At 40.3% G+C, this 113,915-nt stretch overlaps 12 protein-coding genes and 1 long non-coding RNA gene across 19 annotated transcripts; 8 read left to right on the top strand and 5 right to left on the bottom strand.

The window, feature by feature from the left end:
- Window positions 1-4,976: 4,976 nt before the first annotated feature.
- On the bottom strand, window positions 4,977-32,010 carry kif16bb (kinesin family member 16Bb). 2 transcript variants are annotated; one of them, XM_051960322.1, is made up of 17 exons: window positions 31,634-32,010; window positions 31,497-31,560; window positions 31,311-31,421; window positions 31,069-31,185; window positions 29,803-29,900; window positions 26,188-26,303; window positions 25,959-26,101; window positions 25,433-25,601; window positions 24,823-24,948; window positions 24,493-24,668; window positions 24,328-24,393; window positions 24,183-24,242; window positions 18,486-18,605; window positions 18,282-18,333; window positions 18,062-18,199; window positions 16,619-16,701; window positions 12,982-13,724 (listed from the first exon to the last, which is right to left on the bottom strand). In XM_051960322.1, the coding sequence occupies exons 1-17, from the start codon at window positions 31,678-31,680 to the stop codon at window positions 13,632-13,634; spliced, it is 1,779 nt and encodes a 592-aa protein (XP_051816282.1). In that variant the 5' UTR covers window positions 31,681-32,010; the 3' UTR covers window positions 12,982-13,631. The 2 variants fall into 2 exon arrangements, with proteins under 2 accessions (XP_051816281.1, XP_051816282.1); XM_051960321.1 differs by lacking the exons at window positions 25,959-26,101; window positions 26,188-26,303; window positions 29,803-29,900; ... (2 more) ...; window positions 31,497-31,560; window positions 31,634-32,010 and adding exons at window positions 4,977-7,732; window positions 8,379-8,466; window positions 9,274-9,414 and having other exon boundaries at window positions 13,636-13,724; window positions 24,823-24,890; window positions 25,433-25,539.
- Window positions 32,011-36,533: 4,523 nt separating this feature from the next.
- Window positions 36,534-40,156, top strand: mad2l1bp (MAD2L1 binding protein). Its single transcript, XM_022198425.2, has 3 exons — window positions 36,534-36,909; window positions 38,313-38,596; window positions 39,004-40,156. The coding sequence occupies exons 1-3, from the start codon at window positions 36,549-36,551 to the stop codon at window positions 39,529-39,531; spliced, it is 1,173 nt and encodes a 390-aa protein (XP_022054117.2). The 5' UTR covers window positions 36,534-36,548; the 3' UTR covers window positions 39,532-40,156.
- LOC127537372 (epoxide hydrolase 1-like) lies at window positions 39,909-50,717 on the bottom strand. 3 transcript variants are annotated; one of them, XM_051959475.1, is made up of 10 exons: window positions 50,605-50,717; window positions 42,519-42,586; window positions 42,215-42,428; window positions 41,947-42,127; window positions 41,626-41,835; window positions 41,419-41,548; window positions 40,910-41,121; window positions 40,700-40,808; window positions 40,475-40,600; window positions 39,909-40,394 (listed from the first exon to the last, which is right to left on the bottom strand). In XM_051959475.1, exons 2-10 carry the CDS (start codon window positions 42,539-42,541, stop codon window positions 40,193-40,195), a joined length of 1,407 nt encoding a protein of 468 aa, XP_051815435.1. In that variant the 5' UTR covers window positions 42,542-42,586; window positions 50,605-50,717; the 3' UTR covers window positions 39,909-40,192. The 3 variants fall into 3 exon arrangements, with proteins under 3 accessions (XP_051815435.1, XP_051815434.1, XP_051815433.1); XM_051959474.1 differs by lacking the exon at window positions 42,519-42,586 and adding an exon at window positions 50,448-50,515 and having other exon boundaries at window positions 50,605-50,686; XM_051959473.1 differs by lacking the exon at window positions 50,605-50,717 and adding an exon at window positions 42,676-42,826.
- On the top strand, window positions 42,950-56,739 carry LOC127537374 (uncharacterized). The gene is made up of 3 exons (XR_007946963.1): window positions 42,950-43,863; window positions 45,369-47,592; window positions 56,488-56,739. It is a non-coding gene; the product is annotated as an uncharacterized LOC127537374 (long non-coding RNA).
- Window positions 47,677-50,686, bottom strand: LOC127537373 (epoxide hydrolase 1-like). Its single transcript, XM_051959476.1, has 10 exons — window positions 50,605-50,686; window positions 50,448-50,515; window positions 50,145-50,358; window positions 49,877-50,057; window positions 49,556-49,765; window positions 49,349-49,478; window positions 48,676-48,887; window positions 48,466-48,574; window positions 48,241-48,366; window positions 47,677-48,160 (listed from the first exon to the last, which is right to left on the bottom strand). The coding sequence occupies exons 2-10, from the start codon at window positions 50,468-50,470 to the stop codon at window positions 47,959-47,961; spliced, it is 1,407 nt and encodes a 468-aa protein (XP_051815436.1). The 5' UTR covers window positions 50,471-50,515; window positions 50,605-50,686; the 3' UTR covers window positions 47,677-47,958.
- Window positions 56,572-59,491, bottom strand: LOC110950025 (epoxide hydrolase 1-like). The gene is made up of 10 exons (XM_051959477.1): window positions 59,346-59,491; window positions 59,194-59,261; window positions 58,883-59,096; window positions 58,615-58,795; window positions 58,294-58,503; window positions 58,087-58,216; window positions 57,578-57,789; window positions 57,368-57,476; window positions 57,138-57,263; window positions 56,572-57,057 (listed from the first exon to the last, which is right to left on the bottom strand). The coding sequence occupies exons 2-10, from the start codon at window positions 59,214-59,216 to the stop codon at window positions 56,856-56,858; spliced, it is 1,407 nt and encodes a 468-aa protein (XP_051815437.1). The 5' UTR covers window positions 59,217-59,261; window positions 59,346-59,491; the 3' UTR covers window positions 56,572-56,855.
- Window positions 59,492-59,557: 66 nt separating this feature from the next.
- cst3 (cystatin C (amyloid angiopathy and cerebral hemorrhage)) lies at window positions 59,558-61,483 on the top strand. Its single transcript, XM_022192407.2, has 3 exons — window positions 59,558-59,865; window positions 60,478-60,588; window positions 61,075-61,483. The coding sequence occupies exons 1-3, from the start codon at window positions 59,644-59,646 to the stop codon at window positions 61,147-61,149; spliced, it is 408 nt and encodes a 135-aa protein (XP_022048099.1). The 5' UTR covers window positions 59,558-59,643; the 3' UTR covers window positions 61,150-61,483.
- Window positions 61,484-62,808: 1,325 nt separating this feature from the next.
- Window positions 62,809-66,309, top strand: LOC110950023 (glycine N-acyltransferase-like protein 3). 2 transcript variants are annotated; one of them, XM_051959478.1, is made up of 5 exons: window positions 62,809-63,049; window positions 63,127-63,234; window positions 63,949-64,069; window positions 64,469-64,601; window positions 64,959-66,309. In XM_051959478.1, exons 1-5 carry the CDS (start codon window positions 62,975-62,977, stop codon window positions 65,377-65,379), a joined length of 858 nt encoding a protein of 285 aa, XP_051815438.1. In that variant the 5' UTR covers window positions 62,809-62,974; the 3' UTR covers window positions 65,380-66,309. The 2 variants fall into 2 exon arrangements, with proteins under 2 accessions (XP_051815438.1, XP_051815439.1); XM_051959479.1 differs by having other exon boundaries at window positions 62,811-63,049; window positions 64,980-66,309.
- Window positions 66,310-68,440: 2,131 nt separating this feature from the next.
- Window positions 68,441-72,825, top strand: LOC110949976 (glycine N-acyltransferase-like protein 3). The gene is made up of 5 exons (XM_051959480.1): window positions 68,441-68,577; window positions 69,157-69,264; window positions 70,144-70,264; window positions 70,708-70,840; window positions 71,837-72,825. Exons 1-5 carry the CDS (start codon window positions 68,503-68,505, stop codon window positions 72,234-72,236), a joined length of 837 nt encoding a protein of 278 aa, XP_051815440.1. The 5' UTR covers window positions 68,441-68,502; the 3' UTR covers window positions 72,237-72,825.
- Window positions 72,826-74,686: 1,861 nt separating this feature from the next.
- Window positions 74,687-77,039, top strand: si:dkey-76k16.6 (uncharacterized protein LOC566817 homolog). The gene is made up of 5 exons (XM_022192404.2): window positions 74,687-74,997; window positions 75,128-75,238; window positions 75,321-75,429; window positions 76,036-76,162; window positions 76,278-77,039. Exons 1-5 carry the CDS (start codon window positions 74,926-74,928, stop codon window positions 76,669-76,671), a joined length of 813 nt encoding a protein of 270 aa, XP_022048096.1. The 5' UTR covers window positions 74,687-74,925; the 3' UTR covers window positions 76,672-77,039.
- Window positions 76,769-78,870, bottom strand: mgme1 (mitochondrial genome maintenance exonuclease 1). The gene is made up of 5 exons (XM_022192403.2): window positions 78,216-78,870; window positions 77,873-78,110; window positions 77,654-77,786; window positions 77,377-77,507; window positions 76,769-76,915 (listed from the first exon to the last, which is right to left on the bottom strand). The coding sequence occupies exons 1-5, from the start codon at window positions 78,715-78,717 to the stop codon at window positions 76,876-76,878; spliced, it is 1,044 nt and encodes a 347-aa protein (XP_022048095.1). The 5' UTR covers window positions 78,718-78,870; the 3' UTR covers window positions 76,769-76,875.
- A 6-nt stretch (window positions 78,871-78,876) lies between these two features.
- snx5 (sorting nexin 5) lies at window positions 78,877-86,244 on the top strand. Its single transcript, XM_022192402.2, has 13 exons — window positions 78,877-79,423; window positions 80,993-81,097; window positions 81,223-81,333; window positions 81,555-81,676; window positions 81,803-81,926; window positions 82,260-82,355; window positions 82,463-82,568; window positions 82,689-82,764; window positions 82,850-82,889; window positions 82,998-83,084; window positions 83,412-83,571; window positions 83,663-83,748; window positions 84,941-86,244. The coding sequence occupies exons 1-13, from the start codon at window positions 79,391-79,393 to the stop codon at window positions 84,989-84,991; spliced, it is 1,197 nt and encodes a 398-aa protein (XP_022048094.1). The 5' UTR covers window positions 78,877-79,390; the 3' UTR covers window positions 84,992-86,244.
- A 3,970-nt stretch (window positions 86,245-90,214) lies between these two features.
- Window positions 90,215-105,342, top strand: rrbp1a (ribosome binding protein 1a). Of its 3 annotated transcripts, none has more exons than XM_022192400.2 (27): window positions 90,215-90,442; window positions 92,509-93,517; window positions 94,721-94,875; window positions 94,972-95,094; window positions 95,707-95,859; window positions 96,079-96,197; window positions 96,432-96,585; window positions 97,548-97,686; window positions 97,787-97,968; window positions 98,059-98,093; window positions 98,183-98,258; window positions 98,393-98,430; window positions 98,529-98,610; window positions 98,701-98,738; window positions 98,943-99,021; window positions 99,112-99,201; window positions 99,336-99,422; window positions 99,504-99,593; window positions 99,678-99,770; window positions 99,859-99,909; window positions 100,002-100,082; window positions 101,382-101,465; window positions 101,709-101,786; window positions 102,466-102,549; window positions 102,645-102,743; window positions 104,572-104,715; window positions 104,823-105,342. In XM_022192400.2, the coding sequence occupies exons 2-27, from the start codon at window positions 92,527-92,529 to the stop codon at window positions 104,859-104,861; spliced, it is 3,384 nt and encodes a 1,127-aa protein (XP_022048092.2). In that variant the 5' UTR covers window positions 90,215-90,442; window positions 92,509-92,526; the 3' UTR covers window positions 104,862-105,342. The 3 variants fall into 3 exon arrangements, with proteins under 3 accessions (XP_022048092.2, XP_022048093.2, XP_022048091.2); XM_022192399.2 differs by having other exon boundaries at window positions 90,216-90,442; window positions 98,698-98,738; XM_022192401.2 differs by lacking the exon at window positions 101,709-101,786 and having other exon boundaries at window positions 98,698-98,738.
- Window positions 105,343-113,915: the final 8,573 nt, after the last annotated feature.

Genomic DNA, 113,915 nt, shown 5'->3' with positions numbered 1-113,915 from the left:
GGCAAACGCTCGCCTTCATTAGGCAGGAACATAGTGATTAAGTTAATTATGTTGTCCTGCTATTTAGCAAAATGAATTTCAACAAGTAGGGATGCACATATTGGACATTTTAAAGACCTCCACTCAGCTGGAATTAAACTTGAAAAAGTGCCCTTGACATGCCTTCAAAAGCAGAGTTTGCGATGTGGCTTTGGTTTTAATCTACTAATGAACATATTCAGAAGCCCCACTGCTTCACATTACACTTTCACACATTGAACTTTTTAATAATTAGCAGCATCAATGTTTCAGTCAACAGTTCAAAGTTTAGGATCAACGCAGAATAGCTGATTAAATCCTGCAAGTCACTACAATGATTCTAAAACTGCCTGCACTGCAAATGTAGCTTATTCCTGCTACAAAATGAACGACTGCGTTATCGTGTTTACAGTTGATACCTGGAATATATGCTCTGACCTTGCTGCTCTCCACAAAAAAATTACCACACTCAGAAAAGCAGATATCAGAGAATGACAAATATCACTTCTAGCTGAAAACGTGTATTAAATGCAGAGCCTGATGGCAGGCATTATGTGGAATCTAGTACATCTAGGTGCAGCTAATCCCCTGCTACTTCCTCCACGAGGGAAATATGGCTCGAATATAACATCTAGTAAAGATCAATCTAAACCAGGCAACCCCTCCGGCATGCAAAGTACATCAGCAGGTACTTACAGTGGTTATTTACACAGAGACTATTAGTCACAAATTAATGGGTTGGAGCAGATAATCTTTTCTTATTAACAGTTATACGCTATAATAAACATAACCATTAACGCACAGGTATACTGGCTAAACTTGGTAGCGACTTTGTGCAGCCGAGTGTTTCAGTGTAGGAGCAGCAGCTGTGCAGTAAGACATGATTGGACCGAAGCTCCTTCAAAACCTCTGCAAAAACCTTCAAAACCAAGGCGCACATTTAACCTAGAGATAGAATGTGAACCTGAGAGTACAATGCAAGTGTCCAGCAACAATAAAAAGAAAATTAGCTCTTCCAATAAAAGTAATTCCCTATTAATATCATTTATATTTTAATAGTGAGCAGTTATCTTGAGAGCAAACGAGCAGTCGGCAACAACATGACATTGGCAACAAGAAAATAGGCAGAATGTCCACAAAAGAGAGCAGTTTGCTGTGAAAATCATTCAGCAATGCACAGACGTTTATACCAGATGACGTGTGCAGGTGACAACTGCAACCACAAAAACGCTGTTTGAATGAAGGTGAGCACTGCAGTAAACACATGGTAATACTACACATTTCAGACACATTGGCTTCTTTCCATTAGATTTTAACTCAAGCATCTGCCATGACGTCTTAGGGTCCAGATTTGATCTTTGCATGAATGTACCTGTCGTTTTCCTGCGACATAAAGAGCAAAAAGTCATGAGAATGACATCAAGCATCATTCTGCATTCTTCTGTCACAAAAGAAATAAAAGTTGGAGAAAAACTCCCTTCATTCACATCAGAAGGTGCGAAAGTACCAAAACAAGCAGCTCAATGATTTAGCACTGCAGAACATGTCTGGCTGCAAGCATCTCATGCCTGCTGATAACAGCCACTCATGAGCACACAACCAACAGCCCCACAGAGCCTGCAGCTACTGAGCTTGTTGAGGTGAAGTTGTGGTCGCCTCACATCCCAAAAGACTAAAAGTACAACCAAGCTGACACATCAGAAAACTTCAGTTTCCGATCCTCAGAGCTGCTGTCACGATACTGTTATGACCATGTGCCTTTGTAATCTGAGCAATGGCAGGGACACACCTGGAGCAGCTGCTGGACAGGTAACACACAAATCTTTCCCTCGGCCACAGCGCTGTTCGACACGACTGGACTGTTGGCAGCCGAGAATACTAACAGTAGCTCGAGATTTTAGCAGCGTCTGCAGAGCTTGCCGAGTATCCGACTGCAGCCAGCTTGGCTGATTGAGAAGAGTGGCTTACACCATTCGATTACAAAGGGCGCATTGCAGCCAGAGGATATAATGTGAGAGAGCAGCAGTGCTCTTGAGTCACTCTTCTCTCTCAAATGAGTGAAGGCTTCTTTTTGTTTTCCAAGATACTCAGTTTCCTTTCAAAAACTGTTGTGTGAAATTTCAACCTAGTACACTGCAAAAACTCAAAATCTTACCAAGTCTATTTGTCTTATTTTTAGTGAAAATGTCTCATCCTACCTGATTTAAGATAAATTGAAATTTCAGCAAGATGGAGGAACTTGTTTTAAGACAATGCATCTCAAACAATCTTGAAATTTTCTCTTAAACCCTCTTGTCGTCCTATGGGTCAAATTGACCCATTTTAAAGTTTAAAAAAGTGGAAAAATATATATATTTTTACAGCAAAAAAATTCCACATTTTGAAAATTTTGGGGGAAATTTTGAACATTTTTTGGTGGGAAAAAAAGAAATAAAAAAATGTTTAAGAACATTCAGGGGAAAAAAATCAACCAAAATCCAGCGAAATTCGCGAAATTTATTTTTTTAAAACAAAACTTAAGGAATTTTCATCCTGAAAGGTTTTGCAAATTTTTATAAATTTGGTGAATTTTTTGCTGAATTTTTGAATTTTTTTCAGACAAGGAAAATATTTTTTGGTGCCATAAAGGACAACAAGAGAGTTAAGACACCTAAGCTTGACAATCCTGGTAAAATATACCTTAAAATAAGTTTTCCCAGCTAATTTTAAGATCTCAATATTCTAAATATCATATCCTATTTCAAGAAATGTTACCAAGCCATTTTTCAGTTCTATTGGCAGATTAAAAAAAAAAAAAAGATCAGCTGTGCGTAGTATGGGAAATTAACAGAATTACAGACTGTCAGATTTGTGTACTGAAATTAAGTTTTTTGAATTTGGAGTTTAGAAGTGGACTTTAAAAACTGCAGGCAAGATTTGCATTGTATTTGGTCCAAGGTTTTAGAAATTGCTTTATGCACACATTGGCTTGTCATTGCAATATAGGGCAAACTCACTACCAGCATAATAAATGTTCTGTGCTGATCTGCTGGCCTCTTTTTCAAAGGTCCTGTGTTAGCACCAGGTTAAATTGGGAAGCCAGTTTCTCTGAAAGATTACGTTCTGGCTTAACAAGATGTTTGTTATTCTGAAGGAGTCTGATATATAACCGAGAAACTCTCCAGGCAAAAGAAACTAAAGGAGTTGGGATAGTTTAAAGTTTGTCAAGCAGAAATTAATTTAATTATAAAACATTATATAAACATCTTCAAGACCAATTTACACCTACGCAGCAGGCTGTAAACAGGACTTGAAAACCTCGGCTGAAAACATAATTGAATCATTGAGTTTTTGGGGCTACTATGGGCGGGCAGAATGATCACCATCGACTTAAAAAAAAAGATCTAGTCCATCAATGGCTAAGCAATGACAGAACTGACTAGGTCACGTTCACATGCTTCCAAAGGAGGAGGTAAACAAATTATCCTGTTGTGTGCTGTCAATGACGGTGCATATTAGGGCCAGAGAACCCAGTGGGAAATCACACAGTAATGATTAGAGATTCAGAGCCTGCCAGTGGGTATGTGTATCAGCTGTCAGAGAGTGAGCACTTCCCATAACCAGGCTGTGCCCAACAAGCACTCCTGTCTATTTCAGACACAAACCAGTCAGCGACAGAACATGGGATAGAAGACTAGCATTTTTTTCCCCCAACAGAAAAATAAATTCTGAACTTTAATTTACAACCACTAATTACATTTTCATGGTTCAAATGTAATTTACCTCTAGTACAAAAAACTTGCCTATACAATAATTCGCATTCCCAAAGAAGCATTTCATTAAAAACACACATCATGGTACTGCATGGTGCAGAGGAGTCAGGAAGGTTGCTGATGTTAGCCAACTGCCTCGAGAACAAACAGCTCATCAGCCCACACTGCACATGGCAACAGCGAGAACAATCACTCCAGTTTCTTCAAACTAACAGTTCTGTGATATTGGATAGAGAAAGTCTGTTGAACTCTGCTACTAAATACTGCCACAATTTAAGAACTTCTCAGCAAAAGGACTCAGTCTCATTCTGCAGTTTATATTACACTATTCATAACCTGCAAAACTATTTACAATGCATTCGCCTCGATCTAATCTGAAAATGTGGAAACTAACCTCTGGAAAATTAAACCCATAATTCTAATCGTTGTCTGGCTCATAAGACTGCTAGCCTCATTTTGGTGTATCAGGTTAGAATTTGTCTGCTTCTTGTCTTTAATTCGAGGTACGTTTTGCTACACAGAAGATGGTATGAATGTTAACTCTCACAAAAAGGAGAAAAAACAACCTTTCCACATCCCCGATCTCTCATCCTGGCTCATACCTCATCGCTACAAGGTGTGATGTGCTTCTTCATTTGAGGCCAAACCTCCATCCTTCATGCTGGAGCAGACAAGGGTATTGATTGCACTACATTGCCCCTGTAATTTTCCATGTTGGAGGGGGTCACTCAGCCAAGAAAACGGAGCAGACAGCGTTTGGCTCCACCTCTTGAAATGTGAATTAAACTAGAACTCTCTCAGAAATGCAGCAAAAATCAACTTAAAAGTTCTCCCATCATGAACAAGTTCCAAAAGTTCCTCTGTAATGAACAAGACTTTTCCTGGAATGCACAGTGCTGACTGGCAGGAGTAGATCCACTGAGCAAACACAGGTAGTAACTGTAACTTATCCTGAGATAAGTTCAATGCTAACAGTTTCTGCAGTTTTACACAGTGAGGAAAAGGCTTAAAGTAAAAGGGGAAGAGAACAAATACATAGCCTATGTCAACACTAACAGAAAATGTTGCAGGGACAAAAAGTCTGGCAGAGATGATGGGAAGAGAAAGCTGTGCATCAGGCCTTAAATACTTGGCTTTCTGAAGTTAAAAGCTCAACTATCAGAGCGTATCTGCATTTTAAGTAGTAAACAACACTCCAGAGCAGCAGTGGATTTACCTTTTATTTTTTTACAAACATATTCAAACATCCATTTCAATAGATCTATTTTTATTTACAATATTTCAAATTGGCAACAATGTCATACATATATAAACATAACTAACTGCAACAGCGAGATAATTTGGTCCATTTGGTTATCTAAAAAACTTTCAAAAATATTACAATAAGCAGCTCTGGTGGAGACATGTTTTTATCCTCAGTGCTAGACCTTCAACCCATAATAATTAAAGTGACAAAAATAATGAGAATAAGGTGGGAAAAGAACAATGCAAGAACAAAGTGTTATCAAGATAAAATCTTCAGGTGCTGATGTCAAGTAGCATTAAAATGACAAAAAACTTCTAAAAAACAAATCAATACAGAAATTTCAAAATAGGTTATAGTTTTTGCTGTCATAAATAGCGATTTCATCCTTTACTCTGTCTGGTTGGGATGCACTTTTGCCATTGCTCCGTGTGAGTGAGAGTTTTCAAGCTGGGCTGTTCATTACTGGTCGTTCAGTCCTTGATCAGACATTTGACAAGTGATTAATCAGGGAGGCTGCCTCAGCGGAGCAACTGAAAGTTAATTTCCACACTTCTGCATGCGGGGATGAATTTAAAGCGTGTGCAGGCGGAGCAGTGGCCTCAGTCACGCTTTCAGGGTGACCCCTGCGTCTCGCATTTCCAAAGATTATATCCAGTCTGACAGATCCACTCGTGTGCTCATCATGCACCAGCATGCAGCGCACATCTGAGCACTGACGAAGACGCAAGTCATGGAACTGGGGACGGGAAGGTGCTATGGCAGAGTGTGGAGCTGGGCGATAGACAATATCCTCCTGCACCAGACCAAGGTGGGTGTCTGTAAGTAAAAACTGAACTAGGTGTTCACAGTGGGCACTGGAGCTGATGTGCACTGCTACACTCGTGTACAGTAATACCTGCACCTCTCCTAGAGTGACTGATTCTTTATCCATGTTACAATAAAGAAGACAAATCAGATCAGCAAGACTCTTCTGGAACTGACAGCAAACCCTTAAACCAGCATCAAGCAGCAGGTCAGGTACACAAGCCTGCCAATCTAGAGACATCTTCAGTAAATCTCCATTGAACAGTGGGTGCTGAGATACCCGGCTGTCTTCAGGGCACAGAACATTAAGTATGGCCCAGCACAGCTCTTTGGTGTGATCCTGGTTGTGGGTGTAGACACCTAGGATGCTCTCTTCGGTAGTGCCCATCAAACGCAGACTATAGCCTGCTAAACCTATCTGAATGTCCTTCAGCTGCAATAAAGGAAGGTGATGAAACAAAACCAGGACCCCAGAGTCCATGGTCAAGGCATAGAGGCCAGTTTCCATCAGTATCAGGAGGGCAGGCTGGGACTCAGGTTGGCTGCATTTAGCCACATTCAGCCAGCGGAGAGCTAAAATCCTCTGCAAGCTAGGCTCTGACATGGGAATGACAGAATTTAAAGTGTCCATCATGTCTTGCAATGGCAAACTTTGTAAGCCCAAAAGGGAACCAGGAAACTCCATCAGGGTTTGAGTGGCATTTTGGAAAGTCCTCTGGTTTTCCGAAGACTCATCAATGTCTTTAGGTGCACAGGCAACCTCTTTCTCACCGAGTTGTTCCAATGGCAACAGCTCTGTAGTACTTTTGTCTCCTTGCTTTACATGAGGATCAACCAGGTTTTGCTCTTCTGATGACAGCGGATCCCTGGAACTCCTATTCCTTCTCCAGATGTCCTGTGGGCTTAGCTGCGCATCATCTACCTTGCTTAAGGTTTGTGTTGGTGTCAGAACTGGGAGTTGTGTGTTGCCAGGATGAATGGATCCCTGAATCACCTGAGCTGCTCCATCAGGCTGAAGGTGTTGAGTGATATCCATCTGGATGTGTTCCATGAGAGACAGTCCTTTCACCATAGAAAAAATGGGACTGTCCCTGAACAGAGAGAAGATGAAACTCCTTCTAACCATGGAGAACACCTGGCTGTCCTTCACCACAGACAGAACATTACTTTCCCTGACCAGAGAGACGACATGACTGGACCAGCGGACTCCAACAGGCTGTAATCTTACTTCTATGACTTGCTGCAAAGTTGTGGGAGAGTTCCAAAGGACCCGTCCTGCATCCTGCACAATCCAGGAAACTCTGTTGAACAAAGAGCCGAGCCCTGAGCTTTGAGCTGACGCTGCTGCAGCCTCCGTCACACACACTCTGGAGATCTCCTTCAAACCTTTAGATTCATCCATCTCTCTGCAACTGAACTGGTCCTCGAAGGTGGTTTCTTTGGGCGAACAGCATGCTGCCTCGCTGTCCAGAGGCTCTCTGTTGGGCTGAGAAGGAGTGCTGGTCTGTGGGAGGACTGACATCGAGCTACTTTCTCCTCTGCTCTGCAGGTGGGATGTGCCGCCTAATGAGATCCCACTAGAGCCAGGTCTCCCCTTGTAGCAGTCAGTCACAACACCTTGGATCTCATTAGCATTCCCTTCTGGCTTCGTGCCACATCCATCACCCGGGCCCAGGACACTTTTCTGCTGGAGGCTGGCATCCCCTGACCAAACCTCTTCTGTCTTATAACTCGCAACTTCAGCCCCAGTCTCAGCTTTCCTCTGTGGCCTCTCAGACACAAGCTCTCGCCCTGATTTATGACACAAGTCCCTCTCCTGCTCCTGGCCATCCCTGGTGCTTACTCCACCCTGTAGTGTCTCTCCATCCAACTCAAAACTAGTGTGAGGGACGAGATCTGGTCCAGGTATGGCCTAGTTCACATTGTGCAGGTGGATGAGAGGAGGAGGAAATAAGAGGAAATAAAACTTTTAAAGATTTCAAAAATGTACAACACATTGCTGACATGCAACCAAAACAAGTTTCATTCAACTGTGTTATAGACATACCTTTATTTATGCATTCAATTATACTTGAACACATAAAGGCACGCATAGGAAAATGAACTGAATAAAACACTACAGTACATTTATAAACAGCATTTTTTCAAGTGTGCTCTCATTGCACTGTGCTTTCACAAAGTGAATGTCATTTTCTTTGAAACCCCTACAGGAAAATGTAATAGGGTTTAAATATGTGCATAATAAACAAACAAGCCAAGGGAAAAAGTATTTCATGGCTCATAAATATCTTCATTGGGCATGGCAGGAGAGTGGGTAGGTATTGACATTTGCTCTGTTTTGCAAAGACAAAAGGGACTGGAACTTCAGCTGCACAGTGACAATATAGAGCCACAATAAGCAAAACTGCAGAACAAAGTGTTTTTGCTTTATTCAATTTACTCGGAAACAATGCAGCCCTATCTAACTGCACACTGGCTTATTGACTGAACCCATATTTCTGTTATCTTAATCAACAGTGCCATTTGTTGTAACTGCAGAAAAAAAAATGAATACATACTGTAGTCCCAAACTCCAATTTTGGGGAGGAGGTGAGACAGACGCACGGGCCTTTAGACTCTGTCTGTGCATCCATTTGACTGAAAACGCTGCAGTGAAAATAGACAAATTAAATAATATATTTTACATTCTATCAGAAAACAAAAATTGCATCTTGATAAGAGGTGTGAGCACAATGCAGCTTTGGTTATGGGCTTGTACGTGTTGCCTGGCTTTGTTTTCAAGAACAAATTTAATTATTTGCTGTGGTGTAACACTGGAGACTTCAAACAGTTTGCAGGCAAAAGACAAGACTGCAATAACCCCCACCTCCCTCTTCAGAAAAACCATCCATTAGATTTGAAAAGCAAACAGCCCAAATGGCTGGATGAGATTAGAGACACTCTACTAGCTGTGAAATTAAATAGAATCTGTGCATGTTGATTTGAGGATTTACATACAATAGTCAGCATTCCAGAGGGGGGAGCCGAAACCAAATATACAGCTCAGAATGATTTCTGACAGTAAACAGCGGCTTTGGTGGAGCTTTGCGTGTAGCAGCAGGTTGACGACGGGGGAAAGCGGGAGCAGTAAAGCATTGACAACATCAACAAGAGGGACACAGCGCAGGTCCTCGTGACGATTAAAGGATTTTTGCAGATCCCGTGGATCACCACAGAGGATGTCCTGTACTCAGCGATGTTTGTCTGCTCACATGAAAAATGGAGAAACACTGATCTGGAATTGGCAGCCTGAGAAGCTGACCACATTTCCTTGCATAATTTTTTTTTTCCCGTTTCACACAGAGCTCACATCCAGAGTGTTCCTGCTATGGCATGACTGCATGAAAACTTGTACATGATTAGAGATTCGTAAACGCTCCCAAATGGAACACAGTTCACCTCCCTCTAACTTACCTCTCTGCAGTCTTGGTTTTCTCTCCTGCAGCCCCGCGGTTTTCCTTTGGAAGTGTTTTGATGTCCTGGTTGCATCTGTGCAGGCTTTCCAGAACCTGTTGCCGTCCCACCCCCTGCTGGCTGAGCTTCTCTTCTATCCCCCTAGTCATTACGTCACAGAAAGCACACATGATATAAGGCAGCCCACATCCTTTCATATGCTCCTTAATATACCTTATATTCCACTTTCACATGTCCTGTTTTTTTTTTTCCCGATTGCTGCTTTATAAAACTCAAACCCAGTTATTTGAAAGAGCAGATTTAATGTTGCCTAAAAAGAACAACTTGACGCAAAATGGCAAAAAATTATAGGCCTTCAGACAGGTTTGTGGTCAAACTTGTTCTTGCTGCACTGTGGCGAAGGGTGTTAAGTGGCACCAAAGCCGCTAAAGTGCTCCTTCTACACCGACGTTAACCAGTGTAAAGACCATTTCAGGAGATGCAAGCTCCTAATAGCAGCTTGTCAGCGGTCAGAGGAGGCAAAGAGTAAAGTTGCCACTTGGCCTTGTGGCCAGAGATGGAGGCTACTGAGAGGGTTGTCAGATAAGGGACTTTCAGAGCATAGGTGGCCATTAAAAGCTGCGTGGGTCAAACACCAGTTGGCCGCTTCCATCACTGCGAGCTCTCAGAGTCCTCGCTCTCTGGGGTTTGAAATAGCTGCATTTCAACTCTGCTTCAATACAGTGTCTATTATACAGTCCATTTAATAAAGAATGAATGAAACACTGTGGGCCACCCGTTACAAGGAGGTAAGAAGTGGGTCTTGTGGACAGTGGGGGATTTTTAAACAACGTAACGGCATGTCACCTTGCCTCAACAGAAACACAAACCCTTTCCTTACTCTTCTAGCAAGATCCATCTAATGTTTCTACACTTAAAGCTCAAGGCTTGACATTATTTTACGCTGTCCCCTGACAAATATTGTAAGTAGTTTCACCATCAACCAATAAAAACCAGGTGATAAAACACAGCTGATTTAAAAAAAAAAAATAACACTCATTTTTATGCTTCTCTCAACACACACACACTCCAAAGTCTGCATTTCAAGTCTTGATACATCCTAATTGGCTAAAAAGACATCTCATTTTAAAGGCTTCTTCAAATAGGCCTAAAAACTGCAGAAGCCGGTTAATGGAATGACATGATTAAATGTTTCACTTACAGAACCAGATGAATTAAAATGTCACGTTAATACATTATACAGAGTTGGTATGCAAGTGTTACACTTACTGAGCAAATAGATATTTTACTTTTTTGTATTTATTTCTATTTAGCTAAAATATTGTAAGTGTATGTGAATATCACATGTATACAAATAGAATGAAAATTAAGGACAAATACAAAAATGTGAAGTGAAGCCACACCTGAAAAGCAGGTCAGACTTTGTCAATGCAGTTACCCTTTCTTTGTCCCAACAGTCAGCTCCTAAAGATCTAAATGATGGAGTCAGTAATGGACAAGTTGTTTTTGTTCCTATGAAGCACCTCCCCAAGCAGCTGCAGGTCATTTCATTGATGTCTTGTGTCATTCCCAGGGTTGAACAGATATCCACAGCCAGCATTTGAATTCAAATTATCTGCTCTTATTTACTGCTGAGGGTTATTTCCAGGATGATTGAGCAAAGATAGATCAATTCTGTCCTTGCTGCAAGGGAGTTTATGCTATGCAAACAACAGAACAAGGCTGGAATACATATCTGAGCAAGAGATGAAAAAGACCTTCCCTCACTGCCCATCGTCAGCACACAAAAAGATAATGGCTGAGTGTGTGGGGTGAGAGGAGGCAAAAATAAATAAATACATCATTTAATATTTTATGGTGCCTGTTCAGTAAGAAACTGACACCCACAGAGGAACCAAATAATCAAAGTGTGTTTTGCAATGTGCCAAATTTTTCTGCATGTTTTGTTTGTATTCTTTTCTGTATAAAGCAGTCGACATTCTTACTGCTGCTCTGCTATAAACACCTACAGACTCAGTCATCCCTTTCTTCTCCCAGCAGCAAACCAAATGCGTCTGACACAGGATAATGAAGACAAAGACTGTGTAGTCGGCTAATAGCAGTCTTAGAGTAATCCTGAACATACACGGGTATTCACCTTTTCATATTTAAATCAAACATCATCGGATCGGGAAGAGGGTTGCAGGTGTCAGAGTGAAAGCAGTATTAATCACCTGAGCAGAAGCGCTGCTTTTTGGGCACATTGCAGTGTGAGGGGAAAATTAGATGTCAGACAGCTCCACATGCTGTAAAACATCAGAGTTAGCAGATCATAAGAGACCAACGGGTGTGTCTCAAGTTGCTCACTACTTTAGGTAGCGGTGGTGAATCACTGGAGAGTGAATTGGATTTTGGACATTAATTCAATGAACACTGACAGATCAATGAACTGTCACACAGTTCCAAGGCAATGGAGGAGTATAAAGATGTCACATTATCATCATGTCTCTCAGGGTTTGGTTGGATATAGTGTAGAAAAAGAACACAACGTCTGCTAATAGATCAATAGTGAAGTTTGATTCAGGCAGACTATAGAACTGAAAATGAATTCCTGTCAATGTTTGCCGAGCCTTAAGGATTTTATGTGACTGAAGCATCATTTAAGTTATCTTGATGGCACATTTTTATAGAAAAATTATCCACTCACGGTGAGAACTTTTGCAGTCTAAGATTTGCTTTCAGAATACTGATTATCAGTGTCTGCATGACAGGTTTAACAGTCCTGGATCAATTTACCTAAATCAGACTTAGCCATCACTTAACGAGATACAGCAGTGCCCATCTGTTGTGTCAGCAGGCCTTTCTCAAGACACGATATGCTAAAACTGGGCTGACACCATAGGAAGTAAAAAAAAAATAAAAAAAAAACAACTATCAGACTTTGAAATCAGGCTGTATCACACATAAGCAGAAACTTCAGTGACAATCTTCTTCCTAAACTGAAGATTTGAAATCATCCAATCATCCATACAATGGATGATTTTATTAAGATTACTGCGCCAAAAAGAGCTAATATTAGCTTAACATTGGCATCAAGGGCTATACATTTAGTTTTGCTTGGCACTGCTGCTCCAGCTGATTATATAAGCTTAACCATCCCCATAAATATCAAACATGTCTGGCCTTAATTAGAGTGGCCCATATTTAGGAGGTTTAAGGCTGAATCGGTAAACCTCTCAGATTACTATCGGTTCAGACCAAGATGTCAGACCAGATTTTTCCTTCAATAGTCAGGAGAAATGAAACGTTAACCGCCCTGAAATCTCTGTAGTTTGAACCCAGCTAATTTTACATTACCATGTTTGGGAGTTTGATCTTCATGACATTTCACCATCAATATGTTGACAAAACAATCTCAAATCTAAAGGCTCAATTAGCAAGGCTTTATACAGCTTTCATGCATCTTGTACCTTTTCAATAAAATTACATGGATTTATTATTTTGTGTCACCAGATATGAGGTGCTATAAATACACAGGGGCAACGCTACTATGCAACAGCCTTGTACAAAACATGAACCAAACTATCCTGAGAAGCAACAAATGCTACATTTTGGATCTGACAAGCATTATATTTTTTATGTTTAAAATAGTACAGAGACAGCAGTAGCAGTTTCTGAGGCAACACCATTTTACATAGGGTGACCATAGACATTTTTCATTTTGGAGTTTAAAAGATTCAAGAAACAAAAGAAAGTTTAAGTAGGCATCATTTTTGGTATATTGTCAAAGTCTAGATGGTCAATTTCTCGCCTAAAACTGTGTCAATATTGTCCAATATCACAGCTGGTGAAGCAAAAGGAACTGCTTCAGAATCACTGATAAACTGAGGGAAGATTAAAAACCCATTCATGTATTTGGCCTGTACTGATAACATTTTATCAATACAGGTGAGAATACAGACAGAAGACCGAATGTGAAATATTCTGCTGCAACTGTAGTACTACAGTGCATTGTGGGAATTTTCTGGGGAGCTGAACTTGAAGTGCACTGCAGTGCCTTTGGAAATGGAACACTGGGCAGTTCGCTACCTACTGAACTAGGGGCCATTTCGGGACATGCCCTTGGTTGTAGGAGATTTGCCTGTTGTGATTTCCACTGGCTCAGCATGAAGCACTACAGAATGTTTTCTTTTTTTTTATTTTGCATGTTCCCACCTCTCCTCACTGAAACGCTGCCATGATTTATGGCTTTGATTCGGTCTAGGTGCCCGCTGAACGCTGCTCAATAAGCAGGCATGTTGCAGAGATTGTGGTGGAGTGGGTTCAGTTATGCCGGGGTCACAGAGTGTAGAGAGCTATCAGACATGACTGCATAAGTCTTACCCTGAATTTTGCAGCATCACCTTTGCAGGATTCTCAGTAGATTTGGATAAGTCAGTCAAAGACAGGCTGAAGACAGACTGCAGCCTACTCTGTAGACAACAGAAGGAAAGAGTGCTGTGAAATGAAAATCTGTCTCAATGTAAGAAATGAGTGACAGCTGCTGATGGTAGATTTGCAATTATACAATGGTGCAGTTATGGTATGCACTGTGTCATCTGGATTCGTGACAGTTTTACACAAAACAACAATGAGCGAGAAGAACTGTGACAGCATTTGGAAAGATACCAAAAAAAATAAAAAATAAAAATCGAGTCAATCAAAGTCTAGAACCAACAGTATTAACTAAAACTTATTTCTATAGAAAAGGATGGTTGTAGATTGTGACTGATTGGTAAGAGAGCAGCTGTAATGAGCAATATGCTCCATGAGTTTTTTAACAGCAAAATCTAAATGCAAACAACTCGCTAAAATTCAAAGAGACCACTTGAAAAATCCATCTTACACAACAGTTACAGGCTGCATTCTGGGTGTGCTGGCACACATTCAGACCGAATGAATGTGGAACTCTTGAGAATATCTCATTTAGAATAGATGTTAAAAATGAATGCTAAAGACTCTCCTTGGAACCACAGTGGGGCCTGGATGCCTGTGCTTCACTTGGCTGTAATAGTGTGCCGTTTTCAATAATGCAAAGAGCAAAAAGCTGTCAAAGACCAGAAGTACAGATGTGTCCATAAAATAGTGTGTGAATCCATTTTACAACATGAAAATGGTATAAAGCACAGGGTGCTTAAGGCTGCAGGTTTTGCAGTCTTATACAATAACTGAGTCCTTCCATATACCAAAATAAGTTCATTTTATTAAGGAACTTATAGGATATAAGATCATAACATTATTCTACAATACCATTCGTGTGATGATTAAAACAATGCTATCAGATTTCTATTACTATCAGTGCTCCTCTCCAGGAGCTAGTAAACTTAACATTTTGTGCTCTCTTCACGTCTTTAACGACTTAAAAACACCAACCTTGATGATAAATCCTGCTTAGTGAAAGTATTAATGGGCCCTTGGTCTGTTTATTTTCTTTTAGACAAACATTAAACTACGTGTGTGCTTCAGATGGTTTCGGATACCTCATCCTCCTGCACCTTTGCAATATTGAATTAGAGAAAGCAATTTGACATTCACTACCAGAAGAGTGAGAAAGTGGATAAATTTCTCCCCACAGCTCTATAGTAACAACTATATGCAGAACTTGTGTATACTTGATTGCAACATTATTCTAGAGAGAATGTCTGAGAACACACCCTGCAGTCCTCATTTCTTAAACAATACTACGCTTCTCCCTTGGCTTCATGACACTTTGCTTTGCCTTCAAGTGAGGCCCAGGCAGCATAACCCAAACCCAACTCTCACGCTGTTATAAAACAGTAAGTAGTGAAACACCTGGACAACAGCATTATGTATACTCAGTGTCTCAACATATCAAATGTCACAAAAAAATGCATTCTTTATACATATTTACAGATATACATCATTTTTCTATCATTTTAAATAACTGAAAATATATATTTTTTTTTTTTACTATTGGGGAGTTTTCAGTACACGTCTTGTACCAAAATAATATATTTCACCTAAAGAGTATCACCTGACACATCTTAAGTACATACAGTTCTAAAGACACTACAGTAAGAAAGTGATTTGCCTTTAATGACAGGAATCCTTTTTTCTGTTGATCCGAGCCAGATAAATCCTCATATCTATGATTGATGATGTAAAATGAGAAAATGTCAGAATGCTTTTCACAACAACTGTTCATAAGTAGACATTAAGACTGCTATGATCATGAAATTATAGTTGCGGATAACTTGTCACACAAATAACCACAATAAATTTCTTTTTCTGTTCATTTTATGCTTCTATTAGTTTTAGACTGGCAGTATTAAAGTCTTTTGGTGCCACCGTTTTGCTGCAAATCCTCTAAATTACTGGACTCTCCTCCTTCACTTGGCTTAAAACCAAAATGTGCCCACAGCAGAGCTGGGCTGTTTTTATTTGCAACTAAATCCATGATGTTTAATGGGCTTTATGTTAAGTACTTTGAGGTAAACCGTTAGTGCCACTAAACTGCAGGAGATAGAGGAACAAACAATGGAATATTACATGGAAGTATTGATTTAAATAAGACATTTCTGTTAGTTTTATTCAGTGCTTATTAATGTACAGCTCCCCAAAACTGCTACATTCGAGTTTCAGTTAAGTGTATCATTTTGTTGGACTTCAGCTGCCCTTTGCAAAATTTTAAATGAGAATTTTGTCATGCACAATTATTATTAACATTTATTTTCATTGATACATTTTCCCAGCAATACTTCACACTGACAAATTACTGGAGAGAAAACACTGCTGCAGCATCCTGAAGAGAAAGGCTGGATTCACGCAATGCTTCTTTAAAACCACATGAAAGCCAAGAGGGAGTTGCTTCAAGACAGACCAAAAGCAGGCAGCTTTGAAAGACAGTGCACCTGGCCTCCTCTCAGGAACAGCAGACAGCTTTTCTAACGTGGATAAGAGATTGTTCTGAATTTTCAAGTCTGCTTCTTTTCTGAGCCAATTAATCAGAATAAAGAAATGGAGTTTTGTACAAAATTAGCAAAAACAAAAAAACAAAAAACAAACAACCAGTACCAGCTAAGAAGCTCTCAGCAGTTCTTATTCTGAGCAGAACAAAGCTGCATAGATCCCACTGGTGGGTTTATGCAGCTTCTCATGTGGTGTCTGAAAGTGATTTCAATATGAGCAATGTTTGCTGGAAGTAGCGGGCATTACCAGCTGTAGTTATGGCAACTAAGTGCCTTACGCCGACTTGCTTTTACAAAATTACCAGCAGAAACGCAGCTGAGGCAAACGCTCTCTCAAACTTACCAAAAGGTGAATAGTACAAGAACACAACAGTCTCCGTTGTGGATACTGCATGTACCTGTCTTTTCTCTCTCAGCTGGGAAACTTCAATCGGGTGGTTAAACCGGAGCACAGGTCCTTCTCCTAGTTGTATGATTGCACCTACAGGAAACCAAAAGAAGTAAAGCATGAGAAAAGTGGCAAATTACCAACTAATTCACCATCTTGAACTTTACTATTTGGTATAAAAGCAGCATCAACAATGAATTATGCATTGTACGTGTTGAAGAAAGGCTGGCACAGGCAAAATCTGATGTATTTTGAGATAGAGTCGAGTGACAGTAATGGCGATGTCTGACTGCCAGGAGGCATTTGGAGGTGTGGCAGTATCTATAATGCATTGAAAAGGTGAGGGGACTGTGGCCATGGGAATCCTCTTGTCATTGTGGGATTGCAGTGAATTCAATGTGCACTGAACTTGGGAGAAACTTAAACAGCAAAAAAGTTCTCCTCGAAGCAAAATGAATGAATTGCCACGAGGAACGCAAACCCCAATGTGATTGGCAGTGACCTCAACCAAGAGGATGATTTACCACAGAAAATGGTCCAAGGAAACCTGAGAAGGTTTGTAAAGCTTTAGAATTGAAGTGATATTGAGGTTTATATATCAGGCTCACGTTCGTATGGCCATATCCACAGATTTTCTCGAGGTCTTCTCTCCGTTCTCCTCCCCTCCTCTCAGCACAGCAAATACTAATCTTGCTACTACTAATGACTTCTGACGAGTGACAAAGCACCTGAGAGAACAGTCTGTGATGGATTCCAGCTACTGTTGGACTGAAAATTACTATCATTTGTTCAAGAAAATAGCTTCAGATGCAGCCGTTTCTGAAGGGGATATTGGATAAATTGAAATGGTTATAAAAGAGACCAGCGTCGCCAGGCACTGTGCTGCCTGGTTCTGTACGTAGTTTGTTATCTCACAAAAGCAAAGCTATGTGGATGAGGAGGACGTAAGCGGTGAAAGTGCCCGGGCCCAGCGAGCAGGGCCTGCTCAGGGGGGCCAGAGTTTCAGCTCGGCTTGCCACTGTCCTTTGAAAGGTTAATGCGCTGGCCCACTTCAAACCTGTCGGCCCTATCAACTCCATCTGCCAATTAAATGGAGGGCCTGGGGCTTTGTCTGGAGCTTTGTCCAGGGCCTCTCGCCCTTCAAAATGTTTAGTAAGAGAAATGGCATCTGCCCTGTGGAGAGCTGTGTTCACAATCCACTCATGCCCTGAGTGTGCTGCTGTGGGGGAGCCAGGGACCTAAAGTGGATTTCATTTGCAGATGTGATGCAGTGATCTCATATAACTGCATTCAAAATGGATGAAAGTGTTATTGGCTCCCACTAGCCAAATAATTGCAAATCTGAGAGAAATCTTCATTATTACAGACATACTTTGCGTTTTTTTTTTTCCCTTCCTCCCCGTGTTCATTAAAGAATATCAGGAGCAAATTAGATTCTCACAGAACAGCTTACCCTGAGTCAGCTGGCAGGGATCAGTGACCACACAGCCGTTGACTGAACACAGTCCACCATCCTGAGGGAGGAGAGTCACGGTCCCAGCACGGTTCTCAATCACACAATGTTCACCGAGGAGCCCAGGCCCATGAGGCACTAGAATACAATGATGAAAGTCTGGGCAATGCAACAGCTGGTAATAAAGTGGAGGAACCAAAGCGTAGCAACCTCGACTTACCGATACCCTGACTGCATGGAACTTCTGCACTCCCAATCAAGGTTCTGCCCTCCTATGGTGAAAATTAAAAGATGATACAATATTCAAGCTGTTTATTGACAAGCAGAGCAATTTAAAAAAAGCACTGGACTTTGGCTGCTTTCAATTTCATTTCAGTATATAGAGTAATATGTGGATTAAATAAAGTTCAAATGGTTTATTTACTTTTAAATAATAGAGGATGACTCCAGTCCTGAGCAGGCCTTCATTGATGCCGATGAGATGAGGTAACTGGCAGTCCAAGATGACTCCACTTCCCGCCTTCCTCAGAGCCACAGTCTCCTCCTGTGGAGCGAACACACCGCGAGAGAGAAGAAACTCATTCGATCGCCTGTAGCTGGAATGGCACATGATATAAAATAAAAATGCTGACAGACATTTAATGGCAACCAGCAGAAAACTGAATTCTTTATGACTGCTCTTCCTTGCCTGAAGGCCAAGCAGGATAGCAGAATTCCAACCATGTGTCGCCATGAAGCGGCAGAGTGGCTAACGGCAAAAGAGGCACCATAAATCATTCAGATTATCGTGGCGAGAGTCAAACTGTACATTGTGTTCAGCGAGTGAAACAGACGCAGCGCCACCGCCCACACAAACACACACATACATAAACACAGGTGGTTGTATAGCATGCACCGTTTCCTTTATTGGTACACGGATATCCACACTGCATGCTGCTATTAAAATACTATAGAGCTCACAAAATACGTCAACTTCGGAGAACGGCATCAAACTTCAACTGCTTTAATGTCATTTACAACGTGTAAACAGCTTTGTATGGAAGGTCAAACTACGGAGAATGTCCGTGTTTACAGGCAAAATGAGCCCAGAATTTTCAATCATTTCCCCATAAAACATGGCATGTGTCTGCATAAAGGCTAAATAATGAAAAGTCCATATTTCACACACAACTGATGCATTGCTACTGCACTATAGTGATGCATAAAACAGAATTACATTTAGATCACAACCTAAAAATCAGACAGAAATTAATCTCTTTACGGAAAAAAGAAATCCGTGTTTGTCCGGAAATCCCTGCTAAATATGCATTTAATGGTGTTACAGCGCCGCTCTACAAAAATGCGATAAGAAGCAGAGAAATTGATTTAATCCTTGAAAGCTGTTTCTAAAGCTACACTTAAAACTTCTGATCTGCTTCATATACCGCTTGACTGCCTCCAACAATTGTTGCAGAGGAAATGTAACAACGTGACTCACGCCACCGTACAGTATGTGTCTGTCAAGGAGCAATATTCATTTAACTTTGCAGAAAATGGCATTCTGTACAACTCCATTCTCAGCTTGACTAAAAAAAATCCATGCTTCAGAAAAGACCAGACATTCTGCAGATAGAATAATTTCAATGAGCTGTGAATTTGTCAGCAATCAGACAGGAAATGAAATAGCCTCGGATGACCTGCAGGTTCAAACGGCACACATGAATTAAACCGCAGACAGAATTTTAACTCTCAGCAAGTGTTTAAGGCTGGTGACCTTTTTCTCAGGGCAATGGCTGTGGCTGTTCAATAACCCAGTCTACCAACATATGAGTGGCCATATCAGGAGCATTCTTCTGTTAAGCTGGTGGACTGACGCCTCACATTGCCACGGATTATCAAAAGTACCTTCCCAAGAGGCCAAGCAGAAAATCTCCTACACGGAGGAATCAGACTCTGCATAAACTAGTTCCCCTTGATTTCAACCCCCTCTTGTTCCATCGTATAGATTGGACTGAAGTGGGAAACATGTCCGCCGCCAGCACCACCTCACTCATTGGCAGTTGTGAGATGGAAGAAATCCTTTTTTCTAATGAAGAAGGAGAGGCATCGACCACAGCCCCGTACTTAATTAAAAGGGATTTTTCACAGACTTCATTAGAGGTGAGGAGCAGCCTGGCAGATTAATGCACTGTGACACTTTCCTCAGACACCAGGAACAGATGAGATCCTCTTACTTTCTCCTCACATTCACACAGAAAGTGGCTCCTCACCACACCCAGTCTATGTGCGCAATGAGGACAGGAAAAAAATTCTGCTTTCAGATTGTGGCAGCTGGTGAACATACTGTAATTAACTGTGGCCTAGACCAGCCATTATAAGCAATCATTTGTGGTTGGGCAGAATTTTAATGGATTTTCTTTCTCCAATCGGTCTGACAGTTCAAGTTCCCGACTTGGGCAATATACATTTCAAAACGCTGCAACACTAAGCCAACCAATCAACTCTCCTGACTGCCGATCAAACTCGTCCAGCGGAGCAACTTCAAAACAGAACATTTTCTGCATTTCAATCACTGTGTAACATTAAAAGGTCAATTTCCTTGAAAGAGCTGTGTTTTTTTTTATCCCAGATTGCTGGTTTTTATAAAAGTTAAAATGTCTAACACTTAATGAGAAAGGCAATTACATGGCAAGTTTTCAAAAATGGTATGAAGCCTTTTGCATGCAGTGATGAATAATATACCATTGTTAACTCACGAAAAAGAACTGGCACCTTTTTAAGTCATTTCTTTTTCATACTCCTCTTTGTGTTTTTTTTTTTTTTTAGTGTGTGTCCTGCGTGTAAAAGCAGAAACTCAACAAGAAACTTATTCTGGCTGCAATTTAAACAGCTCAATACACATTCCAGCAGTCATTTAATATAATTCACATCATAACCCATGTCAGGTAATGGTTGTTATTCCACACACATGGACGATATATGGCGACATTTCACAGGACTTTTATATTTTGGGCATTCATTTAGGTAAAAAATGTTGTGAATGTCAACTGGCGTGTTAACTTACCAAAATACAAAGCACATTTCTTTTTAGAGGCCCAGCAAGGACCTGTAACACACGTGCTGCCATGAGAGTTTAAAACGTAGCCAAATAATAAATTATCACTGATTAAATTAAGAAGAAGCCAGTTCATTTTTGAGCCAACCTTTACCTTCACATGAAGAAAGCCTGCTGCCGATAAGAATTCGTAAAGGTCAGGAAATGCTACAATGACTATAATGTATAACTGCTGACACTACGAGTTAAACTGACACTAAACAGAGCAAGGCTCAGAGCATTCAAAGCTTAAGTTGTGCCGTTGTGCTGATTGGAGCATGTTTGGGAAACGCTAAGACTAGTAGGATCAAAGGAAAGCTGTGGTTCATTTTATCTCACTGAAATGGAGGTTCCTCCCACCATACTGTCTGACAAGGGGACTTGAAAGGGTGGCTCGGGGAGCAGAATGCAACTCCACTTACAAACCCTTTACAAATCTTTGTGTGTGCATGCGGTTGTGTATTTAATAGATTGTCAAACATTTTTTAAAATGCCTCACATTGCATATACACAGATAAATGCACATATGGAATAAATATTAAAACACAAAATGAATAAATAATATATTAAATACACAAATTCATGCACACATACAAACTTGCATATTTGAGTCCCCTTGTGACACAGTAAGATGGGAGAATATATATATATATACACACACACACACACACACACACACACTGTATATACATGTATCTATATACATACACATAACCTAATGCAGTAGAACGTCATTTGCTTTTCCCTCTTCCTGCCTTTTGTGTTCTCAATCTGTTGCCTCCTCTGACTGGTAAGAGGCTGCTCTGGAATCCATCTCATATTAATTACTTTCTCTTTCCCACATGCCCTGTAACCAATCTGGGAAGCTGACGATGAATAACTTTGCATTCTAAATCTGCTTTGAATACGGAATTCAAAATTCTGTTTACACCGCTCTTGGTCAACTTGTCTCCTTAAGGTCCAAGCAGACAGTTTCATCTGGCTTTCAGCAACAGCGTCAACTGAATTAAACACAAAATATATGCGACTTTGAGTTGAGCAGAACTGCTTGGAGTTTAAAAATAACGCGCAAGAGATGGATAAGCATGCACTAGGTTTAAGCGCAGAAACTCAAACATGGAGGTTAGATCAGAACCCTTTCTAACAGACGTGTGCTGAAGACCGTCTGTTAAAAAAATAAAATTTAAAAAAAAATCTGCTTTAAAAAAATTCCACCTCTGCGATTACGCTTTTGTTTTGAGGTATGTGTGCTGAATTTTGAAATGGCCAACTGCAAGCCAAGGCTGGACGTGCTTCTCTGTACTGAACCAAATACAGACTCCATCTCTAATGTCTGTGCGACATTCCATGCAGGAATCCTGCTTATCATTTCACACCCAGGCAGAATGCAAATGCACAGGAAGACAAATGTCAAATCCATAAAGTCATTCATCAAACACTTAGAGTTTCAGCAACACCAGTGTGCCTACCAGTCACCAGTACAGCGGCCTTTTCGCCCAGGTGTCACACTGAATCATGCATAACAACAAATGTATCTACATGGATGGGCACAGCTCTAAATAAGGCGTGTTTTTCAGCTCTGCCACTGGAGATGAGCAATGTTGCCTGTGAGCATAAAGTCATCAGCGTCTAAACATGCAAACAGATTTACAACACTGTAACTTTAATTAATATGCTGGACGGTCGGAAACGAAAGTGCCATATGTCAATAATCAAGACCTCTTAATTAGGAGCTGTGACAGCAGCTAATGAGGTCCAATACACGCTCACGAATAAAGGGCTGTCAAGCCACTAAATGTCACCTGCTAACCACCATACAGAATAGAATGTTAATTATCCAATATTCTCATACAAAGCTGACATTCATGTATATGGTATTTAAAATCCTTACAATCTAATAAAATGTGGCTTCACTTAACCAAGCAGACGTGTTACTCTGGTGTAAGATGTTTGGTGCATGTTAGAAACACTCAATTGTGTTCAGATATCCGTCGACGTGAACAGTCAAAAGACAACAGTTTAACCCCATGTAGAAGATGCTAGAAACAATGTACTACCAGCATACATAATGAAGACGAGAAGTCGCTCCATACTTTTCATGACTGGCACGCTTCACTGTTCAATGCATAATGCAACAGGCTACTTGGCTGAACACAATCAGTCCCAAACAAATGACATTTGGTGTTATTTTGGAAGTTGGGCACAAATTCAACAGAGGAATTCTGAGTTGGCAAAAGCAGCATTTTTGGGGTTTTTCTGTTCCACCTTGGGGGTCTTCAGACAATGTGACCACACTGTCCCCGCCTCAGAAGCCATACTGGGACCATCTCTCTTCCATTTCTCTTTGTCAGACTCCCTAAGCACTGTCACACACTTCATGATCATTACAAAAACTCTATGTTTGGATGCCACTTAAATCCAAATAGATGGAAAATTAAATTTCAATGCCAGGTTGACTCTACTCTCAGCACCCCTTCCACTCCCAGCACCCCTTCCACTCCATGAAGTGGTTGTTCTCAAGACCTGCAGTGACACCAGCTGGCGGAAGGCCTTTACTGCAAGTAGAAACATCCACAAAACTGTCTCTGGGAGCTTGTGGCTTTGTTGATAGATATTGGTTAAACTTAATGGACTCAGTGACCTCCTCTTTTACTGCAAAATATGTGTCTGTACCAAACTTCATAAGGCACTATTATTATGTCACTAGATTCCAAATGGGAGCATAAAAACAAGCTATCAAAAAGTTGGACAACAAGGGACAAACACCTGTGAATGTGGCTGCATCGCATTGTATGCTAAAATATTTACCAATTCTGTGCAAATGAGAAGAAAGTGAAGGGATTTTGGTTGTCCTCATGATATGAGACTACTTGAGAGCTACACGAAACTTTGGAACACTGCCGATCATCAATTCAGTTCCAGTCTTTTTATCCTCTGTGTCTAACAATCTCACTGCACTGTACATTTTGATATTCACACAAACCCTCTTAAATTGGCCCCAGGACACTGACAGAAATACAAATTTAAATGAGCGAATCCCTGCTGTACCTGTAGAATACTCTGAGTCTCCCTCCATTTTCTGGTCCACTCCTTAGTCAGGGCTTCAACCTTGAGGGAGTATCAGAAATAGCTGGTGTTATTATTTACAGGAGGAGAACATCAAAACACATGTTTTCTTCAAAGGATGACTCACTTTTGCCTCATTCTGACGCAGTTTATCCTTCACCTTCACAGAAGACGACAGCTCCCCATGGAAAACCTGAAGTAGTTGTAAAAACAAACCTACATTATAAACTCTGAAAAAGAGACATGCAGAATGCAGCATCCTCGATGGTCTTTTACATGACACATGCAGGACCTGAGTGGCTTCTTCTAGCAGTTTTCGGAGCCTGGTGACCTCTGTCTGCAGCTCTCTGATCACCTTCACGCTGCCGTCTTCATTCACAGTGGGAGAGTTCATTATGTTTTTAGCTCGGGTGGCATAGCGCAGAGTGTTCAGGGACTCCCCATAGTTCACATCAGCAGGAGAAATGGCTGCCAGGAGAAGTCACCATGAAGGAATGTGCACAGGATTCATGAGAACTCATCAGATTAAACATCAAAAATCAAAGGTATCTTCAAGAGGAGGTAAGAATAAAAGAGTAGCATTTTTTTTTAAAACAGCCTGAAATGTGTGTGCAGTACATACTTGCTATCATAGTAGTCATGGAGTTTCCACCCAGGCTGTCTTTCAGTAGCCAAGTCAGCACAGAGTCTCTGTAAGGAATGAAGATATGCTTCTTTTTTGCTGACTGTCCTCCCACGCTGAGGTCAGCTGAGTCATATTGGGGGGTGGGGGGAAAGAACGATATTGACTCTGGAGAGAGCCACCAAGATATGAAATGCTTCATCCTAAAGCTCTATAGATCCATTTTGGCAACAAAAGTGTCATTGGCCAGTATTAATCCTCATAAAGGCCCCCGGTTTTCTAATACAATCTACAGTGAGTTTAATTCCAGCTGTAATTTTATCCGGGCAGAAGTCGATTTTTTCTTTCGAATGATGAAACACCAATTTGGAATTAAACCAAACACCAAATTGCAAAATCTATAGTACCAATTTGGGCTCTGTGAAACAGGCGGAGGGGTAATGACTATACTGTGCTGTATTGTGAAAGAGTAATTCAACATCAAGCAACATTACCATACTTGCATAGAATGTAGTCATTATTCACCGTCTTTTATCGATCTGATTTGGTCACTACGAGATAAAGATGTTGTGTCATGGGGCGTCAGTCATGCTGGTGTAAGTGTCTTTACCCAGAGCTGAGATCACACTGCCCAAGGTGACCAGAGATTTGTTGATGTTGGCGCTTTCCTTCAGCCTGACGCCTGTGGTGTGCGTGGCATCAGCTTGCTCACTGCCTGCCAGGTCTACCAGGTGGATCTTACTCAGAGTCTCACGTGGCAGCTCTGCATCAAACTGCGCCTGTGACATAAAAATAAAAAAAATTTTAAAAAAAGCACAGCTGAGAGAATCCTCATTTAGTTCAAAAGAAGCAACATCACAGAGAATACTTGGGCACATAGGTGGCATCATGACAAAAGCACTACTTAAGATGGAAAAAAAATTAAAAAACCCCCCAAAAAATTAAAAAGCCCTTTGAAGATGAAAACATGTTAAAAATTATCACTACACAAAATGGATAAACAGAGCTAATTAGAACTCTTGAGGGACGGCCTGTGCCAACACCCAGAGTTTCCTGGAAAACTTTACTTCTACTTCAATTTAAATGGCACAAAATGAGACATGGCAGCAACAATATGCTTAAGCTCTACTGCTCACCTGGGTGAACATGATGGTGAAGATGGCGTGGGAGCGGCTGCTGTAGTCATTCATGCCCGTGCTTGCTGTGGTGCGATTTGCGTTGCCAAGAACGATTAGGTCCTCAAGGTCACTGTGGTTGTGGACCAAGTGCTTGGACAGATCTACAAATGGGTTACACTTTTCTGTATTACACTTCATGGCGTTTCTCAGCTAACATGGACAATGGGGTGCAGAATAAATTACTCACTCTCTACATAAGGTCCATCCCTGGGGTGCTCCCTCACTCTCAAGCCTCCACCATCTGTGGGTGGTGTTCTCTTCCGGAGAAGGTCTTGGACGTGCTCATTGTAGATCTCCAGATAGCTTGTGCCAAGACAGAAAGCACAAATCCAAATTTTAAGCCAAGATTTCATGAGGCCACAAAGGCACAAATTAATGGCGGGTTCCATTGTTAATATGTGAATGGCACAACCCCAGATGGGAACAAAACAAGTTATTATTCACTGTCTATTATGGAAAGAGATGCACAGCAGGTTTAAAGCCAAATTATTGTCATTGCTTTGTTCTGCTTTTATTGGCAATGAATAAACAAATATGCAAAGCAGGCTTGGCAGAGCACTTCAATCAAAACTACAGTGGGTGTGTGTGTGTGTGTGTGTGTGCGTGTGTAAAAAAGCAAAAGAACTAGTCTGAGTAGCTGATTCAAAAACAAAGCAAGGCATGGTGCAATTAGGCTTTATGTGAGCATGACAGAAATAAAAAGGCAGGGACCATATCCTGTGGATGAAGCCATGCATGTTTGCTGGCACACCGACGCAAACTCAGACAGGTTACAACATTAGATACTTTCTACATGGCTACAGGCATAGCTGCCATCATTACAAAACAAAAGGAGAAGCATCATTAAAGCCAGATCCATGCGATTCCAGCTACCCCCGCGTTCGCCTCCTTACAAGAGCAAAAATTCAGATAATGTTGGGAGGAAAGATTGAACTGCCTACTCGACAAGCACAACAAAGACAAAAAGCAGTGAAAGGTTGGAGAAAAAAGGAAGAACTAAAGTTCTCGTTCACATCCAGAGGCAAGAAGAGACCATGACCTTAAGACAGGACAGAAAAACCTTCAAGTAGAAGGCAGCACTGTTGCTCTGTTGGCAAAGAAAACTTAAACTCTCTTCAGCATGCAGGTTCATGCAAGGAATATTAAACACATCTTACTGAATATTCCAGTCTGTTTGTTTTAAATCGCTTTAAACCATAAAATCGGGCACCTCAGCAAAATCTGTTGAGAATTTGAACCCCAGGGAGGATAAAACGATCAAGTACATTAAAACATACACTGCTATGATTAATAAATCTACAGTGTGTGTGCACAATCACACCTCCAATCAGTGGCATGTCCGATAACACTTACAATAATGGACTGAATTTTTTATTTTTTTTTTAATTATTTCCTTGAAGAGAACTCAGACTTCTGCTGCATATTTCTTCCAAAAATACAGCACAAATGCATTTGTCAAAAGTCATCCTTCAGTCATTTTGAAGTTATTCAACATTTCCAAAGCAAGGCCAGGCAGAGTGGATTAAATTAAACCCCAATTCTGAGGTTGAATTAAATCCAAATAATAGACCAGTAGCACACAAGAAACCAGATGGCAAAATAATGGTTTCACAGTAACTTAATAGGCTTAAAATCCTCAATTTTACCTCCCATCACCATTTAGGAGAAGAGCTGGGACATGAAACGGATATTGTGATGAGACTAGATATCATCTGGGATTTTGAATATTATTTGATTATAGCAATAAAGCCTTAATGTTGTCTTCTTCTGGCTTTAAAGAGCTACATTAGAGTTAGGTCATGCAATTTTCAGAAGTTATGTGGCTGTTCAAGCCAAGCCAAATGAACAATGAATGGCATCCCCTGCTTAACTGTCGTAGCTAAATTAATAATAAGCCTATGCCTCTGACCACTAGGGTGAATATTTTATGAAGGCACCAAAAATTACAACCAACAGATTATCGATAGAGGTTTTGGGCCCTGGGTTCTACAGAAGGTCACAAGATTTTAAAGTGCATCTGCAACAACAACTCATTAAACACAAAAGTCTTAAATCAGACTGGAGATCTGAATCACCGTCAGCTAAAAGGAGGCATTTCCAGCACAACGTGCACTTTTACCTTTTGTGTAATACTTTGTGCAGGTCACAGTGTCTTTAACGGCTGTCATAAAATATATTACAGTTCTCTGCAATTTTGAAAAAAATAAAAAAAAGCGTACTGTGCTTCCTTCCTGCCTTTGACAATTCGGATGATGCACAATCTCTACAGACCACTTCAAGTTAACACATTTCACTACATTATTACACAGTGGTTCTGAAAAACAGCTTGGAGTGAGAGTCTTCATCCTTACCTTTACAGATTGCTGGTGGCAGTTCTATAATCATGAAGATTGCCTCTATTTTTTGGCAGCGGTAGCACTGCTTCAGAGCTTCCAGTATAATATTGCTATGTTTTATTATTTTGCAGTAATTATATCAGCAAATGGCTCACACGGCGTCACCCCAACGTAAGCAATAATAGCTTTAAGGCCATTTTCCTGCCAGCTCTCTGGGTTTAGTCCCACAAAATAACTGTTACTCTTTTTTTTAATTTCTTTTTCATTTTCTTCCCTGAGCAGTAAGCACAATTAAGGATTTTCCCTCTCAGTTCTATAACACTGTGTATGCTGGAACAGAATTAGAATAAATACAAAATGCAAATTCTTGAATGCAGTGTGAAAACATTCAATAGGTCATGACCAAATCTAACCTTTTAAAAAAAGCTTTTTCTCTGTTTGCAGAAACAGAAAATTCTTCAAAAAGTAAACAAAAAACTTGTCAAAGAAGAGAAAAGAAAAAAAGTTACATAACATCTATGAACACTAAACCCGTCACGCTTCCCAGAGCTGCTGTTTCCAGGTATAATGCTGTCCACTCTCAGATCACCAATTCAAACGAGGTTCCACATGTTTTACATAGAGCTGAGGTCAAAAGAGGATAGTCGTCACACACATTTTTTCCCTCTCTTTTTACATTCATAGCAGTCAAAGAGTTAGTTGTGCAACATGGGTTGATGCACTATTCTGCATGGGAAACAAATAATCTTACAGAAATGCTTTTTTTCCCCCCATTTTTCTCTTTATACTATAGCAGGAAATAGCCCTTCAGGAGTTCTGCATATCTTTAATCAATAATCCAGCCCAGATTATCACTCCACAAGCTTCTTGCTGACCTCGTTTAAGGAGAGCACTCATTCACCAACCATTGAAAGATGAATAAAACAGGTTGAAAATTAGCTTACATATTCCTGAGCTCACAGGAAATATTCCTTATTATGAGCTTTTTGTTAAATTGAAGCTACCGTTTCAAAAACGGTCAGCTTCTAAACAGGAGTTAGTTTTTAAATATCTTCCTTTGTAACACAATTATCAGACAGAAACTTCTCTTCAGAAATCTTTATCTGACCAAATTCTCCGTGCCCTGAAACAAACTTTTCATAGTTATGTAATCTTGCTCTAGTTCTTGCCAAATATTGCACTATTCCACACTTTTCATCTTTGGAAGACTTTTCTTCCACCATGTAGAACTGTGACCGCAATGTTGAAGAACCTTTTAAAGTCAGTTCCCTTTCAATTATACATTTTTTTTTAATCAATTATACTATAAAATATCAATGAAGATATGAAAAAACAAACTTTGATTGAAAAAACACATTTTCTTGTAATTTGCATACTGTTTTGGCTCACAAGGTAATTCTTAGATCAGTGAGTCACTGAAATCTTTCTGAATGTTTCATTGTTGACTAAATATGATGATTTCTTACCTGACCTCTGTGTGGAAGGACACGCCATCACTCTTGCATCTGTGCGCTCTCTCTGTGAACAGTCCTTCACAGATCCACGGGATTAAACCTTTATCTTCCTGTTACATTAAAAGGAGAAACCACTGCATTTAGAACCCTCACTACACAATGACACAGATAGCGTACCTTAAAATGACAATTACATTTTGCTCTCATTATGTTCTCTTAATTTGGGGCGTCTATGCTGGGCTGTAACCACAACTCAGCACATGTGAAGGCTGCTGAACAACAGCTCGTCTGATCCGGAGCTACTGAAGCATAAAAGCAATTCCAGTCCGAGCTGCATGCCCTCTTATTTTAATTACACAGTAGCAGATAGTAAGCATTAAGAGCCATATATAATTATCTGTGATGTTGACAGCTGCTCTGCTGACGACCTTGCACCAGTCTCCTGACAGACATGCAGAAACCTCACCGGTAATGTGAAATTTCCACTGCAGTGTAAGGTGAGGAGAGGAAAGCGGTGGGATGCTGCACTCATCAAATTTTCTGATTAGTGGGGAGAAAAAAAAAAAAAACATGTCTGACGAGGCTGCCATCAGTCAGGTACAAATGTGAGGGAAAAGTCAGAGCGATGTGCACACTGGGCTGGCACTCCCGGGGCATTCTGCAGAGTAAGCTCTACAGGGTTGTGAATATTGTGCCATCCAGTGTGTAACTTCTTGTGGGACTAATTTACAAGACTCATTTAGTATGCACATTTGAAATGACCAATAAATTTGACAGGAAAGCTTCCTTTCAAATTACTCCTCCACTCAAAACCGTGTTTTCATCATTGTTGCATCTCTTGGACGTTTCTCCTTCACTGCGCAGGATGATGCATGTTGAGATTTTAAGATAGTTTTCAAATTCTTTAGCTGTAAGTGACAAGATGAATTAAGGGCATTAAAAAATGACTTGTATGACCTACAGCTAGTTTGCAATCCAGTCACGGCCTAGTGATTTGGAAACATGAAGCTTGTATTGCGTAGCCACTCAGAATAGTCTTGATGAACCCAGTAATGAAAACTAATAGCATATTGATGGCTTTTTACTTGGGGAAGGGTGAGCAGATGTCATTTTGAGAGTTTTTAAACAGAGTACTCCAACTTTTGACACAAATTATTCAAAGTAGAATATTTTTTATCTGCTTTAAAACTTGTCTGGAGTGGAACTTAATGATAAAATAAAAATGCCACTGAGAAGTTAGTCAAAATTAGAAAAAAAAAAAGTATGAGAAGGCCTTACTTTATGACCCATCATGGTGTACGACTTCCCTGAGCCTGTTTGACCATAGGCAAACACACAGGCATTGAACCCATCAAATGCAGCTTTCAAGACATCCGTGCCCAAGTCTTGAAAAATCTAAAGCAGAGGAGACAAAAACATGTTAAAATCTTTGCTTAAAAAAAATCAATGCAAGACTCTTCGGCAGATAAATCAAAGCCGCTGTTCTGCAAGGTTGATAATAAACCGAAGAACACAGATACCTTCTTCTGAGATGCAAACGTGGGCCTTCCTCTGTCAGAGGAGTCGTATGAGAAGTCAAAAGAAAAGGTTTTCACGCTGTCCTTCAGCTGGTCCAGTCGAACAGGTGGAGGCTGCAAATTCAAACACAGTCTCACTAATTATTCTTTCACCTGCAACGCAGTGCGTTTCGTTTTGTGACAACCTACCTTACGAATAGTTGTTGTGTTCCCTTTAATGTGAACTATCACCTTCGACGACAGCTGCTTTTCTCTGTGAAATGTGAAAGTAAGCGACACCATTTTTGACAGATTGGAGGGGAAATAAAAGCAGTCAGTCTACCTACCTTTTGTTCAGTGGTCGGACTCGGACCGCTACACGCACAGAAGACATTATTCGGACAAGAGAGAAAGAAGCAGCAGCTCAACTCTTTCAGACAGCAGTCTGTCTTCAGCGTGAATATCAGCAATTATCGCACCTGGGACCTGCCCCATTTTATCCATGCAGTGCACAACGTGACCACTGTGGTGTGCCCTAAACTTAAGTCTTCTCTTTTTTTCTCTTGGTGTGATAATTCTGTGAACTGAACCACTCTACATCATAGAAGTGAAGAGAGGATGGACTTAAAATTGAGAGTGCTGTGCGCATTTACGCACGTGGCACAGCAGCCGCAACTTCATTACGACAAGATCTGATGTTAGATCTGTTTTCTTCTACAACACCCAACAGGTGAGCTGTTCCACTGGGATTCCAGGTTTTTAAAGTGGAATTATTTAGATGAAAGCTTCTTTTGATGATTTCCGAGCTCAGTCAGATCTGTCAGGGATTTATTATTAAGATAAACCTTTAATTTTGCACAAAATTCTACATTTGTGTTTTGATTATGTCAGTGGACTGGGCTTAATAAGGTGATTTTTTTTTATATTATTATTTTTTGAAGAGTAATTACCTACGGAAGTTCACAACCCTGCAATTTTAGGTCTTCAAATGACTTCTTAATGGATAGAAAAGTCGTCTAAGCTTGTAAGGGTTTATTGTGCACAAAGGTGTAGGTTTTGTTTAAATGTTTAATGGGGACACATTAGGCAGGAGACCTTGGGGTTGACCCCAGCAGAGTTTTCACATCAACACTTCATTTTCTGCATTCCGGTTAATTGCTGATTGCTTTTCCTGGAATATCCATACCTAGGCTACATAAATAAAAACTCAAATTGAAGGTGCCAAGCCATAATACAGAATATAAATGAAGATGGTGAAGGACCTTCAGCATGGAGGAGCCTTAAATATGTCTTTTACCTGTATCCTAACTTTTGCCATTTAATGAACAGAAATAAACACTCTTGTCATTGATGTTTAGTTTAGTTATGGATTTGATACAGTCAACCATGTCTTGCTTTAAAAAAAAACTTCACAATATTTGCTTTAATGGGCAGACAGTACTGAGGAAGTATTTGTGAAAGTTGTAAACGTTGTTCCACAAGGCTCAGTTGAGGCCTGTACTCTTCACTCTCTATATAATATTGTTTTCTCTGTATCAGGCTGTAATGTACACCTTTATGCTGGTACAGTTTTGTACTATAATGGGGATTCTGTACATTCGGCTGTCAAAACTGTTCTATGATTTATGAATAATATCTGAATTTGTTCTTGTAAGAAGGCGAATGTAGGGGTAGCTGGAATCACATGTATCTGGCTTTAATGATCCTTATTGTATTCGTATTGTGATGATGCCAGCTATGCCTGTAGCCATGTAGAAAGTATCTAATATTGTAACTTATTGGAGTTTGCATCACTGTGCCAGCCAGCAAACAACATTTATGAAATTTAGGATTTTCACTGGAGCCAAAAATATTGCTGGTTATCTTTACAATGAGTGGCACAAATATTGGAAGAGTCCCAAAGTACACATATCTTGAAATTTAGATGAATGAGGATCTGACTTTTAAATATCATGCATCCAAACCAGTGACTAAACTACAACAATAAAAAAGTATATATAAACTGTGTTTATCATTGCACTGTAGATAAACACTTATTGAGGCAACTTATCTCTTCTTCTTCTTCTTCTTCTTCTTCTTCTTCTTCTTCTTCTTTCGGCTTTTCCCTTCAGGGGTCACCACAGCGAATCAATTGCCTCCATCTAACCCTGTCTTCTGCATCCTCTTCTCTCACACCAACTACCTTCATGTCCTCTTTAACCACATCCATAAACCTCCTCTTTGGTCTTCCTCTAGGCCTCCTGCCTGGCAGTGGGAAACTCAGCATCCTTCTACCAATATATTCACTCTCTCTCCTCTGGACATGTCCGAACCATCTCAGTCTCGCCTCTCTGACTTTATCTCCAAAGCCTCTAACATGTGCTGTCCCTCTGATGTACTCATTCCTGATCCTATCCATCCTGGTCACTCCCAAAGAGAACCTCAGCATCTTCAGTTCTGCTACCTCCAGCTCTGCCTCCTGTCTTTTCCTCAGGGACACTGTCTCCAGACCAAACAACATGGCTGGTCTCACCACAGTTTTGTAAACGTTTCCTTTCATTTTAGCTGAAACTCTTCTATCACACATCACACCTGACACTTTTTCCAGCCGTTCCAGCCTGCCTGTGCATGCTTCTTCACCTCTTTTCCACACTCTCCATTGCTCTGGACTGTTGACCCTAAGTACTTAAAATCCTCCACCTTCTTGATCTCTTCTCCCTGTAACCTCACTCTTCCACTTGGGTCCCTCTCATTCACACACAGATACTCCGTCTTGCTGCGGCTAACCTTCATTCCTCTCCTTTCCAGGGCAAACCTCCACGCCTCTAGCTTCTCCTCTGTTTCCTGCTCTCACTACAGATTACAATGTCATCTGCAAACATCATAGTCCATGGAGACTCCTGTCTAACCTCGTCTGTCATCCTGTCCATCACCATAGCAAACAAGAAGGGGCTCAGAGTTGATCCCTGATGTAGTCCCACCTCCACCTTGAACTCCTCTGTTACTCCTACAGCACACCTCACCACTGTCTTACAGTCCTCATACATGTCCTGCACCACTCTAACATACTTGTCTGCCACTCCAGACTTCCTCATACAAAACCACAGTTCCTCTCTGGGCACCCTGTCATAAGCTTTCTCCAGATCTACAAAGACACAATGTAGCTCCTTCTGACCTTCTCTGTACTTCTCTATCAACATCCTCAAAGCAAATATTGCATCTGTTGTACTCTTTCTTGGCATGAAACCATACTGCTGCTCACAGATGTTCACCTCTGCCCTTAGCCTAACTTCAACTACTCTTTCCCATAGGTTCATTGTGTGGCTCATCAGCTTTATTCCTCCGTAGTTGCCACAACTCTGCACATCTCCCTTGTTCTTAAAGATGGGCACCAGCACACTTCTCCATTCCTCGGGCATCTTCTCACTATCTAAGATCCTGTTGAACAACCCAGTCAGAAACTCTACTGCTACCTCTCCGAGACACTTCCATACCTCCACAGGTATATTATCAGGACCAAGTGCCTTTCCACTCTTCATCCTCTTCAATGCCCTCCTCACTTCATCCTTACTAATCTTTGCTACTTCCTGGTCCACAACAGTCACCTCTTCTACTCTTTGTTCTCTCTCATTTTCCTCATTCATCAACTCTTCAAAGTACTCTTTCCATCTTCCCATCACACTATTGGCACCTGCCAACACACTTCCATCCTTATCCTTTATCACCCTAACCTGCTGCACTTCTTTCCCATCTCTGTCTCTCTGCCTTGCCAACCTATACAGGTCAGTCTCTCCCTCCTTACTGTCCAACCTAGCATACAAGTCATCGTAAGCCCCTTGTTTGGCCTTTGCCACCTCTACTTTCACCTTACGCTGCATCTCCCTGTACTCCTGTCTACTCTCTTCAGTCGTCTCAGTGTCCCACTTCTTCTGAGCTAACCTCTTTCTCTGGATCCACTCCTGCACCTCTTCATTCCACCACCAAGTCTCCTTATCTCCTTTCCTTCCAGATGACACACCAAGTACTCTCCGACATGTCTCCCTGATCACATTTGCTGTAGTTGTCCAATCATCTGGAAGCACCTCCTGACCATCCAAAGCCTGTCTCAACTCTTTCCTGAAAGTCATACAACACTCTTCCTTTTTCAGCTTCCACCATTTGGTCCTCTGCTCTGCCTTTGCCCTCTTCATCTTCTTCACCACCAGGGTCATCCTACACACCACCATTCTATGCTGTCTGGCAACACTCTCACTTACCACTACTTTGCAGTCACTGATCTCCTTCAGATTACACCATCTACACAAGATGTAGTCTACTTGTGTGCTCCTATCTCCACTCTTATAGGTCACCCTATGTTCCTGCCTCTTCTGGAAGAAAGTATTCACTACAGCCATTTCCATCCTTTTTGCAAAGTCAACCACCATCTGTCCTTCTGCGTTCCTCTCCGGGATACCAAACCTGCCCATGACCTCCTCATCATCTCTGTTTCCTGCACCAACATGTCCATTGAAGTCTGCACCAATGACAACTCTCTCACTTCTAGGGATGCTCTGCATCACTTCATCAAGGTCCAACCAGAATTTCTCCTTCTCCTCCAGCTCACATCCTACCTGTGGAGCATACCCACTAACAACATTGAACATCACACCTTCGATTTATAGCTTCAGGCTCATCACTCGACCTGACACTCTTTTTACCTCCAGGACATTCCTAACAAACTCCTCCTTCAAGATAACTCCTACTCCATTTTTCTTCCTATCTACACCAGGATAGAACAACTTGAACCCTGCTCCTAAACTTCTAGCTTTACTACCTTTCCACCTGGTCTCCTGGACACACAGTATGAGGCAACTTATCTATCAGCACCTAATTATGTTGACATTTTACACATGCATGCATCAGTGGCAACACTGCTCAGTGTGTGTTAAGATTTATTACTTGTGATAATTAAAATACTCAGCATGGTGAGCTGTATGCTAAGGTTGGATGACCCTTACTCTGTGAGGTGTGACATACACTGGGTTTTATTCATTTAGAAGGCCTCTGCTGTGTTGTACCCCCTCATGTCATTTCATGACTGTCTTTTAATGTCGGTTCCTAGACCTTGCATGCTCAATTTCTTGGATTACAAACGTTTAATCAAAAAAAATAAAGCCAGTAAAAATAAAGGTGGTTATTATGAGCACATAATACAAGTTTAGATGGAGTTTCAAGCGGATTGTTGTTTTCTCGAATCTTTTTCCGTGTAACGTGAACGCGGCATTTTTGTCACACACATTTCCCATGATGCAGTGCGGCAAAGATCCAGCGCAGTCGTTCAAAAATATGGCAGAAGACTTGGATATATTTAAACCAACTTCTATCCCTGCAGACTCGGTAAATACGTCCATAGTTAGCAGCGGAGACACGGCGATAAAGAGGCGTCTGTCGTTTTCGTCAGAAAGAGAAATTAGCCAGGAGGAGCCGAACATGACGGGTTCAGTAGAAACGGTACAAAATGTTTCCGACGACTCTGGTTCATGTCGACTCTCTCCACAGACCGTTAACACACGTTTCAAGACGAAACATGGTTTAAATGTAATAATCGTGAACAGTAGCGAAGACAAGGAAAACACTGCTGTGCCGCCTACAAACATCACTCAAGGTGGGTAACACAACAGCTGTGGGCTCGCATGTTTGTCCATCAGGGGGCAAAAAGTGTATTTTCACTGGTTCAGTCACCAAAGTGAGGCAAAAGTTTCCAGCACTGACTGATTCCAGTTTTCCGAATGTGGTACTTTGCAGCTCACTGTGAACTGAGTGCCCTTGTTTTTGGCCAGTTGAGTTATTTATTGTTTCAAAGTTACTTACGAACGAACATTTTCCTTCAAAAACAGTAAAGTCAACAAAGACTTGTAGATTAAAGTATCCATCAAGTGCATGTGTTTAGATTTCAGAAGAGTTCCAGGAAATACTCCCCCTCGACTTTTTAGAACACTCGTATTTGTCCCTCCTTTTGAAAACATTCAAAGCAAAGCTTACGCCCAACATCAATACAAAAAGTGGTTCCAATAAAGCTAACCTTGATCATCTTTGATTTGCCTGAAATTTTTACAGCTTAAAACATTTCTTAATTTGGATATTTATGGCATTTTTAGCTTGATATATGAAATACTTAACTCAGTTTTTGTCATTGTGGTACAGCTTGTCATACCTGCTGCTTTTTTCTCTCTGTGTGACAGTCTTGAATATTGACACCTTCCTAAAATAATGGCCTAAATCATTTTTTGGGAGACACAAAAAACTGAACCACACCACACTGAACCTTGGCCTAGGTCATTATACTACAGGGTTAAAATCACATGATCTATTCAACTGAGCATGTAGGTGATTTTACCAGAGATGGGGAGCATCATGAGGAGATGATTGAGGCAAAAAAAAAAATGTCAAAAACTGACTAAGGCCATTATTATATACACACATCTTTTTACTAATGTGTGCTCAGAGATCTCTGAGCACTTCTCATGATGACTTAAATTTTAGTTTTTTTAATATTTCAACTCACCCATAATCAGAGATTTTTCGATATTGTGATGCAAACGTAGCATCAGATTTTAATGTGTGAAAAAATTTCCTGAGAGTGAGTTGACAAGCAATTTAAAAAAAATACATATCACTTAAAAATCATGATGTATCAATCTAAAATTTCACTGATATTATTTCAAATATCTATAGTTCATGGTAGTTTTTTTTTTTTTAAACAAATCAGAGATGGTCGAGGATTAGTCCAACTGAAATTAGTCCAATTTGACATTAAATGACCCCTGTATTAAAATGCAGCTTATGCTTCAACATGTCATAGATGAGTAAATAATTAGAACCCTGTATTGACTTTGACATTAATGCATAATAATCTGAGTCATTTCTCCACCACACCCAGTCAGCTGGAAAATTTCACAGTGGCTTTATCAAAATACAAGTCTTGCAAGAATGCATTAACATTGAGCTAGCTGGAATTGAGCAAGACCGGTCCATTACTCACCCTAGTGATATTGTGGTTCTTTACAGACAAAATACAAGAGGAGGACATTTCTGGTCGGGGAAATGTTGAAAGTTCCACTGTGACTGGCAGTAATCAACACACTACCTCAGAGGACAGAGATGCTGAGGTGGTGAGGAGAGCACAGGAGGAAGGCTGTGTGAACGTGGTGTTTCCTGGCACTGTAACGCAGGAAGGCTGCTGTCGTTTCGTCAGTGAGATCCTCAAGTGCATTCTCTATCAGAGACAGCAGCTCCCCATGACGTACGACCAGCTAGTATACTCTCAGAAGAAACAGCAAACTTCAGTGCAGGTGAAAGTTATTGAATTTCAGCATTCAGAAAATAATATCTGTCCGTACTAACTTCCCTGACGCTGCATTTCCCCTTACTGTTGACACACATTGGGAATGCAGGAACAGCAAGCACGGGGTTGGTTGCTTCAGTATTACAGAGGAAGAACAGCAATAGCTTTAAATAAGATTACTTGTATGACAGCTGCTTGCACATGGACCATAAGAGTGCCAGTTTTGTTAACTGTATTGAACTAGCCTCTGCTAGTCAACATTAACGTCTCTGTTTTGAATCTGCGGTGATTAGTTGGACTAATCCATGGCATCACTTTAGCTTCAGTTTGTCGCAGCAAATGTTTTACTGCATAGTTGTTGTATCATGACGTGGATGTAGCCTAAAGGTGTTTGTTGAATTTTTTGTTTTTCAGGATAAAGACGCGGTGAGTCGGAGACCAGTGCAGTCTGCAGACATGGACTGGCGCAAATGTCAGCAGACGCTTCAGGAGCTGGAGGAGGTGCTGCAGCATCTGGAGGTGCTATTTTCTCTCAGCAAAGTGCCGCGTGTGTTACTGTTGATAGGCGGCACCCTCATCGTCCCCAAAGAGCTGTATGAGATCAACATGGAGGATCTGGTATTAGCTGGTGGAGATCAGTGTCTGCGAGTGTCGTCATGCTTGAGGCAGCTCTTCCGCACTCTTTTTGTGGCCGACCTTTTGTCCGACACCAGACCTGTGCGATTAATGCCCACCACAGTCTTGGTGATGGCTCACAGGGATTGCGGTGTGGGGTGGTTCCGCCCTAAACTACAATTTAAAGTCCCAACTCGTGTGAAAAAACAAATCATTGCTCTGTCTACTGATCCCAGCATCTGCAAGGAACCAAGGGCAGAAGGGTCAGACTGGGAGGATTATGTATGGTTTCAGGCACCCATGAATATTAAGGGCTTCAGCAACTGACCGAAAGAGTTGGAACATGTCTGATCTGAGATTGGAGCTCCTTTTCTGGAGCCTGTGTAAGACAATAAATTTTACCTGTGGTTTAAATGAATTTTGAACCTAAATTTTGACTTGAGCTGTAGATATTGTAACGAATTATGGGTTCAGTTTTGCTTTTTTGTTTCAGTGTGTCAAATCAAACAATAGTGAGTTTACTGACTTCTGTTTTCTTTCTTTGTTTTTTTTTTTTTAATAGTTTTTGAAATACCGACAGAATGTGTTCTTAAGAGTAGTTGATTGACTCTGAGTGAGGATATGGCTTTGTTTGTATTTATAAAGAATGTTTATTCCGAAGTTTCAAGAACATTTAAACACAGAACAACAATACTAGTGCAATATATTTTTAAAAGAGCACAGCTTCAAGGTTTAATGAAATGTATTGCTTTCTTTAATTCATTCCAGGGGCACATTTGGCTGCCAGTATCATGTGTGCAAATGTTTACATTCATTAAAATCTGCAAGTGATTTCAATCATGTAGCAAATCACTCAGTAAGGTGCATTACAGTGTGGACTGCAAAAAAATCAGAGTAACAAGAATTTGTATGCGTTCTATTTGGAATAATCAATAAAACATTTTAAAAAACACAGTAATTGCAGTGGTCTGAGAGAACATCAGAGGGTTTAGAACTTCTCCACTTTCTTGACAAATTGGACAATGTCGTTGGCTAGAAGCTGGGGTTCTTCAAAGGCAGGAAAGTGACCACCTCGAGGCATAAAAGTGTAGGAGCGGATGTTTCGATACCTCATTTGTGCCCATGATTTAGGAGTATGCATCAGCTCATCAGGGAAGGCAGCCAGGCCAGTGGGGACAAATATCCCGGTCCTAAAACAAAGGATAAGATGGCATGAGAAGGCTTTCAGATTTGTGGTCAGTATGTACAGTTTGAGCACTTGACCACATACTTTGCATCCACTCTGCTGGTAATATCAGTCTGGAAGTTCTCTTTGTAGAAGCGCATGGAGGATATTATGGAGCCTGTGGTCCAGTAGATCATGACATTTGTCAGGAGGTCATCCAGGCTGAATTTTCTGTTTAAATGCCATCATTTTTAATTAGAGGCTGAAACACTCACACAAACCTTGCTGAATGTATCTATAAAATGTCTAAGATTAAACTAATTCTTGTACCTCTCCAGCCCACCATCCACCAGATCTCTGTTCTTCATGTCAGTCCAGGAGGAGAACTTTTCCAGAATGTAAGCTGCCAAGCCTACAGGAGAGTCATTCACTCCACAGCCTGTAAACACAATTTAAATTGTAGTGCCAGCACAAACCTGTTAACATCATCAATAAGCTCATGAGAATCAGTGAGCTTGTTTACTTGTGTTATGCTCCCACCTGCAGTGTCTGGTTTAGTGGCCTGAATGTGCATGTAGCCAGATTCCCTCAGGATACTGTACACATTCTTCTCAAAGTAAGGGAACAACCGGCGAACATCTTCTCGACTAAAGCCAACCAGGAAGGGCAGATAAGGGCCGATCATGAGGGACAAGAGCATTTTAAAACCTCTTGCTGGCATGCACACATTTAGGTGGAGACCTTTCACACAGCTGGAAGAGATAAACAGTGAAACATGACAAAAACAAACTTTGTATGATTGCAGGTCTTATGATATTTTAATGCATGTTAAATGTGGTGTCATGGTTTCTTAGTGTTTCCTTTATCAGCTTCACTAGTGAGGAATTTGTTTCGTCATTGGTTTTTGGGAGTCTGTACACAGTGCAGGCACTGTCACAGTTCCAGTTAGAATGTCACAATGTTCACTTTAACAAACAAGTGGGTGGTGAAAATTCCACTGCTGTGATAACTTGTGGCATATTTTCTGCTAGTGCTTGTTTTGCACTTACTGAGGCTTCATCTGTGACATGTTGGTAGTGATGAGCGAGCCCCAGTCTCCTCCCTGCAGATAGAACTGGGAGAACCCCAAACGCTCCATCAGAGTCAGGAAGATTCGGGCAGCAGCAAAACTGTCAAAACCTGGAAGGTTCAAGAAGCACAGTTGTTAATAAATGCTCGTCAAGGTGAGATAGATACATGTAATTAGAAGCATTTACCTTGTTTGTGAGAGGCTTCTGAGTAACCGTAGCCAGGGATAGATGGGCATATGACCTCAAAAGCAATACCATCATGGTTCTGTGTGAGAAGGGGCAGAATCTTGTAGAACTCATAGAAGGAGCCAGGCCAGCCGTGAACCATCATTAAAGGCAGAACCTTCTGATTCTCACGGTGTGGTGGCCGAACGTGGATGAAGTGAATATCCAGTCCTGCATCACATCAACGGCATTGGTGTGAAAAGAACAAAACATGGAGAGATTTTTGATCATATTTCTACATTATCATTAAGCTTTGTTTGCTAACTTTGAGGCTTTATGTACCTTCGATTCTGGTTTTGAAGTGTGGATACTGGTTAAGCACTGCCACCTGCTTTTTCCAGTCAAACTCATGCCTCCAATAGGAAACCACTTTCTTGAGATGAGTGGAATTGAAGCCGTAATGGAAGCGGCTGTCTTCTAAAGGATCTGTGTAGCGGGTTCTGTCAATGCGCTCATAGAGGTCCTGTTGAATAAAGAACACTACTGATTGCATCGCATAAAGGTGTATTAATGCTGTTACTTATTAACAGATATCAGAGGTTTGGTTCACCTCAATCTCTTTGTCTGAGGTTTGGACTGTAAAAGGGTAGATTTTCTGGTCCTCTGACAGCGGCTTCTCTCCTGCTCCCCACCATCCCTCACCAAGTGGAATAGTTTTCACTTTTTGCTTTCTGCTTCTGGACATCAGGTATGCCAGTAGTCCAACTACCACCACAGCAGACAGAATCTGCTGCTGGACCACATCCAAGCCAAAGAAAGTTTCCCTGCAAAGTGTAGAGAATTATTAGTTTATACTTTATATGTTTTTAATAAAACTGGAATATCAGTGGTTTAAAAAAAAAAAGTCTTCTTACTTAAGAGCTTGCAGTCTCTGCATGGTGCCAGTCCAAAGGTGAGCGCACACAGGTGTTTTAACTTAGACCTGGATTAGGACAGAGGTCAGAAATTTTAAATTTTCCCCACAGCAACTGAAAAGTTGTCTGCACCAAAATCCAAACACCATCAACATACCTTGTTTGTTTCTTTGCAAGTGTTCCTTGAGGTAATGGTTTTTAACTTCCACAAATAGATTCTAGGGGGAAAAAAGGAACAGGATTCCCTGTTGCTCACACAAATAACCGGACCTCGACGAGCAGTGGAATCAAAAGAGAGAGAAAAAAAACGGGGGGCGGGATTTGCGTTGCAGAGGTTGTTGCTGGTTGGCTACGTCATGTGTCACTCAGAGAGAAGCCCTGACGAAGTTCTTTATATAACAGGGAGGAGATAACGACTGTTTTTTTTTCTTTACTCCGCCAAAGAACAGCGGAGTTATGTGATGATCAGCGTACGTTTGTCTGTGAATCTGTCTGTCTGTGTGAAACATCACTCAAAAACTGAATAACAGATTTGGATGAAATTTTCAGGAAGATCAGAAATGACACAAGGACCAAGTGATTAGATTTTGGCAGTGATGTGGCTTGTAGTCTGGATCCAAGAATTTCCCATTGCCAGATGGTTTTTTTGTTTCTGCTTGTGTGTTTTACAGCCGGGAATCAAACGGATAAAACGTACCTTGTCCTGGTCCGTGTATATTTTGGTAATTGGATTTTCCGTTCTAAAGCAGGTATTGAAAAACAAAAAACGAGTGGTAATTTGATTTTCGTTTTCAAAGGCAAAAATTAAAATTGAAATACAAGGCGTTTTTCTTTTTCACGATCAAAAGGGGATATACGATTTTTAAGAAATGCTTTGATTTTCATTTTTTATTTACGATAACAAAAAATAAAATAAGTAAGAGACAGAAACGAAGAAAGGTCCGTTTTTTCGTTTTCTGAGACCGGAAGTGGTCATCAGCAAGGGTGGAGCCAAACAGTACGGTGCATCGACTGTAAATAAATGGGTTTTTTTGTTAGTTTTCATGGTCAAAATGAAAGATCAAGTGGCCGATCTTAAAATAAATCAATATCGATTTTTTATTTATTAAGTTTTGCGACGCAAGGGGGCGTGGTAACCTGATTGACAGTTTGTCTGGAATGACTGCCAGTCTGGAGGATGTAGCCGAGACTCTGCTCTCCTGGATTGGATTAATTCTGATATGGTCACTGGTGGTTTATCGGTGAAGAAGCAGAACCTTTTCCACAGACACTTTTCCTGCCTGTTGGCTTGTTTTAACCATCTTGCTCCCTTCGGCGGATTCTACCGGCAGACACTGAAAGTTCGGTAAGTAGACTAAATGTTTATTTTCTTATCGGTACCGCTTTTAATGCACTTCATATGCAACTTTCGTGAGAGACAGCAGGTCCGATTTGTGGCACTGGCAGCGAGCAGTGACACTTTTTGTGGCACTGCTGCGGTGCCACGGTTAATGCCACTGTGCAGTGACAGTTTTTGTGGCACCGCGCCGGATGCCACAGTTAATGCCATTGCTGCAGTGACACTTTTTGTGGCACCGCGCCGGATGCCACGGTTAATGCCACTGCCGCAGTGACACTTTTTGTGGCACCGCTGCGGTGCCACGGTTAATGCCATTGTGCAGTGACACTTTTTGTGGCACCGCTGCGGTGCCACGGTTAATGTTAACGGCCAACCTGCGCAGGTTGGCCCGCTGTTCGATTGTTTACAACAAACATTTTGGCCCGAAGCCACATCTACTTGCCGACCCCTGGTTTAGGGGATACCACGGTCAGTGCCACTGTGAGGTACCACGGTTAATGCCACGATCTGGTAGAGATGCCACATTTTAAGCCAGTAGGCTACTTTTACCGCTGTTTGGACGAGATGCTACGGTTAATGTCACTCTTTGGGGGAGATGCCACTACTACTACTACTATCAGGATGGGGTTATCCGATTCTGTGGTTTGTCCGGTGACCGTATTAACCTGAACGAACTAGTGGTCGTTGCCCCTTGGGGCGCTAAAGACACTAGTTATTTGAGGGAAGAAACTGCTGCCAAATGCTGGCAGACTGGAATAATGTGAAACAAATTCATCTTCAGTTCTTTTGAAATAGGCTATTTTATTTCCATTTTCATTCAGTTGTTACACATGTGTGGATTGTCACCAGAAAATGTGTTTACTAAAACTGTTTGAAATAACTTGTCTGCGTGCTTTCTTGATTATTACAGCCTTTACCAGGCGTGGGTTACAACTGCCACAAAGATGCCACAGCTGATGTTGCTTTTTGGGAAAGATGCCAGGGATGTAAACATGATACATGAATAAAAGCATAAAACAATTGTGCTACAATTTTGAGGAACAATTTTACAATTTATATATTCTACATATCTAAGTCTACTTCTGTAGACTTTGACTTGGTCTGACTGTACCGTTACTAGACTGTCATGTCTTATGCTGTTTATCTTTCAGTTACATCTTTCAATCATGCATTTTGCCTCAGGTTTTGAAAGTAATATGTTGCCAAAATATGTTTCTTGTAGAGACCACAGATCCAGACATGTCATGCTCACAGTGTCAGTACATTAAACCAATCAGCCTTGAAACTAGCCTTCTGGTTTTTCTGGTATATTGCACAAAGAAGAAGGTATTTTAGGTGTTAATTAGCCTAGTCTTAACAGGTGATAGAGATCACCTAAAGCTAAAGTGACTACAGGTCTTTCTGTCGTTCAGTGCTTGGAAAACTATATGAAATAGTAAATCTTTCCAGGGATACTTTAAAATGAACCTCTGCTGTTGATGCTGATACTGTGACATCTCTCTTCATCTCAGGTGTCTCATGTTCACTGTGAGGATCTTCTGAGTGAAGCCAACAGAAGGAAAACCTCATCTGGTTGTGAAGAAGGAGACTGAATGGACGACACCCTCAGTGAACCACTTCCTGTTTAACTTTCACTGACAGAAGGACAGACCAACTCTTTCAGCAGTTTATTATTTTCTGTTCTTAGTATTCACAGATTCTATTTATCACCTTTAACTTCATCTCTGCTGCTGTAGCAGAAATACAACAGGGTTTCTGCAGGACATTAATAGTCATTAAGTTGATTTTGCAAAAATTAAGGCCTTAAATGGCATTAAAAATCATTAAATTTGATTCTTGGTGGCATTAAAATTTCTTTCTGCAGTTTTCAAGAAAGTAATTGACAATAATATATATTTATAAATTGCGATTTGTCAGATATGTGCATCTGCGGAAACATGCCGAAGCATTGAGATAATTGTTCCAGCCGGTTGGGTACAATTTCTAAAAACTGCATGTTTTTAAAGTGGTCGGCAGGCTGGACCAGGCTGGGAAATGGAGAAACACAAATTCCAGCAAAAATGGCTCAAAAACGTGGATTTCAGAGAATGACTGCAGCCCGTTGGTGTTCAGGGGTGGTTCCCAGATTCAGAAATAGTCAAATGTAGGGTTTTCATATAAAAATCATCTTTTACAACAACAAAAAAAACCCGTGTAATTTGAGTTCATGGTCGTGGCATTAAAATTTGTAATCATTTTTATCACTAAACACCTTGAGAATTAAGAAAAAAATACTACAGGTCAAATACTTACTTGGAAAATTATTGAAATTGTTCCAAAAGAGAAAGCTCGGAGGTCAATGGAAGACATGTTGTTTGAACTTGGAATGTGGTATGTCTTACAAGTATTAATATTTTCCTGCCAAAAATGCTGCAATTTAGCAGTTCAGAGTGTGGGGTGCTGGTGTAATGTTTCGTGTTATTTCAGTCAGCAATAGGTACAGCTAGACAGCCTTAAAAAATGTTGCAATTTTGCAACTGTGGCCTCGTAGGGTTAAATGGACTGTACAATACAGTGGCTTTGAAATAACAGTACTTTAAATTATCACAGAACAAAACGGTAGTTTGTACATTTGACAGTTTTGGTGGCATACTACTGCAGCCTTACCACAATGCACAAACACCTAAAGTGAAAACACGGGCACTTTACATATTAGCCCTTCTACTGCCCTAAGTGCTCACACATGCTGTATTTTAATAGACCTGAATTCCCAATAAATCTGTTCTCATTTACATATTTTTCTATTTCTGTTGTCAGGCAACAAAATGAGTACAAATTAGTGACTGAAATGTGGATCAATTATCACCACAGTGTTTTCACTAGACTGTTTTTTCAAAAATTATGTATTCAGCTGTATTTTCATAAAGATTGAAGGCACTACCTGAGTCAGAGAACAACTGCACAACAGGGCAAAAAGGCACTGCTTTAGCATCTCTGCTGGTAACATATCCATCTCCTCTATGCTGCAGTTGGTTTAAAATGCAGCCGTAATTATTTTTTTTTACTTCATTAAAGGGTGTAGTAAAATGTAGGTGTTTCGCTGTCACACTACTGGCTTAAATAATGAGCCCTCTTTTTAATTTCTATCATATTGGAGTTGCCAGTTTACAGCATTGCACTTTAATATGCATACCTTTGTTTACATTTTGCACTTTGCAGCATTACACAGTGACATAGTTTCAGAAAAAAAATTTAATGAAATGCACATCTTGCTTTTTGGAGGTCATTTCTATTGACAGAATATAAAGTAAAATAGCTGACAAAATGGACAGGAAAATAGTTGTTTATGGCAGCCTTGCCTGGTTTTATTCCAGAAGATGGTCATGTGATAGGAGCATGATGAATCAGAGAGCAGCACGAACTGACAGCTCAGAACTAATCAGAAAGCAAACATGGATGTTTGTACACAGTTGCAGAAACAACTAAAACTGTGGTCCACAACATTTCTAAAAGTCTCAATTTTCATGGTGCTTCAAATGCCAGAATAGTGCTGGCACTGGGTTTAAATGTAGCTGAAGTTACGCATTTTTAAATCATAACACATTAGTGTGGATGTAGCCTAAAAGTATTGGTTGAAAGTTTGCTTTTCAGGATAAAGACATGGTGAGTGGGAGACCAGTGCAGTCTGCAGACATGGACTGGAGCAAATGTCAGCAAACACTTCAGGAGTTCGAGGAGGTGCTGCAGCATCTGGAGGTGCTATTTTCTCTCAGCAAAGTGCAATGTTTATTCTGAATTTTCAAGAACATTTAAACACAGAACAACAATACTAGTACAATATATTTTTAAAAGAGCACAGCTTCAAGGTTTAATGAAATGTATTGCTTTCTTTAATTCATTCCAGGGGCACATTTGGCTGCCAGTATCATGTGTGCAAATGTTTACATTCATTAAAATCTGCAAGTGATTTCAATCATGTAGCAAATCACTCAGTAAGGTGCATTACAGTGTGGACTGCAACAAATCAGAGTAACAAGAATTTGTATGTGTCCGATTTGGAATAATCAATAAAACATTTTAAAAATACGGTAATTGCAGTGGTCTGAGAGAACATCAGAGGGTTTAGAACTTCTCCACTTTTTTGACAAATTGGACAATGTCATTGGCGAGAAGCTGGGGTTCTTCAAAGGCAGGAAAGTGACCACCTCGAGGCATAAAAGTGTAGGAGCGGATGTTTCGATACCTCATTTGTGCCCATGATTTAGGAGTATGCATCAGCTCGTCAGGGAAGGCAGCCAGGCCAGTGGGGACAAATATCCCGGTCCTAAAACAAAGGATAAGATGGTATGAGAAGACTTTCAGATTTGCGGTCAGTATGTACAGTTTGAGCACTTGACCACATACTTTCCATCCACTCTGCTGGCAATATCAGTCTGTAAGTTCTCCTTGTAAAAGCGCATGGAGGATATTATGGAGCCTGTGGTCCAGTAGATCATGACATTTGTCAGGAGGTCATCCAGGCTGAATTTTCTGTTTAAATGCCATCATTTTTGGTTAGAGGCAGAAACACTCACACAAACCTTGCTGAATGTATCTATAAAATGTCTAAGATTAAACTAATTCTTGTACCTCTCCAGCCCACCATCCACCAGATCTCTGTTCTTCATGTCAGTCCAGGAGGAGAACTTTTCCAGAATGTAAGCTGCCAAGCCTACAGGAGAGTCATTCACTCCACAGCCTGTAAACACAATTTAAATTGTAGTGCCAGCACAAACCTGTTAACACCATCAATAAGCTCATGAGAATCAGTGAGCTTGTTTACTTGTGTTATGCTCCCACCTGCAGTGTCTGGTTTAGTGGCCTGAATGTGCATGTAGCCAGATTCCCTCAGGATACTGTACACATTCTTCTCAAAGTAAGGGAACAACCGGCGAACATCTTCTCGACTAAAGCCAACCAGGAAGGGCAGATAAGGGCCGATCATGAGGGACAAGAGCATTTTAAAACCTCTCGGTGGCATGAACATGTTTAGGTGGAGACCTTTCACACAGCTGGAAGAGATAAAGAGTGAAACATGACAAAAACAAACTTTGTATGATTGCAGGTCTTATGATATTTTAATGCATGTTAAATGTGGTGTCATGGTTTCTTAGTGTTTCCTTTATCAGCTTCACTAGTGAGGAATTTGTTTAGTCATTGGCTTTTGGGAGTCTGTACACAGTGCAGGCACTGTGTCACTGTCAGGCTGGCTGCTGCCAGACCCAGATAGTGCCTGCCCTCCCTTTTTCTCTCTCTTTCAGGTTGGCTCAGCAGTGCAGTGGCAACGGCAGGTGTTTCTCATCAGCAGTGCGCAACCAGAATTAGGAGCAGGTGGAGAGCATTCAATAAAGCACACCCCGCCTCAATTTAAGCAGAGGCCTCACAACTCCCAGATGCTGAATCGTGACACGTCATGTAGGAGCTGTGTAGACAATCTAGCCAGTAACTCATGTCTTGCTTGTTTTACACTTACTGAGGCTTCATTTGTGACATGTTGGTAGTGATGAGCGAGCCCCAGTCTCCTCCCTGCAGATAGAACTGGGAGAACCCCAAACGCTCCATCAGAGTCAGGAAGATTCGGGCAGCAGCAAAACTGTCAAAACCTGGAAGGTTCAAGAAGCACAGTTGTTAATAAATGCTCGTCAAGGGGAGATAGATACATGTAATTAGAAGCATTTACCTTGTTTGTGAGAGGCTTCTGAGTAACCGTAGCCAGGGATAGATGGGCATATGACCTCAAAAGCAATACCATCATGGTTCTGTGTGAGAAGGGGCAGAATCTTGTAGAACTCATAAAAGGAGCCAGGCCAGCCGTGAACCATCATTAAAGGCAGAACCTTCTGATTCTCGCGGTGTGGTGGCCGAACGTGGATGAAGTGAATATCCAGTCCTGCATCACATCAACGGCATTGGTGTGGAAAGAACAAAACATGGAGAGATTTTTGATCGTATTTCTACATTATCGTTAAGCCTTGTTTGCTAACTTTGAGGCTTTATGTACCTTCGATTCTGGTTTTGAAGTGTGGATACTGGTTAAGCACTGCCACCTGCTTTTTCCAGTCAAACTCATGCTTCCAATAGGAAACCACTTTCTTGAGATGAGTGGAACTGAACCCGTAATGGAAGCGGCTGTCTTCTAAAGGATCTGTGTAGCGGGTTCTGTCAATGCGCTCATAGAGGTCCTGTTGAATAAAGAACACTACTGATTGCATCACATAAAGGTGTATTAATACCATTACTTATTAACAGATATCAGAGGTTTGGTTCACCTCAATCTCTTTGTCTGAGGTTTGGACTGTAAAAGGGTAGATTTTCTGGTCCTCTGACAGCGGCTTCTCTCCTGCTCCCCACCATCCCTCACCAAGTGGAATAGTTTTCACTTTTTGCTTTCTGCTTCTGGACATCAGGTATGCCAGTAGTCCAACTACCACCACAGCAGACAGAATCTGCTGTTGGATCACATCCAAGCCAAAGAAAGTTTCCCTGCAAAGTGTAGAGAATTATTAGTATATACTTAATATGTTTTTAATGAAACTGGAATATCAGTGGTTTAAAAAAAAAAGTCTTCTTACTTAAGAGCTTGCAGTCTCTGCATGGTGCCAGTCCAAAGGTGAGCTCACACAGGTGTTTTAACTTAGACCTGGATTAGGACAGAGGTCAGAAATTTTAAATTTTCCCCACAGCGACTGAAAAGTTGTCTGCACCAAAATCCAAACACCATCAACATACCTTGTTTGTTTCTTTGCAAGTGTTCCTTAAGGTAATGGTTTTTAACTTCCACAAATAGATTCTAGGGAAAAAAGGAGCAGGATTCCGTGTTGCTCACACAAATAGCCGGACCTCGACGAGCAGTGGAATCAAAAGAGAGAGAGAAAAAAAGGGGGGCGGGATTTGCGTTGCAGAGGTTGTTGCTGGTTGGCTACGTCATGTGTCACTCAGAGAGAAGCCCTGACGAAGTTCTTCATATAACAGAGAGGAGACAACGACTGCTTTTTTTTCTTTACTCCGCCAAAGAACAGCGGAGTTATGTGATGATCAGCGTACGTTTGTCTGTGAATCTGTCTGTCTATGTGAAACATCACTCAAAACTGAATAACAGATTTGGATGAAATTTTCAGGAAGATCAGAAATGACACAAGGACGAAGTGATTAGATTTTGGCAGTGATGTGGCTTATAGTCTGGATCCAAGGATTTCCCATTGCCAGATATAGGCTAGTTCCCAACACCGCGTTGCTATAACCATGACGTGAACACTGTCTGTTGCCGCTGACGATCACATGATTGCAATCCTACTACAAAATGACCATCATGTAGCCTGTCGGTTGGAAATCATACAAGGAACAACCGATTTAGTCCATGGGCCAGGACCCAAAATTTTCAATATCGGTACCACTCGATGTGACAAACACTTTTTGATATTTCTAACTTGCTATATGTCTCTAGTTTGCATTTTGATATGATAGCCCTTGCAGACTTACAGCTTAAAGCTGCTGTCCGGAGTTTCCGTTTGTTTTCAATTTATGTATCATTTTTTAACAAAGCTTAAATGTGTTAGTCTAGTTCGATACTATAATATAAAGTTAGTATAACGCGATATGAAAATTTATTCCTGAGCTCCGCCTTCCTCTCATAGACCCCCATGTTATTCCAAAAAGCGCAGGTTGCTGCCGACCAATCAAGTTCGAGCTTCAGCTTTGTCATGCTGTCAATCAACGGTTACGCGCACAGCAAGCAAGCCCATGCAAAGGTGGGCGAGCTACGCACTACGCAACCGCGCGCACATTTGTTTTGCTTGTGGAGGAGAGAGCATCAGGGCTCAGCAACTTCCAGAAAAGTTACCAATCCCACGGCTTGTCAGGCCAAGAGACTGCAGGACGTTTTTTGGCTCGGGGTGCTCGCGTCGCTCCCCGACCACGGCCTCCATGGCCCGCCTGCGGGCTTCGTTTAGATGCCGTGGTCGGGGTGCTCGCCTCGCTCCCCGACCACGGCCTCCATAGCCCGCCTGACGGCTTCATTTAGATGCCCGACCTCTGGAGGAAGATGTTGGGGCGTCTGGGACATACTCTTCGTCAGAGGAGTCATGCAATTCTGAACTCTAGATAGAAATAAATAAACAATCTAACACATATACACGCGTAAATGCACTAAGTTTGATAAACAACGTCATCGAGAGGGATACACGAGTGTAATCACATATTCAAACTTTACTCGTTCGTCCTAGCAGATTCATGTTATTTTGGTATTAGGACAAGTTAGACTCAATACAGCATTCTAACGTAATTCCTTTATTATTTACTAAATGTACTAAATGCAGAAGAGGGGAAAACAGCAAAACAGGCCATATGCTGCAGCACTCCGGGCACTTCTCTCATGTACTGCGCGCGTGCACAAATAAAGGGGCGAAATCAGAGGGAGGGAGAGTGGGACCAACAGCGTTTTGGGAGACGCTGCGATTCAAACTCCGGACAGCAGCTTTAATATCTGTGCGGGATCTGAGTCAAAAGTCCTATCAATGCAACGGGACAGAATTTGATAGGATTTTTCCTCATTACAAAAAAATATGAAACGCCACATGCTACACATCATCATCTGTATAATAACTTAGCAGCACAGAACAATGCCATAACAGACTTGAGAATGAGAAAGATTTCATTGCTATGGTAAGATTTTCTGTAAGCAGGACGGAACAGTGAAATTTTGACCAACATATTCAAAGTTAAATTCTATCAAAGTTAAAAACAGGACTAACCATATCTTATGATTTTTGGTGAGTGTCACACAGCACACTATAATTTCCAGTGAAACATACAAAAAAAAAACTACTTAAATGGTGTCAAAACAGACAAAATTGTGATTTTGCACCAAAAAGTTCAAAATTTAACCCAATTATAACAGACTGCTAACAGAGTTGAGCATATGCCAAAAACACGATTGCAAAGACTATTTCCATTACTAAGTTGAATTTTCAAATGCTTGTGCAGTTTTAATTCTAATTACATTTTTAATCAATTCCGTCCCGTTGCGCTGTGTGGGCACTTTTTACAAATTCAAAAGTATTTTCCAAGAATGGTGCATGTTCATAATGAGACAAAAACAAAAGTACAGGTAGCAGTCATTTCTTCCATGTACCAGTATCATATAAAATAAAGGCAGTCATTCAAGTTCATTCAAAATTAATCCTAGAAAAGGAAAGGATAATACCATAGTTAACTGATTTAATGGAGCTGAATTAATCTTAATTGGAAAAGTAAAAGACATCTTCCATAACTAGACATCTCAACAGTTTATATGTGAAACTGAGGGCAGCAGTTTTTTGTAAACTGTGAAGCACACATGAGCCCCATATTGCAGTACCTGTTAATATATTGTTAATCCTTTACAAAATGAATAGGATAAACCTTTAACCTTTACCCCATAACCTATATATTTAGAGCATGAACACTGTATATTTCCATAGATGGCACAATTGATGAATTTACTCATGACCTGTGATGGGGCCTTCTGTGTAAATAAGTAGCACCTATTAGCATCCAGTGTTGCATCTTTGCATCATTGAAAGAAATCCCTAAATGTCACATGTACAGTTGAAGCCAAAATGATCAGCCCTCCTATGAAATTTACAATTTTTTTTTTCAAAAATTTCCCAAGTGCTGTTGAACTGATCAAGGAATTTTCAATACAGCTTTTCCAAACATCCTAGTTTTATTTTGGATGCTTACGTTGTTTTTGCTTTGCACACAGAAACAAAATTATTGAACAAAAATCAAAAACTACCAGGGTCAAAATTATTAGCCCCCTTGATGTTAATAGTAAGTTGTGTTTCCTTTATGCTGGATGGCATCTTCCAGTCATTTATTGGAGTTTGTAGCACGTCTCTGACATCTCCTGAGGGACCCCATTCTTCTTTGCCAAATCTCTCAAGCTCCTCCAGATCTGATGGTCTTCTAGCTTGGACCCTGGACTTCATTTGACCCCCACAGATTTTCAATGGGATTCCAATCAGGGCTTTGTGCAGATCAGTCTGAAACATTCACTTTGGTCTTCTGGAGGCAGATCTTCACCAGGAGTGACGTATTGTTTTGTGTTGTTGTCATATTGGAAGACAAACCAATGACCCAGTTTTGCAGCTGACCGCTGGAGGTTTTCTTTCAAAATCTTCATATATCCTTCTTTCTTCATGATTCCTTCAACCTCGACAAGATTCCCAGTTCCAGATGCACTGAAGCATCCAACAGCATGATACTGCCTCCAACGTGTTTAACTGTGGGGACGATGTTCTTTGAGTTATATGCCTCTCCTTTCTTTCTCCAAACATAAGGAGCGTCTCTATGGCCAAAGAGCTCTACTTTGGTCTCATCTGACCAAAGGACACATTTCCAGTCTTCATAATCTTTCTCCAGGTTGTCCACAGCAGACTTCAGTCTGGCTTGAAGGTGTTTCTTCTGTATAAGTAGAGGGTTAGGGTTCAGTCCATTTCCGTGTCTTCTTTGATGCTACAACTCCTGACTTCTCTACGTCCTTAACCAGTGTTTTGGTGGTTGTTCTGGCTCGTTAGACACATCTCTCACAAGTTTTCTTTCCAGAGTCTTTGAAATCTTTGGCTTCCTCCCTCTGCCAGACTTGTTCTGTACTGTGTGGCTCTCTTTGAAGTTCTTGATGAGACTTCTCACTCCACTTATGGACACTTGGAAACGCTGTGATAACTTTGTAGACCTTCTCCTGCTTTGTACGCATCAACGATTCTTTTTTCTCAAGTCTGATTTCTTTTATTTTGGCATGATGCTTTCTCCAGTGACAGCTCAAATCCTTAATGAAGTTTTCATACTGTGTGTAAAGTGGTTTGGCTCTATAAAAAGGTCAGTTCTAAAGGGGCCTAATAATTTTGACCCTGGTAGTTTTTGGTTTTGTTAAATAATTTTGTTTCTGCATCCAAAGTAAAATAACGTAAAGCATCCAAAAATAAAACTAGGGTGTTTGGAAAAGCTGTGTTAAAATGTCTTCATCCGTTTAACAGCATTTGAGAATTAAAAAAACAACTAAAACTAAAATTTCATAGAGGAGCTAATAATTTTGTCTTCAACTGAATTATACTTTAAAAAATAATTTGAGTTGTCTGTCACTAAACACCTTGAGAATTAAGAAAAAAATACTACAGGTCAAATACTTACTTGGAAAATTATTGAAATTGTTCCAAAAGAGAAAGCTCGGGGGTCAATGGAAGACATGTTGTTTGAACTTGGAATGTGGTATGTCTTACAGTATTAATATTTTCCTGCCAAAAATGCTGCAATTTAGCAGTTCAGAGTGTGGGGTGCTGGTGTAATGTTTCGTGTTATTTCAGTCAGCAATAGGTACAGCTAGACAGCCTTAAAAAATGTTGCAATTTTGCAACTGTGGCCTCGTAGGGTTAAATGGACTGTACAATACAGTGGCTTTGAAATAACAGTACTTTAAATTATCACAGAACAAAACGGTAGTTTGTACATTTGACAGTTTTGGTGGCATACTACTGCAGCCTTACCACAATGCACAAACACCTAAAGTGAAAACACGGGCACTTTACATATTAGCCCTTCTACTGCCCTAAGTGCTCACACATGCTGTATTTTAATAGACCTGAATTCCCAATAAATCTGTTCTCATTTACATATTTTTCTATTTCTGTTGTCAGGCAACAAAATGAGTACAAATTAGTGACTGAAATGTGGATCAATTATCACCACAGTGTTTTCACTAGACTGTTTTTTCAAAAATTATGTATTCAGCTGTATTTTCATAAAGATTGAAGGCACTACCTGAGTCAGAGAACAACTGCACAACAGGGCAAAAAGGCACTGCTTTAGCATCTCTGCTGGTAACATATCCATCTCCTCTATGCTGCAGTTGGTTTAAAATGCAGCCGTAATTATTTTTTTTTACTTCATTAAAGGGTGTAGTAAAATGTAGGTGTTTCGCTGTCACACTACTGGCTTAAATAATGAGCCCTCTTTTTAATTTCTATCATATTGGAGTTGCCAGTTTACAGCATTGCACTTTAATATGCATACCTTTGTTTACATTTTGCACTTTGCAGCATTACACAGTGACATAGTTTCAGAAAAAAAAATTTAATGAAATGCACATCTTGCTTTTTGGAGGTCACTTCTATTGACAGACTACAAAGTAAAAAAGCTGACAAAATGGACAGGAAAATAGTTGTTTATGGCAGCCTTGCCTGGTTTTATTCCAGAAGATGGTCATGTGATAGGAGCATGATGAATCAGAGAGCAGCACAAACTGACAGCTCAGAACTAATCAGAAAGCAAACATGGATGTTTGTACACAGTTGCAGAAACAACTAAAACTGTGGTCCACAACATTTCTAAAAGTCTCAATTTTTATGGTGCTTCAAATGCCAGAATAGTGCTGGCACTGGGTTTAAATGTAGCTGAAGTTACGCATTTTTAAATCATAACGCATTAGTGTGGATGTAGCCTAAAAGTATTGGTTGAAAGTTTGCTTTTCAGGATAAAGACATGGTGAGTGGGAGACCAGTGCAGTCTGCAGACATGGACTGGAGCAAATGTCAGCAAACATTTCAGGAGTTCGAGGAGGTGCTGCAGCATCTGGAGGTGCTATTTTCTCTCAGCAAAGTGCAACGTTTATTCTGAATTTTCAAGAACATTTAAACACAGAACAACAATACTAGTGCAATATATTTTTAAAAGAGCACAGCTTCAAGGTTTAATGAAATGTATTGCTTTCTTTAATTCATTCCAGGGGCACATTTGGCTGCCAGTATCATGTGTGCAAATGTTTACATTCATTAAAATCTGCAAGTGATTTCAATCATGTAGCAAATCACTCAGTAAGGTGCATTACAGTGTGGACTGCAAAAAAAATCAGAGTAACAAGAATTTGTATGTGTCCGATTTGGAATAATCAATAAAACATTTTAAAAACACGGTAATTGCAGTGGTCTGAGAGAACATCAGAGGGTTTAGAACTTCTCCACTTTTTTGACAAATTGGACAATGTCATTGGCGAGAAGCTGGGGTTCTTCAAAGGCAGGAAAGTGACCACCTCGAGGCATAAAAGTGTAGGAGCGGATGTTTCGATACCTAATTTGTGCCCATGATTTAGGAGTATGCATCAGCTCGTCAGGGAAGGCAGCCAGGCCAGTGGGGACAAATATCCCGGTCCTAAAACAAAGGATAAGATGGCATGAGAAGGCTTTCAGATTTGCGGTCAGTATGTACAGTTTGAGCACTTGACCACATACTTTGCATCCACTCTGCTGTCAGGATTACTCTGGAAGTTCTCTTTGTAGAAGCGCATGGATGATATTATGGAGCCTGTGGTCCAGTAGATCATGACATTTGTCAGGAGGTCATCCAGGCTGAATTTTCTGTTTAAATGCCATCATTTTTTGGTTAGTTAGAGCCAGAAATACTCACACAAACCTTGCTGAATGTATCTATAAAATGTCTAAGATTAAACTAATTCTTGTACCTCTCCAGCCCACCATCCACCAGATCTCTGTTCTTCATGTCAGTCCAGGAGGAGAACTTTTCCAGAATGTAAGCTGCCAAGCCTACAGGAGAGTCATTCACTCCACAGCCTGTAAACACAATTTAAATTGTAGTGCCAGCACAAACCTGTTAACACCATCAATAAGCTCATGAGAATCAGTGAGCTTGTTTACTTGTGTTATGCTCCCACCTGCAGTGTCTGGTTTAGTGGCCTGAATGTGCATGTAGCCAGATTCCCTCAGGATACTGTACACATTCTTCTCAAAGTAAGGGAACAATCGGCGAACATCTTCTCGACTAAAGCCAACCAGGAAGGGCAGATAAGGGCCAATCATGAGGGACAAGAGCACTTTTAAACCTCTTGTTGACATGAACATGTTTAGGTGGAGACCTTTCACACAGCTGGAAGAGATAAACAGTGAAACATGACAAAAACAAACTTTGTATGATTGCAGGTCTTATGATATTTTAATGCATGTTAAATGTGGTGTCATGGTTTCTTAGTGTTTCCTTTATCAGCTTCACTAGTGAGGAATTTGTTTCGTCATTGGTTTTTGGGAGTCTGTACACAGTGCAGGCACTGTCACAGTTCCAGTTAGAATGTCACAATGTTCACTTTAACAAACAAGTGGGTGGTGAAAATTCCACTGCTGTGATAACTTGTGGCATATTTTCTGCTAGTGCTTGTTTTGCACTTACTGAGGCTTCATCTGTGACATGTTGGTAGTGATGAGCGAGCCCCAGTCTCCTCCCTGCAGATAGAACTGGGAGAACCCCAAACGCTCCATCAGAGTCAGGAAGATTCGGGCAGCAGCAAAACTGTCAAAACCTGGAAGGTTCAAGAAGCACAGTCGTTAATAAATGCTCGTCAAGGGGAGATAGATACATGTAATTAGAAGCATTTACCTTGTTTGTGAGAGGCTTCTGAGTAACCGTAGCCAGGGATAGATGGGCATATGACCTCAAAAGCAATACCATCATGGTTCTGTGTGAGAAGGGGCAGAATCTTGTAGAACTCATAGAAGGAGCCAGGCCAGCCGTGAACCATCATTAAAGGCAGAACCTTCTGATTCTCGCGGTGTGGTGGCCGAACGTGGATGAAGTGAATATCCAGTCCTGCATCACATCAAAGGTATTGGTGTGAAAAGAACAAAACATGGAGAGATTTTTGATCATATTTCTACATTATCATTAAGCCTAGTTTGCTAACTTTGAGGCTTTATGTACCTTCAATTCTGGTTTTGAAGTGTGGATACTGGTTAAGCACTGCCACCTGCTTTTTCCAGTCAAACTCATGCCTCCAATAGGAAACCACTTTCTTGAGATGAGTGGAATTGAAGCCATAATGGAAGCGGCTGTCTTCTAAAGGATCTGTGTAGCGGGTTCTGTCAATGCGCTCATAGAGGTCCTGTTGAATAAAGAACACTACTGATTGCATCACATAAAGGTGTACTAATGCTGTTACTTATTAACAGATATCAGAGGTTTGGTTCACCTCAATCTCTTTGTCTGAGGTTTGGACTGTAAAAGGGTAGATTTTCTGGTCCTCTGATAGCAGCTTCTCTCCTGCTCCCCACCATCCCTCACCAAGTGGAATAGTTTTCATTTTTCTGCTTCTGGACATCATGTATGCCAGTAGTCCACCTGCTGCCACAGCAGACCCAATTAGAATCTGCTGCTGGACCACATCCAAGCCAAAGAAAGTTTCCCTGCAAAGTGTAGAGAAATATTTGGTTTCGAGTATGTTTTGATGAAACTGGAGAATTACTGTTTTGTTTTTGTTTTGTTTTTTTAAATTCCTCTTACTTAAGAGCTTGCAGTCTCTGCATGGTGCCGTTCCAGAGGTGTGCGCACACAGGTGTTTTAACTTAGACCTGGATTAGGACAGAGGTCAGAAATGTTTCATTTTCCCCACAGCGACTGAAAAGTTGTATGCGCCAAAATCAACATCAACATACCTTGCTTGTTTCTTTGCAAGTGTCCCTCGAGATAATGGCTTGTAATTTCCACAAATATATATATATATGTGTGTTTTTTTTAAAAGTAGAGTAGAAGGATTAACTGTTGCGCACACAAAGACTCGGATCTCGATGAGCAGTTGAAGCAAAACAGAGAAAAAAAGCGGGGGCGGGATTTGCGTTGCAGAGGTTGTTGCTGGTTGGCTACGTCATGTGTCACTCAGAGCACAGCCCTGACGAAGCTCTTTATATAACAGGGAGGAGACGACGGCTGTTTTTTTTGTTTTTGCCTCCGTAGATGCAATTTTGGAGAAACAAGATGTGGAAGATTGTTGTTTTCACGGTTCTTGCGTCCGTTTTTACCGTCGGGCTGGGCGCTATAGTGGGGGGCTTCCGTAATTTGGAAGTCGACGACGAAGGAATGCTGAATGCGCTGAACTACGCTGTTGTCCAACACAACAGGGGCACCAACGACATATACCTCAGCCAAGCGGCAGAAGTGCTCAGTGCTCGGAGCCAGGTTAGTGACGTTTACACTTGCTAATAACTGTCTTATGGGTGAAACCACCTTTTAAAACGAAAAATACTAAATCCTGTGGGAATAACAGGCTGTTGTGTACCGTTCCAAGAAGGCCTGTTATGCCTTCACCCAATAAAGATTTCATTTTCACTCATATTTAAAATCTATATTACATGGTTATAGGACTCCTATGCAACTATTTATCTATGGACCTTGTGTATTGATTCTGTTGTATCCAGTGACAGAACATTTCAGGCCCAAAAAACAAAACACCATTATCCAGTCCAATCTCATCCTGTCTGATCCTGCCCCATCAATCTCCTGTGATATTTGTAGCACTGTATATTTGTGTCCATCTGCCCAAGAAAAGAATGAGCTTTACTATAAATATCTATAAAGAAACAAAGAAAGGGAACCTCTGAAGAAGTACTTCTTTGCTGCAGATTAGTTGCTGACTCATTTGCTGTACTTTTGTGGCTGAGTTCTTTGTATGAACACAGCAATATGCGGATTGACAAGCATGAACGTTTCTTGGCAACTTGACAGCAGGGCTTTTAATATTAAGGTTTGGCAAAGTGTGCATTTCCACGTCTAACATCCTTTTCCTTACAGGTGGTCGCTGGTATGAATTACGTCATAACAGTGAGAATGGCCAGAACCACCTGCAAAAAGAACAGCGTAAATGAAGTGTGTGCCATCCAGACGGACGCAGAAAAGGCCCACGTAAGGACCTTATTAAACAGCTGCAGACCTCAGCTTTTGGAGACCGAAGAAAAATCCCCACTTAATACAACCGTATACTTGTACTTGAGCTGTAGACCACAAACTCCCGAAAGTGAAACTATTTTATACTTCCCCTTTTTGAAGCAATGAGCTTTGTTTTTGCTGTTAACTTGAGAAGAACTGCAACTAGATATATCAGAGTGAATGACTATCTTCTCTATGACTCCTGTTTAGTAATGATATAATTTTAACTACATGATAAATAAGCATATCACAGACATTTTAACCAGATCACTGGTCTGTAAATTCTAAAGTATTTATTACTTGAATGACGTTTGATCTTCAGATAACTATGATGTTTGAACAGATGACATTAAGTTCATCTTACCCTCTTAAAACCCCTATATTTATAATGTTTATCTTTATAAATATTAGTATAATCTCCAAGTTTTTAGTATTCAGTGTCTTTTTCTCTTTTTCTTACAGTCTTACCAGTGCACATTTACAGTGTGGACCCGCCTGTGGATGAGTGACATCAAGCTGACGAAACAGGAATGCTAGAAAAAGAACTACGTGGGACATCATTGAGATTTGGCTTTGTTTGCAGCATAACCTTCACTCAGAGTGACATGTATTTTCCTATAGGTGAACCACAAACGTGTTGACATTTTTGTGATTTTACTGCCTATGCTGCTTCACTGTATGCTAAACTGAGTAAACGTATATGAAACTAAAAGATGCCGTGTAGGAATGCAAGGTAGCGGTTGACTGACCTTTAGAGGAGCACCTTTGTAATGCCTAATACCTAAACCAAGCAAATACGTTATTTTGTATCGACTTGTTGATTAACCTAATAAAAAAACACAGTTTTAAAATAAAAGTCAAGTCAAAGTTGTGTACTTTGATGAATGTGTCCATGTGCTAAAATACACCCAAGTATTATCCAGGCCTTTTTGTTGAGCAGTTTCTTCACACGTCTGCCTCTAAAATTGGCTACAAAGGACATAAATGCTGTGGAAGAAGCTATATTTCAAGCTGGAAAAACAAAATCTAAAAAAAAAGATGGACTTTCAAGCTCTCATTTTAATGTAGATGCCCAACACATTTATTTACACAAACTGTGTGTGAAGAAAGTGTCTTAGACGCCTCCATGCGATATATTATTGGCAGATAGAGGAGACTGCACACAAGAAGTCCTCTTAGTGGGAAGAAGAAGCTGGCCTGACAAAATAACAGGCACTAGCACCGAACCTAAAGAGGCGGAGGTCCACCATCGGAGACAGGCTCAAGGTGCCAGCTGTGCCAAGAGGCGCCTGAGACTCTCCAGCAAGTAGAACGGGATATGCACGGTGAGAGGTGGCTGGGTTAGTGTGCAGGAACATCTGTGCCCAGGAATCCAAAGCTTCACCAGAGCTAAGATTCTGTGGAATTTTAAGTTTCATTCTGACACACAGCTTCTGGCAAACCAAGCAGAGAGTGGTGGTCAACATGGAGCAGAAACAGGCAGTTGTGGTAAATCCCTGCTGACGGTGCTGTCAGGAATAAGCAGCATGAACAGACAAAGTACCAGGGCGGCGGGAACAACTGGAACAGATGTAGAAGGGAAAGTCCACAGTGGCACCAGTTTTAATCAGAGCACCAGAGCTGTGACTCCAACAGAGGAGTGAGGCACCAGCACACTGCGTGTCTTTCTGGGAGTCTGAGGTGCCCTGTCCTCTATCGTAACATGCATCGTAGTAACCTGTAAGGCCTTAAAAACAAACCCCAAAATCCAGTGACATATCTTGTCTCATCCTGCCCCAAGGAGCTTAAACAGTTGTGAAATTTGTAGGCCTATATGCTTGTGTTGATCCACTCTACACATAAATGAGTTGAACTTCACACATCGAGAAAGAACCACCACAAAACTGAAAAGAAGCATATCTTTGCTGCAGAACAAGTCCTCATTTGCTATTATCGTCTGCCCATCCTGACAGGATAGATAGTTCAGTTCAGCAAATTTATTTCAAACCTGCACACAGCTCTTTTAACAACAGACATAAAAATATATCTTGGTTTGAAAAGGGGATGGATGAAGCAAAAATGTTTAAATTTCCAACCCCCCAGATAGATAGATAGATAGATAGACAGATAGACAGACAGACAGACAGACAGATAGATAGATAATCTAAACTAATTTATCCAGTAAAGGACTCAAAAACAATTCGGAGTGGATCAAGTCGAAGCTTTTATTTTGACACTTCAGACCGGAAACACATGCAGTAATGAGACGTGTATGAGAAATCTGTACATTGATCGGCTGTCAATAATTCATAAACACTGACCCCTTTTCAGTGAGGCTGACACACAATTAACCAGACTGTTGAGGAAAGTCCAGCAGTTAAACATGAAAGTTCTGGATAAAGACGAGCTGCAGGTCGCTGAACAAGTTTTGCTCCAACACTTACCGAAGAGCTACAAGGTAGACAGACAGCAGCGAAGCATGTTATTCTCTATGTCAGTAAATGTCTAATGTCAGCTCTAAATGTTTCTATTCAGGTCTACGGTTTCATACATGCTATCAACAGGAACAAACCACCTACACAGCAGCTAGTCGTTGATTCGTGGCCTGATTTTAAAGTCATTATTTGTCGACCTGATCCCATGGTGAGTTCACGTCCCACCGGACAACTGGATACACTATTCACAGCTTTGTCAGGTTGGAATTTTCTTGTAATAGAGGAAGTATTCCCATTCTTTGAGTAAACGTAACAGTGCATGAGATACAGTGGATTATTAAGAGTGAAGTTGTTGCTCTTAGCGACTTTATATTAAATAATCATCAACTATATTAACTGCCAACTATTCTGACAACTGATTTGTTTTGAATATCCTCCAGCTTTTAAAATGTCAGTGTTTTCTGGCTGCTTCACTCCTGTGTTACAGTAAACTGAATATTTTTGAGATGTCAACAAAACAGAAGTTTTGGAAGATTTTTGGAAACACTGATAAACATTTTCACTATTTTCTGGCATTTTATCAACAAAACAGCTTATCAAGTATTTGAGGAAATCCATGACAGTTAAATCGACAATGAGGATAAATTTTAGTTTCAGCCCTACTTGATAAACAGATTTATGGACAGGAAATACGCCTGAGGGATGTTGAGATGATTACTATAACAGAAAAGAGAGAGAAAAAACAACACTGTTCTGATACACGAATCTGTTTCCGGTTTGTGGAGTTTTTTTCCACTAATCTAAGCTTAAAATTGAACTACCAAATACCTCAAAGTGGCACTGCAGTACTTGAGTAAATCTACTTTCTACTATTGAATTTTGGTATGCTACATGATTGCTAAATGTAACATCTACTTCACAGAACAAGCGTGCCCTGGACTTCAGGAAAAAGGTTTCATACTACAGCATGGATGAACAGATTTTAAGGAAAATGCTGACAGAAGAAAATGCAATTGACTGGAGCACTTATTTCCTAATTGGAGGTAAGTTTAGGGTACTGCAAAAACAAAACAAAACAAAAAATTACCATTTCATTTTTCGCTCATTTACTTGATAGTTGTTCGTAATGGTTTATGCATAAAATTTCACCAAAAACAGAATGAGCAAAATATGCTAAATTATCATTGTTCCCCCCACCAGTTAACTGATAAAATGATAGTATAAGGCATTCATGGATCAGTAGTAATATATTTGTACTGTAATATACAAATAGTAATAAAATTAAATAGTATCTTCACTTTTTCAGGTACATTTTGCTGGTAATTGGAGTTTTTTTTTTGATAATTTATTCTGAGTATAGGAAAGAAATACTAACATCACTATGGGGATGATCCATCTCAAAGAACAATAATTGAATATATGAAACATTTTTTGTCCCTCAGGATTTGACTTTTCTCATGCACCTATGCTCAAGGAAGTGTCCTCTGACAGAAAAGTCAACAACAGAATCTTTACTTTGGTGCATCTTTTGCATTTGCCAGACATCAACTATCTGCTCCCACCAGCAGTCGACAGGTATAGTCAGATAATTAAAATGTATTTTATAGGTCCCATATGGTGAAAAGTCCATATTTATAGAGCTTTATTGTTGTTTTAAACTTGGAGGTATAAAGCAAGAGCTGTTAACATATAAAGACGTTTACTTCTGCCATTCTTCATTATAATCAGGGCTTATACAGTCATGGTAAAATGAACCATCTTTGCAGTATTTTGTGCTGAAAATCTGAAAGACACATTCTGGGGACATGTGAGATTTTGATTTATTTGCTGAACAGGAGCACAGTATGGGACCTTTAAAAGAAATCTGTACATATGTCACTTACAGCTGCATCAGAGAAAGTAAATTAAATAGATTCTTCACTTACATGAAAGCTTATGCATTTTTCTTTACAGTGAGCTTGAGTCAAGGGTTTCATCTCTTAACCTTTCCCATGTGGACTTGGTGAATAAAACATGGAAGTTTGGAGGGAACGAGCAGAGTTACATGACCATTAAAAATTTCATCAGCAACTTCCCATCAGGCTGCATCACGGATGGCCAGGGTGAGCCGGTGTCCTGGATTCTGATGTATGATTACTGCGCCATGGGTTTGCTGTACACTCTGCCAGAGCACAGAGGAAAAGGCTATGCCAAAGTGTTGGTCAGCACCATGGCCAAGAAGCTCCACGCCGAGGGCTACCCAGTGTACTCCTTCATAGAGGAGGACAACATTGTATCTTACAAACTCTATAAAAACCTGGGCTTCATTGAGGATGCCTCTTACAGGGCAGCATGGTTTGAGTTCAACTTTTGACTTGGCATCTCTTAAACATAAGGCAGATAAATATAAACAAGCTTTCTTAACATGAAAAAATATGATTAAAATGTAAAGTATTGCAAGTCAAAGGTGATTATACAGATATGTAATGTTTTATTTTTAAGATGTTTTCAGTGATGGAATTGTAATCACTCTTGGTCTACAGTACATTTCAAGATGGAGTTTATAAGCTTCCCAAAGCACTACATTAAACTTGGACCAAAACAGTTTAAGTTTAGTGTAAGAGATCTTGATTTAAATAAATAATACAACAATAAGGACATTTTTTTCATACCATGCATACCCTACAGTGTCTAAAAGAGAGATCCAAATGAAATTGAGCTGTATTAATTTACTCTTTGCTTTCTGTTAGCGCTGAATAATTATAAAAAATCAAACACAAACAAACAGTACCCTCTATTACTCTGTAGAGTAGTAGAGGGTACTGTAAAGATGAGAAACACATGCAATAAATGGATAAAATAAATAATGTGTTGCTGACAGTGAAGTGTAAATACTGAGCAGTCACAAGACAAGTTGTATTATGAAGAGAGGAGCTGAATCTGTTACTGTTATTACCGGAAGAATGAGGAGGACATCAGTGCTGCTCTTCCTCACAGTGATGGAGAGAAAACTCTTCACCTCAGACAACCACAGCTGGATGTTCATATTCTCTGCAGCTCTTAGTCCATCAGACCAGATGTTCCCAACAATCCAGACCAAGACTGGAAGGAAAAGACACTAATAGTGAACAAAATATCTACAAGGTTCAAATATCAGAGTGACCACAACAGGGTATGAATGTAACACAATAGACTATTATGTTTTTGTCCTATTTTTTTAATCTTCTGGAAATGCTTGTTTTCCTGCTTGAGGCCAAATAATATTTTACTGCCTTAAATGGACAATAAAGTTTATTCTTTTTCATTCTAATGTATCATTTGCATAAATATGACCTTCATAGTTATCTGACCATACATTGTTGTGGAGAACACACTGCTGTTATCATTAAATAGCAGCAGAAAGTACCAATCAACTTTGTGGTTTAGTGTGATGGTGGGTAGACCTCAGTAACACCACTGTTTCTGAAGGATTATCATTTCAACAGATGTTTTTCTCAGTGAAATGAACAGAAGCTGTTAAAAAAAAAAGTCTGAAGCAAAGAACAGAGATATTAAACTCAGAACTGAACTATTCTTCATTCATTGAACTGAGAACTCTCTTACTAACATTCATTAGCAACAGAGTTCTGTGGTTGAACGTTAATGTACAATAATTTAAATCTGCTGATCATTAACGAACAGCATGTCGAGACAGCAGTGATCAATCCGTTATCAACTGTGACCTGCAGGCCATTTAGCTACAGCTAACAGTTAATTAATGGGTCAATATATAATTGTGTGACTTTTTGTAACATAGCTGACAGGTGTCATAGTTGGCATTTTTGCTGTTTCAGGCCTAAAATCAACATGGCCAACCTATAACCAAACACCACATGGCATTTTTACAGAAATATTCTTCTAAATATTATATATACAATTTAATAAAATTGAAATTGAAAGTTATTTATGAAGATATTGTAGGAACACTGTCCATACTTGACTCACACACTACTTTATATTAAATACTTAAGAATGCCTTGGTGTCTTGCCAGTCTTTACTTCAGGAGGAAACAACATCATGTGGAGCAGGTCATGTGATTTGACATTAACACTCTTCCTTGATAGGTGTTTTTGTAATGGGTAACTTAGTTGAGTGATTTCTCAGACACAGACACAATTTGTTATTTTCCATATAAAATGTTATATATTGCAAAAAAAAAAAAGAAATATCTGTCATGATGATCTCAACTTCATAAAAACAGCACAATCAGAACAATCTCATAGTAAATGGACTTACTCTTATATAGCGCTTTTCTACTCATCAGAGTACTCAAAGCACTTTTACAACAATTGCTCCCATTCACCCAGACATTCACACACTAATGTGCAGGTTGCTAATCAACCTACAACATCAGTCAGTACACATTCATACACTGGTAGGCAATTCGGGGTTCAGAATCTTGCCCAAGGAAACTTCGGCATGCAGCACATGACTAGACGAGAGCGGGAATCGAACCGCCGACCCTTCGATCATTGGACGACCCGCTCTCCACCTGATCCACAGCCGCCCCACTACTACACTACAGTACTATTGTTTAGTTTATTAGAAGGTGGTTGTTATTAAATTCAAACAGTTATTTAGTTGGCATTTTAGTGATATGATATCCAGTCATTTTTTATTGATAAGGGATTATTTCCATAATAAATAATTCAGCATGATCACAATGAACATAGAAAATATTAGTTGTTTTTTTAAAAAATAAAAATGTAGGGAAGACATATCCCATGGACTTCAAAAGTCCCTCAATTATATATTGACCCCAATTTATGACACTGATAAACCTGATTTAGCATCACTGTTAATACTAAGTCAGTAAACGTAATCTGAGATTTACATAACAACTTTAAAACACGATGCTAGAACATGTTTACCATCAGAGGTGCCAGTCTGATGTTACAGTTACTTCAGCTACGGTAACGTAGATCACTGCTTTGTCCAGATGTGGAGAAGAGTACAACAAGTAACAAAGATGACTTTAACACTTACCTGTACTGTACAGGTAAACTGTACAGGCTGTACAATTTATCTTCACTTTTGGAGGCTAACGTTGTTAGCAACAGCGTGTACATGTCGATGAACAGCGTCAGTCAACAGCAGAAGCCGGTAAATGTGGACGGGACAGAGACGCCTCAGCTCTCAGTCTGTCTGACCAATCACTGCTCTCCGGCTCCGTCCTCTCCAAGATGTAAACAAGGAAGTAGCAAAATTCTGGCCGTTTGCGTCATAATACAAACATGGTTTGCGTGCGGTCTCGCGCATAGAGCGCGAACTCGTGAAACGTCATCAGTCGGAGACTCATTTTCTCAGTGCAGAAACCAACGTCTTTATTATAGAGTCTGAGTATGAGACATCTGGTGCATTGATCGGCTGTCAATAATTCAGAAAGACTGACCCATTTTTTAGTTGGACAGACACACAGGATAAACCAGACTGTTGAGGAAAGTCCAGCAGTCAAACATGAAGGTTCTGGATAAAGACGAGCTGCAGGTTGCTGAACAAGTTCTGCTCCAACACTTACCGAAGAGCTACAAGGTAGACAGACAGCAGCGGAGCATACTATTCTAGGGTGACCAGACGTCCTGTTTTACCAGGACATGTCCTGTTTTCACATTCTGTCTTGGCCGTCCTGGTTGTTTTTTATAAAGTGATGAAAATGTCCTGGTTGTCATTGTTTTTCATTGGGCCACTAATTTGACCGGCTCTAGGACGCACTCTGCAGCTGTCGTGCTGCATGTGACGTAATTTTTGTTAAAGGTAGATGTATTATTTATTTATTTATTTATTTATTCTAATACAGAAGAGACATTATTTCTATCATTATTTCATTCGATATTTTTGAAACTTGTCATAATGTTGAGTAACTTCTGAGAAGCCTGTCTGAATTTGTGTTTTCAGTTATAGATGATATAATATAGCAATTTTCTATCCATACAGAGGAGTCATACTTTAAATGTATTGAAATTATAAGGCATCTTTAAGTCAACTTCAAATATCATTTGAATATTTCATTGAGGGGTTGTGTCCTGGTTTTCAGGAATCAAAATATTTTCACCCAAGTTATTCTGTATGTCAGTAAATGTCTAATGTCAGCTCTAATTGTTTTTTATGCAGGTCTACGGTTTCATACATGTTATCAACAGGAACAAACCAACTACACAGCAGGTGGTCGTTGATTCCTGGCCTGATTTTAAAGTCATTATTTGTCGACCTGATCTCATGGTGAGTTCATGTCCCACCGGACAACTGGATACACTATTCACAGCTTTGTCAGGTTGGAGTTTTTCTTGTAATGGAGGAAGTTTTCCCATTCTTTGAATAAAAGTGCCAGTGCATGAGACACAATGGATTATTAAGAGTGAATCTGTTGCTCTTAACAACTTTAGATTAAATAATCATCAATGCTATGAAGCTAATCGCCAACTATTTTGACAACTGATTTGTTTAGAATAATTAAAGAAAAAGTCTAAATCCTCTCACTTTTTAAATGTCAGTATTTTCTGGCTGCTTTACTTCTCTGTGAGAATAATTTGAATATCTTTTGGTGGTCAACAAAAGAAGATATTTTACATCTTACATTAACATTTTCATTATTTTCTGACATTTTATCAACAAGACATCTAATCAGGTAATTGAGGAAGCACATGACAGTTTATTTGACAATGAGAGTAATTGTTAGTTGTAGCCCAACTTGATATACAGATTTATGGACAGGAAATATGCCTGAGGGATGTTGAGATGATTACTATAACAGAAAAGAGAGAACACAACAACAAAAAACATTGTTCTGATACACAAATCTGTTTCCAGTTTGTGGAGTTTTTTTCTATAATCTATGATTTTTCATGACATTTCATGTCAAAATATGCCAGATGTTTTCGGGAGTAAAGTAACTAAAGTAGTGAAATATACAGTGTAACAGAAAATATAATACTTCCCGATGAAATGTAGGAGAGAGGAATTATAAAGTGCATAAATTAGAAATACTCGAGTAAATGACCAAATACCTCAAAGTGGCACTGCAGTACTTGAGTAAATCTACTTTCTACTATTGAATTTTGGTATGCTACATGATTGCTAAATGTAACATCTACTTCACAGAACAAGCGTGCCCTGGACGTCATAAAAAAGGTATCATACTACAGCATGGATGAACAGATTTTAAGGAAAATGCTGACAGAAGAAAATGCAATTGACTGGAGCACTTATTTCCAAATTGGAGGTAGGTCTAGAGCACTGCAAAAATAGAAAACATTACTATTCCATTTTTCCCTTTTTTTCCTCATTTATTTAATAGTTGTTGGTAATGGTTTATGCATAAAATTTCACCAAAACATATGGCCAGCATATGATATTGGATATTGAGATATTGATTGATTATTATTCTACAACCAGCTAACCGATAAAATGATAGTATAAGGCATTCACGGATCAGTAATTTATACATGTAATATACTTATATACTGTAATATAAAAACAGTAATAAAATTAAATAGCACCTTCACTTTTTTCAGGTACTTTTTGCTGGTAACAGGAGTTACATCCTTTTAAACTGTGTTGTTTTGATAATTTATTCGAAGTATAGGAAAGAAATACTAGCATCACTGTGGAGATAATTCATCACAAAGAACAATAACTGAATATGAAACATTTTTTGTCCCTCAGGATTTGACTTTTCTCATGCACCTTTACTCAAGGAAGTGTCCTCTGACAGAAAACTCAACAACAGCGTCTCTACTTTGGTGCATCTTTTGCATTTGCCAGACATCAACTATCTGCTCCCACCAGCAGTTGACAGGTATAGTCAGATAATTAAAATGTACTATAAAGGTCCCATATGGTGAAAAGTCCATTTTTGTTGAGTTTTGCTGCAGCTGCTTCACAGTCCACCAGCTTTATTTACATTCTGGAGTTACTTAGGCTGACTTAAAAATGTCTCAGCCACAACCAAAGTGAACCAAATGTTCGGCTGCTGATTGCAATAGTGAACACAGGAGTCTTTATGCACTCCCAGCATCGGAGGAGCTGAAGACTCAGTGAACAACTTCTGTTTTTGACAGCGATGACACAACAACAATAGGTTCTAAATAGAGTTTTATACATTGTCTAACTTGCAATACCACAATCCGAAAATCTTTAGCGTTACCACATGGTATGGGTTATGCTACCATTCGCTTTGATGGTACGCCCACAGGTCCAAGGTTTGTGGAAATTATAACACGAAAAGACATTTAGAGAAATTGGAAACTCAAAGTCAGACTGGAAACCAATAAACAAGGATTGGGTGAGTTATTATATTTTCATTTCACCTGCTGTTCTTCAGTGGAACCTAAACTTAGCCAGTGTTTACATTAATTTGCATCTCTCCTGCTCCATGTGCCCACATATGCTGCATTTTAACACTGACAAATTTCTAATAAAGCTGTTGTCAATGTAAATATTTTTCTGTTTCTGTTGTCAGAGATTGTAGAGAGTGTGAATTAGTGAAAGTTGGAATAAAAAGTCCTGATCACACACACTCACTAACATCTGAGTTAACTGCCATGCAAACAACTGTTTTGCTCCAGTTTCTCAGTCACAGACTCAGAGAGAGTCTTCTTCCTGAAGGAGGCACAGAGAGCAGAAATCTAAAAGACACATTCTGGTGATATGAGATTTTGATTTATTTGCTGAACAGGAGCACAATATGAGACCTTTAAAAGAACTCTATACATACGTCACTATCTGCATCAGAGGAAGTAAATTTGAATTGTTTCTTCACTTACATGAAAGCTTATTCCTTTTTGCATTACAGTGAGCTTGAATCAAGGGTTTCATCTCTTAATCTTTCCCATGTTGACTTGGTGAATAAAACATGGAAGTACGGTGGGAATGAGCGGAGTTACAGGAATATTAAAAATCTCATCAGCAACTTCCCATCAGGCTGCATCACGGATGGTCAGGGTGAGCCGGTGTCCTGGATTCTGATGTATGATTACTGCGCCATGGGCATGTTGTACACTCTGCCAGAGCACAGAGGAAAAGGCCACGCCAAAGTGTTGGTCAGCACCATGGCCAAGAAACTCCACGCCGAGGGCTACCCAGTGTACTCCTTCATAGAGGAGGACAACATGATATCTTACAAACTCTTTAAAAACCTGGGCTTCATTGAGGATGCCTCTTACAGGGCAGCATGGTTTGAGTTTTTGATTTAACATCTGTTAAATGGCTGGTATTTCTCAGATAAATATGATCAAACTTTGTTAGCATGAAAAAATATGGTCGAAATATAAAGTAATGCAAATCAAAGTTAATTATACAGATATGTACTGTTTTATTTTTAAGATGTTTTCAGTGATGGGATTGTAATCACTCTTGGTCTACAGTACATTTCAAGATGGAGTTTATAAGCTTCCCAAAGCACTACATTAAACTTGGACCAAAACAGTTCAAGTTTAGTGTAAAAGATGTTGATTTAAATAAATAATTCAACAATAAGGGCAATTTTTCATAACATGTATACAGTCTTTAAAGGAGCGATTCAAATGAAATTGAGCTGTATTAATTTACTCTGCTTTCTGATAGTGCTGAATAATTATAAAAATCAAATACAAACAAACAGTATCCTTTATTACTCTGTAGAGGCTACTTGGCTTTACACACCAATACAAATAACAATTGTTCTGGTTCTCCAAACTAAAGACATTTCATGCATATCACAGAAAGTATGTTCTCATTTGCACAGTACTGTCAAAGCTACAATGGGTTTTCAATGTGAATTTCAAATAAAACACTTTTAATGTCCTCTTTTCTATTTTCATAAATGCAACAAAGGTTTTACAGTCCTAAGACAGGATGTACAACAGTTTTCAAGATCTCTGTGTTTTATCTGGCTTTAACGGTTTGAGGTACAGTGAATTTTGTAGATCTGGGTTCATAGGCTGTGGTTTTCGAGAAATAAGTGGTAAATTTAAGGGAATACTAACATAAAATGGCTTAGTGGGGTGTGTAACCACCATATGTGACAGAACAGCTTCAGTGCAGTTTGGCATTGATTCTCCAAGTATGGAATCACCAGGGTAAAACTCATTGTACCTAAAGATATTCCTTCATTTGGTGTTTCAATGATGGTGGTGGAGAGCACTGTCTGACACAGTCCAAAACTTTCCATGGGTGTTTAACTGGGTTGAGATATGGTGATTGGCCATTTTCATACGAATACTCACACTTTAAGGTTCAGCCTAGTTTAGTCTGGCCTAAAGAATTCAGGGAAATCTAAAAACAAGCTTAGTTCAAAATCGCCTTTGTTTGTTTTCCGAAGCAACATTTCGCTAGCCTTGCTGCGCTAGACAACCCACGGCAACGAATTTAATTCTCTGCCAGGGTGGGTCTACCTCCATAAGGCTCGAGGCTGGATGCTCCTAAAATTGGCCGGACGAATCACCATGAAGTGTAGAGTCAGAAGGCGGGCATAACTAAGTGATGACAGAGGCGCGACGATTCTGACAGAAACAAGCGGCACACAATAAACAGTTATCTTTTGACTCGGCTTTGGCCACAGCCCTTAAAGATTTGAAGCTAAAATTCAACTTGAAAGATAAACAAAGGACGGCACTGAAGTGTTTCATTGAGAAGAAAGACGTATTTGGACTTATGCCGACAGGATATGGCAAATCCTTAATATACCAGTTGGCTCCACTGGTTGGGAAGCTAATGGGACTTAGCCACAATCCGCCCGCGCTCTAGGAACTACGTCAGCCTATTTGTTGCACTGATTGGTTGTATACCTACCCAATTGCTGCAGAGTGATTTGAAAGACAACCTTTAAGTCCGCCTCCCTCCCTGTCGAGCGGTCCCAGACCCTTGTGCCTTCAGAACATGGGTCTAGCGCGGCTAGGCTAACATTTCACAAGTTTTCTGGACAGCTGCATGGAAACACAGCTACTGTTTATACTGAAACACAAGACAACTGAGCCACCTCTTGCTATTTTCTAAGTCGCGCAACTTTTTATTTTAAGTATGTACCACAGCTTCCCTTACAATGTGCATACTGTTTAATGTAGTATGCATGCAAATGGTACATACCTTAAACTGTGATCATTGCAGGCTTTAGTGCAAAATGATCTGTCATTGAGTTCTCGTGGGAGCTTAAACTTGTTTACATTCGCATAAGTCATGATGACGTACACCACATAACAGTGCATGGCTAGAAAAGTATGCTAGCTTTAATACTGCAAAATCTGACTGGCTGTAGTAGGACACCCTGGTATTGTCGGTCTACGTCATTTGACATAGTACATATGGGGACACACTAAATCATTTTTTGGCATAATATTTGGTATGACAAGGAAAGTATGTATGCGTAATGTGAGTAGTAGAACACACCCTTTGTGACTGAAGCTCCTGCCATCCGTGTCCCAACACTGAACCCTCTTTCAGAGTCAGTTCTTTCGCTTTAGTCATTGTGAGACACAATCAGTCAACTGAGCCCGCACAACATCTTTATACATGTACAGAGCATGACTGGATGTTACCTGTTTAATTGTACCATGCAGATCCTCTGTGTGGATGAATCTGCATTTGTTATGTTTCTCCGTTCATTTATCCGGATTTTCCTTTAATTTGTACCGTCTATTCCAAAGATTTTTTTTAAATGTCATAAATCTGAAAAAGAAAACCTCTTTGCAACAAGTGTGTGAGCTGCTTTGGAAGTTGTAGCATATAAAACACAAGCTGTTGTTCCTTTCCACTCACAACCACGGTAACTCCATGCGCACAACTGTGTGGAAAGTGCTTATCGCAACTTCAGGTTGAAGAACAACACAAAGACCGCCCAGTTAGCAGTCCTCAGCGCTGCACTTCGCTCCGGTTTCCTAGAAATATACCATAACTAAACAACTGACCATGGAGCTGACGGATGATCAGCTGAAAGTGGCTGAAATTGAACTGGAAAGATATTTACCTCGATCTCAGCAGGTTTGTACACTCAGATCTACCACATTAAAAACCATGGGCTCCCGGTCTAAATGTTGGTTTTGTTGCTGTCGCGTTTTAATGTTCAAAGGCTGTTCTGTGGATTCAAATGTAGTCGTGTTTCATTTTTTAGATCTACGGATTTGTGGTCCTCCGAAACAGAGTCAAATCAGACCCAGTGCAGATTTTTGTGGACAAGTGGCCACAGTTCAGTGTTGTTTTCTGCAAACCATTCTGTAAACAGGTACGCATGTGCATCGAAAACACTCACATTGAGCTTCTGTGTTTTTGCATACAGTATCTTTCACGTTTTGTTTTTCGTGCAGGAAAATGATCCTTTCAGAATTATTTTCGTCTTTGCAACCGATGAAGCTGTTCTGGAGGAAACCCTAAGGAAGTCTTCTCTTATTGACTGGACCAGGTATTTTGGTCTTGGTAATAAAAACAATTATTTATATTCTTTTTTATTATCTCTGAATAGTATTATGGAAGGCAACTCAATTATGTTTTTATTTTACCAGCAAACTGCTGGCACGACTGTATTTTGGGTGATTTCAATGTATTTTAATTTACTGATTTCAAATTTAAAAAAATACATCACTCAGTAACATGTCACTAACTGATCTTCTACTAAATGTCATATAATCTCTTCTGATTTCAACCGTATTCCATTTCATTGTGTTCAAAGTCCTCCATTGTTAAGGCATATCATTTAGTGATAGTGAGATATGACACCATGTTGTCATATTACTATACCACAAAAAGTAATGAGGGCAAAGATCTCCACTTTAGTGTCATTATATAGCACTGTAAAGAGAAAATGGCTTGAAAGAGAATCAACAAAAGCTCAGAGCAACTTTGAATGTTTTTTAGTCCTTTAAATACATAAACATTTACACATTTATGGTTTAAAAGCACCTCTGATAGAGCAAGTGGAGTCTTTATTCATGTTATAAGGCATTTTATCAATAAAATGAATATACATTGTATAATTACAAATTAATTTTCACACATTACAGCTTTTGATTGTTCCTGTTTAAGGAATGAACAATTCTCACATGGAGATACTCAAAAAAATGGCATCGGAAAAAAATGTGCCCTGCAGGAAAATATCAGTGTGTCATCGGATGAGACTGGAAGACATATCCAAGCTTCCCCCTATAGACAGGTAGGACCTATCCATGTTATCACATCATCAGTCAGTGCATTATTTTAGGTTACATAATTATTAATAAAAAACAAAGCTTCTGCTCTTAAAAGCTACTTGCTCTGCTCTGCATCAGCTCGGGGATCTCGCTGAGCTCCCTGGATGAATCGCACATTGGTTTGGTGTCTCAGACATGGAAGTTTGTTGAGCATGAAGGAGCTGTTGGGATGATCCGCAGGATGATTTCAAACTTTCCCTCCTTCTGTGTGCTGGATGCTGACGGACAGCCCGTGTCGTGGATCCTGACTTATGATTCGTGTGCCATGGGAATGTTGTACACTCTGCCGGAGCACCGAGGGAAAGGCTACGCCAAAGTCCTGATCAGCAGCATGGCCAAGAGACACCATGCTCTGGGCCACCCAGTGTACTGTTTCATAGAGGAGGAGAACACGACCTCTTACAGGCTCTTTACAAACCTGGGCTTTACTGAAGATCCCTCATACAGGGAAAGCTGGTTTGAATTCAACTGATTTTAAATATTCAATAAAAGTAATATCCTGTGCCAAAGATCCCAGAATAATATGTTATGGTTCAAGTCTGCGCTCATTAAACCTGCCTTCGTAGCACAGAAAATACAAGAGCTGAAATGGAAATGCAAGTCAGAAATTTGGTTGTTATTGTAGGAGCAAGTTATAAACTTGGTGTAGGTCTTTGCAGACCATTCCAGACACATCTCATCTGTTTTCTGGCAGGGTGCTGGAAGCATGACTGGCTCTGAAATGAACACAAAATCTTAATGTGAATTATGTGCACTTAAAAATACATTGCTTAATTGTTATTGTTTATTGCTGTGGTTACTCTGATTCTACGTGTAAAATAAATAAGTCTTTTGTTGCCATTTTTGGTGTTTTAAGCCTTTGATGGGTCAAAAATGGCCCATATTCAGTGGAAAATGGGTTTCTCTTGACCCATGTTGTGCATCAAAGGGTTACATTACTATGTAAATATTTATTCAATTAACAATTTGAGCTATAAAAATCTAAATATAAGAAGAACTTTGATCTGTTTGATTTTAGTTTCCTCTTGCATCACTAAATCAATAATCAACATTTCAGTCTGACTGGTTTGTAACACCAAATACTACAACATTATGAAAATCTGTCCATTTATTTCTAAATAAATGTAACCTGATATAACTTTGGAAAGAGTAAACAATCCTGTTCTCACTGCTTTACCTTTTTTCTGTGAATTCTTCAAGGCGTAGCAACCAAGTCTTCCAGTACTCCAACATAACCTCTGAGCTGAGCTGGTGAGCATGGGCAGGTGAGCCGTCCTTATAGGCCACGACAATGAGTCCATTTTCAACCTGCAATGAGAAGAGATTAGTGAGTGTGTGACTCACTCAGGCAGATGCAGAAGCCATAAAGTTCAGGAACTGTAAAGAAATGAATCCGACTTCAGGCTGAGAGATAGGACAAGAAGCTCATTACATCATTTGTCTCAATAGATCACCTGGTATTTATAGTTGCCGTCATTGTTCAAAGCCCCAGCATAGGCTGCCACTTGAACCGGGTTGTCGTATGTGTTGCTTAGGAATGGTTTGGGTTTATCTGATGTCTTCCAGTCAATAACACAAAGTACACCCCTGCAGACAAAGTGGGCTGTGAGTATAGGGAGAAAAGTCATGTCTAGAAATGAAAAAGTAGTTCACTTTGGTCTGACGATTTTTACCTGTACCGAGCAACACAGTCCACAATTCCCAGATAGTTCAGTGTACCATGTTGTACAGTGCTTTCAATGGCTCTCACTGCACTGACGTCCTCTAGTACATGAGAGATGCTCTCCAGGTATCCCCGTACTTCAGGTGGATACTCTGGTGTCTCTGAAGGATCTCTGTCCTTCCATGCTGCACCTGATGTCAGAATGTCCTCCAGAGCTGAATGGAGAAGCTTCCCTTGTCTAAATAAATCTGAGTACAACAACTCTGAGTCACTTTACATACACTTTACATACATTTACATGGGAGGAACACTCAGAACATAATGTGTAATCTGAGAACAGCATGGATACTTACTCTGACTGTGTTCTTTGAAGCCTTCCTCTCCCAGTTCTGCTATCATTCTCCTCTTCCATCTCTCCAGGTAGAAGATCTGCTCTGGGGAAAGAGTCTGCTGAAGGATTCTGGTCACACTCGGCACGAAAGATCTGCCCTGTCCTCTGTTTAACGAAATCCGGGCTGGAAGTCCTGACTCCGGCTCTTCTGTGTCTACAGTCTCCTCACAGTTCAAGAAGGGATGCAGGGTTTTCGGTTCCCTCACCTCTGGTCTTGTGGGAGTCTGAGCTTTAACAACAGGTCCATAGATGTGGTCGTCTTCTGCTTGGAGGGTCTCGGGGGTTTGGGAACTGACCCTGGAGGACATGACGGACTTCACCAGAGAAGAGTAGCGCTCACTGTCCACTGAACTGTACGGGCTGCTTTTTCTGGATGTTTTGAGGCAATGACAAGCAGAAAAGTGGCTCACACAGAGGGAGGTGCTTTGAGGCACAGCGGACAAAACACGTTTAAGAGCGAACATTCTGGCGGCTTTAACGCAACAAGCTCAGAAGACTAAAATATATTAACCAAGGAACTACAAACTACTGAAGAGGTTTCGACGTTTTTAAAGTATATTTACAGTTTTTTTGTCTTCATTTTAACACCGGTACTTGCCCTGACATGTTCCAGTGTAACTCGCCCTACAAACACAACTGTTTCTAAACGGCGCGCCTTTTTGGTTGCACAAACTTCCGTTGTTGGGATTTGAAGCAAAAACTACATTACCCAGTAGGCAAAGTGTATCATCGAAATTCATCCGTGTGGTTGTTAACAGTGGGTGGTACTCATTGTAGTCACTTTCATTCACTTTTTCCGCTCATTGTTGTCTCCCTAGTCCATTACCTAACGATCTTAAAGTGGAATTTTGCTGTTTAACACTAAGTTCCCGTAAAACTTTAGCTGTATCAACCCACAGGTACATAAATGCGAGATGATTGATCAGATCAAAAACCAATAGCAGCTTGTGTGAAATAGATACTATCCAGTCATATTCGGTTAAGGCGGGATTTATTCTTTCATCATCAGGATGGGGCGAAAAAACGATTTGACAGCTTGTTAGGAGGCTAACCAGCCACTGGAGAGACAGCTTCCTGCATACAGTTTTGTTATTTGGGTTGGCCTTTTCTTGCCTTTCGGTAGATTAAAGTTCCACCATGACATCCATAGACGAAAGCAACAAAGACAAGGTGAGTTGAATGGGGTTTGGCATGTAAACTGCATCAAAAGTCAGCCCCGGGTAGTTTGAAGATAGCTAACGTTAACGGTCGCTGCTCTCTGGCTAAGTTACTGAGTTGTTTTCGGTCTGCATAACGCTAGCATCAAGCTAAAGCTAGCTATCGTTTTATCGACAAAGCTATCGAGAAGTGTATTTGAACTAACATGTCTGCTGACAGAAAGTTTTGTTTGCTAGTGTGACCTCCCTTTCCTGATAGTGAACGAGTCAACACATGCATCGTTAAACGCTAACCGTTCATTGCAACATGTAAGGTTAAAAGTCACGTAGCCGGTTTATTCCACAAACCTGTGCCTTTGCGTTTATACTCCATTAAAGACTTGTTGTGAATATAAAACTAGTAGCATTCTGACTGATATGGATTCACAGTAATACTACAGGATGTGGTTTTGTGGTACGTGTTTATTGTTATACTATAAGACAACAGATCAACATGATTGTGGGTCTAACTTTTAAGCCCAGGCAGGACTGGAGCATGTACCTCCAGGCTATTTAGCCAACACCAGCCCAGGATGCTTAATTCATGGGAGAAAAACTTGCAATGCTACAGTTCTGTGCATTTCTGATTTCTGAGGGCCCATGTACATGTTAGAGAAAGTGTTTTTAAAATTATTTTTGGAGTTGTGTGGTTTGAGATTAGGTTCTATGTTAATCTAACTTCAGTAGTACATGTTGAATTAGAAAGACGCTGATGGTTTTGGGCTCTCAACACTATAGCTGCTAATAGAACATTCCTTTGAACTCTTTGTATATTGTCACATGAGAAAAGACTGTAGAAACTGAGAATTTGTAGAGATGCTTGACAGGTTTAAGATTTTTCTGATACTGTTACATCTGAGAAACATGGGTACAGAGTAAAAGAGATAGCGTATGCACATCCAGTACTATATTTAGGTCGAACACAGACAAAACAGTCAATAAAAGAGAAATGTAGAGCACACACACATGGAGATACAGCACCCAAAACGGTATTGAGTAATTATTGAGTCCTGATGAAGACCTGGTTGAGTGGAAACGTTGCTTATTTTCCAACTCATACATTTTGGGAATTGTACTTCCATGTGGAAACTATTCTAAAATGAATTTTGATCCATAATTGCACATTGTTGAAGTATTATTGAACCGATATTCAAAATGAAACTGTTGTAAGCTGTGCTGAATAAACGGTCTAGGTGTTTCCCCGCATGCAGTCCCACTCTACAATTTAAACCCAAAGTTCCCTAAAAGAAACACCAGAGCGGAAACATTGTAAATGTTAAATAAACAAACTGAAGTCATAAAACAGGGGGCTTGTTATTGCAAATGATCACACTTGTATATAGCATTTTGTAACCCTACCTTATAACCATCAAACCTACAAAGCTGCTGCAAAAGGCACTACCCAGACTTGTTGAATATTTCTTGATAGTCGCATTAAAAACTTTGTCAAGAATTTTTACATATTGAGTGATAGTTTTTGTGCGTAAAATCAGGCAGCTAATTCATATTTTTCTCTATAACCTTGTTTTTTCTTTCTCCCTAGTTGCGTTCTGTGTCTGTGGACTTAAACAATGATGCCTCTCTTCTCATTGACATTCCTGATGCACTCTGTGAAAGGGACAAAGTAAAGTTTACAGTTCACACAAAGGTAAACAAAAATAGTTTGTAGCCCATAACACTGACATGTTCCTACACATAAAATGAACCCAAAACCTTTAAAATATTCTGTAATGGTATACTGACAATGTCTTTACAAATGAACTCTTTCCCCAGACCACACTTAGCTCTTTCCAGAAGCCAGAGTTCTCTGTTCCCAGGCAGCACGAAGACTTCATCTGGCTACATGACACTCTGGTGGAGACAGAGGACTATGCTGGCCTAATAGTGAGTTGAAAAACTTCTAGACACAACTGACGTACATGGACAAAGGCTGTAATATCATAATTTGTCTTTGGCGGCTGTATAATCCATGAAAAGAAATGATGTCGATGCCATGCAGGTTTATTGTTATGTGTTTTTGAAATAAATGTTTATACTATTTTACTAAATTACACCATTTATTCTGACATGACTCTTTAATTTATTTCTTGCATTGTCATTCACAGATTCCACCAGCACCCCCGAAGCCTGACTTTGAGGGCCCAAGGGAGAAGATGCACAAACTGGGGGAGGGTGAAGCCACTATGACAAAGGAGGAGTACACTAAAATGAAGCAGGAACTGGAGGCGTGAGTGTGACACTTCAACTGTGTATTGCATTGTATCATTTTGTGTCATGTCAATAAACCTACATGCCATATTGTTTGAATAAGATATTTTATCTGTGTAACATATTCCTTTTTTATGCTTTTCAGTGAGTACCTGGCTGTGTTCAAGAAAACTGTTCAAGTGCACGAAGTCTTCCTGCAGAGACTGTCTTCTCACCCCATTTTAAGCAAAGACAGAAACTTCCAGATTTTCTTAGAGTATGACCAGGATGTGAGTTCTTCATAATGCTGACTTCCTTTCCTGGGCTGTCAGTTGGAAAGAGAGGAAGTAGAGTTTACTGGAGACTTGTGACACATGGCTTACATCCTGCTGTGATCAGCAGTTATGCTTATCTATGTAGTTATTCAGTGGCTGGTGTTTGCGAACAGAGCTTGGCTAACACTTTATATACTATATCTAGGTTGTAGTGTCATAAAGGAGCGTAGAGCAGTAACACTGTGATGCAAAAGCAATGAACTATTGGTACAAGCGCAAACATTTCTTGAATTCTCACAGCATCTCATAATAATCTTTTATAAATACGTCATATTCTTGTCATTTTAGCTCAGTGTGAGGAGAAAGAATGCCAAGGAAATGTTTGGAGGATTCTTTAAAAACATGGTGAAGTCAGCGGATGAGGTCCTTATCTCAGGAATAAAGGTGGGGCTTCTGTATTATCTGCTTACAGAATACGTAGGACAGCATTTCAGATACAGTGTTGTGGCCACTTCTCCAGTTACCTTTGTGTGTTTTTGTGTGCTGCACAGGAGGTTGATGACTTTTTTGAGCAGGAGAAGACGTTCCTGCTCGACTACTACAGCAAGATAAAAGACTCCACTGCCAAAGCAGAGAAAATGACCCGTTCCCACAAAAGTAAGAGAGCGTTTTTACCCTTACAATTACAATTTTACATCGGATTTGTGTAAAACAGCTTAATATTAAAGTTATGTTTAAAATTTGCATGGCTTTAATTGCTATTTCTTGATGTTGCAGATATTGCGGACGACTACATCCACATCTCTGCCACTCTGAACAGTCTGTCTGCTGACGATAGTACAGGAAATAAAAAGTGAGTGGAATACATAATTTTAAAATTAACATGTGATTGTAGAGATTTTCATGTTGTGGCTTTGTTTTTTTTTTCTTCCCCTCAGGAACCTGGAGAAGTTGTCGGATCTGTTTGAAAAGCTCAGAGTAAGTAGAAGCTCATCTACCAACAAAGAGAGACACCTGAAAATGTGTCTCTCAATTTATACATAACATTATGGAATCTACTAAATGCCTTTGTTTGTGTCTCTGCAGAAAGTGGAGGGAAGAGTCGCATCTGACCAGGAGCTGAAACTCACAGAGCTGCTAAGATACTACATGAGAGACATCCAGGCTGCTAAGGTGAGACAAGATGTGCAGTGTTAATCATCCCCGTCCTTCATGAGGTAACCCGAATGAAAATTTGGAGGTGAAATATGAAGAGAAAATAACATGTCTTGCAGTTGAGCAGATGAAATACATAAGAGGAGTGTATCTCTTAGTGAAATGTAGTTCTAAGTCAGCTTGCTCTGTCGCCTTATTGCAGGATTGTAACAGTGACTGAACAATGTCACATTTTTGTTCTCCAAACTAATCAGGTTTTGAAGCATTAGGTGTTGCATTGCTTCTTTCAGTTGCCTATTTTTTCTTTTGTTCCCCTTGTAAAACTATTTCAAACACGTCTGTTAGGACCTTCTGTACAGGCGAGCCCGTGCGTTAGCTGACTATGAGAACTCTAACAAAGCCTTGGATAAGGCTCGACTGAAGAGCAAGGACATTCCCCAGGCAGAGGAACATCAGCAGCACTGCCTGAAGAAATTTGACAAGCTCTCAGAATCTGGGAAGAAAGGTTTGTGCATTCAAGCGTAACATATGCAGATTTATTCTGTGTTTGTCTCTTTGTTTGTAAAATGCTGTTCACTGCACAATGTTATCCTCAGAACTCACCAGCTTCAAGGGCAGACGTGTCGTGGCCTTCAGGAAGAACCTCATAGAGATGGCTGAGCTCGAGATCAAACATGCCAAGGTGAGCAGCACAATATAGGAAACTTTTCCACAGGGGTGTGTAGCATCTTGATTATGTTATCTAGTGTGGTAATGTTTCCACTAATGAAAAGTGCTGTAACATTCCCATCGGCACATACTCTTTCGTCTGTAGTCTAATGAAGATGAAGTTTAGTAATCAGCTACCATAGTGAGCACAGTGTGATTAATTCATCTTGTACCTCCATACTTCAAAGTTTATAAATGAAACATTATAAATTGGTACATACAGAGAATTTAACACACAGTGGAATTGACAAACCACCTGAAAAAAATATGATTTTTGATAGTTTCCAGCAGCTTTCACCTACTTCAAACTGTAGTGTGGAACAAAAAAACAACTGTTTACTGATTAATTGCTGGTGGAGGCGACTGCACAATCTCATGCAGGAAAACTGCATTTAGTCGGGCCATCCTTTCTTTCACAGCATCATATCAAAGGAATTCAACATCAAAATCAATTAGACAGTCCACATCTTAGTGTTAATTCACCATAATTTCACAGATTGGCTTGTTGAGTATATTAACACAGATGTCCTCCTCCAGCTGTAGCAAGATTATACTATGCTATACTAATATATCTGGATTATTCCCTCTCAAACCATCATGCAGCTTCTGCTCAGCCATCTTTAATTTGCTTGTATTTTTTTTAATAATGAACTGTAAATATTTAAATGATTTCTGTGAAATTTCACATTGATTTCTGAAATAGTTTTCAAAGTAATTTTTATCTGGAAATACTCTCATCTGAACATCAAATTTCAAGAAAGATGTGCGGACAGTGGGTCAACTAGAAATAAAAAAAAAAAAACCTTGGAGAATGTTTCAAGGTAAAATTCTCAGATATCTTTAGAAAATATAAAGATTATATGGTTTACAAAATTAATAAAAATGCACCCATCTATGTCCTACAATGTGTTATGCTGTTTAAAAGTGTGTTTATGTTCTGTTTATACCTTAAATCTTTACCGGATAAGTAAATAGATGGGAAACAACATACACTGACTCTTTTCAAATCAGTAAACTGAAATTTAAGTGATCCAGACAGTTCTGGGAAAAAAGTAACAGATACGGGAATGCTGTCAGCCTGAGGCACAATGACAGTTTTTAGGACTTTAAACAGAATCGACTCTGTTATTCAGGAATAACTAAACAAGTTACTTCTGTCTCCACAGAACAATGTGACTCTATTGCAGGGGTGCATTGAGCTGCTCAAGACCAACTGACGTGTTTCAAGTATTTCTGCCCTACCATCACCAAGTGACCAGTCATAGCAAATGGAAACCTGGTGTCCCCGGGGCCTTGCATGGACATGACTCCAAGCCCTCTCTCTGCTCTCACCTGGGTCTGATGCCACTTTAAACCCCTGCGCAAGACTAAGTGTCTTGTAAGCACAATGTCTTCATGTTTACAGACTCCCTGTCCTCTTGTCTGTGGTCCATCTTTTTCCATTATTTACGGAAGTCTAGCCCGATGGGAATGGCTCCAGAGAAAGAGGCTGCCAACTTTACGGTCTTCCATATTTTTACAGCACCAATATATGTGATTTTTCTTGCTTATGAATATAGTACACTTCTTGCCTTTCTGATCACATTTCTGCCTCCATTCTGACTCTAACCTTCTCCTATATATATATACACTTTTACATAACTTTTTGAAAGGCTCAGAGAATGTTTTTTTCGTATTTCAATAGTCCCAACCATTTTTTTCAGATTTATGTGCTTATTCTGTTTGGACTTTGCTGTTTGAAGCAAACTGAGTGCCTGGAAAAACATCCTCGTGCTCTGCATTCCTGTGCTCTGAGATTAGTGTACAACTAGTAAAGAAACTCATGACTGACTAAGAAGACTAGAGATCTTCAAATGCTCAAAAATAGCTGCATTTCTCTTCAGGAACAGGACATTGGTTCGGTCTCCACATTCTTGTTTGTGATAAGTGGCTTCAGATTCCACTTTTTCACAAATGCACATTAGCTTTGTAAATACGAATGAATCATAGAAGATTTGAGCAAGAGATTGTTGGGGGGGAATCATCCAGAGTAGGCTATTTGAGCATGCTAGTATAGCAATATTCACTGCAACACACTGTTCTGTCTGTTCTGCAGATTTTTCACCCCAGACAACTCTTCCCATTCACTCTTTCCTTTTCAGTGTGCAATTACCATTGTTTCTTAATTTTGCCATTTGTTACCAAGTTTTATACATCAGACCTGATATATCTACCAGATCCTCTAAACAGATTATTTCAAACAATTATTTAAAAAAAAAGATGCACTAAGAAGATGAGAAATACTTTACAATCATCACCAGGCTGAGTGGAGTGTTATAATAATGCATTATAGTTTTTTAAGAAATTGAATGTATTTCTAATGGATTCCAACTGTGCGAAATCCTTTACATGATGCTTTTTCTTACAGAACATTAGCATTTTATAAATTTGTGATAATGGCATTGAATAAATCCTACTTTCCCAAGTTTGATCTGTGCCATTCTGTATTTTTTTTTTACTGCTTATGAGCTTGTTTTTATGTTACACGTAGAAACTGTAAAAGTTAGTGATTAGCTTTTACAAGTTTCTTCTTGGAAAAAAAAAGTCTGTATTTTGAAGACCACACATATCATACCACTAGGTGGCAATGTCCAGCTTACCAGTTGTGTGTTTCCACTAAGTGTAAGTATGTGAGTCCTTGAATTTAAACACAGCTGTGTGCATGCTTGTGTTAAATCCATTGACCGCTGTGAATCCTGGAATGGGACAGTGTGGTGTATTAGGTAAGCTTTGAGGAAATGCCAGGGGGCTCATGGGAATTACCACCACCAAAATGCACACTGCATGTCCTACTTTACGAGCAGCACTAAGTAGTAAGAGTTGAACAAATAACCTGCGTAAAAGACAACAGCTCAGGTGGAAGTAAAGTTTCTTTATCTAGCTGATGAAGCGCCTTTTGCTAGTATGCATTATAGTCGAAATATATTTAGCTACATATATAAATCCAGCAGTTAAAAAAAAAAGAAAACGAGCATAGATATGGAAATAATTTTCACCATTATTTTTCTATTTTCCACAAAGTGCTGTGAAGAAAATCCTAATGCTACAAATATGTTCTTGGGAGGTTATGGTAGTAGTGCTTAATGTCACTCTTCCCAGCTCTAAAGTAATTCCACAGACACAGCAAGAGAAACAAAGCTGTAACAATCGTGTGCATTGACAGAATATACGGTACCTGTCCACACTGGATTTGTCAATATTGGCAATCCGTGTCATGCCTGTCACCCTGACCCGTAGGATCTCCTCCTCCACTGATTGGATGAAACCACAGGCTGTAGCCAATGAGACTAAAACAAATTATCAGTACAAACAAGTTAGTTTGCCAGTTGTGGTCAGAGCAAACATTATTTCCAAGCATAAGCATTAAAGAAGCAGTGCTGTGATGGATCCAAAGAGCAAGGCCTCTCTTTGGAACACGCCTGGATAATACGATGCCCAGACTTTAATATGAGAGATAAACCCTCTTCTCATACAGTTTCACTTCCCTGCAGCTACTAATCTGACTGTATCAGTATAAACAAGAAAAGTATCAGACGTACATTTAGCCTTTTCATGTTCCTTTTGTGTCGCTGTAGTGTGGTGATAAAGAATTTCCTCAGTTCTTCTCTAATCTCAGAAGCAAAACTTCCGAGGCAATAATGCATTGTGTAATCTGGCTGTGCAAACCGATGTGAAGGAACAAGTGTGCTTGCTTCAAAGACTTACTTTGCTGATTTTATGAATTTCCTTATCTTCCCTTAGGCACGCTTAGATAATTTACAGGCTTTTAATGGATGATACGGAGTAAGATTTTGCACATTTTTAGAGCTTTTGGAGATACTGTCAGTGATTTACCATTAACAATTGATTCCACACTATCTTTATGATCCTATTCTTGATCCTATCCTCATGTCAGACCAGGATTTTGGGAACACATAATGAAGGCTGTAACAAAAAAGGCAGCTAACAGAAGAAAAATGCTGCATCATTGCCCATTTTTCTGCTGTGTCATGTTACAAAATAAAAAAAATGGCGTTGAGTCGACTTTGGCTGAGGTCATGGTTGGATGAGCTGCAACATCACCTTACGCTGTCTGCCTGTGAAAGCACCTGAGCATATCCTGCAGCTGTGCACTGTTGAGTCACGATAACTGTCGACAGAGGCCTTGGAGCAGGACTTGGAGGCATGGTGCATGAAAGCCTCCTCAAATAGAAACCTATGTCCTCTGAAGGGACTTGCTATGAAAAAACAAAAGTGCACCTGCAGGGCCTGCTGACGTAACCGAATCCTCTGTGCTTCCTAAGTGAAACGGAACGGGATGTTTCTTCCTGATGTTTCTTCACAGATGCAGATTTTTAAATACTTTTCGTCTACCTTTTCAAACTTCTGGGTTACACCAGCAGCTACATTCATATTTGTAGCATGAAAGCTTGAACATGAGCATCTTAAAAACTGTATTTTCCTCCCCTACCAAAGCAATTCTGTCACTGGCACGACACCAGAATGCCAAACCTTTTCTCAGTTAGCACACCCTGCACTGTTTGTTTGGTATTTTGCATATATGCACGCAATCCTAACACAACGACATCTCAAATTATACATAACTGGCACGAATGGCAGCCAAGGTATTTCAGCTCATTACACAGCAGAAATACTTCTGATGTAATGATCAGTATTTCACATTTGATTATGCTATGCTGTGTAAGTACAAGGCTGGTTATAATTATTTGAATTGTCTCGATACACAAACACTGGAGAGCAGATTTGGCCGGTGCTGAACCTTTAGGAGCTGGCAGAATGCAGAGTCAGTGTGAGAAAAAGGGAGTGAAAATGGCAAACAGCACCTACAGCAGAAATGCAAAGCAGAGGCAAAGTTACTGACTCCGATTTGTGTTTCTAAGTTTTCATGAACCAGTAGCCAAAGAAAAGATAGTGAAGATTTATTGACTGGTTTGTAGGCCAGGGTGCAACCACTTTTAATTAACAAGAAATAATTTGAAATATTCTACACAGTTCTCTTGGTTGTGTGTACCGTAAAATAAAGTTCATTATTGTTCATATTGACAGAAAAGCAACTAGTCACATATTTTGGAACTCCACAAGCTGTTCATTAGAAATCTTCCTCTTTTTGTCAAGTTTTTTGTGCGTGTGAACAACACAATGTCTTTTAAGTATCATGTTGTTCATGTGAGGTCTGTTGCGAAGCAGTTTGTTTAAGGCTGACGAGGACAATGTGCGAGCGAGGTTGAGCAATGAGTGCCTCCACTTACCAGATCGTTTTATTAAATAGTTTCAGGAGAGGCTGTGGCAAGGATGCCTGTAAAAACAGCTTTGTTTCCTTGAGAGTAACTTGGGGTGTGAACATTCAAGTGTTCCATTATCAACACAGTGGAGCTCTCTAATAATCCCACACTAATGATATAACAACTTAGACACACACATTCAGACCTTGACACTACGTTCATGCATCACGTCAATACAAAATCCTTCAGGCGTTAAGATAATTAAAGGTGTGGTGAAAAAGCCTTTCAAAAGGAATTATAAGAAGTTTAACGTCACTATAGTGCTAAAAATGTAGTTCATCACCTTGTAGGAGAACTTGCTGCTCATTTGACAGGTTTGACTGCTGGTGAATATTTCAAGAAGATGCCTGTAGACTTATTGTGGGATGCAAACAGGTTCTGATGCCTTTGTCTCTTGAGAAACGGAGGAAATAAAAACATACTGAACATAAAGTTAGGACACTGGTATAGAAAAGAGTAAATGAAAGTAGAAAAAGGATTGTGATTTTAACATTAAAAGCTATCTAAAAGATGCACCAAAGAGAAAGACAGCTCAGTGTCATGATATTCCATAAATTAAGATAACACAGTTTCCAAAGATAATAAATATGTATAGTCTAAATTTGGAGGAAACATGAGTAAAACTGTTCAAGATGTCCCTAATATTTCTATTGCAAAAAAATAAATAAAAAAAAATGGCGTAGTCAATAAATAAATAAACTTAGGGGATGACATGTTCCCCCAAAGAAGAGTCAGAACAGAACAAGCTGATTAAGGATACGTGGCCTTATGATACTGGTAGGTAGTTTGGAATGACATAATTTTAAAACCAGAGCAAAAACCATTTTTTGCAAATGAGTACTCCTTTTAGCCGACAAACAACTTTTACCATCTGTAAAGCGTAAAAACTCGTTCTCCTTTAAATGTTAGAATTTTTGCCACTTGAATAGATTTTCCTCAGCTCCTTACTTTTGTCAATGTTTCTCGCCGTCTCAAACAAACCGCTTTCGTTTGACTGAAAACGGTCCGGCTGTATGAGCCTTTTCATCCACGTAGAAGAACTACAACTCCCGGCGTTTCCGTTTCCGGTCTGAGCGCCTTCCAGCCAATCAGGGAGCTCCTGGATTTATGGCAGCTATCTGGGGCACGGGGCCAGCACGTCTAGCCAGCTCGAAGTGCCACGACTTCACAGCGGACCACGGATTCTCCAGCGGAGTGAGGGGGAGAGCACTGGAAAAAAAGCAAGTTAGCTAGATAGCTGGACAAATAGGTAGCTTTTCCCAGAAGTCACTTCATCTACAGCTCAAAGCTTTTTGCCCTCAATCCGCTCCCTTTGAAGCAAGCAGACGTAGCTTTATCAGCGCCGAGGTAAGTGTGGGATTCTTGGAATTTTTTTTATTCATTGAGCCAGCGTTAAGCTAGCTCGGAAAGCTATCTACTGCTAACCTCTGAGACAACTACGAGTACAGAGAGACATACGGTTAAAGTTGTCTAAAATTATTTAACATCCTCCCTCTCGCTAGCAGTTTAGTTTGCGGTTTTGTAATAGGTTTTGTAGCGCAGTTTTGTAACGGAAACCGACGCTCAGTGTGCAGGACGTTAGCCAAGTTCATTGATTCATACCGTTAGCTGCGATGCTAGCTGGGAAGTAATGGTTAAAAGCATATCCTATAAAATGATTCCGGGATTGCACACCATTTTATTGTTTTAATGCACATAAGAATGCCGATGTTGGGTTTCCTTAATGCCTCATCAGCCTTAAAGCCCATTTTCACCTGGGCTCTTGGTGAGATTTTATCATTAGCGGGACATCAAATAAACTTATCTGGGAAGTTCTTGGGAACTATGCGCTTATGTTGAAGTATTTTCGTCTAGATATTGTTTAACCTTACCGTGCGTCTGAAACTACAAGCAATGAAAGACAAGTAATGTATGCAAAGGAGGGGGGCAACTAATCATTTACATATTTTACAGTTTTAGCTTTATAAAGTTCACATCTTCATTTTAATTAAAGACCATTTTAATTTTTAAATTTATTTGTTCGATAATTTCAGTGCCTTTTCAATGCAAGTCATATATTAGAATTAGACGAGATACTGTGTATAACCCTAGAAACTTTCGTCCCATAATCTCCTCTCTCACAAAGTTTCAGATGCTCTTTCATGCTCAGTCCCTCTAAGTTAATTTTCTTGAAGTCCTCTTCTTCAGGAGGTACACTGACGTGTGAATCTCAGACCAGGAGACAGGACTATCTTTTCCCTGCACTTCTAGCTTTTAGATCCTGCAATGAACAGAACAGGGACTCTGGACTCTGTTTTGATTTTACTTAAGTTAATCAGCAATTTTCCTCAACAATCTCACATTTTTGGTGTATTTTAAAACCCTAAATCCACATTGTTCCATTTTTTTCCGTTATGTATTTTTGATCGAATCTTCAATATAACCAAGGATATAACTGACAGTGCTGCAGGAATGAATCAAAGACTGTCTTTTTAGTGTACCTAAGCCGCCATCTACTCCCAGCCAGCTTTATTGCCCCGCAGGCTAAACCTTCTGTTTTGTGACAGGCACCTTAAAGAGATAGCTGAAAGACCCTTTAAGGGATGTCTTTACAGGGCAGGAAATTAACAGTAACCACTGGCCAACTTCTGGAAATGCTGGCGGTTGCATTGTGTACTTCATCCATTTTTGTCTGTAACCGTTTTTAGCCTCTATGGTTTGGGTTTGTTTCACTGCCTTAGAATAACATTCAAAGCGTTTAGTTGCATATGTTGTTGATAATCCGTTACATAAGTGGTTGTGAAATGCGACTAACCTAAAGAGGCTTTTTGCTAATGAGTAAAATAGCGTTTTCATAAAGCATTGCTGTGCATCAACAATAGTAGAACACTAATCCAAATCCAAGACTTTAATGTAAAATGAAACTAAGCAGTGTTAAATAGCACTCATTTAAAGTAAACTATATACTCTGGTTTAAACTAGTTCTGTTTCTTGTACTCAGAAAAACTAGTGAATTTCAGAATAATCGTAAGTTTTTGAGGTGTAATTAATTGGGTGAATTTGAGCTGAATGAACACACATGCTCTTCCTGAAGTTAAAGCGTCTACACTGTGTGACACGTGGATCTGGAGCTGAACTATTTGCTTCAGTTTGCAGATAAGATTTGCTGCTCTGCCTTATGCATGTAGCAGCCTCAAGATTAAGGTTGAAACAGCGACACCTTGAGGCTGTTGAAGGCAAAGCTGGTTTTGTTCTCCATGTAGCATTAATCACAGTTGTAACTCTTCAGCAGTTTTTTTTATGCAGCTGTTTTCTGTTTCATTTTACTGTTAGTAATATTAGGTTTTTGAACTACTATGAATTATTTTATTAACTTACAGAAACTGTCTTTTTAGTCATTACCTTTGCTGACAAGTCGCTCTCTCTCTTTTTAGGTTTACTAAACTTGAACAATGGATATCTATGATCCCCAGACGCTTGGGATTATGGTGTTTGGTGGATTCATGGTGATCTCTGCTCTTGGGATTGCCCTTGTCTCCACCTTCTCCATGAAGGAGACCTCTTATGAGGAGGCTCTGGCTAAGCAACGCAGAGAGTTGGGTAAGATACAATCTGGTCGGTCAGACAAAAAGAAAAAGGACAAGGTGTCTGAGAAGAAGAGCCGTGGAAAGAAGAAAGAAGAAAAGCCTAATGGTAAGATCCCAGAACAGGAGAAAGCTGAAGAGGCTGCTGAAGCTGACGGTGAAGCTGACTTGGTCGATGAGCCTGCTGCCGCTGAGACAGTTGAAGATGCTGCTCCTGCCCCGGTCCCTGAGCCTGTCGCTGCTTCTGAGGCTAAATCAACTGCAGCCCCAGCGGCAGTAGAGACGCAGACCAAGGCTGCTGCTGAACCTGTTGCCGACCCTTCACCTGCACCCTCGCCTAAAGACAAAAAGAAGAAGAAGGTAGCAAAGGTTGAGCCAGCCTCCACCCGGCCAGCCCCAGTCGTCTCTCCTCCTGCACCAGCCAAGTCTTCCACTGCCCCTACAGTAAACCAGGTTCCTGCGTCTGCCCCGGCCAAAGCAACCCTCCCAGTCACTGCACCTGCCCCAGCCAAGTCTGCCCCGACATCAGCCAAGTCTACCCCTGCATCAGCTAAGCCTGCTCTTGCCCCTGTGTCAGCAAAATCTGCCCCCACCACAGCCAAATCTGCTCCTTCTGCGGCTCCTGCATCAGCTAAGTCTGCCCCTGCCGCATCCAAATCTGCCCCTGCACTGGCCAAGTCTGCTGCAGCCCCCGCCAAGGCTGCACCAGCTCCAGCCAAGGCTGCCCCAGTGCTGGAGGCTGTCACCAAAGATGTCCCGGTGATGGCCGTGCCCCCAGTGGGATCTCAGCAGGCTCCTGCTGTTGCAGCAAAAGGACAGGAGCCCAAGAAGAAAGCTTCCAAGAAAAAGTCTGAGCCCGGTAAGCAGATGTGTTTTAGAGAAATGCCCCTACTGTTTTGCATTTGTAATTGTATACTACATGCATTTTTGTGAAAAGGTATAATTTTATTTTATTGTACTGTATTATTTATGTAGTGTTGAGGTGGTTGTTAGAGATAACCGTTTCCAGAACACTGAAGTCTACAGACAGTGTGCATATGGCAGGACATACATCTGAAGGGGATCACATGGTCTGCAGTTTCAACTATGACCACTAAGTCAAATTCACAAAGCAGCTCCAAACTGGTGACCTTCCATCTGACTGGATGTCAAATGTCAATACATTTTAGACAGTTTACAATGCAGCTTCACTATAATTTATGAGGATTTTTTTCAACAAATAGAAATTAAAAGAGCCCAGATATTTAGTTTGTCTTAATCCCACTGCCAGATCTCCTTCCTTGTAAACCAGTCATTGTTTTGCTTCCATTTTCTTGCACTGTTCTGCTTTCATGCATGACCTGTAGCTGGGATTTTGATCGTGTCCACATCGATGCTTCGACAAACCACCCTTCTCACCATATCGCTCATCAGAAACACTATTGTTTGTTAATATTGTTGTTAGAACCACAATTGCAACAATTAGCCTCCTCCTTTGATCTAATGGAAATGGTGTCTAGGCAGGAACTACATTAGCCATAACAGTGGAGACTGTACTTGGGCTTTAATGTTTGGAAGTGGGAACAGAGGCATGTCTGCACAGTTGAGTTGCATACATTCACAGTCTAAGGCAGGAATAACTTGTCAGTACCAATGAACTTCTAGCTCTGTACCCATGGAAGGTAGTGGCAGTGACAGTGGTGGGTAATGTCTGGCACTCGGCTCTGGAGGGCACAGAGCACACCAGCTTATCCAAACACCGTTGCCCTGTTTTGTTAGCTGACAAAGCCTCTCAGTGCCTCTGACAATGAGTAGAGAAGGGGGGGTTGGCTTTCTCCTTTGCCTGAGGCTTGTCTCCGCCTGGTGCCACAATGCCCCATGATTTTGCCATCTGAAACTGCCCAGGGCCCCAGACCCAAAGGACCAGTCGCAACCTTGTCCTTTTTCCTACGGCAGTGTGAGCGTTCAGTCATCTCTGACAGCTTGAAAACTTTTTACACCGTGTGTTTATGTTTTTTAACATGAAATAAATTTTGAACTCCTTCTCTTATGCTGCCGTGTCATTTTGTGTTTGCCTCTTCAGCTGCAGCGGTGGATTCTGCTGACGCGCCGCTGTACCTGCCCTATAAGGCTCTGGTGTCCACTGTCAGCAGCATGGTGTTCAGTGAGGGAGAGGCGCACAGGCTCATCGAGATCCTGTCTGAGAAAGCTGGCATCATTCAGGACACTTGGCACACGGTACAGGATGCTGCAGTCAATAGCAAAGAAATACATTTGAAAGGGCACTTGAAGAGAGATTAATACTTTATTCTGTCTGTCTGGGTATGTCTTTAGGCCACTCAGAAAGGAGACCCAGTGGCTATGCTGAAGAAGCAGCTGGAGGAAAGAGAGAAACAGCTGGCGGCAGAACAGGAAGATGCTTCAGCAGTAAAGAACCGTCTTAGGGAACTCACCAAGGTTAGGCATAAAAGTGCCTCAAAAACTGTTCCCGCCACAACATACTGTTTGGTCTCTAGCCAGGATGGTAGCCCAGTGAGACTCATTACATGTGTGAGAATCTCGGATCCTTGCTGTTACATTCCTATACTTGCACGTGCACTGACATTTGGGTTGCAGTAGCTGTTTTCAGTCCTGAAGGTGGCACTAGAGGAACACTAACTAGGTGGTCAAAAATGTACAGACTGTCCTTAAAGCAGCAAGGAGGACTCAGTCCTTTTTATCATACATAGCTATAATATTGTTGCATTTCAAGTCAAAATCAGTCCATTGGGGGCATCAATTTGCTTAGCAAATGTCATTGTAGTCTGTGTTGTATATTTAACATGTCTTGTGAGCATTAAGGTGGTGGTGCTGATGATGAGGATTGGGTGTTATCATGTACTGGGGAACTAGAGATAAAGCCATGATATCCTCCAAAAGATTGAATTCTCTGGAGAGTTATGAATGTCTTAGCTTGATTTCACAAGATTTCCTGGTAAAGATTTTTTGCTTTGAACTGACTCTTCAGCATGTTTGGTGTCAGACGGTTTGCAGGGAATCTGCTCTCTAACTGTGCTGTCTGTTGATCAGGAGCTGTCTGCCGAGAAGTCCAAGGTTGCCAGCGTGGAGACGAGACTGAGCGCTCAGTTGAGTAAGAGGGAACAAGAAATGATTGCTCTGCAAGCTCGTATGCAGGCCAGTTACCAGGACCATGTAGCCCAGACCCAGAGGCTCAATGCAAAGGTGAGTTCTCGTGCACAAATAAACTTAAAATTCAGATGGGTGTATTTATGTTTGCTTTTTGACCTGTTCTAGCCCTCAGGGGATCTGACTCCTCTTAGAAGTGAACATGCAGTTTTGTTACTCTTGAACTTCAGTGTTCTTGAGAAACATTTAAGTCTGAGCCATTGCCCAAGGTATAGCTGTTAAATAATTAATGGGAAACTTTTGTAATTACTCCAGATCCTAAGCTTGCAGGACCAACTGGAAAAAGGCCCCAATGCCCAGCTTGCCCGCCTACAGCAGGAGAACTCCATTCTTCGTGACGCCCTCAACCAAGCTACTAGTCAAGCTGAGAGCAAGTGAGTCTTTCCCACTGACACAGCAACAATACAGTAACTCTGTATCAAGGATCCAAAATGACCGCATTTTACATCATAAAGCCTGATAATTCTAATGATCATGTGTACTCATTACAGCATGTACAATTTCAGAGACGTGTCTGGTTTGTCAGACCTGAAGGCTGACGTGTCTATTTGTGAGACAAGTGTCCTCACCGTGTGTCCCTTTGCCTTTCTTTTACATTTTCTTCTCAGACAAAATGCAGAGCTGGCCAAGCTGCGACAGGAATGCGCAAAGTTGACCAAAGAACTTGGAGAGAAGTCAGAAAGTCTGCTTGCTGATGAGCACGTCAGGAAAGGGCTGGAGGCCAAGGTGTCCACGACTGAGAAGCAGCTCTCATTGCTGCAGGTTGGTGGCATTGTCATCCTTTTTCTAAATTTCATCAGACATTGTGAAGTTTACTCAGAACCAAATTTCTTCTGGCTTTTTTTTCAGTAGGCAGTTGGTTACAGAGCGTCCACAAAATGCAAGCCTAGACCTTTTCCACCTATGTCCCGACCCTCTAATGTTATAGGAAGTTTAAGTGCCTTGTAATCACAAAGCCCAGGGCTAAGCTGGAATGCAACCATACAATAATGGGGCTGCAAGGAAAATGCTTCTCCTCACCAGCTGGAATGTGTGCGTGTCCAAGCATCTCTCTTCTCCAGTGCACTGTAATTGGCTGTGAAAGTATAGAGCAGTCTGATGCCATTTGCAACACGTGACTTTCAAGCAGGAACTACTTCTTTCTGTCTCGTCGTTCTCATGTATTATCGGTGCACGTAGTCTCTGTCACTAATGGAATGTTGTTGGTCTGAATGTTAGCTTATGTGGAGCAAGTGAGTCAGATCTGCTGACAGTCAAGTGTTCATTTTGATTAATCATTTACTTACATCCTTCCCAACAGCTGAAGTTCTTTGAATGTGTTATGTAATGGCACATACCATGAATCAGTAAGCAACGGACCAATGATGAAAGCTTTTCTGCCTTCGTGCAAGGCAGGCTAAATATCTCAAAATCCCTTTAAAGCTCAAAGCACTTCATAGTAGGCATTTAAAAAGGAGTCCTAAACATGAGGATAAATTGTCTTTTATTTATTTGGTACCAAACTTCAAGTCAAAGGATGGTCTGATTGTTCCTAGTGGTGGATTTTTAGTGAGTAGTTTTTTCTGTCTTTGTGTAGAAATTTTACAAATAGGCAAGAGAGATTAACACAGGTCAGATGCACTGCTCTTGAGCTGCAAATCAGTGTTTCCGAGTCAGATAATTTCTGTGAATCTGTGCTGCCCCCTGCTGTTTAACATATATTTTTCTATCAATTTCTTTCTCAGGCCAGCCATGCAGAGAGCGAGCAGGCGTTGCAGAGGAAGCTGGAGGAGGTGTGTGAAGAGCTCAGAACCACACAGAGTAGAAACAGCAGCCTGCAGGCCACTCTGGACAAAACCCAACAGGAAACCAGCACACTCTCAGGTCAGCGAATGCAGGAAGAAAGTATAAATGGGTATCAGATGGTGAGACACTGGACTACAAGTTAAATATATGGAATAAACTAAGTGTTTTGTCCTTGCAGATTTTCAAGTTCGTATTGGGAAATTAGAGGCTGACGTGATTGAGCGCTCTGCTCAGGTGGACGCCCTCACTGCCCAGCTGGAGGAGACACAAGCAGAGAAAAGCCGGCTTGTGCAGCAGGTGGCTTCCATCAACTCACTGTTGGAGGCCAGTCAGAACAAAGAGGAGGTGGACAACACACAGGTACAACATTCATCTTCAGTTGAACCTTTCTGAAATTGAAGTCTGACCACATGTGATCATCCCTAAAGTTTGTTGGTTTTTATTTTCCAGGTGAATACTGCAGAGCTGGAGCAACTACAGCTCAGGTAAGTGTTTGAGTGTTGTTCCTCCAGAACTGACATTAGTTCCAGAGCTGTTTCTTTTTGTGGTTTTTAATACTGCGCCTCCTTTACAGCCTGCAGGAGAGAGACACCCAGTTGAACACACTTCAGGAGGAACTGAAGCAATTGCAGGCAAAGCAAGAAGCTGCTGTAAGTTTTACAAGGACTTTTATTAAGTCAGTTACCAAGTACTATCACTTTTCCATTACATATGGCAAATATTTATGTGTTCTACTACAAAAAATGTGACACTGCTGATCACAAATGTTCTGCTTTTGCAACAGGAGAACACTATTGTTGAGCTGGAGCAAAAAACTAATGGGTATGTTACCTTGTATTATCAGTATTTTTGACTAAAATGTTTGTTTGCCTTGTGGTGACTGACAGTATTCTATCTGTATAAATCATATGTCCCTGTAGGGAGGATGCCAGTCTTATCACATCACTTCAAGATGAACTTACAAACCTCAAAGAGGAGATGGTGCAGCTTAAGAACACACCAGTAAGCATTACTGTTCCACTTCCAGAGGTGTCCTATGAAACAAACAAAAAAATCTAAGTAATTTATTGCATGTTCTTTGTGTTTCAGCAGTCAGATAACTCCTCAGAGATCACACTTCTCCAGAACAGGTAAGAGGTGACACTTATATGGTTATGCTGCCTTAACACACAAATCGCTTTACTATGTTTCATACTAATGGTGGCAGAGCAACTTTGCAGAGTGATGGCTGCCTGATGAGCAGGCCAGTAGATGAGACTGACACATAAAAAGATTGCTCTCGGATATTATTAGGTCTGTCATTTAGAACTCAGTTTTGTCTTGTTTGCTACTAGTCTGACTGAAAAGGAGGCCCTCGTCACATCACTACAAGAGGAACTGAGAGAAGCAAAAGAAAAGACAGCCACTGATCCAGTAAGAGTCTTCAACTCATTAGTGGTTTATCAATTGAGATTAATTTGCCACCAGTCTCCTGACTGATTATGTCACCCAACGCTTTAACAGAAAACAGAGGCACAACTGGGAGCCTTTCAAACAGAAACCAAAGAAACTCTTCAGACACTCTTCCCACAGATACCTGTAGAGACAGAGCAGGTAAGAAAACGGGGAGTTCACCAGATCAGATGGGAAATTATGAATGGTTATGCAGTCTGATGAATTTAATAATTATTGTGACACTTTTTTTTTTAATGCATGAAACATTTTTGTCTGTTTTTCTCATCACTTAGTCCAACTGGTTACAAGTATTTACGCAGAAAGCTCAGGAGGCTCTCAGCCACCAGAGCCAAGAGTCTCAGTCAAGCACAGCGTCACTAGTAAGCCAGTTTTATACAATTACTGTATACTGGTTAGAATTGGCTTGGCAGAAAGTTCTCAATGTGTTTGGTTTGTTTCAGGAGTTGCTTGAGAAACTGAAAGAGGCAGAGGAGAGCCATGGCACCTTACAGGCTGAATGTGAGCAGTACAGGACCGTTCTGGCTGAGACAGTAAGCGACTTGAATCATAATATGATGGAAGATTGTGAAATAAGTTTATTGAATTCAGTTAAACTGGTTTCCATTCTGCTGTAGGAAGGAATGCTGAAACATCTGCAGCAGAGCGTGGAGGAGGAAGAGCTGGTATGGAAGTCAAAAATGGCAAACTCAGAGGAACAGCTGCAGGAGGTGAGTTATTATATCTCCTTGAAATCACTGTGTAAGCTCCCTTACATTATATGCAAAACCTAACTGTAGTCTTTTGTCGGACTTCCAGGCTTTGCAGAAAGTCAGCAAGCTGGAGGCTGAAAACCAAAGTGTGGAACAGGTAGGGATTTTTCCACTCATTTTAAAAACATCTCTCGAGGCGAGCTAGCGGGTTCAAATGTGTTTTCTTTCCTTTCTTTGTTGTCTCTGCAGATGAAGGAGCAGATGATGCTCCTGGAAGCCCAGCTAGAGAAGCAGGCAGACAACCAGGTGGCATCAGAGGAGATAGAGCAGGTACGAGAGCAGCTGAAAACTACAGCAACATCACATTTACTAAACCTCTACGTTCTTGTTAAATTAAAAAATGCTTAACTGTTACTTATAGAAATGGTGGTGAATGTACAGAATTACCGTATTTTCACGACCAAAAGGCGCACTGTACCAAAAGGCGCAGTCTCAGTTATGTGTGCCATTACTGTATTTAACACACACATAAGGCGCACCTGATTATATGGCGAGGGTTTTATATACAATCCACGCCCACACTTACCCCTTTAACGTTCTCATGGTGTCCTCTACTACGTCGGCCTTACAACACCACACACACACAAGCATACAAGTGTGCGTATTTAAAAATAGAGCCGGAGCAAAACTGAGTTTGGTTGCGCTTTATTTAAGTATTGATTACAAAGTACTAACATTTTTTTAATCATCAATAGGCGCGGGCATGGTAAAACACAGATAAAACAAGCACACAAGTGTGCGTATTTAAAAATAGAGCGGGAGCAAAACTGAGTTTGGTATTCACATTTTTTTTTACCGGTAATCGTCATCAATCAAACCCATGGAAGTCCTCATCCTCTGTTTCTGAATTGAACAGCTGCGCTAAACCTCCATCAAACATGCCAGGTTCACTTTCTTCACTGTCAGAGTCACTTTCCGTGCCGTGCGGCGCCTCGGAAATGATGCCGGCTTTTGTGAAAGCTCGAACAACAGTGCCAGCAGACACGTTAGCCCAAGCATTTACAATCCATTGGCAAATTGTGGCGTAACTCGCCCGGCGCTGCCTTCCACTCTTAGTGAAACTGTGGTCTCCATCGGTCATCCATCGCTCCCACGCCGCTCGCAGCCTTACTTTGAACGGCCGGTTCACACCGATGTCCAGCAGTTGGAGTTCCTTTGTCAGGCCTCCCGGAATGACAGCAAGCTCAGAGTTCATTTGCTTCACTTGTTTTTTCACATCGGCTGTGAGATGGGCACGCATAGAGTCACAGATCAACAGCGATGGTGATGCGTGGAAAAAACCACCTGGTCTACGTCCGCCTTACAACAACAACAACAACACACACAGGACGCACTGCACCATAGGGCGCGCCGCACAATTTGAAGAAAATCTAAGACTTTTATGTGCGCCTTATAGTCGTGAAAATACGGTAGTAGTCAGTGTTTTATAAAACACTGGTTCTGTGTGTGGCCTGTCATGAAATTGAAGAGACATTTCACATATTTAGATATATTTATAGCCTCTGTTGCTGCTCTTACAGCAATACTTGTCTAACATGTGTTGCTTTCTTTACTTTGCTCCATGTTCAGCTGAAGCTGCAGCTGTCGGAGAGTCACAGACGGTTGGATTCGGTCCAGAAGGAGGCCCAGGCACACAAGGAGGAACTTGCACAGGTGACTTTACTGATATAACTTGCTTTTCCCATCCTGTAGACAACAGTATGTAAAAATGATTTTACATGAGTGAGGTGAGATACAAGGATGTTATTTATGAGATGTCTAAAGTCATGGAATTTGTGGAAATACCTGCTTCACATACATCACCACCTTGGTTGGGTGTCACTGACGTGTAAGCACAAAAGGGATTCGTGGATGGCGGTTACATAACCAGTGACTCGCGACGGCTTCCTTTTTCAGGTCAGGGAGCAGCTGGCCGAGATCACAGTGCGGGCTCAGAGTGAACAGAATGGCCCAGCTGAGGCTCAACCCAGTCAGGTTAGGGTGCAGAGGACACAGGGCACCCTTCACGTCCTGTCAGAGAGCACTGGACAGTTACTAGGGCAGTTCTTCAGAGATCCTCTCTGTTACAATTAGTCTGTTTTGTAAATGCTTCTCAAATGTGCTTTGTTCAACTTTATCAGATAGATTCCCTTAAAATCCATATTTGGTATTGATTTGTTATTTTGTGATTTTAGCTTAGAAGCACATCTGGTTTTAGCCACGTCTTAAATGAAGGATGTGGCTACGGATCCTGAGTAACAGATGATGGCGATAAAGAAGGGCTGCATTTCCAGTCTGTCCAGTACTCCTCAGACAGTGCAGCTGTAAATGCTAACCACTGTATGCATTGACTGAATTAACCTACCTCTAACCACTGCTGTTCTCAGCTTTGTCGGCATGCTCACCTCTCCTTTGTTTTCAGATATTTCTAACAGCATAGAAGTTTTGTGTTTGACTTCAGCTTTTCACCACAGATAGTGAGAGAGGAAACTAACTTGGTGCACAAGTTGAGCAGCTTTTGTGTGTGTGTGTGTGTGTGTGTGTGTGTGTGTGTGTGTGTGTGTGTGTGTGCAGCGCCGCTGCTGTTTTGACACAAGAATGTTTGCAGAGACGCGTACGTGCAAGTAGTCTGTTTGTATACTTAGTGTGTCTACATGTACTTGTCTGCCATCAGGTCCAGGACGAGCTGCATCAGACCACAGACAAACTGCACATGGAGGCGTCTCAAAGGCAGGAGCTCTCTGAAGAGTTTGAGCAGGTAGGAGCCATTATCTCCACTCTCATTGTATTCTTGTCACGCCGAAGTGTTTCAAAGAAGTTCTCAGTGGCTAACGGTGTGTTGTCAACCTCCAGGCCCAGAAGACTGTAGCAGAACTTCAGGCTCAGCTGGATCTGTTAAATGTTTCAGCAGAGTCGCCACAATCTGACACTGAAGATGTAGCTCAGCTCAAGGTGCGTTAAGATAACATTGTTTATTGTAACTCGCAGAACTGAAAAAAATCTAAAGAATTCTGAAACTATGCATGAGCTTAAAACCACAGATAAATACACTATATATAGTGTGAGCATGTCACACTGCTGACTGTTTGCTGTTGCATAGATGGATGAGTGAAGTAAACAGATTGACTGACAGTAGTGTGTGGGGGTACATTTCAGAATGGAATATCCCAGAGTCTAAACATTTAACTATGATAAATGCCTCATTTTTTTCATAAAGCTAGAAAAAACGTTTTTTTCCAACTGCACCATTAATAAGAAATAGCTTATAGTTTATCTGTGGTTGATTTTATTTCAACACGTCCTTTGAGTCTGGTTTTACATCACACAATTTCCCTTGTTTCTCATCACCATATTGTTTGCCATTAAGGAAAACTGGTGCTTGGAAATAAAAGCCCCAGTGACTAATTAAAATTACCTAAAATTATCGTGAACAGAAGAAGAATTGATAGACAATGATGTGATGGAACATTTAATAATAATCTAGGGCAGGCCCAAATAGTGGTTTCTGGCCTCCGAATATTCGGGCCCTATTAAAGACGAATATCCGAATATTCGTTCTGCGAGGGCGCGGCGGCGGCGGCTTGTGGCAGAGACGGCCGTTCGGCTGGTCTCCCGGGTCCAAATGTTGCCTTCGTTTTTTTCTTCAGTTAAACTGAAGAATTCCCAAACAGCGGAGGTCTTCAGCATCTTGTCTTGTGTTTATGCAATGAAGTGCAGCGTGACGTCAGAGTCAGCAGCCACCAGGCCATTCGGGTGGTGTTTACAAACGGGAATGGAGGAGCTGAAATGAGCCGAAGAACACGGCGGGATGAGCCTAAGTGGGCCGAAGGCGCAGGGAAGAGACGAGCTCCGAATATTTTCGTCTGGGGGGAGGAGGGGGTTATCACATAGACATATGTGCAGGGACGGCTGGTATAAATGGGCTAACAGGGCTAAGCCCTCCCAGGTCAACACAAAAAAGATGAGAAAATTATTTTTTACATAACTTACGATTGTTTTAAGTTTAGGTGAAAACAAAGGTAGCAACAGCACCAATCAGTCAAAAAAAAAAAGAATATCTCTAGACTTATTTTTACAGCCCCAGCAGATACAGTCCGCTTTCATTCATTTTGTTCTTGTAAGTGATTGACAGGTGTCATGTCCCGCCCCTGTGATTTACTGATCATTTGGGCTAACTTCAGGCAGGCCACAGGCCACTGACTTTTGACCAATAGCAGCGAGTTAATACAGCATTTTTGACAATTTATAGGCCGTTACCATATAAATCAGAGAAGGTTGGCAAATTCCACCTCAACCATCACTTTGCTGGGTGACAAACACATTAGGAAGTGGCGACAGGTAGCAAAAGGGCTTCAATACTCTAAGACAAGTCGACAGAACATTAAAGATGCAAAATAAGAAGCAATGAGTCAACCAATAGTTGCTAGCAAAAAAAGGTAAATCCACCCTTCACCTATCGCATTTTTCCCCATTATCTTGAAACATTCAAGATAAAGTCAGGCAGTTTTTGTACAGCAGCCCTCTAGTTTCAGGCGTAGGAAAAATTGGGGGGGGGGATATTCGGATACCAAAATTAATATCCGGATAGTGCCGTAGCGAACGAATATTCGGGTCCAGCCCTATAACGTACGTAAAATTTCTGCTTTATTTTACGCTTTATAGTTACAAGTTTTTCGTAAATTTTTATTTATGATTACCTTTCTTCTTAATATCAGACCCTTTGGATATCCATACAGTCTTTTCACTTGGTGCTTTAAAATCATGTTTGCTGTTGGAACAGGAGCGCCTGGAAAAGGAGAAGAAGCTGTCCAAAGATCTGGGCCAGGCAGCCACCAAGCTCCAGCAGCTTCTTAAAGCCACTCAGGAGCAGCTGACCAAAGAGAGGGACACAGTGAGAACACTACAGGAGCATCTGGAGGGCAAGGTGAGACAAGTAATACCAGTATAACAACACACACACCCATATGCAAGCTCAGTGTGTTTAAATACGCTTGTTTATTTTGACGCTAATTTTTATCATTTCTGTTTAAGGGAGAGTATGTGGAGCTGAAGGAAGGAACGTCCGTGTGAGATGAAGGTGACTGCGGACGCTACAAAAAAAAACTGCCAAATATGCCTTATGAATACCATAGTTATGCATTCCAAAATTATTTCTTTCTTGTACTGTAGTTGATTGCATTTGTTGCAAGTGTAGGAATCAAATATTTGTTATAACGAACATTTCAAAGTGAGATTAGAGGAGCGAATCCTGCTGTAATCTTTATTGAAACCCACATTCCATCAACAATTCTGGCTATGTCAGAAGTTATTTATCCCCCTGCCTTATATTCCAAACATTTCCCCATAGTTCAGTGTTAAAAGGGAAACCGAATGTACGTCAAACGTACATCAACCTGTGCAATTACTTTGTATGTCTTTTCTATGTGGTTGAATGATGGGAACATTTTATGGTTCATCGATGCAGTACCTTTAGGGCCTGCTTTTCTCTGTAGCTGGCTGCCACACATCGAATTTGTATGAATGAATAAACTACAGTGTAGCACTAAGTAAATCTTGTCAATGTGTGTGTTTGAAGTTGGTGTAAAAGTTGTGACTACGTTGTATTTTAACACTGATCAGATGTATTATGAGTCAAGTTTGCAAGCCTGCAATCTTGTGCACTGCACATCTGGCTCATAGCACGTTCAAGTGAACACATCTGCATCAGGACTACTACACTGTCATTTGAACACTTAAAGCTGTTTGAGGAAGTACTGCTACACAGCAACATCCTCACAATATGTTTCCAATACAGCAAAATTGAGCGATATTACCTCTATCCAGAGCACACCGTGTAGTAGTTTTGATGTGTTTGTCATCCTTTAAAAATGCTCTCCAAAGCATGTTTAAAAAGGTGGCCCTGGCCTGAAAACATGACAGGAAACCTTAATTTTAAATAAGACTTTATTTTAAATTGTGGTACTTTACAAAATAAAACTAAACTGTCCAGTATAGTGCAGTCAAACTTCAAAGATTTACTGTCTGTATGTTTGATACAGACGTTTCTGAGGCGGATGTGTTGCTTACAAACCACCTTCCTCAAATTGGTGTAACCAATGTGATGGTGATGATTCCCTGCCAGATTTGGCCTGAATCCAGAATGAAAAATTAGTTCTGATGGGCTGATCAGCTGGTGTATCCAAACTGTCCAAATGGATTCCTGGTTTTGCATAATTTGGTGATATTTACTTTTGCAGTACACCTTAATTTCTAACTGAGATTTTAATGAAAATGTCATGATGAACTGATTCTTTTTTTACTGCTATTTCTTTTGGCAGATGTTGCATTTAAGACTTAAGTATGATGGATTGCAGAAAACGGAAGTAACCAACCTATTGGTAGGAAAATAATTAAAATGGGCAATGATCCTGAAGCTGTGAAGTATTGTTATACATCAGAGTAAAATATTGCAAATGAAATTTCTTTAAATGTATCCACTTTAGCTAACATATCCAGGTACACAGGTAATACTTTTTAATGGTAACAAAAATGAAAATGACACAAAAGCAACCACAGGTCCCTGCTGGAAAGTTTCTGCGAGGCTATGGACTAGTGCACCTCAGGAGACCCATTGTCAGGGATTGATGGGGTGTAGAGAGGAAGCACTCTTGGATTTGTTCATGCAACTGAACTTTGGGTTTTCACTGTGGTTTGCATTGAATGCATTTAAGTAAACTTACTGATCATTCTTTTCAAGAATTTTCTTATTGCTAGTATTGAAGTGTTTTGACATTTCATTGCCCAGGCTGGCGGAGGACATTTATGAAGAGCAGCTAAGAAACACAAGTTACTGATTAAATCTATCAACTATAATGTGATTATTAATAATTAACTATAGTGGATTAACATGTTCACTTTGGAAGCAAACAGAACCTGAATAGCTCAGCATTAAAGCATTTATTTGTTAGTGACGTGTGAAATTAAAAGATTCCTGTTTGGTACATAGCTTATGCTACAGCAAGCGGCTTTTAAGCCTAGCTTAGCATGAGGACTGGGAACAGGAAAACTGCTGTAGGAGCTCTGTTTGAACAACTTGTACTTTGTCATTTTGTGACTTTTCTTCTTCGGTTGTCTGGCAATAGTTTTCTGCTGCCTTTGGACAACACCAGGCTAGCTGTTTTTCAACCTTTATGCTTTAAATTCATACTTACCTATGAGTGTTTTTGAAGCAGTTTGCCTGCTCCATCTGTCACCATCTTGACAGTGCCAGACTCCTCCTAACTCCATTGAGCTCAGAGGTGGAGTGCGGGTGGGGCTAAAGCATGAAAACATGTCCAGGCCATGGACTTGGTATGAAAGCACCCATCTGTCATTGGAAGCAACCACACCCTAAATTATGCACAATTTTAAGTCTTAATACAATTTAAATAAGTGAGTTTATGTGTCTATTCCTCCTGTAAAGCAGAAAATGGTGACACTCTGGGGACTGGCTCACTTTTGGAACCAGCCTTAATAAGCCATTGGAGGAATTTTAGTCTTTGGCGTTTCCACTTCGGCGTAACTTTTCTGCCCTGGAGGGAGCCCCTTAAATTCACCACTCTGACATGAATGTGGTGTGTTTTATTGGTCTAACTCAACAATGAAGTGAGTGAATACACTTCTCAAAAATATCAAAGCATTACTTCAAACTATTAATGGCACTTACAGTCAGTGGTGGTTGTGTTTTACGTGTACAGGGAGACATGAGTATGAAACCTGTATGAAGGCATGTATTAAGGATAACTGCCTGTGTTTTTATGAGGTGCTGGTATATTGATTCCATGCACATTTTGTTACCAAAGTCACCATAGTCCGTGTGGACGCAGTGATTATGAATCAAGATCAGTGGAAATCTTACAAGCAACTCCAAATTTTTACAACTAAAAGCCACCTGCTTTAAAATCCAGTATAGGATTTTACTAGATTTCCAATCAACAATTTTGTGATGGACAACATGACTTCAAGTGTTTAGTTTAAAACAAGCCAATCACAACTAATCTGATGAATGCAGTTAATCATTTCCTGAAAGGAGGGAGAAACTCTGCTGTATACTACTTCACATCCAGGTGTTATTTATAGCTTTCATAAATAATCCTTTGATGCTGAGAAGAGCCATAATGGCCGTAAGATTGTCAGTTACGTAATGAACACCACAAATCTCCATTTTCAGTAGAAAGAGAGGAAAAAAAAAAAACAGCATACACATAGTTGCACTGAATTTATTTGTTAGTACTCAACGGTGCATGGAGTGCTGTAATTTAAGCGGAACATTTGCTTTTTGGATAAAAGTTGTATAATTCTTTCAGACATCTAAGTGTAGCAGTCAAGGAAAAGCAGATGTGGCAAACTTACAAACCAAGCCATAATTACCCAATATAAACTGCAATATGGTGTCAATTTATTGTACAGCATATACTAGTACACACTGAACAAATAATTACAAAGAAATATGGCAAATGCAGGTATGAAAGCAGTATATAAGTATTTATACAACAGTTTGAGGGATTTTAATGTACCAAAAGTGAAGTGTCAGATTATTAATATTTTTACAGAATGTTCAATTAAAAAAAAATAAAAAAAAAAGTAAAATGACATGAACAAGATTGATTTTCCAGCCAAATTTGTCTGACTGGTGAGCAAGGCAAAGACATCAGGTTTGTATAACAGAAATCTAAAACCATTCACAGCCCAGTCTTTCCTTTTTGTAGCTTTTTACAAATCCAGAAAAGCAAATAAGTTCATTTTGAAACACTGCCATTATCCTCTCAAAATCCTTTAATTCAACCTTGTTATGAAACACGGGGAAAGATGGTTTATTTAGTACCCATTGGTTTGACCGTAACATTCAGATAGGAACGTTGTCAATCTTGGCTACTCTCAATGAGTTTTTGTCTTGTAATTTCTCTGCAATCGTCTTCTTGCTCCAGTCACTGCGGTCATTTAGCTGCATCGTATGTTTCACTCCTGTTGAAGAAAGAAGAGGAAACATTATTCAGCACGATGTCCAATAAACACAAACTAAATCTTCTGAAGATAGGCAAACAACGTTTAACCTTTTCATGGGGGAAAGAAAAAAAAAAAAACAACAACAACAAAAAGATCAGATGGAAAGAGTTGACACTATGCAATGCAAAAAAAAAAAAAAACTAATAATGCAGAAGAAAAACATACCTTGAAAACACTTTTTCAGTTGCTCTTTCGAGCTGGAATATAACATTTTGTTCTTGATGGCACCAGCATCAGAGGTCCTAACGTAAAGAGAAATCATTCAAACACTGAAACTGCTTACTGCAACATTTTTCCACATATAGACACAACATGTTCAGAAGAACACTGAGTTGTAAACACATGAGCATTTTGCCAGGATTTTACTGACAGTCTGTCTGGAAGAGTTAAGCTTAAAATAGTTATGGTTCAGTTTTAATACAAGGGCCTACCATGTGATGAAGATCAGTTCGTCTTTCTCAACGTGGCTCTCTGTTTCAAAGTGGCAGTCATACAGTGCATAGAAACATGGACATTCGTCCATTTCCTGGCAGAAGATGGAGAAAGGAGTACTGTCTCCCAAATCTTTTTGTGTGTATTTTTTTGAAATCTCAATGACTTCATTGTTTTTTACGATTTTGAATATTGCCAATCTCACACGGTCCTCTGGCTTGTCTTCGTTATGCACCACTTTCATGGTGTCATACAGGTTCTTCACTTCATCACAGACTGCTACTCCAGATGCCTGGTGAAAAGCACACAACACACATTTGCATTTAGTACAAGAAAAGAAAAAAAAAATCAATGAAAGACAAACCTGTTCATTAAGGCATATGACTACTCAGGTTATAAATCATGGTCTTAAGAAAAATACCAAATCTGGTCTGTCAGTTCAGTCAACACTTTCCTGCAAGATGACAAAAATGTACTCTTCAAAAAGATATCAGATGTTCTTGTAGCTTGGATTTTGAGATTAAAAGCAGAACTGAAAGATGAAGAAATAGGAAGCTCCTCAAGCTAAATGTTGAAGAGAACACTGTTTAGACAACCAAATGTGCAAATATTACACCAGCTCCTCAGCGACATGCCATGGGCGTTGCTTCCCCCATGAATTTTCAAGGCCTTGGTTCTGTCACATTCCAGTCATTGTGGAACAAGCTAGCACAAGAAAGACAGCCCCAAGGCATTCTCTCTGAACAAGTTTGAGGCACGAAATACACTCCCACCATTTTGGAGACAAAACCACACCTTAAAACAGAACATTCACCAGCACCAGAGCACCTTTTCAACATTTTCTCAAAGAAATATCAAATACAAGTCTTACACTGTAGATATACTGGCAACAAAGATTCACTAACTTCATGCTGTTTTCTTTCTTTTCTTTTGTAACATTTTGTGTTGCAATAAGGAAATGGCACATAAAACATTCCTCATTTCTAGGTTGCATGTCCTGAGGAGCACACTAGAGGTTTAAACCGACTCAGTCAATCCAGTTGAATTCTTTGTGAAAGCTACTCACCATTTTGCTTGTGGTGTGTGGAGGAAACAGGCAGCAGTGAAAGATGGCAGCAGTAGTGAAAACGCTGAGAGGTTATAAGGAAGGAGAGCAGGTTGAGTCATGGAGGAGGAGCTGTGGTAAATGAGCACACCTCCGAAAGTATGCCCACCCCTCTCCTGCCAGGTGTGACACAGTTTCATCTGCAGCTTCCACGTTTGGACTTAGTCACATTAAACTTTACCCTATGATATATGTTATTCATTGCTTGACTCAGTACATACATTCTTCTTGACCTTTTCGTCTGCTTTCGTTGGGCAGTGGCAGAGATCTTCTGTTTAGGTGAAGCTCCAGGTGTTGTAGGTGGGAGCGGCAATGAATACCCTTATATGGAGAACAAACCTGTCCACATTAGCTGCTGCTGAGATGCAACTCAGTGGCCTTATAAGGTAAAAGGTATGGTGAGTGCTCAGATGTGTCAAAAGGATTCATCTACCTACCTGGTGCAAGTAGGATGTTATATCACAGTCGACAGTGACACAAAAAAACAAGAAAAAACTCATGGACCCTAAGCCGAGAAAACACATTTACATATATTTACTACTTAATCTGACCAATCAGGATGACATGAACTGAAAAGTGTTTACTTTAGTATTGTATGTTTTGCTTTTAATTTGCTTTTCTCCACTCATGTTCTGACTTCACACAAAATGATTATGTTGCCCTTAAAATCTGAGGCACATACAGTTGTGTTCAAAATTATTAGATAAGTGTTTTTGCAAGTTTGACATTTATTCTTCATCTTGTTTATAATCACATGTCAAATAGACAAATACAACTGAAATTAGAACAAAAATGTTTGTAATATAACAATTAATGGCCTTTCTGTGATTACCTCATTGACAAAATTATTCAACCCCCTAGTCCACCACTCTTAAGAACAGAGGTTTCCATCAGGCGTCGTCAAACAGCTGATGAAAACACGTGTAGATGTGAACGGAACCCTAATGAGCAGCAATTAAGCAGATTTAAAAGGACTGTGACACATGGCTCTTCTTGGCAGTTAATGACATCTTTGCAACTTGGTGAAGTCCAAAGAATGGTCAAAAAAGTTCGGAGAGGAGGTCATTTCACTTCATAAGCAAGGATATGGATATAAAAAGATAGCAAAGAGGCTAAACATTTCAAGAGACACAATTGGGAGCATAGTCTGCAAGTTTAAAGCTAAAGGCACAGTGGAAATGCTACCTGGGCGTGGTAGAAAGAGGTTACTGTCTGCAACTGCTGTGTGATACCTGAGGCGAAAGGTGGAGAAAAATCCCCGGGTGACAGCTGAGGAACTATGACAGGACATGTCAGAGGGAGGTATTCAGGTTTCATCCCAGACAATAAGACGCACACTGCGAAATGATGGCCTCCATGCAAGAACTCCCAGGCGTACCCCCCTGCTGACTCCAAAGCACAAGAAGAGTCGACTCCAGTATGCCAAAAACCATGTGGACAAACCACAAAGGTTTTGGGATACTGTTCTCTGGAGTGATGAGACCAAACTGGAACTTTTTGGGCCAATGGATCAACGGTACGTGTGGAGGAGAAAGAATGATGCCTATAAAGAAAAGAACACCCTGCCTACTGTGAAGCACGGTGGGGGGTCAGTCATGCTCTGGGGTTGTTTTTCAATCTTCAGCGTGTGCAAGGTATTATGAATTCAGTTCACTACCAGGAGATCTTGGATGCAAATGTCACGCAGTCAGTGACGAAGCTGAGGCTTGGGAGACGTTGGACCTTCCAACAGGACAATGATCCTAAGCATACCTCAGAATCTACCACAGCTTGGTTACAAAAGAAGGGCTGGAAGATATAATATTAAACGGACATGGCATGCAGCTGCAGGAAAACTGCACTGATTCAAAGAGGAAAATGCTTTTAAATAGGACCTCTAGAATATTTAAATTAGAATGTTTCCGGTATGATTGACAAGAGGGGTCCCTTGACGCCTTGGCCCCCACATCATGCCTTTTTTAAGTACATTTACTTATTCATCAAGTTTGAGGTTTTGTGCTATATTGTTTATATAAAATGATTTATTTCAAATGTATAGAATGAAAACTTACAAAAATTCATATCTTGGTGTTTATTTCACTAAACTTGCTTGTCATGTATGTAGATTTAATGAGATAATACCTACTTTGCCTATTTTTAAAAAAACAATTCTGAAAACTTTTAATTAGAAAAAATGTTTGACTTAATGTAAGTAATCAGCTAGATAATTTTAATGGCAATATCTATTAGTTCAAAATTTTACCTCTAAAAAGTAGCTTCCACTAAAAAGCATGAAATTTTACAATGCGTGTCTTTGAAGGCCATTTCCTAAAAATGACTTTTTTTTTTCTCCTCCTTGCCAGAAATCCTTTCATTAGCACTAACATCAAATTTCCCAGTTTTGTATGCATCTATATTCTGAAGGTTTTCCAGAGATGTTTGTGTATATATCAGTCAGAGAGATTTTTTCCCTGAAAATTGACTTTATTTGGCAGCTGGCAGTATTTTCTGATTTATGGAGTGACATGAGGAGGTATTTCAAATCCCCTCTGTAAACAAAAGTTTGACTTTCATAGGTCTTTAAATGAAAGAATAATTTTGACACTACCTTGACACAATGATCACATTTCTGTTCTAGTTTTTTAAAAAAGCAAAAAATGCATATTTTGATAGATAATACCTGATTTGTATTTAAACATACAATTTCAGAGAACTTGTACCAAGAAATCACCATCTTATTTTAAGTGATCAATTGGGAAATTTAAATGATAATATGTCTTAGTGAAACATTTGACTCTGCCCACCTGTAGTCTCTTTCTTAAATACTGTGATTAAATACTTTCAAGGTACTTGTACTTCACTGATTCTTTTATATTTCTGCTGCTTCATGTCTCTGCTCAACTACATTTCAAAGACAAATATTGTATGTTTTATCATTAATAATACAACTTCAGTTGTGAATTTGCATTTTTCTATTAATTATGTGAAATAGAAGCAACAAATACACGAGGATATGTATTCTAATTAACAGACAAGAAAAGAATCGAGTGATTCTCTGGAAAATTCATTAGCTACACAGGAAAAATAAAGTAGTTTAATATTACCCCCACCTTTACCAGCTCCAAAACTAAAATGGTTTAAGTCAGTATTATATTATTAATTGTTCTGATTCATAAGGAATACTTTCTCCTTTGGTACTTTAAGTATGCAATGATTCTTATGCTTCAGCATTAGTAAAATTTTAAAAATGTGACTGGTTCTTGTAGTATTTCTACACTGTGTTGTTTTGCTTTAGTAAAAATTGGTTCATCACCTAATTATGGAACAGAATACTAATTACAATCATTCACTGTGGAAAAGTCCTTATTATGCTTCACATTCCAAGGTGTGTAAAATAGATTTTGTTTTCTTATTTCTTTGTGTTTTATTTATACTCCTGCACCTCATATATTTAGTAATTCTTACAGTCATTCATACTTTTACTGGCTGACAGCTTCTTGAAGTATTAGTAGGTCTAAGAAAAAAACTATATATTCATGATTTTTTTTTTTTTTTGTTTTTAAGATGGGGCACACCTATCCTTT

The sequence above is a fragment of the Acanthochromis polyacanthus genome, chromosome 15 (assembly GCF_021347895.1).
Source record: "Acanthochromis polyacanthus isolate Apoly-LR-REF ecotype Palm Island chromosome 15, KAUST_Apoly_ChrSc, whole genome shotgun sequence".
Taxonomy (NCBI): Eukaryota; Metazoa; Chordata; class Actinopteri; family Pomacentridae; genus Acanthochromis; species Acanthochromis polyacanthus.
Note: the sequence above shows the minus strand (reverse complement) of the source record. Positions and strands in the feature narration are given on the sequence as shown.

What these genes read in the sequence shown, in the direction of transcription:
- kif16bb (XM_051960321.1), bottom strand. An exon ending in TGCTAGAAGAAGCCACTCAG is followed by an intron (nt 24,394 to 24,492) that starts GTCCTGCATGTG and finishes CAACTACTTCAG; the next exon opens with GTTTTCCATGGGGAGCTGTC. An exon ending in GTGATGCTGCAAAATTCAGG is followed by an intron (nt 9,415 to 13,635) that starts GTAAGACTTATG and finishes CGTAATGACTAG; the next exon opens with GGGGATAGAAGAGAAGCTCA.
- mad2l1bp (XM_022198425.2), top strand. Translation starts at nt 36,549, where the DNA reads ATGATGCAGTGCGGCAAAGATCCAGCGCAGTCGTTCAAAAATATGGCA. An exon ending in GCCTACAAACATCACTCAAG is followed by an intron (nt 36,910 to 38,312) that starts GTGGGTAACACA and finishes GGTTCTTTACAG; the next exon opens with ACAAAATACAAGAGGAGGAC. An exon ending in AACAGCAAACTTCAGTGCAG is followed by an intron (nt 38,597 to 39,003) that starts GTGAAAGTTATT and finishes TTTGTTTTTCAG; the next exon opens with GATAAAGACGCGGTGAGTCG.
- LOC127537372 (XM_051959475.1), bottom strand. Translation starts at nt 42,541, where the DNA reads ATGCAGAGACTGCAAGCTCTTAA. An exon ending in CCTCAGACAAAGAGATTGAG is followed by an intron (nt 42,128 to 42,214) that starts GTGAACCAAACC and finishes TTTATTCAACAG; the next exon opens with GACCTCTATGAGCGCATTGA. An exon ending in ACCAGCAGAGTGGATGCAAA is followed by an intron (nt 40,395 to 40,474) that starts GTATGTGGTCAA and finishes CCTTTGTTTTAG; the next exon opens with GACCGGGATATTTGTCCCCA.
- LOC127537373 (XM_051959476.1), bottom strand. Translation starts at nt 50,470, where the DNA reads ATGCAGAGACTGCAAGCTCTTAA. An exon ending in CCTCAGACAAAGAGATTGAG is followed by an intron (nt 50,058 to 50,144) that starts GTGAACCAAACC and finishes TTTATTCAACAG; the next exon opens with GACCTCTATGAGCGCATTGA. An exon ending in AGAAGCCTCTCACAAACAAG is followed by an intron (nt 49,479 to 49,555) that starts GTAAATGCTTCT and finishes TGAACCTTCCAG; the next exon opens with GTTTTGACAGTTTTGCTGCT.
- LOC110950025 (XM_051959477.1), bottom strand. Translation starts at nt 59,216, where the DNA reads ATGCAGAGACTGCAAGCTCTTAA. An exon ending in CAGAGACTGCAAGCTCTTAA is followed by an intron (nt 59,097 to 59,193) that starts GTAAGAGGAATT and finishes TACACTTTGCAG; the next exon opens with GGAAACTTTCTTTGGCTTGG. An exon ending in GTGGATGGTGGGCTGGAGAG is followed by an intron (nt 57,264 to 57,367) that starts GTACAAGAATTA and finishes GCATTTAAACAG; the next exon opens with AAAATTCAGCCTGGATGACC.
- cst3 (XM_022192407.2), top strand. Translation starts at nt 59,644, where the DNA reads ATGCAATTTTGGAGAAACAAGATGTGGAAGATTGTTGTTTTCACGGTT. An exon ending in TGCTCAGTGCTCGGAGCCAG is followed by an intron (nt 59,866 to 60,477) that starts GTTAGTGACGTT and finishes TTTTCCTTACAG; the next exon opens with GTGGTCGCTGGTATGAATTA. An exon ending in CGGACGCAGAAAAGGCCCAC is followed by an intron (nt 60,589 to 61,074) that starts GTAAGGACCTTA and finishes TTTTTCTTACAG; the next exon opens with TCTTACCAGTGCACATTTAC.
- LOC110950023 (XM_051959478.1), top strand. Translation starts at nt 62,975, where the DNA reads ATGAAAGTTCTGGATAAAGACGAGCTGCAGGTCGCTGAACAAGTTTTG. An exon ending in TTTGTCGACCTGATCCCATG is followed by an intron (nt 63,235 to 63,948) that starts GTGAGTTCACGT and finishes TCTACTTCACAG; the next exon opens with AACAAGCGTGCCCTGGACTT. An exon ending in CACTTATTTCCTAATTGGAG is followed by an intron (nt 64,070 to 64,468) that starts GTAAGTTTAGGG and finishes TTTGTCCCTCAG; the next exon opens with GATTTGACTTTTCTCATGCA.
- LOC110949976 (XM_051959480.1), top strand. Translation starts at nt 68,503, where the DNA reads ATGAAGGTTCTGGATAAAGACGAGCTGCAGGTTGCTGAACAAGTTCTG. An exon ending in ACTTACCGAAGAGCTACAAG is followed by an intron (nt 68,578 to 69,156) that starts GTAGACAGACAG and finishes TTTTTTATGCAG; the next exon opens with GTCTACGGTTTCATACATGT. An exon ending in TTTGTCGACCTGATCTCATG is followed by an intron (nt 69,265 to 70,143) that starts GTGAGTTCATGT and finishes TCTACTTCACAG; the next exon opens with AACAAGCGTGCCCTGGACGT.
- si:dkey-76k16.6 (XM_022192404.2), top strand. Translation starts at nt 74,926, where the DNA reads ATGGAGCTGACGGATGATCAGCTGAAAGTGGCTGAAATTGAACTGGAA. An exon ending in GCAAACCATTCTGTAAACAG is followed by an intron (nt 75,239 to 75,320) that starts GTACGCATGTGC and finishes TTTTTCGTGCAG; the next exon opens with GAAAATGATCCTTTCAGAAT. An exon ending in GACCAGGTATTTTGGTCTTG is followed by an intron (nt 75,430 to 76,035) that starts GTAATAAAAACA and finishes TTCCTGTTTAAG; the next exon opens with GAATGAACAATTCTCACATG.
- mgme1 (XM_022192403.2), bottom strand. Translation starts at nt 78,717, where the DNA reads ATGTTCGCTCTTAAACGTGTTTTGTCCGCTGTGCCTCAAAGCACCTCC. An exon ending in GACTGTGTTGCTCGGTACAG is followed by an intron (nt 77,787 to 77,872) that starts GTAAAAATCGTC and finishes CTTTGTCTGCAG; the next exon opens with GGGTGTACTTTGTGTTATTG. An exon ending in ACGGCAACTATAAATACCAG is followed by an intron (nt 77,508 to 77,653) that starts GTGATCTATTGA and finishes TTCTCATTGCAG; the next exon opens with GTTGAAAATGGACTCATTGT.
- snx5 (XM_022192402.2), top strand. Translation starts at nt 79,391, where the DNA reads ATGACATCCATAGACGAAAGCAACAAAGACAAG. An exon ending in AGGACTATGCTGGCCTAATA is followed by an intron (nt 81,334 to 81,554) that starts GTGAGTTGAAAA and finishes TGTCATTCACAG; the next exon opens with ATTCCACCAGCACCCCCGAA. An exon ending in GAGACATCCAGGCTGCTAAG is followed by an intron (nt 83,085 to 83,411) that starts GTGAGACAAGAT and finishes CACGTCTGTTAG; the next exon opens with GACCTTCTGTACAGGCGAGC.
- rrbp1a (XM_022192399.2), top strand. Translation starts at nt 92,527, where the DNA reads ATGGATATCTATGATCCCCAGACGCTTGGGATTATGGTGTTTGGTGGA. An exon ending in CTGGAGCAACTACAGCTCAG is followed by an intron (nt 98,094 to 98,182) that starts GTAAGTGTTTGA and finishes CCTCCTTTACAG; the next exon opens with CCTGCAGGAGAGAGACACCC. An exon ending in TGCAGCTTAAGAACACACCA is followed by an intron (nt 98,611 to 98,697) that starts GTAAGCATTACT and finishes TTTGTGTTTCAG; the next exon opens with CAGTCAGATAACTCCTCAGA.